Source organism: Solea senegalensis, linkage group LG20, assembly GCF_019176455.1.
Source record: "Solea senegalensis isolate Sse05_10M linkage group LG20, IFAPA_SoseM_1, whole genome shotgun sequence".
NCBI classification, from domain to species: Eukaryota; Metazoa; Chordata; class Actinopteri; order Pleuronectiformes; family Soleidae; genus Solea; species Solea senegalensis.
Window position 1 is genome coordinate 13414333 of NC_058039.1, and position 144179 is coordinate 13558511.

The 144179-nt window shown below is 40.5% G+C and overlaps 7 protein-coding genes across 20 annotated transcripts in view; 2 read left to right on the forward strand and 5 right to left on the reverse strand.

The window, feature by feature from the left end:
• Positions 1-425: 425 nt before the first annotated feature.
• On the forward strand, positions 426-4681 carry illr4 (immune-related, lectin-like receptor 4). 2 transcript variants are annotated; one of them, XM_044052383.1, is made up of 7 exons: positions 429-648; positions 793-879; positions 2461-2571; positions 3256-3333; positions 3770-3921; positions 4015-4139; positions 4239-4678. In XM_044052383.1, exons 1-7 carry the CDS (start codon positions 585-587, stop codon positions 4423-4425), a joined length of 804 nt encoding a protein of 267 aa, XP_043908318.1. In that variant the 5' UTR covers positions 429-584; the 3' UTR covers positions 4426-4678. The 2 variants fall into 2 exon arrangements, with proteins under 2 accessions (XP_043908317.1, XP_043908318.1); XM_044052382.1 differs by having other exon boundaries at positions 426-648; positions 4015-4681.
• Positions 4682-4938: 257 nt separating this feature from the next.
• On the reverse strand, positions 4939-38788 carry LOC122786194. 8 transcript variants are annotated; one of them, XM_044052315.1, is made up of 46 exons: positions 38691-38788; positions 34586-34699; positions 33458-33617; positions 33127-33319; positions 32533-32571; positions 29963-31733; positions 29781-29870; positions 29135-29220; positions 27184-29056; positions 26952-27041; positions 26387-26821; positions 25854-25921; positions 25444-25572; positions 24531-24665; positions 23931-24044; positions 23385-23545; positions 22570-22729; positions 22279-22464; positions 21908-22064; positions 21654-21721; positions 20044-20168; positions 18981-19158; positions 18612-18815; positions 17548-17710; positions 17256-17326; positions 15965-16054; positions 15592-15824; positions 15075-15255; positions 14510-14704; positions 14167-14317; positions 13901-14043; positions 13484-13627; positions 12867-13017; positions 12612-12784; positions 12328-12463; positions 11233-11444; positions 10961-11078; positions 10741-10853; positions 9560-9734; positions 8147-8331; positions 7896-8067; positions 7542-7693; positions 6881-6995; positions 6546-6797; positions 6306-6435; positions 4939-5460 (listed from the first exon to the last, which is right to left on the reverse strand). In XM_044052315.1, the coding sequence occupies exons 2-46, from the start codon at positions 34692-34694 to the stop codon at positions 5295-5297; spliced, it is 10152 nt and encodes a 3383-aa protein (XP_043908250.1). In that variant the 5' UTR covers positions 34695-34699; positions 38691-38788; the 3' UTR covers positions 4939-5294. The 8 variants fall into 8 exon arrangements, with proteins under 8 accessions (XP_043908250.1, XP_043908249.1, XP_043908248.1 ...); XM_044052314.1 differs by having other exon boundaries at positions 17265-17326; positions 20044-20267; XM_044052313.1 differs by having other exon boundaries at positions 15592-15821; positions 20044-20267.
• A 641-nt stretch (positions 38789-39429) lies between these two features.
• On the reverse strand, positions 39430-55863 carry zmym4.1 (zinc finger MYM-type containing 4, tandem duplicate 1). 3 transcript variants are annotated; one of them, XM_044052320.1, is made up of 27 exons: positions 55595-55863; positions 53685-54345; positions 53422-53565; positions 52684-52760; positions 52398-52547; positions 51697-51935; positions 51440-51617; positions 50720-50923; positions 49631-49781; positions 49417-49532; positions 48347-48529; positions 47371-47521; positions 46670-46842; positions 46439-46568; positions 46080-46196; positions 45936-45961; positions 45312-45453; positions 45074-45186; positions 44434-44659; positions 44125-44355; positions 43909-44018; positions 43637-43814; positions 42837-42988; positions 42578-42692; positions 42239-42487; positions 41876-42005; positions 39430-41063 (listed from the first exon to the last, which is right to left on the reverse strand). In XM_044052320.1, the coding sequence occupies exons 1-27, from the start codon at positions 55670-55672 to the stop codon at positions 40817-40819; spliced, it is 4671 nt and encodes a 1556-aa protein (XP_043908255.1). In that variant the 5' UTR covers positions 55673-55863; the 3' UTR covers positions 39430-40816. The 3 variants fall into 3 exon arrangements, with proteins under 3 accessions (XP_043908255.1, XP_043908256.1, XP_043908257.1); XM_044052321.1 differs by lacking the exon at positions 55595-55863 and adding an exon at positions 54828-55573; XM_044052322.1 differs by lacking the exon at positions 55595-55863 and adding an exon at positions 54431-54605.
• Positions 55864-56829: 966 nt separating this feature from the next.
• LOC122786235 lies at positions 56830-60924 on the reverse strand. Its single transcript, XM_044052384.1, has 3 exons — positions 60078-60924; positions 59736-60000; positions 56830-57731 (listed from the first exon to the last, which is right to left on the reverse strand). The coding sequence occupies exons 1-3, from the start codon at positions 60163-60165 to the stop codon at positions 57188-57190; spliced, it is 897 nt and encodes a 298-aa protein (XP_043908319.1). The 5' UTR covers positions 60166-60924; the 3' UTR covers positions 56830-57187.
• A 485-nt stretch (positions 60925-61409) lies between these two features.
• On the reverse strand, positions 61410-79360 carry sfpq (splicing factor proline/glutamine-rich). Of its 4 annotated transcripts, none has more exons than XR_006362413.1 (12): positions 78410-79360; positions 77648-77839; positions 77224-77525; positions 77049-77144; positions 76421-76617; positions 76234-76318; positions 75974-76085; positions 75815-75863; positions 75446-75543; positions 62248-72629; positions 61618-61696; positions 61410-61513 (listed from the first exon to the last, which is right to left on the reverse strand). XR_006362413.1 is itself a non-coding variant. In XM_044052345.1 (10 exons), exons 1-10 carry the CDS (start codon positions 79211-79213, stop codon positions 62270-62272), a joined length of 1962 nt encoding a protein of 653 aa, XP_043908280.1. In that variant the 5' UTR covers positions 79214-79360; the 3' UTR covers positions 62244-62269. The 4 variants fall into 4 exon arrangements, 2 of the variants coding, with proteins under 2 accessions (XP_043908280.1, XP_043908279.1); XR_006362414.1 differs by having other exon boundaries at positions 62248-62296; positions 78410-79359; XM_044052345.1 differs by lacking the exons at positions 61410-61513; positions 61618-61696 and having other exon boundaries at positions 62244-62296.
• Positions 79361-80169: 809 nt separating this feature from the next.
• Positions 80170-92391, reverse strand: lypla2 (lysophospholipase 2). The gene is made up of 10 exons (XM_044052395.1): positions 91198-92391; positions 90399-90492; positions 88368-88399; positions 87546-87611; positions 86619-86663; positions 86402-86472; positions 85863-85936; positions 85637-85738; positions 85013-85183; positions 80170-82524 (listed from the first exon to the last, which is right to left on the reverse strand). Exons 2-10 carry the CDS (start codon positions 90474-90476, stop codon positions 82474-82476), a joined length of 690 nt encoding a protein of 229 aa, XP_043908330.1. The 5' UTR covers positions 90477-90492; positions 91198-92391; the 3' UTR covers positions 80170-82473.
• Positions 92392-103774: 11383 nt separating this feature from the next.
• The window catches only part of foxo6b (forkhead box O6 b), a 47601-nt gene continuing 7196 nt past the window's right edge, over positions 103775-144179 (forward strand). The window contains exon 1 of the mRNA XM_044052340.1: positions 103775-105133. Coding sequence (XP_043908275.1) covers positions 104636-105133 — 498 coding nt within the window. The 5' untranslated portion in view covers positions 103775-104635. The remainder of the gene's footprint in view (positions 105134-144179) is intronic.

A 144179-nucleotide genomic window follows, 5' to 3' on the forward strand; every position in this document is an offset into this window, starting at 1 on the left:
TAAAAAATATTAAAATAGAAAAAGTATAATGATCAATATATACAGTTCAAAAACAGAATTTGTTAATTTTGCAGTAATATATATGTATATATACACATACTGTATATCACAATTACTGATGCATTCATGGACATACAGTATGAGTTATGAGCAGCTGGTTATGAAGAAGATATACTTAATTTATTTTTGTCTGGGGAGTTTAATTTGTATCTAACATCATAGTTTTTAATCCTTTATTTTGCCTTAATAGTGGAAGCAAACCTTTAAGTAAAACTGGGGTCGACAAGTACAAGTAGTTGGATGTTATTGATTTTTCTTTATAATAATTTCTCATGATTTGATTGTAACAGTGTTGGTTTAGGAAGTGAAAATGGCAGAGAAGGGAGAATAAGTGTTTGTGTGTGACATCACTGGTGTTCATTATGGGGAAGTGTCATCAGTATGTGATGAGAAAAACCTTTTCTTTTCTTTCTAAAAAAAAGAGAGAGACTGACAAGAGAGATATGAGGAGTATTTGAACAGGATGCTGCAAAACTTAAGTGGATTTCTCTTTTAAACTCACTGATGGTCACACAGAAGAAAACATGCCTGAAGCTGATGTCATTTACACTGATGTCAAGTTCACAACAGACAGAAGAAGCAGAAGTGGTGAGTCTTAAATTATTCAGTGAAAAACAAACAGTTTTTATTTGTCGATTTATTTGTCGATTTGAAGATCGTGGATTTTCACTGAACTTGAACTCCCGATGACGATGCAAAGTTGTCAAAAAAAATGTTTTTAATGTTGTGCAGCAGAGGCCACATCCTCATCTGCTCAGACCACGTACTGCGAAGTCAAGATCCCACAAAGTGATCCGACACCACGACCAGAACAGCCCGGTGGGTACATCTGATTTAAATCATCACATCTGTGACTAGAAAGGACAATTTAAAAACATTCAGTTTCTAAAAGATACAACCAGAAATAAAATTAACATAATAAATATTGTCTATAATAGTAGTTGGACTTGTATTAAGTATTGTATAAATTACCTCAAAGGGATACTTGAGTAAAAGTATCTTACCAGAAAATGACTTTGGTCGAAGTTGAAGTCAGTTTAAATTTTTTTTCTGTTTTCTGTTATAAAATGTACTTAAGTTTTAGAAGTAAAAGTATTAAAAAAGTGTTAGGGTTGAGTTAAGTTTAGATGACGAGAGAGAAAAGGAAAAAGGGAAGTCTGTTACATTATTGGGATGTGAATAAAAGAAAGAAAGAAAAAAAGGAAATGACCATGACAAAGGTCATGGTTGTATTTACAGTCGTCACTTACAAGAAAAGTGTGTCTTTCTTCTGGTATTTCTTATGTTGTGGGGACCTAATTCCATTTACACAGTCACATTACAGGGACTTGTTTTCCTTATGAGGACAAAAATCAAATCCAATCAAGAGATCAAGGTTCGAGCACTACTAAATATGGTTATGGTTAAAGTAACTCTACAGGAAATTAATGTAAGTTAATGCAATATCCTCTGAAGTCACAGTGTGTGTGTGTGTTCTTCCTGTTTCCATGTGTTGCTCCCTCACTTTCAGTTCTTCTTAAAGCCACTGTTCACACAATAGTCCATAAATTACAATTTTAAATGTATATAAATATCTGTATTAACCGGTAGAAAACAAACAAATATCCACATGTAGGAGATTATAGTACAGTAACAATAGTATGATCACTTACTTTGTAAAAAAAATTCTTTTAGAAAACTTAAAAAGTTTGTGGTCAGTAGTGATAAAGCTGTAGTGTGTAATCAGTGGTGTTTTATATGGTTTTGTAACTTTTGCACATTTCTGTAACTGTGTGTATTTGTTTATTGTTTTGTTGTTTAGTCTTTGGGGTCCTGTGTGACCTCTTGACCCCTCCTCACATGTTTTAATATTCTTTTTCCTTCTGGATTTTAATGCAATTTGTGTGTGTAAAAAACAAACAAAACAAAACCACAATAAGATTCATGCGTTCACACACTTCTGATACGATTCTCTCTCTTCTGTGTTTCTATGACCCTTCAAGTTCACACAGCAGCACTACGGCTGCAAATACCACAAAGAAGAGAACAGGAAATGTTTTAGTAGAGAAATAAAAGATAAGATAAGATCAGATCTTTATCACAGCCACTATTTTAGCAACTCACTATTGCATTTTCTCTCGAAGCAGACAGCAAAGCAGGTCATAAAAAGTGCACTGTTTTTGTAATTACTTAACAAAGTAAGTCCACAGAGGGCAATAGAGGCTCTATAGTGGCGCTTTAAGATGCCCACAATACATTGGTGTATTCTGATTATGTTCTCATGAAGCCTGCAACCACTCATTACTCAGTTTAATGTTTCATAACAGTTGAGTTAAAACATTTTTAAACACCCATTGTCACCCAGAATCTGCGGTGAGGCTGAACCTGTCTCGTCTCTGTGTGTCTCCTGCCGCTGAACAGACTCCCAACATCCTGCAAAAAGACGAGGGACGCTGCTGACAGTAGAGAGAGTGGCTCTGCTGGTTCTCAGCCTCCTGCTGGTGGCTGCTGTTGCTGCTCTTTTTGTGACGCGTGAGTTTATTTCTTCTATGGTGGCCCCTGAAGTGCAAATCCACAAAGGAGTATTAGGGCCAGCCAAAAAAAAAAAAAAATCTGGCACAAGGGGAAAAAGCAAGGGGAAAAAATAAATAAATAAGAATAATAATTAAAAGAAATTCAGCACAAGAAAAAAAAAGTTTGTATGGTTTATCCTCCTGAACAAACCAAGTTTCCGACACAGTCTCTTCAGCGTCCTAATACTTATTACCACACCGTGTTTATGAGCCAAAAGAGAGATAATTTCCTTATTTTTATAGCCAATAATTGACGCGTCTTTAGAGGCAGCCATGGCCATAGACTATAGTACTTTGATATTTTGTAAGTTAACTTATTTTTATGCCTGACTTTTTTTTTTTGTCTGCTTTTTTCCCTTTATATACAAAAATACAAAAATACAAAACACCAACACAAGTAGGAAAAGACAACATTAATACAGCATTAACTAAACTATTTTTGTTGGGCCACCATATTCTTCTCAGTGAATTTGTTTAGACTGAATAAGATACGTTTGTGGTTTACCCCCCAATTCTGTCAGTCACTGCCATTTACATAACAGAGAGCAATTCATAGAGTTAATTATCAAAATTAAATTAAATATTGGAGCATAATTTCATTTCTGACCACTCTCGTCTTTATTCTCTTTCATTTTGCAATCAGATCTAAAAAACACTCAAACCAAGTCAGAGCTTGAAAGGCTCCAAAGCAGTTTCCCTGCTGTGTTGAACAATTACACAGGTAAGTTCTTCCACTTTGCTTTGAAGTTCTGGTAATGTGGTAATTAACTAATCACAAATAACGTTAAGTGGGTGTTAGTAAACGCATAATTAGCAGTTATTATTGCTTTTAAGACACTTATAGTTCTTGCTAGATAATCGTTAACAGCTCATGTACCCTTTTATTAATAATTACATTAAATAAATAGTAATAAAAATCTTATCATTATTTCTTGTTCACAAACTTATAAGCACTTACTTGAAATGACTTATTGAGTTTTATTTACCCTACGAACCTGAGTAAGGCGTTAATTAATATAAATACAACTTAAGTGTTAAAATCCTTACACAGCAATACTGGTTTGGAAGATATTTATAAGCATTATTATGGAATTATGTTTATAGGCATCTGACAAGGTTTTATTCGTGGTTAATCTGTTGCTGTGCTCTCCTCAAAGGCAAAACATGTCCAACGTGTGATGAAGGCTGGGAGCATCATGGTGGAAAGTGCTACTTTTTCACCTCCACTCCTTTGACCTGGAGCAAGAGCAGATTAGAATGCTCGACACTGGGAGGAGACCTGGTTGTGATAAACAACAAAGAAGAGCAGGTCCATGTTCTCATGAATATCCCAGTCCGATAATCAAACTAAATCTGTCACTTCTTCACAGTGTTAACTTCTTCATCACCTCTTCCTCTTCAGAAATTCCTGGTGTCAAGACTGATGACAAAAATGATAGACCCTGAGGACAAGTTCTGGATTGGACTGACAGACTCAGAGACAGAGGGCAAGTGGACGTGGGTGGATGGATTACCACTGAACACCAGGTTCAACCTTTATGAAAAGAGCTTTTCCATTCATTTGCAGCATCAAAGTTACACTGTTTCTATTGATCCAGATCTGTTTCTTTTCCCTTGTTTTCCTAGTTGGACCTATTGGCTCGGCGCTAACCCGGACAACTGGAAACAAGAGGATCCTGAGGGAGAGGACTGTGTGAGGATGGGGGAGAAAGACGGAGCTCCGGACCTGAAGTGCTGGCTTGACAAATCCTGCAAAAATCCTCAAAAAAGTATTTGTGAGAAACAAATGGGATTTTACACTTCATCCAGCTAAATCTTTTTAGTGATGCTAATTTTCTTATTTAAAAAAAAAAAACATTTGAATTCCTTCTCCAGAAGAAGGACATGTTATCTATCTCTTTGCACATACTTTTCAAAAGTTCCCTCATCAAATTTCCATATAGGGTTGCAAAATTTTCATGGAAATAAACAGGAATCTATGAGAATAAACGGGACATTTTTTGGAAATTTAAATTTGGGAACTTAAATATAATTTGTAAATAATATATTGTTTTTCATGTTTTTGTTGTTCAATAAAATAAATAAGTATTGATAAATCTGCATCATGTTTTTTTTTTTATTTTATAATTTTGCATAGATGGATATTTGTATACAACACAGTTTCTTTAAACTCTCCCAAATCTCCTCTCAACTCCCATGGAATGTTTCTAGAATTTTCTGCCCCTTTGCAACTAATATTTCCACATAATGTCAAAATCATCCCATGTGAGAAGACAGCAGCTGAAAAATAAACCCCTAAAATAGGTAAAAAAAAAAAGGACCACAGTAATGAAAACATTTTATTCCAACGATACAAAAGAAGGGTCACAAAATGGGTATTATTTACAATGAAATGTATAACTTTGAACATTGAACTGAAAGTGACAAAAAAAAAAATGTAAGGTGCACCATGTTTTCATCAGAACGTGCTGAAAACAGGATTAAACCGGTCTACGTTTAAACGCTTTCAGGTGATCGTTGGAAAGATTAAATTTAACTATTTAGGTTTCGCTGGAATGCTCTACATTCTTTTCAGCTTAACATAGTTTTTTCCCCCAAAAAACAACGAAAAAAACCCACCACCATTCTCAAAACACCAGGTGTAAATGTTGAGCCTTAACTCGTTTGTCATCCGTACCTCGTCTAAGTTCCTTCCCGCAGCTGCTGCACAGCGAGACTTCGCATGAGCATGGCCTCGATGGGGCCGTCATCCAGACGAGTGGAGGAGAACCACAGGAGGCTGCTGGGGAAACAGCGGCGCTCCGGGAGAAGGTAAAACACATCGCTGCGATTCCTCATCGAGTCCGAGCTGAAAGTGGAAAAGAGAGAAGGATAACATTTTGTCAATCGGGGGCTGTTCAAACGTCCTTAATAAGATAGTTCAGCCTCACTGAAAGCGCAGCTGTAAGTGGGGACGCAAGAAGAAATAAAAGATTAACCTAAAGAAGAAATTTACACCTGCTCAATTCTACGATATCTTTAGGAATCCAAACAACGTCTGCACACACTGTTGCCCTTAGTGAGTCACCTGCTGTACAGTTGTGATTAACAGATGGATATTCCTTGCATTTATAGATAGATTAATTCACTATTTTTTAACAGTTGTGCAGCCTTTTCCCACTGAATACCAACATTTGTAAAACAGCTCATTCACTACAACAAAGTCCATAGAGAAAATCAGTGATTTTACATCACAACATACAGGAGATCCACTGTTGCCTCCATCAGTTAATTCAAATGTGTTATTTAAGTTCTGTAAGAAAATCTTTGTTTAGGTTGATTTCAGTGACACAAATTAACTGTACGAGGCAGCAGTAGACCAGCAGCTCCTGTCTCAATGCGAGCTAAAAATACAGATTTTCAGGATGGAATCTGGTGCGGGAGGGCAAACTGTAAACTGACTTCAATTTCTAGCCAGAAAAGTCTGTACAATAGTGAGATTAAGTTGCTACCATGTTCTTTAGATAACATAGATTTAAGCAGGTGTAGATTAGTAGCTAATAGCTAAAATCAGTTGAGCCATGTATTCAGTAAGGGTGAGCACCTGTGACCCGGGCTGGTGACTGGCAAACACAGCAGAACTCCGGGGAAGTCATGTGTTGTTTATGCACACAGCACAACTTCTAGTTTGAAAAGAAAACTTCAGACACTCACCATTTGGAGAGGTAGAACTGAAATAGTCTGACTGGGCAGCGCAGAGGGTCCTCCAAGTTCTCCATCATCTCCAAATAATTCTGTTTATTTTCCTCTTTCTTGCGTTTTTTAGCGGGAACTTCATCTGTATCTGTGTAAAACACACACACACACACACACACACACACACATACATCAACAATCATGTTTTTATTACAGATGCTGGCTATTTAGGTTATTTTGGTCTCAGTCAAACTATACCTGACTCTGCTTCCTTTGTGGATGAAGGTGGGGAGAAGCGCAGGTAGGTGGTCTTGGTTTTGTCAGGACCGGTTCTGCTGCAGCACCTCAAGCGGGCGAAGGACAGTTGGTGGTGCTGCTCTACCGTGGTGAAGCCAAAGAACTTGCAGAAGAAGAAGAGCAGCGTGTTGAGGAGGACAATGGGGGAATATGTCCCCAACTGTTTACATTCCCAAAGAAAGTCCTCCTCCACACATGAACCACTGAGACCTGCCGGAGAGGACAACAGAGACGGGATCTGTGAGCCGACTCGGTCTGAGACATAGATGGAGATAAAGACCTGCACGATGACTTACCACTGCCTGACACCGGAGGTTTGAAATCTCTGAGGATCTTGATAAACTCGGTGGAGAACTTCTTGTAGATCAGATCACTAAAGATGTTCTCCACACGATCGTTGTCAAAGAGATACTGCAGGCAGACAACAACAGTGTAAGTGAATGCAAGCATTTATGCACAAAAACAAGACATCAAGCAGGGGAGGAAAAGTTCCAAAGGGGGTGTGTGACACAAATCAGTCCCTCAGTCACTGAGAACAATACAGTGATTAGAATTTACTGCAGTTAAATGATTAAACACTGTCACTATGTATATAAAATAAGTTGTTAAATGTCACTGAACACAAAAACTGAAACAGTAACAGTGACAAATGACGTTTATAACGCATTTAGTATAATAGTAAATAGTAAAACTGATTCAAGAAATCAGACTGTTACTATCATGTTCGGTTGCGCTGAATAAAATCACATCTCTTGCACCAAAGTCCATCGAGAAAATCAGCATTTTTAGCTTATGATAGAAACTGCTGGTCTACTGCTGCCTTTTGTGGTAAGTTAGTGTCACTAAAGTGAATCTGAATGAAGGATTTCAAGCACCAAAATCACAAGAACAAAGAAATCTGAGCCTGATGCAGCAGGTTAGTGCGAGAGCACCCCGTGTTTGTGTTGTTCACAGTACCTGTTGAATGCTCAGGCAGAGGTAGAACAGAGTGTCGGGCGAGTACGGCTCACCGTCGGCTTGTTTCCCCTCCGTGATGAAGTGAGAGAGAGCGTTGCTCAGTTCAAATGCGGAGCAGTGAAGAATATTCTCCTTTAAAGTCACAGAGTGAGCTAAAGGATCAAAGTGGAAAACAAAAAAAACAAACTTTATTTGCAATATCAAATAGACAAAATGCCTGTTTGTTTTACATTTAAACATCTGTTCAAACCTGTCTTAACTTATAGACTTCAAATATGCTTCTATTGAGCAAAAACCTGAGCTTACTGAAAATCATATTTTATGAAAAGAGGAAATAATACTGAGAAAACATACATGAATCTATGTCCAGGTCAATTTGTGATTTCCTCCATTGAATCCATCTCCTCCAGGCATCAAGTCCAAACTGACAATCCAATTTTTGGTACTTTATGGATCCAACTTTAGAACAATCCTTCTGAGGCGTCTCCTCTTCAGCCGCCTTGGACAACGTCTCTATTTTACATCTCTGAGACAGAGGGAAGAGACAATTTTACATCACACAATCATGAGATCACAGCCTTTAAATCGCACAGGTGGCTTCTCACCGTGTTTTTGTTGTTGTTGTTGCCGTGGACGTCGATGAAAATCTGCAGGAAGTGTGGAGGAACAGGTGAAGAGCTCGTCGAGCTCTGAGGCTCCTCCCTCGTCTGGAGAACAGCAGCAGGAGTGTGTGATCCACTGGAAGAACCCAGGCTGACATCAGTGAAGGAATCCTTTTCAAATATTTGCTCTGAAAATAACAAAGTCACATTTGTTCTTGAGAAACTATCCTAAATGCAATCTTTCATCAAAATAAATACAGTATGTTTATGGTCAGCTGTAGGTGAAAATATACGTCCTAAAATACACAACATAACACATCAAACTGAGACATGTATATTTATATTATTTTTTATAATGATATTGGCTTTAAAATGTTATGTATGCTAAGTTCCTACTATATGACAAGTGCCTAAAACAGTAGAGTGAATAGACAGCTACCTCCTTGGCTTCTAAACTTATTAATGGCATCTCCAACTCTTATTTTATGTTTATTTATTTTGCACAATGAAGAAAATGGTGTATCTACATCTGCTGCGACACGAGAATACAAAATATGATGTTTATTTTGTTGCAAAAGGGATTAAATGACGTATGTCTTTATATATTTATAAATATATACTTTAAGCTGTTGTGCACTGCTTTCAAATATAAAGAAATATCACATTACATTCTGGAATGCAGCTGCTTGTTTCATCACCAAAATGCTATAAACCACATCACCCCTGTTCTATGACACATCCACTGGCTCCCAGTCCAATTCCACAGACAGAATACAATAAAATTCTCCTCTACACTTATGAGACTCTCCATAACCCCACAAACCCCTAACCCCCTCCAATCTCCTCCTCATCTGCTCCCACTTCCACTCTCGACACACTGTGAAAACTGATTTTCAACAAAGTAAAATAAGCATACATTTACATTCACATTACAGTCTGGAAGTGGCTGAACTAGCTAGTGTATTAGCAGCTTATTTTTCTAAAAACAAGAACATTTTAATCAAAGTATATAATATCATAATATTTCTGGTAGAGTTCCTTTTGCAGTGTGTTCTACCTCCTTATTACTCGATACACTTCCTGCTTGACCTTCCTACATGAGTTCCAGAGCCTTCAGCCAACGGAACTCACTAACCCAACTTATCAGCAATCTCTAACCACCTTCACATACTGCCTCAAAACTCACCTCTTCAGAATGTATTACTCTCTGTGAATGTGCCACTCAACTTATGATACTGTTAACATCTCCTCTACATTTGCTCTGGTATTTGTGGTAAAGACTGTCAGAGTGCACTCTGCTGGCCAAACTTTGCCATAACACAATTTCTTAATGACACTACATTATGTTGCGTAAAATAAAGGTTTCATATCAAGGAAACACATACGTTGATAACGATAGAAATGATGATTTCTTACCACTGTGAATCTGAGTCATCTCTCTGGCCGTCAGCCTGTCCTCAACTTTACTCCCGTTGTCCTGCTTCGTCTCAGCTTTGCACCTGAAGTCGAGATCTTCCTTGCTAGGCTCCTGCTGGATCTTCTCATCGGTGGGGTTCACTGATGGCTCAGGTAGGAACATGGGCACAGGCAGCTGTGAAAGACACAGTTTGGGAAGCACAGACTCAGGAATCTGCTGGTGACACAGGTGTAACGTATAATACAGAATAGATTTAATTTGTGTATGACTTTATATAAAACAGGTGCAAAGCATACAAACAACTATTTTGATAGTTGAATAATCAGTTTGGGTGTTTTTTTTAATAATTTTAATAAAAAAACACTAAAACTGAATAATTGTAGTTTGTGGACAAAATCCGACATTTTACAACATCATCATTTCGAGGTTTGGGAAACACTGATCACCTCTTTTTCAAGAATTGATGACAGTTTATGGACCAAATAACATTCATTAATCAAGAAAATATTCAACAGATTAATCAAATATGAACTATAGTTGTTATAGGTACATCTAGGTTGTCATATACATAAACTATTTTATGTACTAAATTGTACTCATAATTAGAGCAGAGCTCTGTTTTAATAACAATATTTATCAAATACAAATTTCTACTTCAACAGCAACTTTAATATTTATTTATATTTTAAACTTCGACGCAAGACAATTATCTGAATGCTCTACCTTAAGATTTATAAAATGGTTCTCTCTTTTATTAGAGTTTGTCATAATAAAGAACTTTAAAACCACAATTAACTGGTTTCTTATACTTTCACTCAGTAGCAGTTTAATTATCTGACATTTTACAAAGAAATCATCAAATGCTTTGAAAATGTTTTATATGTGATATATTTTGGGCCCTTTAGACCTGTCGTACTCATAATAAATCTGTAATAATCATGTTTGGTGAACTGCTTGTTGCAAGAAACAGGAAAACAGCACAATACTTAAAGTAAAGATAAGAGTCTGAAGGGTCAATTGACCAAATGTGAGGTTATTTTGACACTAGATTAAAGGTATACATATAGAATCAGCTGATTTGTTGTTTTGTGTCAGTCCTAAGTGCAGACCATTCATTTCTACAGCTGTTATCGTGTCTGATTGAGACATTTGCCACAACAAAAGAGTTGTTTCAACATACCGGTAATGGCAGAGCCACAGGCTGTGGTGTGTACTGGCTGTACATGTTCATAGGCAGTGGAACATACACTGGTACAGGGATAGGCAGCACAATGACCTTGGGAAAAAAGTTGTCTTCACAAACCAAGAGAAAGAAAACAGAAACAACATCAGTCAACAGTTTTTTTTTCTGTTTCAGGCTGCATCGTTGAATCTTAATACGTTGATTTGGTGAAGTTTACCCGTCTGTGCCTCCGTTTCAGCAGTAGCTGTTGTACAGGAGACTCCTTTGTTGTGAACTAGTGGTGTGCAGAGCAACGACTTGTTCTTCAGTTCCTTAGTCTCAGTCTGAACACTCGCCTGAAGAACAACATCTCAATTTAACATTTATGCTTGAGATGTAAAAGGTCGGGGTAATGTGTTAGAGAACTTTGCAAGGTTATTACTTTTATTCCCCAACAAAGAATCTGAAAAGATACATTCTTATTAATAAAATGTGGAAAAGTGAACTTACATGTCCAAAAACCTTAGTTTGAATAACAGTGGTGGAGGCAGAGTCCACTTTTGTTTCTGGAAGTGGCGTACATTGCTGTTTATCTTGTTGTTTGGTTTGGTTGGCCTTGGCCTTATTATACTGAGCCAGATAACCAGCCAGTGAGATGACGTTACTGATGACAGGCGACGACTCTGGTGGCTCCACAGATGCAGAGGACAAAGAAACTGGAGCTGTAACACAGAGAGGATGTTTATAAAAAATCAACATCGCACTGAACACATTTACCTGCTCCTAACTCCTCTGAGATTTAAGGTAATCACAACATATCACAGACATCTTTTCTTTACATGGACATAAAAACTGGTTTTAAAGTTTTAAGAATATTTGTTGTGCCGTTAATGTTGATTTTGCCTTAAAGTTATTTTGCAGTAGCAGGATGATGAGACAAAAACGTGATCTTAATAACGTGTTGGTCCAGGAAGAGACCTATGAGACCTGTGTCCTACCACAAATTAGACTTGAACAGGCTTTTAAATAATAACACAGGGCAACTTTATTAGTTAGCTGGAGGCAACTGGACTTGCTTGAGTTAAGATGGAAGACATTTTACCTCTCATCCAAGAGGCTTCTTCAGTTCTGACTAACTAGTGGAAAAATCCAAGTTTTTAGCATATACAGGCTGGATATCCATCTAGAGAGTCGAGATATGAAAAAGGGGCAGCCATCATGGAATACTAACACAGAGTTTCCAAGCTAGAAATCGGAGTTCACTCCAACTCCAGATGGAACGCAGTGCAAGTGTTAGAGTTCACCTTTGTTGTCCTGTTTCTGAGTGTTAATCCTACTTGGAAGAGACCTCAGGACATCATTGTTGGAAACTGATAGTTGGTTTTCCCATGTTAACCTTAATGCTTCTTTCACCCCTCCTTCAAAACAACAGTCTTTCCTGGTCAGATTACATAAATTCTTATCACAAAAAGAGTGTCCTGGATTTTGTTCACAAAGTCCACTTGCCTAGGGGCTAACTCCTAAAGATGACTATGAACTGGACGACTGAGAACCTTCACAGAAAGGAAAGGTCAACCAACATCACACCGCAACAGCAACATTTACCTGCGTTCTTCATTTGGACCATTTTTCTGCAGAAGTGTAAGAGACAATTTAGGTTACAGAAGTGCATCACGTGCCCCAGCAAGGAAAGACTCTTCTTCAGTTCTCCTTTACGACCACAGGTGTCGCACTTGGCAACCTGAGAGAAAGCAGAGAGCAACATTCTGGTCACTCCTGTGAATATCCTCACCATCAATTAAGGATTTTTGGAATTTCAAAACACTTCAGCTTCCCCATTTAAAACAACACAGTTGTCCTACAGAGGGGGAACATCCATGTGAACTTACACATGAGAAGACTTTGTTGTATTTGGAACTGCAGTCTTCAGAACAGAAATCCTCGTCCCTCTCTCCATATCTTGCTGTCACCAGTGTTATGGACAGGGAGCTGCAGTAAGCACATGAGGGACAGCATTTGCCCCACTCATTCTCCCGATTCTTACAGAATATCACCTTGCAGCCTGAGACGAAGAAAAAGAAGTTGGTTTGTTTATCACATTCTACCTTGTGATAACATTAACATATAAACTTTGTTGTTCTCACCCTCGCTGCAAAAGCAGCAATCTTTGTTGTTGACCCTCTGAACGTCATAGACAGGCCGTACACTCTGACAGTATTCACACTTTCCCGTGATGTTGTTGGACTGCTTGAAGACTTCACAACAAGTCAGGCTGCACAAGAAATTTACTTTGCCCTACACAACAACACACACACACACACACAGATACTGTGTATAACACTTAACTTATAATATATAAGCTGCTCAGAAGAGATTTTAACAGTAGCAAATATATTTGAAGGAGACACAAGTTACTTAATGTGTTTAACTGAAAGGCACAACAGCAGTAGTTTAAATATCTGTAAACAAATACTTAATAATAATAGAGTTTCACCTCTCCACACATTAGATATGTCAGAAAATAGAAGCTGAAGATGACAACTGTGGAATAAAGACAGAAAACTGAAAACGCACCAGAGCCATATTTAACAAATAAACAATTTCAGCTTTTTCCCTTTATCGTTCACTGAATTTTACATTAAATTGAAACCTAATTTTGTGTTTGGTAACACAAATTTTTGTCAGGAGATCTTTTTTTATTGCTTTACACACACCTTAAGGATTAAGCAAGAGTCTAAAACAGAATGTGTCTGCAACATACCACTTCCTGGACAAGTTTGGGTTTATTTTTTATGATGTGTTGACAGTTGGCACAAAGCAGCTCGTCTGGTAGTTTGGGGGGATCGTGTGTTTGGTCAGAGGTTTCCGTCAGCTTAGTGGCAGCACTGGGTTCTTTCTGAGCCTCCTGTGGAACAGAAAAGAGAAGAAACAACATACAAATGTTTTCAACTGTAACATTAAAAATAAACGGTAAATTAATGACTAATTTATTTTACATGTTATTTAAAACATATGCACATATAATGTATGTGTATATAAGATTTAATCTTAATGGAAGGTGGGGAAAACTCAAACAAATGTCTTTCTTTGCAAAATGAACTTCTTATTAAATTTACAGGAGTCAGACAGACGGACAAACAAGCCTAAAACTGAATAAGACTCATTTCAAAAACGTTACCTGTTGATTGCTTTTTGACAGTGTTTCTTTATAGTTCATGGCACAAGTCAGAGAGCAGAAGTTCCTAAAGGAGGCGTCTGCCATGGCAAGGTGACAGGCTGGTACTGTGTTCTTCTTACAGTTGTCGCATTCCAGTTCGGCTCCTAAGGAGAAGGAGACGTTGTTGTGATAGAAGCCGACCCAAAACTATGCACCTACATTTTGAGATGCGAGAGCTGGAACTTGACAGACAGAGCTGCTGTTTTGACAAAGTCCCGGTCCAGTACCTGTTGCACTGACAGTCTGGATCTTTGATGCCATCACGCAGCTGCTGGAGCAGAAAAGCTCCACCACGTCGTCACTGCTTTTGTTCTCCATCATGTCTGATATTGGTTTGGAAGTGTGGCACATGGCACACAGCTGTGGCATCAGGATTTTCTGATGAGGATTAAAAAGCAAAAAGATAAATAACATTTTAACTTTTAATATGTCCTAATTGATCACTCTGTCTCCATAAAACCAAACTAAAAGCTCCTCTGGACCTTTATAGTCTATAGTATATAAATTACAAACACATAAAAAACAAGAGTATACAAGAAACTAAAAAAACAACGTTAACATTTTTCTCACCTTTTTGATTTGAGCCAAACAGTCTGCACTGCACAGTTTCTTAAGGACTCCTCCTGTCAGTAGCATAATCGGTATGTCGTAGCAGGAGTGACAGTTTATGCAGAGGCTCAGGCTGTGAATGTTGCAGAAACGGAGGTAACAGTGGTCACTGCAGACCTTGTGGATGGCGTCCTGATGAATGACCTCATGTTTGCTCTGCAGGAGGACAACCATCATTTATTCTCGGCTGTGAATTCAAATGTTAAAAGTCCATTCCCTGTTTAAATTCACAGTGTTTTCTTTATTCCCAGAGAATAAAGTTGCCAAATGGATTTGCTGAATTTCTAGCCTTTAACTGAAGATTTATTAAATAACAAAATACAATTTACAATTACAATTTTGAGTAATTTACCAAACAATTGTCTGGCTTACTTATTCTAGAATAGAAAGCCAGCAGTGCACCCCCTAGAAGCCTTAGTAAGTCAGGCAAACCGTTGGACAGGTATGGGAATTAAAGACAGACAATCCTTTGTATTTAACAAAAGATAAAAGACAAACTAAAATCTGGAATCTGTGGGTCTCTTACAATGCAGTATCTGTTGCACATGCTGCACTGTGAGTGAGATCCTACAGGGACGATGGGTATTTTGATGGACACTCCTTTCTTGTAGATGAATGAGGACAAACAGGTCTGACCGCAGAACTCCTTCAGTGTCCCTTCAATATCCACAGGAGCCTGGAGGACTTCCTGAGACTGACGTATGGGCCTGTGAGGAGGAGGGAGGACAGAATTGGTTAAAACAGCAACACTGTGATTACATGTTGTGGGGTGTTGCTTACAATGTAAAAGTACGTTGTGGAAAATGTAACAGTTATTGGTGATGTTACATTAAATTCCATTCAATGTATTGTCATTATTCTGAGCAGACTTTGGAAAATGAAATTTGCACTTCACTGGTGATCATTTTGAAACGCATTTATCCAAAGTCTGTGTTTACTGAGTTAATCCTCAATTATAATGTTTAAGAACGGCATTATCCCAAGCTAAAGCAGAAAGCATCACAAAAAAGTAGATCAGCAGAAACAAGACATTTTTGACTCACTCGAGGCAGAACTGGCATGTCTTTGTGACTGGTTTCATTTTGTAGAATTTAAAAAGGCAGGACGTAGAGCAGAAGATGTCGCTGTTGTCTTTCTTCTGAAAAAACGCCTCTCGATCCATCAGAACCTTTTTACAGCTGGCGCAAGTCACTTGTACTGCCACCTGGGTGATAGGGGGAGCAGGAGGGACACTCTCTTGGACGGGAGGGACAATCTCTTCAAGCTTTAAATCCTCCTGTCAAAAACAAAATAGAAAGACAAATCTCTGTCTCATATTTTCCGTAGCAGGCATTCACTGCAACCAATACTATCCCATACATCTGCTAAATTATACATTCTTTCTGTTTCTTGTGAAAGGTGTAATGTTTGTCCAACCTTTGCCAGTCCTCGCTCATCCTTGATGTGCTCAGTGGACATGGAGGGAGGATTCTGGTTGTACCCCACATCCATGGGCTCTTCTTTTATCTTGAAGAGAATCGATTAAAGACGTCAATTAGTGACGCAACACTTACTTTGCTGTTGTCAGTTTCGCTTATCGTTCACTTTAAAATCCAATCCAATCCAACTTTATTTGTTAAGCACTTTAAACAAACCACAATGGACCAAAGTGCTGTACAGAATAAATAAAAGGCATAATAATAAAAGGTTCAAAATTAGATAAAACAGCTTAAAATAAATTAGAATCATAAAATACAATAAGAATTAGCAGCATACAATAAAAAACAATAAATTCTATTCAAATTAAAATATGTAAAATAAATAAAACCAAACGTCTCATGAAGTGTCAAAGGCCAAAGAGAAAAGGTGGGTTTTAAGAAGGGATTTAAAAACAGACAAGGACGAGGCCTGTCTTATGTGGAGGGGCAGAGCATTCCAAAGTTTTGGAGCTGCTACAGCGAAGGCACGATCCCCTCTGAGCTTCCGCTTGGTTTTAGGCACACTCAGGAGCAGCTGATCAGCTGACCTGAGAGAGCGAGCGGGTGAGTATGGATGTAGAAGCTCAGAGAGGTAGGGCGGGGCAAGACCATTCAGGGATTTAAAAACAAATAAAATTGTTTTAAAATCGATCCTGAAGTGTATTAAAAGTCAGGAGCATCTGTATCTGGCACATCTGTATCTGTTATTTGAACGGAGAATGCAGTAAACTGGAGGAGTGAATGATTCTCTGCTGAGAAGACGGATCTGCTCATGCACGAGGTGAAGGCACATGAGCAGATCATACACAGTTGCAGCAAGAAACCTTCACTGAAGGACAGTTACAGATCCTCCACCATCTACTGATCCTCTGATACTTAGATAGCATAGGATATGGAATGGCATTAACAGATGAAGAAGAAGAAGAAGAAGAAGAAGAAGAGAAGGAGGAGGGCTGAAGTGTGTAACAAGCAGAGTTGTGAACCCGCATATGAAAGTGTGTCTAAATAAGCTTGGAAATACAGTGGCATTGACGGTAAACCAGGCTTTTGTTTGGTCAGTTGTGGAGCACCTTTTCTGCTGCACTAATACAACAAAAACAAGTGCATTTGCTACCTACACAACATGGGCACTAGGTGTGAAAACTGTGTGTAACACTATATGTTAGATATAGTCCAATATGTTCATATCACAGACGAAAAATATGTGGATTCAAATAATGAAAGAAAACAGCATCAATCTTAATACTCACACAACACACCTTTGCTAACAACGGCTTCATATCTTTAATGTCGTCCTCTGTAGGTGAAGCACTGTTCCTTTCTATAAAGACAGGGTTACATGTGATTCAAACAAACTGATCTGGACAATTAGGACACATTTTCAAGGCAAACACAGACAAGAGTCAGTACTAACTGCATTGCATATAAACATGAAAAATCTAAAATGTGTTCTGTTTCAGGAGAGGAAGGTCCGACAGCAAAATGCTGGAAACTTATCAGTGAGAATCAAGGTGAGTTAAAAAGTTGCTTTTTATGCAATACCTGAGAAAGAATCTGATCCAACAGCAAGCTGTGCCTTGAACACCATAAGACATCTGTCACTGCAGAAAAAGTCCAAGATGTCGTCTTTGTTTTTATTCTCAACCATGTCTGACATCTGATGGGAGGTCTGGCAAATGGGGCACAACTGAAGTGTGTCGACTTTCTGCAAAGGTGTAAAAACACAACAAGACTGATGTATTATTTATATAGTTGAAATGGTTGATATTGTCAAAATCAAAGAAATCATATCCTGTATGTAGCAGAGCTGCAACTAACGGTTATTTTCATAATCAATGAATCTGTCAAGTATTTTTCTGGTCCATAAAATGTCAACAAATGATGATTTGTGTTCTCAAACCTCAAATGATGATGATGTTCTCAAATGTCTTGCTTTGTCGACAAACCAGTTAATCCGTTTTAATGATTTATTTTGTTATGTGGTGCAAAGTAACTGGAAAAAAGTCACATTTAAGAAGCTGAAAAGCTTCTTGCTGGGATGATAAATAAGTGAGTGATTGGGATAATTGCTAATTTCATGTGAGTGACTTGAAAATGCAGTCTAGCTCCACTAAATACAGTATAATATACTGTATATATATACTTATAATTTTTTTTTACGTGCCAAAAGGGAACATCATACAGGATTGCACAATTTGCAATAATCACGTTTAAAAAATTCTTGTTTTTCACTTTAAAATGTTTTCTATCCTAGTACAGTCTTTAGTTCACTCTAATCAATCAAGTGTTTAGGAATCAAAGTGGTTATTCTAAGTGTTTATAGCGTCTTTGAGAAATTACTATTAATTTTGGTTTGGAACAATAGTGGCAAAAGTGTTCATATTGTCCCATACTGCATGTATTGTCAAATAATTACACATCTCAATTTCTCACAATCAATTACAAGTCCTGCACCTGGACCATGTAAGAACCACCTCTGTGATGACAGAACTTTGCCCTGATTGGCTGAAAGACATGCCTGACTTCTTTTAAGTAAAACAATATAACTCCTGACTCTCAGTTTTGTCTTGGATGGCAGTTTTTGGTCTCCGGCACTGATTCTGCACCTCTTTGAACTTGATGAAACACTGGTCACTGCAGACATATTTGATGCCGTCCTCCATCTTCACCACCATTTTTTCCTTCATGACAGTGGAACAGCAGATTTCACAGATAGAAATGGGCAAGTTGTTGACTTTGTGGTAGTTGATGAAGCAGGCCGAGCTGCACAGATTAAGGCCCAAACGGCCCACACGGGCCTTGAACGGGCACTGTGAATGACAAAAGAAACACATGTAGAGTAAGTCTAGCAGTCATCTCACAGGATTAGTTGACAATTAAAATAATATACCTTAACAGTTCATAATTGCTACATACACATATCAGTGCACAAACCCAAGCATAAGAAGCACAGAGTCGAATTCCTGTTTCCTTACATGGCAAAATTTGGCACACATCTTGCACTCTGTACGAGATAATGCCGTCTGGGGTTTATGGACAGTTAGTTTTCTCTTGGTTTGGACAGAAGAGAGACAAGCATTACTGCACAACTCCTTCATAGTCCCGGTTCTGTCCACTGGAGCCAGGATGATGTCGCGAGGACGTGAGATCACCCTGAGGAAAAAATGACGATGGATGAGATCAAGAGAAGGGTTACAAGAAAAAGTGTCAGAGTAACAAAAGGTTGGTTGGTTTGCAGTGGTATCGTAAAAATATGTACGGGAGCTCCATAGAGAAAAAGGCAAAAAAGTGACCAGACATGCAAAGACCTCTTTAATGACAGCTCTCCTCTTATGGATCAGGGCTCAAGTTTTAATAACTACTAAAATAAGTTAAAAGGGTCTGTTATATATTTATGGGCCACAGAAAACAATAGGAATCATCTGGAGACATCTTATACACTCTATCTTACACACCCTATCTAAAATAAAGATAAATGCAGGATTACAGAAAAGTGTACAGGTCAATCATGAGAATAAAATTCAGGAGTATAAAAGTATTAATTACCAATTCATTTGTTTAAATTTAAATTAAATCCAACCTTAGTGGATTTAATTTAGGGTGGAGTGGCTCAGTGGTTAAGACCGGTACCCTGTGTGCAAAAGACTTCATGGTCACAAGTTCAACTCCACCCCTGGCAGGTTGTACTCAATTCCCTTGTAAGTTGCTTTGGATAAAAGCGTCTGCTAAATGACATGTAATGTAATGTAATGGATCTGATTTATCAACATCAACATAATGCCTGTAGTTACTAATGGTGGAGTGAGTCATATCTAATTTAGCCCTTTAAAGCTTACTGTATACTTCAATTATCAATGGATTAGGGTTTTGTTTCTGCAACAACCAGAGAACCAGATGATTATCTGTTGATAATCAGATTATCATACATCTGACCAGTATGTAAGTGAGTATATAATAAATAAGTGATAACTGTAAAAAGTTTTAGTTCATTCACATACAACACATTGAAAAACGTGATGTACAATATGCAGGACTTACTGACAGCAGTTGTAGCAGGTTTTGATGCTTTCAGAGAGGCAAATAGTGGAGCAGTAAATGGCTTGCGAGTTCTGCGGCTGGTAAAGTGTTTCTCCTCTCTGCATCCTCTTACCACATTTGGAACACTGAACACATGGGGTTGAAGCACAGAGTCTGGGTGCTACCGCTGCTTGACAGGGTTCATTTTTAATTACACTGGAGTCTGAAGCCACGGTTACCACCTCCTGTGGGACGACACACAGTTAGGATACAGTAACTAGAGTCCGTAACTGGACATGTAGCGGTCATCCCTGTCTTCACCTCCTCTCTCGATCAGATTTTACTTGCTCACTGATGTCGAAAACTTTAGGTTATTAACATAAACCCGGTTCTCTGAGTAATATAAGTGAGATGTCTTACTATGGGATGCACACCCCTGCTGCAGCCCTCAGAAGCAACAATCTCATTACGCCAATCCTGATTGGCCGGTGTGGACGGCACCACGTCATTCAAGATAAATACCTCTTCTCACTCGCCCAAGCAAGAAGGGTTCATCGCACACATACTACTCAGAGAACCGGAGATAAAGTTCTCTTTCATAATATTTCGTTCGATGTCTCACTATGGGATGTGGTAGCTCCCGTATCGCCAACAAGCTTATCAAGTGTCCACCAACCAACAGGGAAAAGTACTCTGAGGACAGAAAAACCACACGTGCCAGGCACGTAGCGGAAACGTCAGCAGAAACGAACAAAAGTGAGAGGCGAGGAGCAACTCATCACAGCACACATGTCCTGAACAGAACTCCCCTGAATAAGGCCCAGGATGCGGCCAAGCACCGAGTCGAGCGCGCCCGCAGGCGGCAGCAAACCCCGACTTGCACATGCCAAAGCAATCGCCTCCACCACCCTGTGGAACAGGCGCTGCTTAGTGACAGGTTTCCACACACGAGGATGTGTCAATCAGGCCCTGCAGGAATGACAAAATCACCCCCACTGGACACTGAAAAGGAACATGGCCACTTTAGTGACACCGACTCCCAAACACTCTCCACTTACAGCTCTACAGAGACTACGTGGAGGAGGCTCGAGCACCCTGTATAGTGGAAATCACACAAGGCGAGAGTCCCACAGCTGACAAGCTGAGCCACTCAGGGGCCAGGCCCACAGCGCCATGAGTGCTACTCTCACCTCCGCCCCGAGAGGTGACGGAGGCTGTGGGCTGCGAAGCTCGGGCCGGAGTGATGAATATGTCCTCCTTGTTGATTGAATGCGAATTAACACATTCCCACTGGTAAAAACACATTTAAACCTGAGATTAAACTTGTTTGTTGACCAGTGGGAATGGAGTATTAGACTATTTTACTTCTTTGCAGTGTTGATAGTTGTTGCAAATAATGAAATTACATACATCTGCTTAGTAGAACGGCTCTGTGATTTATCAAAGTCTCACGATATTCCCGATATAACGATATGAAAAAAGAAAGCTCTGGAGGAGGTGCAGAAGTCTACTTCTCTCTCAGATCACTGGATTTGCATTCTACTGAAAGGCTATTGCAGAATTACTGGTAAGTAAAACAAATAATGTTCTGCCTACCCCAGCTTTAACTATGTTGCATGAAGTATACTCACAGAAGGCACATTTCCTTGTGGTTGGTTTCCATTGTTTATAGTTTGCCACTGAGCAGACTTTTGGTTTTCTGAAGAAGGAAATGGGGGGAAAAATAAAAATGAATGGATTTCCTGCCAATACAGATACTGTAGAGTGGCGGATAAATAACTTAAACAAACTTATTAAGCATCTCACAGTAAATTTAAAACATCTGACCAGATTATCACCAGAGAGTGAGTTGCAGGTGGGATTTAGTGTAAACTCTAATCTCTACCTTGAAGGCAGACTTCAGGAGAAGGTTGCAGTTGATAAGACTGCACACAGGGTTGACTGCAGAAAAGCTCCACCGTTCCGTCACTGTTTTTGAGGTTGACCATATCGAATATGGGTCGAGCACTGTGGCACATGATGCAGATATATGTCTTAGTTTTCTGCAGAAACACAACAATAAAACAGCGTTAGATCAGTGACATCGCAGGTTTGACAGGCTGACTGATTAGTTTTATATGAAGCTTATGAATATACATATATTAGTCATCTTTATTCATCTTATTTGCAGATGCATTTGTATTTGCTAATGATGAAAATGTACGGTATTTGTACACTGTATCTTTCGCTCTGTGTAATTTGTGATTTCTTCAGCACCTCTTTAAATTCTTGCAGACATTTCTCTGTGCAGAGGTTTTTCGTGTCCTCCTCCAGCTTCAGTAGGAGCGGCAGGTTGTAACAGCGACAGCTGCAGTTGTCGCAGAGGTCGCGGCGGTAACTCTCTAAGCAGGGGTAGCTGCAAAACTTGTGAACGGCACCTTTCAGGATTAAATCGCATGTGTTCTTAAAGGAGAGGGAAAAGTAGCCGTGAGTACGACAAGGACATTCCAGCTAAGACATTGCTTGGTTTTCAAAATGGAGCAAAAATTAAGAGCTGCTATTACTTACAATACAGAACTTGTGGCACATGCGGCACAGTGTCTGTGGTTTTCGGTGGAAAGAAATGTTGGACTTGAAATAGCACAGGCAGGACACATTGCAAAAGTCCTTTGTTGTTCCTTTGGTGTCCACTATAGCAATGACAAGCTCCAGAAGTTGAGTTATCTCCCTGACAGAACAGATGATAAACACTTGGTTACATTACTGTTGTACATCTAGGGCCGCAACAACTGATCAGTTATTTATTAATGAACCAATTCTTAATCTTAATTGTCAATTCATTTTAACAATATTGCTGTTAGTCCATCTAGTGGAGTTCTTTCCAAGACTACTTCTATGTAGCTTATACCTCTTTTGTAAATCACTTTGGATAAAAGCGTCTGCTAAATGCTTAAATGTAAATGTAAATAAAGCAATGAATGGTTTAGGCCCAAAATAGATTTTCTGACCTGGTGGCCCACTATGCAGACCTCTAAGGTCATCTGGGTCAGGCTTGCTGTGGCTTTTCATATGTTTTATGCTGCTGCTGTGTAAAGCACTTTGAAATCCAGTGTTGAAATGTACAAATAAACCTGCCTTGCCTTGTTTATTTATTAATTGAGGGTTGTTTTTTTTTTTCAAGAATAGGACTCTATGCTACTATATGACAGTAAACTGATAAAAACATTTATTAATTACAGCCCTAAATACTTCCATCAAAGGATATAATGAAGTCTTATCATCATAAAAATAACTAATAGGCGATACTTTTTTCATTCTACAAAAAGCTACTTCATGCACTCATCCTGGCTTCTGAGAGGAGGTTTTGCTTTTCACCAACTAACTTGTTACAGTGATGGCAGATCTTGGAGCCTGGTTTGTTGATGGGGAACATTTCAAACAGGCAGCCTTTGGAACAGAAGACATCAGAGAATCCCTTCTTCTGGAACGCAGTTTGTCCCTTCATTATGCTCTTCTTGCAACGAGAGCACGTGGCATTCATGGTCTGACAGGGAATAAAATCATTAAATGTAAACAGACTGAATTTATAGCGAGTAACTTTTAAATAAAATAAAAATATATTTTTTTATTCAAACACTGATTATAAACAAAATGTTTCAGTTTTGTATCCTTTTTATCAGAAATAGTCAAATTATCTGAGCCACTACCAAATGAGTTCACACAATTGTGATGAAGCCTCTCAGCTCAGTACAGCAGTGTTTTGAGTCGGATGGAGATAAGAAAGAAGCACTACAAGATTACATTAATAAAGCAAGACGGCTGCTAATATAGCTGAAAATGCCAAGAAAAGTGTATTCTTCATTATTTTTTTAACTCCAAAAACATTCATGAATACATTAGTCACTGCTGAATTCAAGTTGTTTTTTTACCTTTTCAATGTTGGGCTTGTTGTTGACTGCAGATCTCGTAGATGTTTGAGGCAGTTTGTCATCGTTCTGGACAGGTTCACTGTTCACTGGTGACGTCTCACATGTTGACGATAACTGAGAAATGGGGGCAAAGGTCTTTATTTTCTACACCAAAAATATACATAGAAAAACAAAAAGATGTCATAAATCAATGTCCGTTACATTTCTAGGGATGGGTATTTTAAGCAAAAATGCCATTATTCACAAGAATTACTCATTAAATATCTGTTAGTGCTCAGATTAGCATTAGTGCTGCAGGCAAACCTACTACACAAGCTTTTAATTATATTCCTACATCAGATGTAATTTTGTCAGAGGGAAATTTTATATTCCAAGAAAACACACAACAACTAAATCCACACAACTGTGATGACACCTATCAGCATAACACAATTCTCTGTAATTCTCAGTACAGCAGTGTTTTGACTCTCATGTCACCTGGTGACATTCAGACAGTGTGCACAAGAAGTGATCCCTTTCACATCAAGATGGACGGAGGTAAGAAAGAGGTACAGCAACAGCAATGCATTTAAATGCAGAATTCAAGTTTTTTTCCCCTACCTTTTCAATGTTGGGCTTGTTGTTGACAACTGCAGATCTCGTAGATCTTCGATGCGAATTGTCCTCGTTCTGTACAGGCTTACTGTTCACTGGTGACGTCTCACAATGAGATAACTGAGATATAGGGGCCGAGGCCTAAAATATACATAGACAAAACATATAACAACCATGTCATAAATCAATGTTCATTACATTTCTAGGGGAAAAAAATTAATATTCAAAAGAATTATCCATTAATTATTTGTTAGTGTTGCAGCCAAATCTATAACACAGATTTTTTATTATATTCCTACATTAGTCAAAGCTTTGTCAGAGGGAAATCCACCACTCTCCACTCAAAGAAAACCTACAACAACTAAATTCCAGTGCATCAGATCTTGTGAAAGTAGTCCACATGGGTCCATATGGTGTTGAGCTTAGAGGTGTGGCTACAAGATGCATTCAAGAAACCTTGCAATGCAGCCCACTATCAATTTTTCCCAGGGCTGCCACCTTGTGGTAATACATGCACCATAAATTAGGTAGTTATTGGAGTAAAAATAAATGCTTTAATCAAACATTGATAGAACATAGTTCAGTTTTGTATCTTTTTAATCAGAAATAATCAAATTATCTGAGCCACTTCCAAATGAGTTCACACAATTTTGATGAGCACAATGCAATTCTCTGTACTTCTCAGTACATTAGTGTTTTGAATCTGACATTCTGACGCTGTGCACAAGAAGATTAGTTTCATGTCAAGATGGACAGAGGTAAGAAAGAAGCACAACCACAGCACTGCATTAATAACGCAAGGCGGCTGCTAATATAGCTGAAAATGCCAAGAAATGTTTCAGAAGTGTATTCATCATTATTTTCTTAATCCAAAACATGCATTAGTCACTGTTGAATGTAATGTAATGTTTTTTCCTACCATGACATCTGCAGATCTTGTAGATGTTTCACACTGTTTGTCGTCGTTCTGGACAGGCTCACTCGTCACTGAGGACGTCTCACACAGTGACAATAACTCAGAAATGGGGACTGAGGGCTTAAATTTGTCCTAACCACATAACATACATTGAAAGACAAAAACAATCAAAAAACATGAAATGTTGTGGTGTGATATTTAAGACTCAATAAGAAAATCTTATTGATATTAGATTTAGAAGTAAACCCAAAACCTAGTCAATGCAGAACATGTGTAAAGCTTAACAGTCCAGTGAAAGGCAGTTGTTTGAATTAAAATGTGACTTTTCAAATATTTTGTGATTCTATCTTAAATAATATTACAGATATTGTAATAAATAAACAAATCAATGAATCAACACATCAGATACTTACAATGTCTAATTTTGGGAGCACAATCTTGACTTCTTTCATCATTTTTGCTAGTAGTTTGTTCCTCTTTTCTGTACATCATAAAAAAAAAAACATTTTGTTATACGGTTTAAAATGCACTGTCACTGCATGTTATACAGACACTCACAACACCTTTTACTTTTCCCCGGGTGTCAATACTGGTACTGGAAAACAACTACTGTTGTGTGGGTTGTACCAGTAATGAAATGTACTTCAGATGTTCAAGGTCCCATGAGGATGAATTCAGGAGAATTTGCCGACATCCCCCAACATTTCCTCTGCTACAATAAATGACTTTAAACTTATTCATTATATTTTCACCCACTGTTGTTTGTTTCTTCCCTGGATTACAAAAAAACTATCACATATTTCATGAAACTTTGGGAGGGATGGGGTATGAGTGAAGGAAGTACTTTGGTGCAGATCAGATCAGATCAGGATATTCTTCATGATATACATTGATTTGTTGACTTATGACTTATGTTATGAGTCGTGACTGTTGGGCCTTGATTTACCTGCATCTATGGTAGCAAAGGACCTACTGCTGTCCACATCCATGGAGTCAGCCTGTTCCTCTTCTTCCTCTAGATATTCCTCTGAGTCGATGTCCCTGGTCTCTTCCTGGTCTGAGTCAGCGTAGTGGTTGTTAGTTGAATTCTCCTTCTTCTTCCTGCCCCTTTTCTGCTTGCCCCGCTTTGCCGTTTCGTTGGCTGATGACGTTTCAGACACTGCTGGAGATCTACTAGGGTCACCATGTTTTTCCCTTTCTTCATCGGTGTCCAAATCCACGTCAAAGTCTACATTCATGTCCTCATCCTCACAGGAGTACATGTTTCTTGAATCCCTGTTGCTGGGTGATAGCTGTTTCTCGTCACCTTTCACAGGCACGTCCTCTGACCTGTCCTCATCCTCTGAGTTCACATCACTGTTGTTCTTATTGGTCTGCTCAGCTAATGGAAAGACCAAGGGAAGACAGGGTTGTGTGAAAAGAAATCAAAACGTTTCTTTCTCGAATTCTTTTTATTTTGCTTCTGAAAATTGAAGATCAGTAGGATAGTGTGCTGTATGTTTTTTACATACCACTTTGCTCAAATGAACTTTCGGCATCTTCTTCCTCAGAGGCATCACTTTTTTCAGACTCATCCTGCTCCAAATCTGGCTGAAGTTCATCTTCAACAGAAAACAAGACACGTACGTGTCTCAAAAAAGTGATATTTCTCCAGCCAATATTAATATTAAGACATTAATATAATTATTCTATGAGTATCACTGAGTGCACAAGAAGCATTTCAGTACTGAACTCAGCACATACCTGCAAGCACAATGTCCTCAAACGATTTTCCCTCATACTCATCGAGACATCCGTTCTCCATCGCCAAGAGAAGCTCTGATATTTTTGCAATATCATTAGCTGCCTCTGGTGTTTGATAATACTCCTTGTCTGTTGGAATATCACGGCCCAGTTTTTTTGCAAGCAGCTCAAGGTCTTCATTAGAAAGGCACATAATCAGAAAAATTCTCTCAATCTGTTTGCGAAAACCCTTGGACTTAAGGCTCTTTGGGTTCTTTGCCTGGCACCAGTCCACAGCGTTGTTGAAGCTTGACTGCCCGTGGAAAACACTGATCATAATTGCACCAGTTTTTGCAAACAGGAAGGGAGTCCTCTGAGATACACCACAGTTTTCTCTCTTGCTTACAAGCAGAGTTATTGCGTTGAGCAATTCCGGGGTCATCTTCACAGTGACCTTTTTCTCACCATCTTTTGGGCCACATTTGCTAATAACATTGATCTTCACAAAGCGCTTACACAGAACTTGCTCCAACTGTGAGTGGCCTTCAGCAGCCTCCATCTGAGGTTCGTTTTCACTCCTTTCCACAAACGATTTGAGAGTAACTCGTGAAACTTTTCTCACATTTCTGTTTAAGATCAACAGTTGTGCAAAGGACACTTTGAGAAGGGAATTGTAGACTGGTGAGCTTTCATACATTTGCAAAGTCTGGAGTGCCGACCCCATCGTCTTCTCCATGTACTGGTACAAAAGCTGCACATCCTGTATGAATGGTCTGGTTGGTACGCTGTTCACAATTGATTTCTCTCGAATACGTTGGCACCATTCCTCAGTGACCATCTTAATAAATGCATCAGCATTTTGTACTTTCTCTGCCTCAGCCTCCTCCCACAAAGCCATTGCATATTTTATTTCACCAACTTTCTTGAGTAAAGATCTGAATTTTGGCAGAGATTTTGGTTTCCCCGTTTCCCAACCAATCATCTCTTTGACAGCTTCGTGAACTTTGCTGAAGTTGTCAGGTTTGATGGCGTCATCAAAGGAACTGATGGACTTTTTCCTAAACTCCAATAGTAGCCTTCCTGTGAGCCTCACCATTTGTCTGATGTGGCTAACTGATGGTTTTGTGCTGTTGCAGAAACACTGCGCCAGCTGAAGCACACAGGGATCACTCCAAACTGCAGCTGTAATCTCATCTTTCTTCATGGTTTTTAAAATGTTCCTCACATCCGCTGGCAATTTCTTTGGATCTGTTGTCATTGTTGGAACTGAAATTAAAATGCTGGTGCTGACAACATTTGTAGCTTTTAAGGCTTTCTTTGAAGCACACTTTTTATAATGTAGCCATATTGTTTTGCGACAATACATGACTTTACAATATAAACAGGTTGCAAATGTTTCGGCAGAGATGGCCTTTCCTTTGCTTTGTCTCACTTTAAGCTCCCCGCTCCGATTCTTCAAAACCTCTTGGTTATGTTTGAAATTCCCCTTGTTTCGCAACACTGCTATCTGCTTTTTTCGTTCCTTGGACTTGCGACGTAATGCAAACACTTCAGCGATTTCAGGCACATCTTTTCTGTGGGTCTTAAGATGACGGGAAATCTTGGACTGAGCTTTCCCGCAAATGTAACAAAAGTTTTTTCTGGAGTTGGAGAGCGTTTTGGGCTCTCCGTCAGACCAGTCATCAGAGTTGTAATTTGCCTCATTCTCCTGCTGGACAGATGAATCACAATGAATTGGTAACACAGAGTTACTCTCTGTAGGTGACTCTAACAGTGGGGTTTCCAAATCATTCTGGATACACTGGTTTTCACTGGTAAAACTTGCTTGCTCGTCAGAGAAATCATCATAGCATGATCCTGACCGACTAGAAACCTCCTCCACCGATGCCTCAACCTGGAATTATGAACAGTGAGATCACAAAAGCAACACCCATACCATTAACCTGGTCCTCAATCATCTTTTAAAACCCACCCATTCATCCTCCGAGGAAGATGTAGGAGCATTTAGGTCCATTTGTAATGTGTCCATCATCTCACTGTCTTGCTCTTCCATATCATCTGGAAAGTTATACAACAATACAAAATATTTAAGTTTCGAGGATGCCATCACACAAATTTCTGTTTTAAACTAGATAGTTGTTTACATCCACCAACACAAAACAGATAAAGTGGCCTTAGTTTTATTATTAAAATAGCTCGCACATGAAAGGCTGTGTTGTAAGATGATATTTTGTGACTGTGGTAAAATAGTGAAATCCCATCGGTAAAAAAGAATACACAATAACATCAAATTATTTTGCCTATTGTTATAGCTATGTATTTGTATAATTTATAATGGATGCTGTGGGGAACTGTAAGAGCAAAAACCAAATCACACAATGACAGTCACTTCTAAATTTCCCTCTTCTTCTTACAGCAATGTGTTGAATTTTGATGTAATTTCAGCTCAGGATTGATATTTGCCCTTACTCAGTCTGTATTAATATTTACTAAATATCTTTTTTGAGTGAAACAATGCGGTTGCAGTAATATGATGTGCGTCATAACCTTTTATGTCGTGGGCCAAGGCAAAAATATTATATTATTACTGATGAATTACAACACTATATTTTTTTTACCTTCTTGCTGTTGTGAAACATCCAATTCTTCAGTGTTCTCTTCAAGACTTTCGTTTGGCTCAGCCAGCTCCAAATCTGACTCCAATTCATCTAAAATAATAAGCAAAATAAGGAGTATTTAGATTTATTAGTTCCTACTGAGCAAGAACTGACAAAGGGGACATATGAGAGTGGACACGTACCCTGAATCTCTATTTCATCCAGTGAGTTTCCTTTGTATCTTTCAAGAGAGCCCTTCTCCATCGCCAGGAGTAGTTTTGCAATTTTTGCCAGCTCCACAGCTCCTTTAGGCAAACGGTAGTAGCCCCTGTCAGTCCGGATGTCGTGACCCAACAGCTTTGCCAGATGATCCAGCTCATCATTCTCAAGGTTAAGAATCTGAAATATTCTTGCAACATGCTTCTGGAGACTCGCCAACTTGAGATGCTGAGGCTTCTTTGCATTACACAGCTGTAAAAAAGTCCTGACGCACTCCCGATCAGAGTAGAGGCTTGACACAGAATTGTCAGGCTTTGCAAACAGGAAAGGATTATCCATGTGTACGCCACAGGTGCTCCTCTTGTCCACAAGCAGCGTTATTGCACTGACGAGTCCAGACGTCAACAAGACGGCAACGTTTTGGTTGGTCTTGCTGTGAATGTTAATTCTGATGAAGTTTTTGGACAACACTTGGTCAGTGTCCTCCCTCTCCTGGAATGATTTCAGTGTCATACTTGAAACCTCAGGTGCACGCTTGTTTAGGACGCTCACCTGTGCAAGAGTCACTCTGCAGAGTGAGTTGTAGACCTGTGGCATGTCGAGCACCTTCAGGCTGGCGATGGCAGAGGCCGAAGCACTTTCCAGGTGCCTGTATAAAGCCTGCACATCATGTGTGAACGGTATTGTAGAGGGACTGTCTCCTTTTTGTTCACTCGCTCTTTGGGGCAGTAGTTCCGTCCATTCCTTTTTACACAGCGCCATGAACTTTTTTGCGCTCGCCACCATCTTCTCGTTGTCATCATTTGCACTGAGAACAATGCCGCATATATTCATGAGTGAACGCACCAGATTCACAGCAAGACTTGGTTTGCTGTAGCTCTTCTTTTCGTTATCAAAACCAGCCAGGATTTCGACAGTCTTGACAACTTTGTAGAAGTTTTTGGGTTTGATAGCGTCTTCATATCTAAAAACTGACTTATCGTGCAGTGCCAACAATAGTCTCCCCATATCTCTTAGCTTCTGCTGAACGTAAACCTGTCTTTCTTTACAAGTTCCGTATTTTTGGATCAGATATTGAGCCAGATCTACAAGAAGATTGTCATTTTGAATTACCAAGGCGATGCCATCTTGAGTCATACCAACAAGCATCCTCCACAGAGTAGACTCACTCGAGGCTGTCAACTTGCTCGCTGTTCCAGTGTTTGAAGATTTCCTAAAAGCACATTTGACGACATGACACCACAGTTTTGCAGCATTAAACAGGCCTTTGCAATGAAGACAGGGTGCATATTTGTCCAGATTTACCTTACGATTTAGCCGTCTTCCAATTTTTAACCTCCCGCTGTTATTTCTCACCACTTTTTGATTATGTATGAAATTTCCTTGGTTTCTTAATTTGGCAAGTGCCAGTTTTTGCTCCTTGGAACCTTTAGGCAATGCAAGAACTTTGGCTATTTCTGGCTCTTCCTCGGCATGTCGTGCAAGATGACGAATAACTTTAATCACACCTTTGCCACAAACAAAACAAAAATTTTTTTGACCCACAGTTAGTTTTTCGGACTCGTCCTCATTTTCACTGGGTACAAAGTCTTCATCTGTGCTGCCATCATCAGCATCTGAAGAAAACTTATCTGTCTCTTCCTCGTTCAAGGATCCTGTTGTCTCCTGAGAATAATTAAAAGGTCTGTCTCGGAGTTTATGCCGCTGGCTTGGTCCAGGATCAGGAAGCTCATCATCCACGCAGGATCCCTCAGGCTGGAGACACAAACATGAAAATGTATAATCCACCAAAGGTTTAAGCATAAGTTACATAAATGACATGCTTCAAACTAATGCCAATAATCGATTAAAGCCAATTGAAGGCAACATTTACTCTGTCATCCTTTGACCGGTTCTCTATTGTTTTTCAAGGTAGTTGTTCCAAGGAGATATTAATGTTGGCAGGCCAGTTTTGGCCCACAGGCCACCAATTGCTGACCACTCAAGTAGAAGTACTTTTTTCATAATTTTCTATTATTTGATTGTGACCATGTGGATTTAGAAGGAAAAATGTCACAGGAAGGACAATAAGTAGTTTTCAGAGTTTCTGTCTAACAGAGTTCAGCAAAGATTGTTGAATTAATCTCCAGGGCTGAGTATTAATGTTCGCAGGCCAGGTTTGGTCCACAGGCCACCAGTTGCTGACCACTGTCCTGATTTTGAGACCAGGGTTCTGTGGGTACATATGTTGTATTTACCCTGCTGTATAATCTGGGACCAATGATGTTGCACAATGGAGAAAAATCGCAAGATCTTAACTGCCCAAAACCTTTGCACATTACATGTAACCTTCATTTCTTCAGTTAATCTTACTGAGTTCAAGACTTATGAGATAAATCAGGTTTTTCTGAAGTGCTTGTAGAGTAAGTTACCAGTTTGAGATTATTTGTGAACTTTGGATGTCCATCTGTATGTATCAGTAATACTGCAGAAATAGTAAAGAGGCCAGAAAAGAAACTTCTACTACATGCACAGTTAATGAGAGCCTAAAAATATACTGTATTTATTTACATACCCCTTCATTCCATGATGTACTTGATCGAAAGTGGGATGCCTGATGAATTAAAAGCCAATAAAATCATTATTAAATTATAGAATCAATACAGTTCAAATAGAACAGTAAAACAAACAGTACAATTTACAATTTTCCTGCTCCTCCATTGACACACACTTACCTCATCCTTAAAAGAATTAAATTCATTGGTTTAATTTAATTTCCCAAATGTGGTCTTTGGCTGAGAAGAGCCAGAACTAGAGGGGGTAGTACAGCAAATCATTGGCTAAGATAGATGAGTCACATCTGTTCTACAGAAATACAGCAGAGGATTCAATTTCATAAAATATTTTCAGCTCTTTTACGTGTATGTTCTTTATGTATGTGTATAAAACTGAAAAACTCAGATATTAAGCCCCTCTGAGTATATTTCATGGGTAAATCACTCACTTTTGAAAAGTATCCATTGCTCTCAGTGACACATGTATATGACTATATTTGTTTCTTAATTTAATTAATAAGCTTGGTTTGTTCTGAATTTTATATCATTTGACCTAGACTGGCACTCTACATTTTAAATTTTAAATTTTACCAAAATAAATAAATAATACCTACCTTTGAGCGCCACAGATAAGGGGAATCTCCGTAGTTATATGTTATTTCTTCCCCTATCGCTATTTGCCTCAGTGCGAACAGACACAAGTGTGGCTCCCCTTCAAAGACAACTTTCCTCATCTCACAGTTGGGACTTGTGTCATCATCATTCACAAGTCGTCCGAGGGAACCATCTTCTTTTGATGCATCGATGCTGCAAGAAAAATACTCTTCATGAAACTTCCAACTATTTCATTTTACATATAATGTATATAACCTAACAGAATTGGTCAGTTGGTGTAATAACATGTGAAAATTTTAAATAATGACAAAAAGAAAGCAGATAACTTACCACCACTTTTCCCCATTCCATAAATACTTGTACAAAAAACTGCTCAGTTTATCATCACGTTTTCTCTTGAGCCTTGTGTCTTTATGACTAAATATGTTCCCACGATATTCAACGACAAAAGAGGAGGGCTTGATGGTTCTGAGGGTGAAGACTCCTCTCCCTAAAAAAAAGCAAAATAAAAAAAAACTTTATTATTGTTATTAGCCTAGTAAATAATTAAAATGTATGTTGAACAGAAACAGAACTTTCCCTATACCATCCTTTCCTTTTTCTGTTCTTATAAAAACATTTTCCATAAACACAGCACAGTCTAAAGAAATGTTTTCATACACACCCAGCATGACTCTAAATGCCAGGCCTGTAACACTATAACATTGCTGCCACTGAGATACACCTAAAGTTAATGTTCAAACTGTCTCTTTATTTAGGTATTATTTGTTTTACATTACAATGTAAACTACCACAGAAACAGAAATAGAATGAACCAAGCCAGGGTGACTAGGAAATGAAACTTTACATACACAAGGTGAAAAGACCAAAGATATAAAGTGATGATATTAATTCAGCTATGCTATTGGAGAAATGAGTGCATCCATCCTGATGACATTCGGAGCAATAGCCTATAAAAAAACACAGTGAATCGCAAAGTCATTTGACCCAGGAGGGAAGGCCGATTTAAGATAAGATAAGATAGTCCTTTATTTGTCCCACAGTGGGGAAATTTACACTGTTACAGCAGCAAGACAGTAAAGATAAAGATAATAAATGATAAACATGCATTACCAAAAACGAAAATTACAATATACAAAGATATTAACACTTAGACTATTAAAAAATAGTTAAAGTAGAATGTAGAATGTACATTATAGACAGCAGAATATACACAGTATGGACTTGATATTTACAGCATAAATAGTATATTGCACTTGTGTACAGAATTGTGTACAGCAGTGTTTGTTGTACAGTCTAACAGCTGCAGGAAGGAACGACCTGCGATAACGCTCCTTCAGACATTTAGGATGTTTCAGTATTACGGGTTACGGGTATTACCACACTAGCCCATGGTCAAGTAATCCAGAAGTCCATTTTAAATTAATATTAGAAAATAATAATAGCAATAACACCAACCTTTAAATGAGTCTATGAACCTATCTTCCAGGAAGTATTTGTCTGTGCAGGCATGTATGTGCACCAAGGCATCTTCCTCTGGAGAGAGACTTTTTTTCTGATTTTCCATGGCAGCTGTGGATTTGAACATGAGATATGCAGTCACACATTATCTTTGTAAATACTGTATATGGTGCACAATGTGTTTAACCATAAATATTTAACCACATACTGACTATTAAAGCAAATTCCTGTACAGTAAAACACTACACTTACAATTATGTGCAATAAATAATACAGTAGTTGAGCCAATGCCAACTGTAAAAAAAAACGTGGCTCCATTCATCACCAACCTATTAATCGATTATTAATTAATTGATTTACCTCTAATAAAAACGTTTTAAATATGCCAAAATTGGCTTACAATAGACACTTATTTAAAAAGTATATTGTCATTAAAGAGTATATCGTCAGAGCACTAGTAGACATTTAAATTTTAATGTTTCCTTACTCAATGTATACAGAACTAAACAAATGAGTCCACACATGGGCATAAATAAGGGGAAATTAATGCTGAAACTAGTATCTCAATGCTAACAACAACACCCGGCTGTTGTCCCTGTTATTGATATGGTCTTAAATACTTCATATTTAATGACTTTTGTTGAAATTTTGTCATATCTGACTGATGTTTACTCTACATGCTTACGAGGATGCTAATAGTCTAGACGGATTTCAGAAAAAAGGCCTTTTATAAGAAGTAAGGAGCATTTATGGGTACAAGTCGGGAACCGGCCTACCTTACATATTTCAAGGGTGCTGAGTCCAAAAAAACCGGTACCCGGGTGAAATTTTGAGGTTTTGACCTTCTAATTTGCATATTAAAATGGCCGCCAAATTGCCCATCTTGCACAGTTATTGGACCATTTCCTCCTAGTTTTTTTTGTAAGTAGGCAATCAAGATGAGGAAATTAAGTTTCTAGATCGATAGTCAAGGGTCAAACAAGGATATAGTGGAGGCTCAGTGTCTTTTTTATGTATATATATATGCAAAATACCAACTTTTAAGGAGAAATTAAGCATTATTTGTGTCATTTTTTAAGGCCGACATAAATATTAAATAAAAGTTACTCTGAAATTTTCCCTGTTGATATGACATATGATGTACACCATATTATATGATAACAAAGAAAAAAATCCATTGCAAGTTGTCTGAGATTTCATGGTTTTTTTTGTTTTTTTTTTTGCAAATTAAGCATTTGTTCTCTAAATTCTAAGACGGGAAAAACCCAGGTGAATAGGGAAAAATATTCAAAAAGAGACCACCATGAAACGTACCAAGTTGAATATTTAGATCAGTACATAGCATGGTCCACAATGAAGCTACCAAATCCCGTGAAAAGAGAGACAACAGAGACGAAATGGCATTGGTTTTAGTCTTCAAAGGGTTCAAGGTGTTTGATTCAGTCTCCTCAGGCTCATTGCAAAATCTCGCCACGAAAGACGTTGCCACAGAGGCTATCCAAAGCTCATTACTTTCTGCCAAAGACCTAGGACAAGAAAAAGTGAATTCATTCATTGAGAAAAGGATGATTGTTCCTGAGGACAAAGATAAACCAGAGGTCCCAATCCATGCAACCCTACATAAGAGCAAAGCTAAAACATTTGCATCTCTGTATGAAGTGGCCAAAAATCCTAAAATCAAAGACAACAGAACTGTCATAAAGGCTGACCGAAACATTCTCAAACGCCTTGTTACGGCCTATGAGGCAGGTCGTCCAGTTGACTTACCAGCTGTCCTAAAACACGAGCTTCTGCCAGTTCCCATATCCCTTGCTGAAATGAATGGGACACTTCGCACTGGAAACAAGTCTGTATTAGTAAATAAGTTAACTGAAGACATAGTCTGTCCTGAGGCTATTGAACTTCCCGACATGTCATCTTGTCTCATCATAGATGGACAGGCACTTGTGGTTGCCCTTGGAAAGCCAGACAAAGCAGTAACATTTGGGGATCTGGCCGACACATTTGTCAGAGCAGTGTTGAAAGCAGGATGTTACTATTAAAGGATAGACGTTGTGTTTGACAGATACAGAGAAGAGACCATCAAGGGGGCTACCAGGACACGACGCACAAAAGCAGCTCAACCAATCAGACGACTTGTTGAGGGTCGTGATGTGCCTCTTCCAAAAAACTGGACCAATTTCCTGTCCCTCCCTGACAACAAAGCTGATCTTGCCAATCTACTCTCTGAAGAACTATGTGCTCAGGCACCGGATGATAAAGAGATAGTAGTTGCTGGTGGGTTCAGAGACGAAGAGACGGAGGTTAGGTCATCAAAAGCAACAACCAACCTGACTCATCTGAGAGCCACACACGAAGAGGCAGATACCCGATTGGTATTACATGCAGTGCACTGCCAGTCAGACACAGTAGTCGTGTCATCTAGAGACACTGATGTACTTGTGATTCTCGTTTCCCATTTCCCACACGTAGCATGTAAAAAACTCTGGCTGTTGTCTGGTACCACAAGGAAGCCACAATATATACCAATTGATGCTGTTTTTAACAAACTGCCAAATGATTCAGCACCAAGCCTTGTAGCATTTCATGCACTAACTGGTTGTGATACCACATCATACATTGCAAGTCACACCAAAAGTACATCATGGAAAGTCTGGAAAATGCACCATCAATTGCTCAGCAACCTCGGAATTGGTGATCTCACGGAGGAGACTCAAAGATCTTCAGAGGCTTTTGTCTGCAGAATATATGATGTGCATAAAACAGACTCTGTTGATGCAGCAAGGCATATACTTTTCTCCAGGACAGGTAAACCAGAAGCAATGCCGCCTACAAGCGATGCGCTCCACTTCCATCTGCTGAGAGTACACTACCAGGCAATGGCTTGGAGAAATGCTCACTATGCCACACCTGAGCTTCCTTCACCCTTGGACATGGGATGGAAAGATGGTGATTCAGGACTACAGCCCATTCTTATGTCACAGAACCCAATACCTGAAAGTTGCCTGGAAATGATCAGGTGTGCCTGTAAAAAACAATGCACAACACGCCAGTGCAAATGCCGAAAATCGGGGCTGTTATGCACTGCAATGTGTACATGTCAGAGTGATGACCAATGTCCTTGTTTAAATGTGGAGTTGTAGTCCTCAAGCATACCAAGGCAATGGGTAACCAAAGAACTTGGAAAAGGACTGCAGAAAGAAATACTAATCAAAATGAAATTCCAAAGACAAATGGCACACAAGCAAACTAGAAAGGTATAAAAACAATTTACCAAAACAAGTGACCTATGGAACTTACTGAAGAAGACAGATGAAAGCAAAGCAATTCAGCTAGAAACATGAAAGAAAATATACAGAAACAAGATGTGATCTGTAGAACTGTTCAAGGGAAGTTTCATGGTTTTTTTTTCCCTATTCACTTGGGTTTTTCGATGTTTGAATTAAGAGCATTATGCTTTGTTTGCATAAAAAAATAAATTCTCAGACAACTTGCAATGGTGTTTTTCTTAGTTATTATGTAATATGGAATACATCACATATCATATATACACTGGGAACATTTAAGAGTGATATTGACTGAATATTTATGTCGGCCTTAAAAAATGACACAAATAATGCTTAATTTCACCTTAAAAGTTGGTATTTTGCATATATATATACATAAAAAAGGCACTGAGCCTCCACTATATCCTTGCTCTGACCCCAGACTATAGATCTAGACACTTAATTCATCATCTTTGATTGCCTACTTACAAAAAAACTTGGGGAAAATGGTCCAACGACTGAGCAAGATAGGCAGTTTGGCGGCCATTTTGATATGCAAATTAGAAGGTCAAAAACTCAAAATTTCGCTCGGGTACCGGTTTTTTTGGAATCAGCACCCTTGAAATATGTAAAGTAGGCCGGTTCCCAACTTGTACCCATAAATGCTCCTTACATTCACTTTTTGGGTACATCCCGTCTAGTCTATAAGTACATGCTCCACTAATTACCCAGAAACGCGTCCGTTCACAGCACCAAACGAACACTGTCATCTGTTGCTTCCGGCGAATTTAAACGCAACACAGGATTGCGCAGTTTTCGCGCAGAGAAACTTTTACCTTGGTTTTAGTTTGGTGGAGCAGAAGCAGGAACAGTTACAGAGGAGGCTAAGCAGCTAACTCCCAGGTGGCCATCTTCCCATGTTGTCAATGCGTGCGCGTGACGTCCCATCATCCGCTGCGCGCGGCAGCCACCGACGCCAACCACTGAGTGTAACGTCACTGCCTGACCGCGAAGGGGCAGTAGTGGACACTCAAACGTAAACCAATTACAATAGTTGTGTCCCAATAAAGCAGTGGTCAGCAACTGGTGGCCCCTGGGCCAAAACTGGCACGGTACCAGCTCGGTAAGTGAATTCAAAATATTTTTTTCTTCACAAAAACAAAGTCATGCACAATTCAGAAAATTAACTGATTGAAAGAGCAGTTGTATCACACTCGTAACATTCTGTGGTAAATTCAAAATACTTTAAAACAACACATCTCTTAAATTTACCATTTTGGATTAGTAGAGTAATAAATGGGTAGTCGAAAAAAAAACATGTTTTTCTTAATAAATGTGATGTTTTGGACCCATATTGAATTGCTAAGAAAAAAAATGTACTTGCCAATCCCTAAAGACTCACCAATGTTTATAATTGTCTTGTCAAAACATATACTTGGCTAATGTATGAAATATTTAAATTCAATAATAGTCAAATCCTCTTAGTCAAGTTCTGTGTATATTCTGTCAAAACTAAGAAAGAAAGCAAATATTCAACACTTAAATGCAAAAATCTCTGCACCTGTTAAGACAACATTGTTTTGAATAACTTTTTTTTATTTAAAAACAACATACAATAGAAAATATACAGAGAAGTGGGGGTTAATATAACCAACATGTACATGAGGGAAGAGAGTGTTGTTTTTCCATTCTTCTTATTATTTCTATGAACTTGTAGGGTCATAATTTTGCAGAAATGTCCATGTCTCAGGATGTTGCTCTAGATGAAACAGCATTCTCAAATGTATAACTCAAAAGCTATCATCACATTCAACAGCTATCATCACATTCAATTGTAAAGGATACAATTTTTCCTCAAATTGAATGGCATTCAAATCTCGGCAAAGATTTTACTCAATGTGTTTAAATCAATCCAAACATTTTCTCATGAACGGTGATCAAAATTCAGCCACTTTCAAGGGTTGCGGTGAACAGTAAGAACATGAAAGATGATAAATTACAGACTCACTCGTTTTAAAGGCTAGTGACTTAAAGGTCCAGTGTGTAAAATTTAAGTGAAGTCATGTTTGATTTGGCAGAAATTAAAGATACAATAATTACACTTTTTTGTAAGTGTATAAATGTCTGATTGTTGCTGCATTATCTCAGCCTCTTAAATTTATATACATAAATTTATCCCTCCATTTTAAATGAGCATGTTTTTACATTAGCCCACAATGGACAAAACTAAAGCTCTTTTGAGATTCGATTAATCTGAAGGCTACAACAATTCTCCACTTGGAATGGAAAGGTGAAAGATATTCAGCAACAACATGCAACTTCACCTATCAACGTCTCAAATTTTTACACAATGTACCTTTAATCTTTTCAAAGTAAAGTTGTCTGAAAAAGAAATCAAACAACAAGATATTAGACTATAAAATGCTTTCCAACAATACTAATATAAAAATTGGCCACCAATGTTTGTTTGTTTTTCGATCAAGGGACTGAAATCATGACATGAGAGGGTTTTCACGGGTGATTTTACACAAACTAGAGAGAAATGTTTTCAGCTCGTCTCCTGGCATGGACATTCACTACAAAACGCAAAAAAAAAAAGAATAATCTCATTTGTTTTTAATTGTAGCTTTTAAGCTCCTCAATGTTGACTTGTTTACCTATCACAAAAAAAACACACACACACAGTTGCACAGTCTCATAACACATGGAAGTAAACAAAAGGAGCGTTATCGATGAAAAGCAACCATATGGTGTGAAATTAAACACTTGTGTGTCCTGGTGAGCCGGAGCCGAGTTTGCATGATTCAGCACATCATGTACAGTATGTGAGACTTCTAAGTGCTCATTCATGATTCTTGGGTCTTTTCAGTTAATCTACAACCGTTTCCACCACACACTGCTACACCGATACAAGGTCACTTCTGTTTTTTGTTTTTTTTCTTTTGTGATTGCTCTTCCATCATCACTCTGACTCATCCTCTTCCTCCTCGTTAGGTATAAATGCTGGGTCCTCTGTGCTGTTGGGTTTAGTCTCTCTGTCTTTCCTCGTGGTGAGATGCAGCTCCCTGACGGTGAGGATGCGGGTGAGCATGGCGTCCATGGTGCTGTCGTCCAGCGCAGTGGACGAGAACCACAGCGGACTGTTGGGGACGCAGCAGCGCTCAGGGAGAAGGTAGAACACATTGGTACGCTGCTTGACTGACTCCGAACTGTGGGAGACAGTTGAGAAGGACATTTATGTTTAATTTGAGTCCTAGTTTTGTGACCGTAATTGAATGGATATGAGGAACAAGCTATATACAGGGTTCCCACACCTTGGTTGACATCAAATTCAAGGTCTTTTCAAGGACTTCCTAGGATCGAATGTACGGACACAGCTTAAGATGGGAGGACAACTTGTGAGAGCTGCTCTGTACCTGGACAAGTGATTGTCCTTGGGATCATGGACAAGTCAGCCTTTGTAATCATCTTTGGTGAGCCAGAGATCTTGGAATTTGCATTTCCCAGGCATCACCACTGATAATTGTGACTCAACGTTTGCTCTGTGTAGGTCTAGTCTAGTGTATCTACACCAAGCAATCAATGGCATGAAACAGTAGGTGGCGTCATAACAAACAAGGTAGACATTTACCTAAATATCAACTTGTAACTTATTTCTTGCACAAACGTCAAGCACTTTCAATGACCCGCGTCTAATTAGAGCAATTTTCAATAACTTTCAAGTGCCTTGAAAAACATTTTGCACATTCACATTTCATGGATTTCAAGGAGCCGTGGGAACCCTGCAAATGACTACTTTTAGAAAGACAGTGCTTTAATTCCTCCATTTCATCGACTCGTCTTTCCCTGAGTGTATCATACTCACTAGTTGGGTCCATTGGCCCCCTTTAATACAGATTATCTTTTACCAGATTTTTGAAAATGTGGTTTAAATTCTATGGAAACCTAGTTATTGATTTAAGTCCAGATCTCCTGGACCGCATGTGCTGAAAAGGCCAGAGAAGCGCTTCATGATACTCACCACTTGGAAAGGTAAAACTCATAGAGTCTAACAGGACAGCGGAGGGGATTCTCCGTGTTCTCCACCATCTCCAGAATATCCTCTTTACTACCCTCATCCTCTTTACGCCTCTTGGCTGGAACCTCTGGATCTGAGGACAAACCAGCAGATTAAGCGATGATTAAAATTATCTTTAGTGGCAGACAACCCTAACAAAGAACAGATTTGGACTCAGATTCATGACATGCATTGAAAAACTCCACAAGTTCAGCTTTATAGCAAATGCACAACACTTTTTATCTCTTTGGGAGACACACGATTGCTAAAATAATGATGATTTTGCAACTTTTTAACACATTTTGGCGCTGTGTTACATATTTGTACCTGAGTCTGTCTCATTTGTGGATAGCGGCGGGTAGAAGCGCAGGAATGTGGTCTTGGTGCTGTCCAGGTTGGTTTTGGTGCAGCGCATAACGTGGGCAAAGGACAGCTGGCGGTGCTGCTCCACCGTGGTGAAGCCAAAGAGCTTGCAGCAGAAGTAGAGCAGTGTGTTGAGGAGGACGGTGGGGGAGTAGGCGCCCAACTGCTTACAATTCCAGAGAAACTCCTCTTCCACGCGGGAATGAACGTATCCTGTAGAGAGAGGCGGGATACGTACGAGTGGGTACGTCTTAGCTAAAGACAGAATAAACTGACAGAATGAGGACGTCAGTGACAACTCACCACTGGCTGTGATCGAAGGTTTGAAGCCTTTCAGCAAACTGGTGAACTCAGTGGAGAACTTTTGGTAGAAGCGATCTGTGAATACGTTCTCCACCCGACCGTTCTCAAACAGGTACTGCAGAGAGGAAAAAAGGGCTCCAGGTTTAGAAAAGGTGATGAAAATTAAGACTATGGTTCCTTGTCAAAACTGCTCGTCAACACAAATGTCCCGTCAGTCACTAGCACTGCAACAACATAATGAGAAGAGGGCTTTTCTTGCCTGTTGGATGCCGAGGCAGAGGTAGAACAGGCTGTCAGGCGAGTACGGTTCTCCGTTTGGTCGTTTCACCTCCGAGATGAAGCAGCACAGGCCGTAACTCAGCTCGGCTGTGGTGCATTTGAGAAGGTCCTCCTTTAACTCCATGGGACGTGCTGGGATTGAGATATGAACGGTTTCAAAGTCATCTCTGAAGATATTCACGTTTGATTTTGAAGCAATATTTTAAAAAAATGATGTTAAAGGTAACAGATAAAATACACTGATAAACCTTAATCCAATGCCCCATTCACATTACAGTGAGGTGGGGGATAAAATGGTGCTAAATATCTCTCGATTTTTAATCGCGCTTTTATCTGTCATTGTTCTTTTAACTGTGTTTCACCATGTTTCCTATTTTACGGTTTGTCTTGAGTGCTGAATGTGTTAATCCAGATTGAGCAGATCTTTAGGGTCACTTGTAAAAGACATTTTAATCTCAGAAATCTTCTACCCCAGAGTTGTGGCTGCTCTAAATCAGGCCAAAAAACATGCAGCCTAACACCATCACTGCCACTCACCAACTTCGTATATATAAATATTCATATAATGCACAATCACATGTTGTTATGTAAACAGTATTTATTTTAAGGCCATTTAACTGAACAGTATACTCAAAAACACTGCAGTCATTTTCCATTTGCACAACATTGTTGCAAAGAATATTTATTTAGCTTTGTCCAAACTGTTCTGAGCATCTAAAACCCTGCAAAACCTCATCTCATTGGTAAAATGAAAAGGTAAAAGAAGAAACAGAAACTTACAACCAACGCGTGGCTTTGCCAGGTTTGGCTGAGTTTGTCTCCACTGGATCCATCGCTTCCAAGCGTCCACTCCATACTGACTCTGCAGTTTTGGTGTTTCTAAGGCCACAGACTTTTTGGAAGAGCCTTTCGGAGACGACTCTTCAGTTGCTTTAGATGATCGCTGCCACTTACGACCCTTGGTGGAGGCAGAGAGATGACAGAGAGATGGTTTAAGGACAAGTAGGTTAACTATAAACCCATACATGGAACCAAATCTAGATTAAATTTACCCTCTTTTCTCTGGCTTTCCTGGGAGCTTGTCTTCGTCGTGAGGCTGTTGGCGGAGGACTCGGAGTTTGCTGGGAACGCTCTCTCAGCAGGGCCATCCTCTCCAGAGTGTCTGATCATTTCAGTGCGGGAAACATCAAAAACAAGCTGGTGTTACAAAAAAAAGCTTTCAAATTAACTCTGAAAACATGGGTGAAGGAGCGTGGAGATCTCCTCACCGACTGTGAAGTCAGCTTCAATGTCCATGGGAGGTGGAGCAGGAGGTGTGGGCTCAGAGTAAGGCTCGTTGTGGAGACCCACAGGAACGTCTACCATCGGGTTGAGCTTCTCTTGTGTATACAGTCGACTCGGCGACCTGATTCCTGCATCAGAGGAGTTGTCCTCCCAGTTGTTGAGAAAACTGGCCAATTCGTCTGTATCCAAGTCGTCGCTGTAGTTACTGGTATGGTCTGTAAGAAAAAAAACAGGCGAATGATAAAGAGCAACATGGTCATGAATTGTTCATCCAGTCCTGAAACTTCTCCCACCATCTGGCGCAGGTGCTTCATGTCTCTCTGTCTTCTTCTCCACCACTTTGGCCTTTGGTTTCTCATCTTTGTTGCTCGCCTCAGTTTGCTCTGCCACCATCTCTGCCATGAGGATGAGCTCGGCCTCGAAAGGGTCTGACGGGATCTTCTCCTTGATCTCCTTGATGGTGTCTATGATGCGCTCAGCGTTGTTTGTTGTCACAGGAAGGAGGATGGGCACAGGCACCTGTGGGGGGCAGGTGAGTGGAGTATGAATGTATGAATTCATTTTAGAGACATAAATATAAGACGAGTATGATTTGAGTCTGTAATGCTGATTTCTGAGGCACACGTTGAATTTAAAACTGTCTTTGTCTTTTTTTATTTAAAACCTCATTTGGCATTTTCGGTTCAAACTTTTCGGCATATGTGTGATATGTAACATGGCGCCCTCTGTGGCTGATGTGTTTGCGTCATCTCCCTGGCAATTACTTTGTTTTGTATATATTGTTATTTTCTGATACTGCGTTTACTTTATATAAATAGATTTTTTTTGTGATTAGGGGGACGTGCAAATTAAGAATTTCATTATGCAGTGTGACAGTCTGTCTTAACTGAACATATGACAATAAATATCTTGAATTTAAGAGTTTTGACGTACTGGTAGTGGAAGGCCCACAGGTCTGGGTGTGTACTGGCTGTACATGCTCATGGGCACAGGGACAAACACCGGCACTGGGACAGGCACAATCATCATTCTTGGGAAAGATTGATCTATAAAAAAGAAAAATAAACAATGTCTAGATTAACCCGAGTAAAAACAAGATGGACAACAACATGGTTTTAGGAACATAAAGAGAAATTATTCTGTATCAGGAAACAGGTGTGTGGCTGCTTACCTGTCTGTGATTCAACATCAGCCGTCTGAATCTTACACGAGACTCCTTTGTTCTGCACCAGCGGTCGACAGAGAAGAGCCTTGTTCTTCAGTATTTTTTGATGAGGAGGAGGAGGAGGAGCCCTTTCAGTCTGAATACTGGTCTATACAAGAAACAAATAAATGTCCAGAATGAATCATCTTCAATACTCACAAGTTTATTTTTTAGTCGTTATTTGATAGATTTTCATACTTATTTTACATATTAAATATGTTTCTGCTATATCTATGCTGAAAATCGATTAATCAGTTTGAGTGTTTTTTCAACAATTAAGAACCCATTTTCTGATATTTCAGCTCGTTAAATGTGAATATTTTCAGGTTTCTTTGCTCCATATAAGAGAGAAATCTTTAAAAATTTATGATTTTGGTTTGTGGATCAATAACATTCTTTCGTATCTGTATTCAACACCAGCTAACACTAGTATTTACAAACGATTCTAAAACCATAGCGTCTGTGAAGTCTTTGTAGATGTCCAGGTCATTGGATCTTGTTTACAAATTACTCTCCCGAGGATTTATCAGCTCTAAAGACAGAAGCGTGTCTTTCATCATTCGTTTTTAAACACACAAATCATCAACTTACATGTGTAGAGTTCTTTGACTTTGAGCCTGTGGAGACAAAAGAAAATTCTGAATTATTTACAATCAACACTCGCAATTGATTGCAAGTAAATATAACCTAGTTTTTTATTATTATTGTACACGATGACACGCGGCACATAAATACCTGTTCTCGACCGTGTTTGCCTTGTGTTTTGCTGGTCAGAAGAATTGCTGTTTTCCACTGGACGGCCTGCAAGTGAGACAACATTGGCGATGATGGGTGTGTCGTCCTCAACTGTACCTGTCGATCCAATTAAAACAAACAAACACACACACAGGTGTTAGTTATCCTGCTCTGAAGACTAGAAGAACAGTTATGGTTGAGTTAACAGGCAATCAAGTCAGGCATTGGTATGTTTGGTGCGACTGAAGTTTTTCAACGTCTTCTGACATTTTATGTACCAAACGACAAGGAATATATATTAAAAAAAAAAAAAAAGTCAGACATTACAAATAAATAATTCACACGTTTGAAGACCTCACCTTGTGTGGCCACTTTATCGCAGCAGAACTGCAGCAGACAAGTCAGATCACAGAAGTATTTGACCTCCCCCAGCAGAGGGAGACTCTGCTTCAGTTTCCCTTTGGAGCCGCACGTGTCACACTTGGCGACCTGTGAGAAAAATGGCAGGTGGATGGCAACCAAGATCAGCATCGTCTCTATATGTAACTAGTGACTTTAATTAAAAAAAATAAATAAATGAAAAGACTTACATGGCAGAAGAGCATGGTGTATTTGGACCTGCACTCCTCCGAGCAGAACTCCTCTGTGGAGCCTCCGTACTGAGCCGTCACCAGCTTCTTGGAGACACAGTGGCAGTAGACGCACGAGCTACAGTGTTTGCCCCAGTTTTTAGCCAAGTCGTGTTTGAAGAGGAGCTTACAGCCTGGAGGGAGGAAGAGGAGAGGAACCCAAATAAGACTTTTATGTTTAAAGCTTCATCCACATGACTCAGGTTTCTTTTAAAAATGTAAAATTTTTATGGTTTAGCATAGGTTTGGGTGTTTTTTTTTCTTCCATTCATTATCTATTTGAATTTTCTTAAATTATCTTCGACTTAGCCCATCAAGTCTAGCTATATGTATACGCTATATATATATATATATATATATATATATATATATGAAGCTTTGACTTCTTTCTTTTATTCAATAATCAATGTACCACTTGTTTTATAATTCATCTACTCTCCTGCAACTGCTCAATACTTTTCCTGTGTTATACCTTGACAAAACAAATTTCTGAATCCACATGACCCCAGGATTTAAAGCATCTGGTTTCCTGTTTTTTGAAATCCTAATGATAGATCATCTTTAATCTTGAAATGAGTGGTATGTACAGTATGTAGCCTCATTGTTATCAGTGGCGATAACAATCGTTATTCCTTCCATAACAGGTTCATCAGCGTCCTCACCGTCGCTGCAGAAGTAGCAGTCTTTTTTGTGGATTCGTTTGACGTCTCTGGTGATCTTCTCCACCTTGCAGTAGTCACACAGGCTCATCACAAAGTTGGCCGTCTTATACTCTTGACAACATTCCACGCTGCACATGAACAACATCTTGTCCTGCGCACACACAGGAGACAAACAATACCACATGTCACTGTTGTGTTTCCATTCACAAGCATGCCCAAAACACAGGGCAAAGGTTCAAATACAAACCAGTTCTCAGCATAATCTGGATACATTGACTGACTGATACTTCCATCGAACTTTTATGATGATTTTCATATTCAATTGGAACTTGGATTGATTTGGTTTGTTTATGTTACACGTGACACTTTATTATTATGTTTTTATATATTATTGTAATATTATTACGTTCTTGTATAGCTGTGTATGTTTTTGCTAACATTTAATACTTTATTTCACTCACATAGTTTACTTTTATCTCATATTTTCCTTTTTCTTATATTTAAGAGTTGTACGTTTTTTAAGTACATCTAGTACAAAAACAGTGCAGGATTTACAGGAATTATATTATATATAAGCTCCGTTTCTTCTTCTTCAGGTCCCCAACATTCACGTTATTCTTAATCTTGTGATAAGCACCACTCTCACTGGTTCGTATCCTGTTGGTACTGAAGGCCTTTTTGTGTGGTTTGTGTACACGTGGGTTCTCTCTGTGTATTCCATCTTCCTCCCACAGTCAAAAAAATGCAGATTATGTTAATTGGACACTCTAGATTATTGTTTGTCTCTGTATGTTTGCCCTGTGATGGACTAGCCACCTGTACAGGGTGTAAGGCACCTTTTGCCTATGGGAGCTGCTGGTAATATTTGTCACAGATGAATCAGACTCATCAGGATGACGTTATATTGTGGCGTTACTTCCTTGTTATATCAAATATAAGCATTTCCTACTTCACACACACATACAGAGCACTTTACCTTGATCTGGATGATCTCAGGTTTGAAGTTGATGTTGCGGTGACACTGTCCACAGTCCAGTATGGGCGGCTCTTTGGAGACGTCTCTCTCGGGCTGTGTGGAAGTGACTGACTGGATTTGTGAGGATCCAACAGGCAGCTTGGTGAAAACATTCACCTGTTTGGGGGACTTTTTGAACTTTTCCTGCAACACAAGAGTCACGTTTGTGAGCCACTGCAAATTTAAACACGATAATGTTCCTAATAGTTCCCTCAAACTTGTGTTAGGGATAAAAAAGCTTATATAGTGAAATGTAGCATTTACAGCTAAGAAAGAAACCCTGCAGAATTTGTTTAATATAGTCATGTTAATATGGAGTTTCCAACTTGTTCTAAAATCCATGTCACAAATGTGTATAATTTGATTGTTCTTATTATTTAAGTTTATACAGTTGCAACTTAGCAACTTTAGCAGTTTTACTGCAGTACACTTATATATATTTCAAATACATGAAAATGATATATAAGCTAAATATTAAATACATGAAACAAGATTTGGGATGAACTCATAAAAGTTAGTTTAATGACATAGAACCATTTATGAAGTTTCTGAAACACAAAAGTGTACATTTACATTAATAAGTTGAATAAATAATAAATAATTATTGGCTAAGGCAAATTCAGCCACATTAGCCAACCAATACATTGAGAAGTCTACTTGTAATTGACAACATATTTGAACAATTTAATAAGAAAAGGATCATTAATTTAAAATAAAATAATGCAGTCATCCCCATAGCCGCATTTGTTCTGCTAGTGAAATTAACAGAGTAACATGAAAGATCTCTAAATTTGTGTTTTGCTGCAGATCAACGTGCAGCTCTATTTGTGGAATGAATCTCCCGCACTCTACACTGCGTGCCTGTCGCTCAGGCTTTGTTGTACGTGAAAACAGTGAAATAGTGAAACCACATACGTGTAAAACCACCTCTTTACCACCATTGACTGAATGAATGCTTTGTGAAACGCAGACATGGATGAAGTAAGCTGGCTTTTAAAAGCTTATTGTGAAGTTTATTTTGACACAATTACCTGAAAAGCCATGACACATGGTAGCGAGCAGAAGTTCCTGATGGTGGTGTCTGACATCGCCAGGTGGTACGCTGGCATACTGTTTTTGGCACAATTATCACAGCTCACTCTGGCACCTGTAAAAAAAAAAAAAACATGAAATGTTTAACCAAAGGCTAATGATGCTTTAAATGTAAACAAAAAAAAGTCATAAAAACTTTTAATGATGTGGTACCTGATGCACTGACTGTTTGAACCATGAACGCCATCACACAGCTGCTGCTGCAGAAGAGGTTCACAGAGTCATCATTGTTTTTGTTGTCGACAGTCTCGGACAGCAAACGGGTAGTTCGACACATGGTGCAAGGCTGGGTTACCATAGTTTTCTGTAAGAAATATTTATTAAAAAAAAGAAAAAAAGAAGTGAAGATTCACTTTGTTTTAACTTCTTCTTCTGTGCAACTATTATGTTGACGTAAAAGGCATTTTCCCTTGCTTTTTATTGGAACCACTGTCATGCATTCAGTATCAGATTACTCAGTGAGGGCTGCATGGCTCGCTTTTATCACAGGAGGGTGAGTATAACACAAGTAACCGTGAGGAGAAACACATGGTGCGTCGCGTGACAGCTCTGTTCAGCTGTTGCTGTATGTGCTCGATCCATCGCTGTGCCTCATCAGCGTGCGGCACGGCCGGACAACTGGACCCATAAGAAATCGGTAATGTGGTAATTCAAAAACTACATCTGTACTGTAAAAAAAACAAGATGTGGTCACCGACCAACTGGACAACGAGAAGAAAACACTGGATTTGCAGGAGTAGTTTGTGTCAACACGGGAGCTTCTGAAAAAAAATGTTGTTAATGTTGTATCTGTTGCCCCGTGTGTGCGTGGGTTTTCTCCGGCTTCTTCCCACAGTCCAAAAACATGCAATATGGGGATAAGGTCAATTGGTCACTCTAAATTGACTGTAGGTGTGAGAGTGTGAGTGAATGGTTGTTTGTCTCTATATGTGGCCTTGCGATGGACTGACGAACTGTCCAGGGTGTGACCCCGCCTATCGCCCTATTACAGCTGAGATTGGCACAGCACACCCCACAACCCTCCTGTGGAGGATAAAGCAGTAAAAAATTGATGGATGTTGTAGCTGTGTTTCGTCATCCGGCAAAAATAGAACACACGTGTATTCTCTTTGTGGGGTGGGGGATTATTTCATTAATATTCAACTAATTAGACACGTTTAATTAGACACACTAATTAGACACATTTCCGAGTAGTGTAATCCATCCCAGGTTTTTGGTTTAAGACCCACATGTTTTCCATACCTCCTTGTATTTGGCCAGACAGGTTGCATTGCACAGGGTTTTGTTGCCGCCCTCCATCTTCAGCAGCAGGGGTTTGCTGTGGCAGTAGGAGCCGCAGTTGGCACAGCCGGCCATGGCCAGGTTGCGTAGCGAGCGGAAGCGGCTGAAGCAGGCGTCGCTGCAGAGCTTGTGGACGTTATCGCTCAGGATCACCTCGTGTTTGCTCTGTTAACGTGGCAGTGACAGAAGAACAGAACAGTAATTATGGAAATTTGACTGTAGCAGTGCTATCTGTGATCTGTGTCTGATGAACTGCTGTTGTGTTCTCATTCCGTTCCAGCCATAATTTCTGATTGGCTGGTGTGGTTTTAATTTCCAGCATTCTAGAAATTAAATTGGGTTCTGCATGCATCATGAGTATTCCATTATTCACTGGATTATTCAATGAATAATATCAATGAATATTTAATTAGAAACACCTGAATACCTTACAAAACTCATCAGTACTCAGAAAATCTAGCTGAAAATCCTGTGAGCGAGTGCAAACTTAGCTTTAGGGGAAAAGGAAAAGATTCAATTATGTGAGGTTTTAGAATATTATTCAAACATAACAGGAGATCTGAAGACATTGCCTCGAATTATGGGGAACTATAATGGTTATATTATCATTATAAAGGCACAAATAAACAGTTTAGGAAACTGTTGATAAGGGAAGTCGCAGGTCTTTTCAGTTTGACTTACGGAGCAGAATCTGTTGCACATGCTGCAGAGAGACTGTGGTCCTTTTGGTTGTGCTGATTTACTGGCGGAGGCCTTTCTCTTGTAGTTGAATGAGGTCAAACAACTTTGGCTGCAGCATTCCTTCGTAGTTCCTTTAGCATCTGGTGCCAGGATGATGTCCTGAGGACGAAGTATCACCCTAAGAGAGCGCACACAGATTTTTAGTTCAGTTGTTCTACCAGATCTTAAAAGGGGATGAAACCCAGACCCCTTCTTACTTTTGGCAGTTGATACAGATCTTGTTGGTTGTTTTAACGCTGGGCAGAGACGTGGTGAGGCAGAGGGTGGAACAGAAGAGCTCCGTGCAGCCCCTCCTCTGAAAAGCTGTCTGTCCCTTCACCAGGGTCTTCTTGCAGTTGGAACAGGATATGTGCGATGATGACGACGGGTGGATGACGGGCAGTTGGTGGGACTCAGTAGCAGGAGTCACAGAGTAGACGGATCCGATCTTCAGGTCCTGTTGTGGACATGAGACACGAAACAACAGCAACACAGAGGTCATTCTGGATCGTGATTCTGGATCCACAGTGAGAACAATGAGTAAAATCAAACCAAATCCTGAATGAGGGTCGAGAACGAGACATATTTTAGGACATAGCTGATGGTAATAATATAGTCGTGAAAGTTCATTTCCGCTTCTTAAATGTGAATATGTACTGGGTTTATTGTTTGTTTGTCTGTTTACTGTTTTACAGTAAACCCAAAATCTTTGATTTCAAGACAAAAATTGGAAGATATCAGCATGATTAGGATTGGGAAACACAGATAAAAAAAACAATATTTTTTTATCAATTAATCAAAATAAAGATAAAGTGTTTAGGATGGAGTGGTTAATGTGTTTTGCCATGTTGAGGATTCTTGACGCAAGACGACAAGCCCACTTCTCCATAAATCCCTGTGAATAAAGTGTTCGACTCACCTTGGTCGTGTTTGGCTCCTCCTTCACACTGGCTGTGGATGTGGAGGAATTCAGAGCCTGCTCATACTCTTCGTCTTCAGGCTCGTCCTTCACCTTGACCAAAGGCGGTGACGGAGAACACTTGACTGTCTGATCTGCCCCTAATCCCGTCTACATGAAGGAGAGAAAGACAAGAACTTAAACTTTAAACTTCAAGTCAACTTCTATGGCAAAATGAAAAACCAACAGTCTCCACAAGCTGAAATTAGACATTTCTGTTGAGCACAGAAATACCTGTCATACTTACAGTGTCTAATCTTGGCAACGACAGTTTTACTACTTTCATCCCATTCACAGTGGTCACTGGCGATGAGCTGCCTGTTCCTACAGGAACATAAGCAACACACAGACTGCTTAATTGTGACAAGTACAAGTGTAAAAAATTAAAACATGGATGTGATTATTACCACTAGTCCAAAGGCTCACCAAATAATATCCGCTCCTGCTTAGGTCTATGATATTTTAACAATATGTTTGCATTATTTAATCTTTTCTGAGCAGATAATTAAGTTTGAAAACTGCTCTCTCTGCACCAAAGTCCACAGAGAAAATCAATGATTTTATGTCACAGGAATCGTTTATCTGCTGCTGCCTCCATTTCAAGTTCAATTATGTTATTCTGAGATTTTGTGTTTGGAATCCTTTGTTCAGATCTACCTAAGTGACAGACCTATCTAAGTTACCAAACGAGGCAGCAGTGGACTAGCAACTGCTGTAGCCTGGAGAGCTAAAAACACTGATTTTCTCTATGGAATTGGGTGCAGGGAGAGTAAGCGGCTTAGAGACTTCAGTTTCGAGTCAGCAAAGGCTGTGTGAAGGTGAGATTGAGCACAGAATATAACCCCTATGGTATCACAGAGTTATGCAGGTGTATATTATGTATGGTGAGCCTTTTGATAAGTGGCTAAAACCAGTTTTTCCTTCTGTCAACCACTTTTTCAATTCCTATAAAACAGTATCAGGAAGATGATCTGCAGCGGCTCACCTGTACTGGTCGCAGCTACAGACAATGGAGACGAGCTGGACTGCATCATGTCTATATCGACCTTCACGTCCTCCTCTTGATCCTCTGATTGTGCTAGTGGTAATATGGTGGGTTTGATGTCGTCTTCCTCCTCTGCACCAGAGACTGAGAGGAAAAATTAAAACATTGACATTAATACATTGTTAAGATCAGGTGACCTGCAAAAGGTCAACCTCCTTTCCAACAGGAGCATGTGAAACACACAAACACTCATGTCATTTTACCTGTGTTTGAAATTCCAGGTGAGCGGCTGCTGGAATCCCTCTCTTCCTCGTCCTGTTTCATCTGAGCTTCTTGTTCAATCTGATCCACTGTACCAATGTCCATCATCTCGTCCAGGTCAGCAGCTGTAGAGACCCTCAGATTACAGCTACGAGGCTCGCTGTCCTCCTGTGTATCCTTAGATTCAATGTCTGGGTCCACGTTACCGTCTGTGTCAGTTATCTCCTCCTTGAGATCAGACGTTGTGTCTGTCATCTCCTCCTTGAGATCAGACGTTGTATCTGTTGTATCCTCCTTGTGATCAGAAGTTGTGTCCATCTCTGTGTCCTCACCTTTAACACTGTTGTCCTTTTCTACGTCTTCTTCCTCTTTCATGGAACCTTCCACAGTTGTCCCCTCTGGCTCATCACCATGAAATAAAACTGTCATGAATGTCTGGTCGGTGGAGGACGATGTCGACTGTGAAGGCGATGGACTTTGAGGAGCTACAGATGCAGGAGAAGGGACCATATCTGCTTTAGTTTCCATTTCTTTATCAGCAGCAACAGATGCATCCTCCTCTAATTGTTCAGATGGACAAGGAGGAGAACCCTGAACAACATCCACTTTTTCTTCTGCCTCTGAAACAGCGTCCATGGACTCCGCATCCATCTCCTCTTTTACCTGAGAATGATAATCAACATAATAAATGTCTAATGCTTGATTGTTTCTTTTTTTTTTGTACTGTTAACCTCAACATTTTACTTACAGTAAAGTGATATCACTGGCTTTAAAAGACAATGATGGAATTTGATAACTCTTCATATTCCACAGCACTTAACAACAATCACCACAGAACAAAGAAAATAACTTAATCAGTTGGCTTAAGTTTAGGGTTGCAAAAATAGAACTTTGAAATAATCATGAACTATTTTGATTCATAAATTTGAGTTTTTCTTTAAATAATTCAAACAAGCTTTCTGGGGTTTCAGCTCCTTAAATGGGAATATTTTCTGGTTTGGTATGCTTTGCTCCATATAATAAAGAAATCATTAAAACTGAATAACTTCTGGTTTTGTGGACAAAACAAGACAGTTGTGTGAGAATGCAGATCCGTTAAATAAAGGAAAAAGCAGAAGTAGTGGTGTGTGTGTGTTTGTACATACATGTCTTCTCTTAGGTGGGTCGTGAGGACAAGGGATAGTTCAGATTTCTGAACATTAAGTTGTATGATTGTTTTCAAAAATGCCTGGGTGTTTATTTGGTATCGTGGACCATGTATTGCCTATCGTACCGTGAATCACCCTGTGATTCTCACACCTAATATTTGAGGTGTTCGGTTTGCTAAAACAACAGTTTTAAAGTAAACATTCTTGCACACATGCATGAAATCATGCAGGAAACTATTCAGAGAAGCGGTTTCAAACTATTACAGTGCACAATAATGCGTGTGTGTAAGTGTACTGGCCAAAACTAGTTTAGAGAAATAAAATCTTGACAACAGCTGTTGTCCGTGTTTAAAATTAAGTTAGCCCGACTGTGGACACTGGTTCTGCTGCAGTGTAAACACAGCCAGGCTAACTGCTTTGCTGCTGCTATAACACCCGCAAACACGCATTAGCGTGACAATGTTGACCTTACTCGTCCCAATACGAGTCGCTTCATTAAACCCATGCATGTTATGACAACATGATATTTACAAACTCAATAACCCGAACACAGGACAACTAGCTCACTCGTTACTAGGCTAACCGCTAGCTGTGCGTGTGCTCGTTAGCCCGCTAAAGTTAGCTCGTGTTTACCGTGTAAATATGTTCCTAAAGAACACCGACTGACCGCTGCGCCAGTTTAAGAGCAGCTCTGGTTGCAGTCTACCTTAATAATGCATTATTAAGAAAGTAAAATGCCGTGACAACGTGCAGGAAATTTTTACCGCGCCAGACTCTTGGACAGACGGGACTTGATTGGTGGCCAGATGCTGGTGTCCATCGGCACTTCCCGTAGCCGCCATGTTGGCTCCAAAATCCCTATGCGAGACTTTTGCAGATAAAGAAAAATAGGAATGCGACTCCGCGTTTTTACCAACAGGCTCCAAAACCAAAACACAGACTATTATATAACCACTACATTATTTACAGTATCCAGTGTAGCTTGTTGCAGAGCGTGGGTATGTCTTCTTCTCATCTTCTCATCCAGCAGGTTGTACACTGAGAGGTGTAACGCTGCCCTCTACAGGTAGGAAGCGTTTCTGCCACTTGATATTCTTTACAAACAGAGCAGTATGAAGAAATAAATGCTTAAACCGCCTTAATTGCAATGTTCTCAAGGTTCAAAAATTGATTTTTAAGGGAAAAAATTAAAGCTCCAGGTTAGACATGTCTTCTTCTTTACTTTGATTTACTTTGACATTTTATATTAGCTCACTACCGCCCCTTTGCTGTGAGGGCCGAGCTGGCCAGAAAATATGTGGTCGAAATTGTGAATATAAACCTCTTAAATCAGTATTTCTTTTCAGTGCTTACAGTAATAAGGAAGCAATATGGATTTGAAACTTAAATGGGTGTTTATTTTTTATTTGTTTTGAGTTTGTTTAAAAAAGAATGTACATTTTACATTTGTACTATGTTGTTGATGGTGTCGGTAACTGGAAATGACAGACCATTTAAGATTCCTTGTGTTTAGATAAGAGGCAGGCAAATAATAACAATTGTATTCTTCTAACAAACAAACCTGTGTTTTATATCTGCATTGAAAATTCTAACATGAAAAACACCCGCAAAAAACACCAAACTATCACAGAGATACTCCAAATAGCTACAAAGAGGCACAACACATGTATAATCATATTCCCCCAAAAAAATAAGGAAACATCATGCTTTTTCAGCAGGCTGTTATAGACATTTCATACTTAAAATATCCAGGACACGGGCACTGTAATCCTAAATTTCCTTTAAATTTAATGTGGCATTTAAATTTTTTATTTGTTATAAAATCAAGCTTGACTATGTCTCAGTTACTATTATAACACTTAACTCTTATTAAGCTCTATTTACTTGTGGTTCTAGAAGTGAACGACCATGTGTGACTAGATCTTTAGGTCTCTGCTTTTAAATATTTAGATCAGGGGTTCACAGACTTTGAACACAAACATTATACATACATACATACATACATACATACATATATATATACGTCGTCAGTAGCTCATTTCAAAAACATGTGACTGCAACAACCTCTGCTACTCTCTGATGTTTGTGTCAGCAGATTTTGGGAAACCTGACTGCAGGGATTTGTTCCTTCATTGAAGAACAATGGTGAGGTCCAACACTGATGAGACCCAGATCAGATTCATGTCAGGGTTCTTTCACACAACCAGTGTCCACAGAGCCAGAAACATGCTTTAACATCACAGTTTGCTGCAGCAGTGTGGTTTCTCTTCTTTTGAACATATGCTACATCTGTCCACATACAACAACAACAGCAGGTGGTAAACCTATCAGTGGTGTGTGAGAGTCTTTGGTGCCCCCTACTGGAGCTTCAGAGAGGTTATCTTACTGTCCAGCTCATCCATGAAACCTTCATCCACAGACTCACTGTCCACCTCCTCTCCTTCCACCTCTGTGGGCAGAAACACATGGAGCTGAGTGCGACCTGGACCAGCAGCTGGACCTGGTGCTGGACCTGGAGCTGGACCTGGAGCTGAACGTTGACTGCAGCTAGGAAGACATGGCTTCCCTATGACAGACAGAAGCTCCCTCTGAGATGAGAAGTCACGCAGCTGCGTTGCTGTGTCCACACTCAGGGTCCGGTTGTGGGAGTGACGTCGTGACCTGGTGCTGGGCTGAATGGCCTGGGAGAAGTGGATGTAAGTGGATGTAGGTCTGCTGCTGCAGTTCTGGCTGCTGGATAGTGGTGGATGCCAGGTCTTAGAGGAGAGCAGTCCTGGTGACTTGGAGAACGTTGGAGGAGGTGGAGGATGTCGCTTTTGTAAAACACCGGGCCACTGGATGTTGGAGAATCCATCAAAGTGGATGTTCTCATTGAGCGTGAGCAGAGATGGTTCACTGAGGCTGTGGCGGAGCAGAGCAGAAAGAAAACATTTATGATAACAACATACACAAAATAAAGTTTAAGAATTTAGTGGCATCTAGTGGTGAAGCTGAATCTTGCACCTGACTGGATACTGCACCTTTACCTTCTTTACCTACATATATGGATTTACAGATGGCAAACTATTGTAACCCAAAGCACAATTACAATAGAAATTGTGATAAGATCATACTTGTGCCAATAAAGCCTCTGAAATGTAACACAGTGGACCTTAAAGTGTATAACATTTACTGTACTTAAGTATCATAAGTCATTTCTGATATAAAATGTACTTAAGTTTTAGAAGTGTTAAAAAACGTGAGGAGTTAGGACTGAGCCATGGTGGATCAGTGGCAGGATGAGTTGTCTTTCAACTGTAAGGTTGTGGAATGTTTAATTCCTGGCCCTGCTAGTCTATACGTGCCCTGGAGCAAAGACACTTAACCCCACGTTGAAGCGAATCTCTTTATAAATACAGACCATGAGCAACTCTTCTTCTTCTGATTTAATTTGCAAGTAACAAACAGAGTTAAAGGAAATGTAGTGGAGTAAAAGTAGAAGTTGCTAGAAATACAAATAACAAAGTAAAGTACAGATATGTGAATTTTGTACTTAAGTACAGTAACAAAGTATTTGTACTTTATTACATTACATTACAAAACTGGTTGTCACTCAAGGAAAATTCCCATTATTCTTCAGTATCTTTACAAAATCTCCTCATTTATTTGATGGTTATTCAAAACCTGCTGTGCTTGGGTGAGTGGAGGCCATCAAATACTCTGTGTGTGTGTTAGTGTGTGTGCTTCACTCAGGTTTCTCCCTCCTCTGAGTGAAGCCAGCGTGGCACCACTGGGTGCTGCATCAGACGACGGATCAGCTTCCACACCTGAGATTTATGACACACTGGTCCACACTGGCGGCCTCCACCCCCCGTGTGCTCAATGAAAGCCTTAACATAATGCTATTAAAATTGGAACGCACCCCAGAGGAAACAATTACAGTGTAATTCCAGTCAGGCGTTGAAGCTGCACTTTGGCAGGAAGCTTTGCTGCGGCGAGCAGCAGAGACGGTGGAAATGACAAACACCTGATTAATCACATTTAGAGCTACAGTGATAACAGCTGCATGATGGGAAATGTAAGCCATGTTGACATATATGGCGGCCGTTATTGAACACACTACATTAAAGTGTTCATTCAGGTTTTTAAAAGACATACTTACATATAATCAGCAGTGATTTTGTTGTATGCTCCCTCGACAAATAGACTCACCTAATTAAAGCTACACTTAGTAGCATGTATGCCACCTTGTCTCACTGTTTGACAGCAGTTTCTGGCTGTCAACGTTATTTATCCATAGAGAAAATCTGTGTTTTTAACCCACAGAAGGGTCTGGCCTTATGCTGCTGGTTAACCCAAATAAAGGATTTCAAATGCCAAAGTCACAAAAGTCTCTTTGTGTGCTGTGCTGAAAAGTTACACACTTTCTCCATGGACTTTGGTGTAGGGGAGTAGTGGAGCACTTTCCAAGTGACAAAAACATCAGTTTCCACTCAGAACGGTCCGTCTAACAAGTGAGATAAAGTAGAAAACAAAGAAAACAAAAATGTCATAGACTTAAGCAGGTGTAGATTTGATGGGATGAGCCTTTTCTCTAGTGACTAAAAATTTCATAAAAATTTCCACTTAAGGACGAGCCGACATGTCTCAGTTTTACTGAGAAAACCCATTCATGGTTTTCTATACTATTAAACAAAACATTTCTGACCAGATGTAATGGAAAATATTAAAAAATACATCTGCAAATTGAGAAAAATACAGAAGAATATATTATAAAGCAAACAAAACTGACCTGGTTGGTTCTAAAGCAAAAGCAGACCTGAATTTTCAACACTAGTTTGTTTTTGTTATGTTTAATTGTGGTGTAGATGAATAAACCTCTCAGTTTTATATTCCAGAGGAGAAAACCAGCAGCAATCATCATACCTGAGACGAGCCATGCTGCCTCTCCTGCCTCGCCCCCTGGCTGATGCTTTCAGAGACGGCAGCCTCAGAGGAGCTCTGCTGCCCCGGTTTCCTCCTCCCGCTGGTGGCGGTGGGTGCACAGAGCTGGTGAGCAGACAAGTCCGAACCAGAGTCCCACTCTTCTGGACATGACAGGGTCCACCAATGTCCAAACCAAGGCCGATCACGGCGGTGGGAGGTGCATCTCCAGCTGTGCCACTCATGGGTGTCCGAGTGTGAGTCGCACCTGGAGGGGAAATGATGTTAAAGCGGATTTATCCTCCACTGAGGCTGTTTCCCAGTGAAGTGGACTGATGCAAAGACCTGGACCGATCATCTGACCGCCTGCAGGCCTCGGGGGTTGAATGAAGAGGGGACTGTATGGCTCTAAGCTGCGGGCAGCGGACACCATCAATGATGCATGTCCATGAATGATGCATGGCCAGTGCTGGTCAGGTACACACCAACTACTTTAGCTGCTCTCCATCGCTCCCTTTCCCTCTTCCCCAGGTCAGTTTACAGTCGGAGTGAACAGGTGGTAAACGGACAGAGATACATGAGGTTATGATTCAAGTTCAGGAAATGTTCACAACATGAGAGCGAGCCACAAACACATTTAAAACCTTCCCCTCTTCTTTCAGACAGTTTGGTTTTATATTATTGTAAAGACACTTTATCCCACAGACATGTCGATTCCTTATATATACAGTATGTATGTTACTGATAGTTTCCTGTAAATTAACTTGAACAGGAAGAAAAGTCATAAGCACACGACTGTTCTCAGCAAAATACAACGTAACATGTTTGTTTGTGAGCCCCTCAGAACCCGCCGTCACATTTTATAATCAATCAAATTGTGATTTAGAACAGAATATTGTTATCTGAACATTTTGATTATCAGTATTTTACTAAAAACGTTAATTTAACTGGTCCTGTGTGCAAAGTCTGAGCAAGATAAAATAATTGTATTGGATTTACTTTTACCTTGTGGTGTCAATTGTTTATTAAGCTGCAAAATGCAGCTCCATCAGTAAGTGTTGCTAAATTTAACACATACTTTTAACATTACAAATGATCAGCTGTTATATCTAAAATGTTAATACTAAAGCTGAAAAACACATTTTAGTTTTTTATAAGCTTGATCAAGTTACACAATTGAACAAGCTTGTTGATGTGTGGAATAATTATTTTTTTTTTTTTAAGGTAAGACTTGACTATTTGGTTGCCAACAGCTCTTCCCAGAACCAGTGTGTTGTGACACAGGTCACAGTTCAGGTCAGACAACACACACCTGACCCACATTCGACCTCCCTCCCTGGAACTGTGCCTTTAAGACTCCAGTGGATCATCTTGCCTCCTCGAGGCTGGATGTCCTCCAGGGTTGACAGCCAAACCACAAGATACAGGTGTGATGGAGCAGCGGAAACACGGCAGCTCGGGCTGTAACCGTAGCTTCTGAGCCGAGACACAGAGGCCTGCAAGGCGCTGTGGTGGTAGTAGTTAATCATCTGCTCAGAGGAGAAACAAACTCTTAACTCCACTACTTTCCTTAAATACAAATTGTCTCATCATTACATCAGCGGAATTACAATTTCAATGAGTACTGTAATGTGAAAACACTGTAAAATCTTATGAAAACAATAATACAAACGAAAATTTGTTTTAATTCATTTATTAAAAAATTCCAAAACAGGAGCAAACATTGCTCCCCTCCTCTGACCAGCAGGACCTCTGCTGGATGCCTCCCTGACACTGCAGCTCTGCAACACACAAGCAGCAAAATAAACAAGCTGAACATTAGTTTTACTGCAACAAGCCATTTTCATTGGCACAATCCTGAAAGATGAAGTGAAGTGTAACTAACCAACATGGAGGTCGTCCTGTCATCGCAGAATCCCCTACAGCTTTGACGTTTCATCAGACATCGTCTTTTTCTTTGTTACCTACAAAACACAAAAAAGGAGAAAGTTATTTATCGGTTAGTCACAGCACTACTTGCTCTTAGTGCTAATGAGAAGGTAGTGGATTGACTACTAAAATTTAAGAACACAGGGGTATTTTATTTTTATTGCCAATTTTCTACAGTAAAAATTTTTGTACAGGAAGTTTTAAAAGCCAAAGTCAGCAGCTCTTATTTTGAAGTAAGGGGTCAAAGGAATTGGTAATGAGAAGTTCATTTATGTATGTAGAGTGCAACATTTATTTATCTTTACTATATTTTAAATTTAATATTTTTAAAGGAGGGATTGATGTAAAATTGGTTAAATTTAAAGTGTAGAGTTTCTCGATTACACTCTAAAAAACTTGCATTTTATTTTCTAAGAATAACTATTTAAGTCAAGCAACATTAAAGTGAATATTGTTGTCTAAAATCCCCAAAACTGACAAAAAACCTTTTTGAAAGGAATAAACCACACAACTGTGCTGACATTTGTCAAGTTTAAAGGCTGTATTTTAAACACATTTACATTCACCCCATGACTGTGGAACTTACCATGGTTAGTGGATGTGGATCATCAGCCTCCTTCCACTGGTCCAGGCTCCTGTGACGAGAAACACACAGTGAGAGTCTGACAGTGAACTAACTGCTCAGCAGGATTTTTTTTTTTTTAATTTTTTTTAAACAAGACTTTAAATTAATTAAAAAAAAATACCAAAGCAGTGTCATGGTGTCACCTTTGAAAAACAATGTTTGAGTAACAGTGTTTAGTGTGCATGTGTCTTTAACCAAACACATTTGGGGGTTTTTTGACTGTAAAACAAAAGGTTATACAGTATATGATATTAAAATGTGAACATGCATTACATGTAGATTAGACTGGGGTCTCACTAAACGCACAAGCAGCATCATAGAACAGAACATTTCTTTTTCTCCCTTTTAAGCGAACTTGTCTTGTCTTTGTTTCACAAGTTGTCTGTAAATACAGGATTGTTTTAAGAAATATCTTTAAATACACAATCCCCTCCCAAAGCGCTGTAGTACAACAGCCAGGCCCATTTGTGGCGCTGTAACGCTTCCACCGAAATACACCAAAAAACGGAGAAGACGAAGTGGAACGTGAGTAAAATCTTGTCTGCGTAAAAACTCTTAAGAAAATTGTAGCAAAACTTTTGCTTATTTTCCTAAATTCATTACATTACTGGCTGCATTTCATTTCAAAATTATCCTTTAACGCAGTATTAATGTCTTTCTCAATTACATATGTCCAAAAACGGCACGTCTTGTATATTTTTCAAAATAAAAGTGCTGTGATGTGTGTTGCCCAAATCCATTCAAGTACTTGCAGGATTGACAACTGAGCTGCTTCATGCTTAAGTAGTTTGTGCAACTAATCGAGCACCGCAACCTATTTACAGGATTTGAAACACTTATAATATAAGCGCACTGTACATGCATCCCGTGTGGGCCCGGCCTTAAATAGTATGTCAGTGTGAGGAGAGGCACAGACATGAAGTGCGATGACAGTTCATACAAAAAGGTAAGTTACAGAAAACCACCTCAGCAAACTTCCATTTGTTCTGAAACTGCAGAGAAGACAAAACTAACTCAGGACAACATTCAAATCTGTTGCACTGCGGTGAATTCAGTTCCAGAGCCACGAGAAGCTGGACTTCATACGGACACGTCAGGGGAGTCACTGCAAAAACCTCCTAACAGAGTAACCATCTAGAGAAGGTGGTCTTTTTTTACTTGTGCCGACCGTTGTGGCAGCGCCCTTTTAGACAAGGCCATCAGGAGGCCAAGCGGGACATTCTGGCATCACACTCAGAGACAGGACGTGGAAAAAGGTTTTCACTGATCAGAACTTGATTAGAAAATGGATCACAGTGCAGAGAGAGATACACCTCGAGAGCCTCCAGGGCAAGTACCTCCAGGTCTGAGCTAGTCAGAGCATAAACTCCAGGAAACCCCAACGGTTCTTCACAGCTACGTTACAACTCCGATGAACAAGCAACACAGGGAAACGGCCACGGTCGTCACACACTGTACGATTTCAACGTGGCTGGCTGGTCAGAGGTCACTGGAATGATGAGGCGTTCAAGTGTAAAAGACAATACACGAGTAGTTCTTTTGAGAGGACAGAAGAGAGGAAGGCAAGAGACTAGTACAGCTGAAAACATAAAGTCTCTTGAGTGAAAAATTATCTGCTACAAAACATGATTGCTATCAAGTATAAAACTGTATTTGTGCTTCACATTCTGCCAAACAGAAATAACTGATATTTGGGGGGTTTGGAAATACAGTCTGGTTTGCTTTGGGCGATGTAAACAATAAATATGAAGTGTCATGATATATATTTAGTTAGTTTTCTTGATTATAGGCATGTTAAGTTTTCTATATGTTGACCCACTTCTTAAAAGACAGCAAATGTATAATTTCTTTAGCAGCATAATGTAGCAACTAATTTATAGCCAATTGGCTAAACATTTGGAAATTTGCCATTTCCAAAAGATGTTTGGTATCTTAAATTTAACTTAAAACATTGACATACATTTAAAAGGGTGGGACATTTTTGCAAAATGGACAAACAAAACAAAGACACCCACATTTATCTGCAGGCCCCAAAATCCAATATTTGGGAGTACGTGGTGTAAATGACCATTTAACACTGAAACACATGAAACACTGATATATAGAGTAGTGAAACACTGCCCAAGCAGACTGCCATCATCTCTCTTTAAGTGCAAATTATGTTTTTCTTTTGTGGAGTTTTGAGGCTGCAGAGGATGTGATAAGCAGACTACATTGACACAGTGGCATTATAACGGCAAGCCACATAAACCTGTGGATCAACACAGCATTTTTTTGACAGTAAAACTAAAGTGTTTGTGATCAACCTCTCAAAAAACAAACATGGGAATGTACACTAATTACTGTGTCATGTTGTTGTGGTGAGCTAATTAATTAATGCACCAAATACTCTGAAACACTGAAGCAGCAATGAAACACTGAAACACTGAAGCAGCAATTTCAAAATACAGCCAATGTGAATTTTTCAATCAATCCTCAATTTGTAATCCATTACTTTGGTAAATGCAAAGAAAAAACACTTAAAATATGTTGATCCTTCAATAGAGATTGTGGTGTCATAATCAATGTACAGCACACTGCATTAACATACGATGTCTGACAGATTAACACATTCAGCCATCCCACCCAGAGTGACCCAGTCAGCATATGTCCCATCCCACGTACCACACACATTCCACAATGAGGCATTTTCCGCACCCATCGACGACACATTTTTGATTTTTCCATGAGAAACTTAAAACAAACTGCGTTTCTGAGAAGGCAGTGAGAGGCACCAAACCAGAAATCACATTCTGTTCAGTGTCTTGATGCAAAATTAGAGACAGAACAAAGGTTTTCTGAGAACTACGATAGAAAAAAAGTCATTGTGTTTGCCTCTTTGTTCGCTTATTTTCACTGCTGATCACCAACAAACTGACAATACAGTTGGTATCTAAAGTTTCCAATGCCGAAAAAAATGTATGTTTGCAACACATTTAACTGTAGTTAAAGCACATTTACACACACCTGCGGTATTTAAAATGTGTTGAACCAGTGACTCAGCCGTCCAGTCTGTAGTTTCCACGCATACACAGAGAGGTTTGAGTACTACAGCCACACACATACAATAACAGCTCAGGCTGTGACGTTTTGCCACAACAACACACAAAAAAGGTTTGAAGAACAGAGATCTGCACTGTGATGCCATTCTTTGCAAGTGTGATGCCAGAAGCCCTGTAACGTCACTCTGAGCAGTGACACGGGGAAGAAGAGTTAAAGTCATGATAGAGCTATGCAACTGGTATTATAGACATGGATGGGGCACTTACCTTTCGTGTTCAGCTGATCTGTGTAAGCATACCTCTGGCTGCAGTGCAAACATGTCCGGGCTTTACTGTCCACTGACTTGTGCAGCACTACTCATCGTCATTGTAACCCAACTGCAGAGAGGAGCCTCTACTGTGGACTGGGGCAGCCTGTCTCTGACAAGCTGGCTGACAGCAGCTAACGCACCTCACATTTACCCAAACACATGACACAAACACATACACACACACACTCAAAAACAACATCCTCTCTTCAACCAGAAGGTGCATGAGGCTTCCTACCTCGGGTAGTCTGGTGAGCAAAGGCGGTTGGTCAACCAACAGGTTTGAAAAAAGGACTAACTGATAGTGTAGGGGTTAAACATCATGAGGCCTTTCTCTCACGTGTCTCTAGGAGATTGTTAATGAGAGTCAAAGCTTTGGCTTTGATTTGGACTTCTGGATTTTATCGATGCAAAATAATAACATGTTCCTCTGGAGGACAGCATTGCACCTCTCGCTGTACAGCCTGCCCGAAATTAACAGAAGACTTAAAGAACATCTATGAATTCTGTATAATTACTTGATAGTTAATGATAAATGTGCCTTTCCTATAAACTAAATATTTACTACAAAGTATAAGGCCTTATCCACACAGAAAGAGAATTTTCCCAACAAGATATTAGTGGTTAAATGTTTTCCATAAATGGCATTGTTTCAAGAAAAGTCTTCATTAGGAAAGCCAAACACAAGAACAAGACAACCAAGATGGAGACAGAATGCAAGAGATAAGTTGGGTTATGACATCATTTTTCCAAAGTTGCACATTGGTTGTACAAACACAAAATGCAAGAGTGGCATCATAGGATTTTTTTCCACTCATTATCCAAAAAATTAGCATTTTAGGACTCTCAGAAACTGGTTCTGTGTGGATAAAAGCTGATACGATACAAGAAATATATACAGATCCTCCTAGCATGTACAGGCCATACGAATTATTGTTTAGCTGAAAAATGTCAGCATCAGAACACAACATTTGTATTTGCATTCCGCAATGTTATGAACATTTGTCGGCATAAGAGGAAGTCCTCGTCATGAAGGTCGTCAGTACATAGTGACTAAAGCCACAACAAAATTTAAACCTGAATATTTTGGTGATCACTTCATTGGTTGGAAGTTGATTTTGTCACTATTTTCTGATTTTCTTCAACAATTATGAGACAGATTCATCACTTAAGACAATATTAGCTGCAGCACCAGTACTTACTCTGTACTTCTTTAGCTTGGTGGGACTTTAAATGTCCAATGTCAGAACGTGTCTTGAAAATATGGGAAATCTCAGTGTTAGACACATCCATGCTTAATGCTGCCCTTCAATATATTTAAGACGTTTTAAAAGGCGAGTAAGAAAGAATGCTACTCCCAGCAATTATCCTTAGCTCTTTAAATTCATAAACACACATTACCGAGCGAAAAGAATAATGACATGGAGTCTTAGACATCGCCATATGATTCATATATTACACATGTTCTGCTCATGTATATACACTTGAGGCCCCATCAACCATTCATCTTGTATAGGCAGACTATACATTTTCCAAATTTCCTGTTACTTATGAAGTTTGGCGTACATATCATTAGCATTTACCCACATGGTATGAATATTTGCTCATCATCCTTCTGAGAAAACCCACAGGGGGCCATTTCTGTCAAAATCTCACAGCTCATTAGCTTTTGCAATTGTAGCATGCACATGTTTCAGTCATAGATAGATGTTTAAACTGATGCAAGTGAAGATAATGACTAAAATTTGGCATCTTTGCATCCATCACGTGGTTCTCTTGACTATCGGTTTCCCAGATTGCATTCAAACAATTGGCATGGCAATAAACGTCTGATAAATGTTGTCAATGTCAAAGATTTGCTTCCAATGGCCTCTTATCAACTTTCACACATAGGAAAATATGTTCCTTCATTTACAACACTGCTACATAAGAGCCATAATATGTTCAACATCTAAGCTGTGTATATTTATAGCCTCCCTTATGGTTTAGTCAAGCTACCTTGTTACTGTTGGCCAATTCCAGCAACCAGCAACAATGTGCTTTTTTTGTTGCTTTTTTTTTTATATCTTCACTTACAAGACTTTGTGCTTATCCACAATCTGACCGCATTCATTCAGTGTGTTCTATGTTGAAAGGAGTAAAGAAATGTTAACTGCCCTGGTAGGACTAGTGTTGGGTACATTGTACTCACCAGGGATTCTTAAGAGTGTACGGCTGTGAGGAGCTTATTTTCAATCTATAAATGCGAAGTTAAAATGTGTTGGCAATAAAGGGACAACCTATCTTTCAGTTCTTTACTGGTGCAACAATGGTCAAATCGTACCACTACCTACCACAATCAAAAGGTAAGTGTGATTTCTGTTTAAAAGCAGGTGAAACACTGCTCTACATAGCTTCAGCTAGATCTGAGGTAACCAGTGACTGAATTACTTGGTTTGGAAAGCTGCTTCTCATAGTCCAACACCTTTAAAGATGGCCAAACCTGTTAAAGAAAACAAATGGTACACAACACCAACAGACATACAGAACATTGCATGTTTTAAAATTTACAATTCGTTCCAATTAATCTACCAGAACCTTTAGAGTAGATTTGTAGTCTCCCACTGATGAGGATCATATGCTGTGTGGAGAAGGAAATTTGGTTTACACTAGCAAACCCTAATATATGAACCTTAAGTATACTTATCTACATTAATGTCTTAAGTTTTTATTTTATGGTAGTGAAATGCTTTATCTTACCAACATAAATGTATTAAATATAATTTAACTTTTCGATAACTTTCACATTCTTAAATTACGAAAAAATACTTAACAAACTTAACTAAAACAGAACTTTTGCTCACTTTAAGATAACTAAATGGCACCTCAAGCCATTTCAAGAAAAATGTGCTTAAGGCATTAAGAATCAAACAGAAAAATGGTGGAAAGTTCATATTCAATTATTTGACTAATATATATATATATATATATATATATATATATATATATATATATATACACACACATAACCAAGGTTTCCTTCCATTCTCTATTTTATCTGCACACTGACAGATTGGGGTAAGTCAAAACCTTATAGGTCATGCTTGTGCCAAGTAAGTCAAAGCGAAAGCTATGGTAATCATAAGATCTGGAATAACAGATCATTAATGTCTCCAGTTACATCAGACGTGTGCTATGACCAGTCTCTTAGGATGATCACACCAGGGAGAACAGTGATGTACCAAACTATTAGGTACAATTACAGGAAGGTATGGGACATGCGTCCCCAATGCAACACTCGGGTTACTCTGCCGACAAACACAGGTGTTTGTAAGAATTAATGAAGACTACCGTTGTCTTACGTTCAATTGTCCGTCAACTTACATTAAACAATGTGGCATTGCATTTATGAACAAATTTGGTCATCCAGGAAGAGTCTGGAATATTTGCCAGTTACAAAAATAAATAAATCCCAAGTACTGTGGCCTCTACTGGCATATGAAACCAGATGCTGGTAGCAATTTCTTGAAAGAAACAGCAAATTTGTGTATTTAATACAATTTTTGATAATGACTCAATACAATAACTAAAAAAATAAATATTTGCTTTTCCTTGAAACCGTCGTGGTTTTCTAGAAACACGGTTTCATCATTTGAAGAGGAATAAAAATGCTTCAGTGCTAATTCATTCCATAATAGAGACAATACTTGTTCCAGGGTCAAAATGTACTGATGTTACTGCAAATCTGCATGGTGCAGTTCAATGATTCAGTATAATACCAGGCTGAATCTTTTCAACACTGGACTTAAATCATTTCTCCCATGTGGTCCTGAGGTAACACTTAAACAGCCTCAAATTCCTCCATGGTCCACAATCACTGAAAGTTGGTCAAACCTGTTAAAGAAAGAATGTACAAAACACAAGACACGCGTAACATTTCAGGTGCACAGCGCAATAGCATTACCAAACTCGTCAGAGTATGTGTGGTCCTGAAGTTTCAGGGGTTCCAAGATGCCGCTCAAAGAAGCAAGATTTCCTAGGCATCGTTACAAGTAAACATTGCAGATTCAAACTGCAAGTTCAGAAACTCCAGACCTCTTGACAGTTTTAAATATTAGTCCAACTACCACAGGATACACTGGAGTCCTGTTACAAGTCCAAATGTTGTCCGCCACTGTGCAGTCAAACACTGCGATGGTTGATGTCATCAACGGGCCCAGGTTTATGTGGTTCTGATTTTAATTATCTTAAGCAATGGCAACTGTAGCTTCTTTTACACTTGGTGCTGCACATCACTGTCCAAAGGTTTAAATCACAAACACACAGGCAACGGTTTACCTTATCAGGAGTAATAACGTTAATGGCGGGCAGGTAAACTGATACTGGGCATTCAATTAAGCCACTATCTGTCCTTAGAATAGGAAAAATATAACCGACATTTATCTTTAAGGTTCTGAAAATTAGGGCAAGGTGCTAACAAGAACATACCTTACTATAATTTAAGGCAATCACCTAAAAATAAAATAAAAACGGTGGAGTCAAGTTTTCTTGAATACAACTAGCTCTGCTTAATTTGTTGACATGTTTTCATCACAGAAAGTCAAGTTAAATGTCATACATAGGGGCTTGAAATTAAAAGGCAAATGAAATGACTTGTTTATGTAACTCAATGACTACGACTCTTCAGCGATTCATGAAATGGGGCGAGGTGTTCAGGTGTAACCAACGTTACATGGTAATACCTCCAACTGGTGCCGACATGGTGACTTGAGTGGGACCAGAATGGGCAAATAATTTGTAAATTCCCACGCAGTTAAATTGAACTATGGTTGAAGCAATGACCACTTTCATCTCGTCAGTATAATGAGGTTTCCAGTTTAGCTTGGAGTTAGTTGTTAGCATTTCAACAGACTATAAAATATCACATTCTACAAGCAGACAAACATAAAATTGGTCTCCTTGTCAGTATCGGCTGATGGGTATGCTAGTCTGAATTTTGCAATGTTTTTGTCAGTGTTGTCCTATTCCTCTGTGTGGTGGATTCTTCTATTATTTCCAGGAGTACACCATGATTGGTAACTGTGGCATGCACGCATTCACACAAAGCTACCAAGACAGCTCGAGTCCAACTCTGGTCCAACTGAAGGTATATAAGCTGTAGTAGTGAGTGGTTAAACTCCCCATCACATTCTGACTTCGAGAAATCAATATTAGTACAATTTCAATTGTATGTTTGGTTCACAACAGAGGATCACTTTTTCCATCATGTAACTGGGTGATGCAACAAACCATTTAAAATGATTGACATAGTCAGAAAATTAAAGTCAGAATGTTAAAAGAGGACTTAATATTGCCAAAGTCTTTACGTGATTAAGACCCTGGATTTTTCTCTTCATAAACATCCTATAGTCACTAAAAATGATTAAGTTCACTTGCAGGTTACAGGACAATGAACATTTACTGATATTTACCCAACAGTCATACATGTTGGTACTAGTCACTACGAAGATCATGTTTTGTTTTTTTTACTTAACCACAGCTACCATACCTTTTTTAAATAAATGGCCAGAACCTGCACAGTGCAAAGGGGCCAACTGTTACTATTGTGACAGTGAAGAGTAACCTTTGTCCAGTTACATAACTATGAGGAATGCAAACTCCAACTAGGTCGTTGAATAAATGATGGCGACCACGATCACTTTCTGAAAACATGTCAGGCTTGGATCCCTGCAACCCTCACGTTGAGGATAAAGCGGTATAGAAAGAATGAATCCAGTTACTATGAAGGTGGGGACCTAAAATTAAGGTAGTTTGTCCACAATGGATTTCTATAGGTCTTCAATGTATTGAAGTGCAGATTCAACCATCCCAGGCCCAGAGCATGAAACACACTCAGGTGGACTGTGCGTCAGTGATACAAGCACAAGGTGGAGACTTATTTGTCCACTTGGTAAACCTACAACCACACACACACACTAAACCACAAGTGTTCTTAAAGGTTCTATGTGCATTATTTCTGCTTTCCTGAAGTGTGAGCAGACATGCTGAATAAAGTGCAGTTAACATACTGCACCCATTGAAATGAGACTTTAAATGGTTGTGTCTCAGTTCCTGCCGGGTGCAGTGTTTGTAAAATTGAACAGCAGAGTTGGGCATTAAAAATGTCTGGTCTTTATACATCTCAACAGATAGTGCACGTCTTACCAGTGCCATTCTGACTTACACGAGATATTCATCTCCAGCTAATTACTATTTTATTTTGACTAAATCCCCATGATATGAGATTTCATATAAAGTGCAAAACTGATCTAATGAAAATTAGATCATGGTGTAACTTGTGCTGGCTTTGTTCTTTTTGTGTTAGTAATGTGTCACTTTGTTGTAGAGATCAGGATTATGTCAGAGATAATACATAGATCCTTTAAGTCCTAATGTGGTATATATAGCCATATTTACGTGCGCAAACAATGAAAATTGTTTGCTTTAGTAACGTACTGTATATAAATCTTTTTATAAATAAATGTTTAAGATTTGACCGGATAGAACCAATGTGTCTTTATTATAATACATGCTTTGATTCCAAATGTATGGCACAAAACACAGCCATAGAAAGTTGAGAAAATGTTACAATTATCACGTCACCACGACTCACAGAGCATAATACACCTAGAAAAGAAAATTGTACATGTTTCAGAAAGAACTAACGCATCACATGAGGTTGAGCTACCTTACTACTGACAATACAAAATAAAAAAAAGAAAAAATTGACTATGTCATAAAATGAGAAAATTGTCAAGCTAAAATATAGCAACAACTTCAACTTAAATACAAGAAATGCGACTCAATGTGTTGGTTTTGAAAAATCTGTACAAATGCTGCTGCTGGATGCATCAAAGTGCAGCGTTTAAAAACGGGGTTTCTTAGTGGGACCGTCAAATTCCTCGCGGACCCTGCCGTACCCGGGGTTACCAGGACCCATTCCCCTAGGACCACCCTGGGCAAATCGCTCATTGCGCTGTGGTGATCAATTTGCAAGGGAGGCAAATAGGAAGGTGGAGAAATATGGTACGGGATAGAGTCAGAGCGCAAGAGCACAGTTCATGTCCATGTGAGGTGAACAAAAGGGTGGTTTGTTTTACATTGTGAGCAGATTTACAACACAACCAGCAGGAGACACATCCGAAGAAACCGTTCGTTCCAATATGAAGGTCCACAGGTGCCACAGGTTACATACGGAAAAGGAAGAGAGGGTAATGCTTTCGTTAGTCAGTGCCTACCTATCATGAGCTCTCCAGTGCATGCCAAGAATAGCCTTTTGTCCTCACCAGCCATCAGGTGAAGCATCTTTTAACTAGGGCTGTCACTTTTTTCCAGAAATCATGTTCGAACATCACGTTGAACATTATGCGACATGCTATTCATGGCTATTTTCCCCACATGTACATAAACGTGAGGACATTTATTATCATTGCTATTAGCCATGTGAGGTTGATCACTTGTTGCAGCTTAGCAACAGCTAAGCTTACAAGCCAGTCCACAGACTTGTTTGTTACTTTGACTTCTGTGGTGTAGAAACAGAAACTATGTTTATACGCTGCCGATGCTTAGCTTGTGTTTGTCCCAGCAAATCAACATATCACCATCTTACGCTGATGAGCCAGAGGGCATTCAAAGCGGATCAAAGGCCAAGCTGCATTCACAGCAACCTCTGCTGGGTCGTGCGGCGTTTACTCCACACAGTATGATACACCAAGCTGTACATATGAAAGTTGAGTTCAAACTATTTAACAAAATTCAGATAAAAGGTGACAGCCCTATCTTGAACTTAAAGTATTCATGATTCCTGATAAATATGGCAACAGATACATGTCCAAACCTCTTGAAAGAGGTATATAGAAAGTTGCACAAAATGCATAAATCTAGAAAGATCTTGTATAAAAAAAGACTCGGCCAACTGGTTTAACTCGGAATTTGGGAAAGGGTTAAGAAATTTGATGCTGAACATAGAAAAGGAAGTTCATGTGCTAATTAAATTTTGAACCAGCTCAGAGCCTCTTACAGCACCAGTTTAACTAGATATTTTATCATATTCCAAATGCTGAAAGTCCATGTAAATACAGTCCAGGGATGTATTTACATGCACTTGGGCACAGTAATATGTCAACATTGCACAAGACATTCAGCTCAAAACTAGATTGATCATCAATGTGCACTTCATTTGTCAGTTCAGACCACTTCTGTGAAACTAGAGTGAGAGGAGGAGGGCTCAATTTACAACATGAGGCTGTGGTAGATAAATTAAAACAGCATACGAAGCAATGTAGTAAAACTGTATTAATATGAGTGCAAAAATGTGGCGTCATTAATCTGTTTAGCCTATATCATTATTAGACATGCTAACTGTCATGATGCACACTAGTGACTACATGGTTTGTGAAACTTGCTTTGCAAACGTCAACACTGCCACCAACTAAATTCACTTAATACTAAAAGAGTAGACCAAAAGGAAAAAGTCAACACAACCTATTTTTCAAATACACCACCCTATTGAGGTAGCAGCATAAACAAGCTCTTACAAAAGAACAAAGCTCCATAAGAGGGTTTACAATGCTGGAAATGCTTTTCGCTCTGACAACTATAACCAGAAAACTGGGGGTGCACCAATTTGTCAGTGTTGGCCTTTCAGCAAATAAGATGTCATTCAGCATTATGCATGCTGATGTTTATCTGGGATAAATAAATAAATAGAGAAAAAAAACATATTCTAACTCAATCACTGTTTGAAAAATACAAACAGGTTGTAAAACACTTGTTTGTGATGCAGTGATTCCACATGACTGTTGGACTAAACCTAGAAAATTATTATTTATGGCAATTTCTTTGTCATTGCCATGAACAAAAACTTAAATTATTAAAAAGCATACATTTCAACCACATTGTTACTTTAATGTAACATGTGTTTTTAAGTATTGTATGGACCCAGATTTTCATTGGTGCATCATTAGAAGATAAAAAAAGAAAAAACTTGAAACTGGTACCATTCTGCCAGACACAGACTATTCAACAACATCATTGAAAACACAAGTTCACGAGGCCATGCCTGCCCCCATCAATTTGTCCTGCTGTAAATCAGTTTAAGTAATCTTTTCAAAATCTTACATCATATACCATCAGCCTGCACTAAAGGCTTTACAACTGCTCAGTTTAAAAAAAAGAAAATTGTTGATGAGAAGGTTAATGGTCCAGAAGGTGGAAATACAACCCCCCCCTGCAGGTCTCAAGTTAATTGCCACCCAAAAAACACAACAGATGGCATGGAAACTGTTAACACAGTATGAAAAACATGTTTTATAGCTGAATAAGCACAATGTCATCTGTTAAAGGAAAATAACACTGGTGGATGCCAGCCTGCCCTTTGGTCAAGAAAAGTGCCTGTCCAGCTCATGTGGGACAGGGCTTGCAAAAGTCCACTACACAAACAGCATGATGATAGTCAGAGAAGCCACTGAAGTCTGTCTACTGTTGTCACACAGCAGTGTCTAATTATTTAGTGCAGGATGATGGTTTCTTATCTTAAGACAGTAAAACTCAGGAGATGAAAATTGAGGGGGCTTGGCTTGTTTGTGCAGGAAAACTGACAGGCAGCATATCCATCAGTCAACAACCAGCAAAAGCCACTTGGAGGGCTGTGACAAAATTATCCGCAATTGCCAATCCTGCTCGGCAAACTGACTTCTATATTTCAAATAAGCCAGGTGTCTTCTCAACAAAAAGAAAAGCCCAGCACAAACTACATTAACTACTGATCTTCCCAAAAGTGGGATACATTACCATTTCGTTGCCCATCAGGCCTCCAGAGGCTGGTCCCATTCCCTGCTGTCCGTCAAAGCCCATTGGGAACTTCTGGTTGGAACCATTGAAGGGCATGTCTAAGAGAAACAAGACAAGTTAACATAACTGTAAATGGCATCAGCTCGCAAGCATCAATGGCAAAACTGGTAAGGTCTAACCAAACTTAAACACCACTGTGCTATTTCAAAGGCAGTCAAACAACTTATAAGTAAACGTAGTTTTAAATTGAAATCTTACCATTGATTTTGATTTACTTAGTTTCTGTCTTCAAATTTGATCACATCCGTTACCAAAGTTTGTGATACAAAGCAATATATTGTTTAATAATAGAAATATAGGAACACTTACCACCCATGCCTAAAGCTCCACCAGGATTCATTCTCATTTCTCTGTCCCTCTGTAACAAAAAGAGAAAAGACAAACATTAGTCCATTAAAATATTGATGACACATCTCAGTCATTTGATCAGGAGCAAATGTTTAATACTTCTTTCAAAAGTCAACTCACATCCATGAAGTTGCCCATCCTGTAGTTCTCCTCCCGCTGACGACGCACCTGTTCTTCCATCTCCCTCTTACGCAACATCTCCTCCTCTCGTCGCCGTCTTTCTTCCTCTTGTCTGTTTCACCACAGAAAACATTCAATCACATGATTTGGGTTGAGCGCAAGATGCTAAATATCTAAATTTGTACCGTGTTAATGATGTCCAGGGGAAATAAAACCATCAATATCAATCACCAGAGTGAATTTCTAAAAAAGACGAATACCTGAGCTGCATTTCTTTCCTCTTCTGCATTTCCTGACTGTGCATCTCCTCCATGCGCCGTAGTTCCTCTTGTCTCCTCAGCAAGTCTGCAAGGACACAAAGCCAAACCAATTAATTGGTGTACATTAAGACCCCCCCCCTTCAAAAGAAAGGCTTCACCTTGCCTGAGAAGATCACACCACACTTGCCTTGTCGGAGCAGATTGGCCTGGTGCTCGTGGTAAGCATCCTCCATCTCACTCTCAAGTTTCTCACGGGCCTCACGCATGTTCTTCTCCACCTGCTGCCTCTGCTGCTTCTCCATTTCATCAAGCGACTTCCACCTCTTTGAGTACTCAAACTCAAAAGTGCCAGGACGTGCAAAGCGAGGTGGTTCTTCACGTTCTCTGTAGACACAAGACAAAGTTTTACTGCCTTTTGTGCCAAAATGAGAGTTTGTATTTTCTCTGGCCTTTACCCACACAGAATATGCGGATAAAATAAATTGTAAAGCTCTGTAAAAGCACTGCTTCCAAAAATCTATGCACTGTGCAATATTTGGCTATCAGAAATTCTTTTTAAAGTAGTTAAGACAATCCCATCCCCCTCTTTCCCTTTATTCCCCATCATTAACTGCCACGTCACACAGAATATTGCTTAGTAACAGCTGTAACCCCTGAATGCCCCCCCCCAACATTAACAGGACACCATCTGCTGTTCACAAAACAATGTGAGGCAGTTAAGAAATTGTCAATTCAACTGGAAACAAAAATAAGCAGATTTGTTACTACGTGGAATAAGACAAAATAGAAACATGACAAAATAGCAACATGCTTACGCTTGATATCTGGGGTTCTTCTGTGCTAGTTTCTCTGGAAGACCATCTTCATCATCAAACTGCTCAAGTGGCTCAACAATAACGGGCCGGGGTGATCTAAGGTGGGTAAAACAAACCAACATTAAAATACAAAATATAACAATTTAATGTTACATAATTATGTAACGTCACTTACGAAGTGAGTAAGAAGATGCCTTCATTGCACCGGTCCAGAGCCTTCCTGGCGGCAGGTTTGGAGGCAAACTCAACAATGCCCTTGCCTGAGGAGCGCCCACGGTCATCTACTATCACAATGGCCCTCTCAACCATTCCAAACTGCGAGAATGCTTCCTCTAGAAGTTCGTTGGAGACATATGGGGACAGGTTCTTGATTGACAGAGCTGCAGAATGTGTGGCAAATCGGACACGCAGTGGTCTGCCTCTCATTGGTGTGTCATCCAACTCTGCCTTTGCTATCTCTGCAAGTGCCCGGGATTCCTGTAATAAAACCACATATTTGAAATTTACCCAAACCAGCAACTTGAAATAATGGCTACGTAGCTTTGACACAAATCTTACTAAAAATCATCACATCGATATTTAAGAGCAGGGAGTCTTACCAGTCGGATGAAACCAAAGCCTTTGGCTTTGTTGACAAAGACCTCACTCGGCTCTCCATACTTCGCAAACATTTTCTTCAACAGTTCCTCAGTGATGTCATTTGGCAGATTACCGATGAACAGGCGACAACGCTGTGTATAGGTCTTCTCACCAGGTTTCAGCAGCATGGACAGCGTTGCCTTAAATCCTCCCTAAAAAGACATGCGTTGACTTGAAAAGTAATTATCTCTAATGTCCTGGCAAAACAAAAGCTATGTTCGCGTATTATAAACGTTTTAAAAATCAAAATACTGATTACAGTACTACAGTACAGAATTCAAATGGACGAATTGCCCATCCCCCATACATTGTTTATACGCAAGCATTACGACGTGACCTACTTTGTTTGAATCATTTTTCAGAAAACTACCAAACACAAGAAAGCAAATGTTATATCAACAAACGTGTGCAACACAAAACAAAAGTACCGTTTAACATCCCATTTCGTCATTTTAATGAACAAATGCTTCGGAAACAAAATGGCGGATTGTTAAAGCTACAAAACTAGGGGTGCGCGTGATTTCTATCACCGCCCGTACCGCCGCACTATATCAGACGGACCGAGTGACGATTACAGGGATTCAATGGCTACCCCGCCCGTTTGAGCCCAGTAGCACTACGAATCGAGCGCACTCTTAGTCGTACAATAAAGAGCTAGCATTAGCCAACTCCAATGGCCGCCGACGCCAATAAGAAAAGTTACACAAGGAAAAAACACCGACCTGTGAATCGCCCCCATCGGTCTCCATTGTACCCGTATTTTCTTGCGGCACATTTCGCTCGTCTTTCTTTGGCGCCTGTTGCCCGGCCCTCTGTCCATGATGTGGGCCCATCCTCTGGCCCTGCTGGTTCCCCGTCCTCTGGCCTTGTTGGGGCCCCGTTTTCTGACTCTGCTGAAGACCCGGCCTGTGGGCCTGTTGGGGCCCCGACTTCTGGGCTTGCTGAGGGACCGGCTTCTGGGCTTGCTGAGGGACCGGCTTCTGGGCTTGCTGAGGGACCGGCTTCTGGGGTTGCTGAGGCGCGGCCTTTGGGCTCGGTTGTGGGGTCTGCTTCTGCTGCTGTCCGTTAGTATTTCCTGCCGGCGACTTCAGCTGTTGGTTCTGATTCTGGTTCTGGTTGGCCTGTGGGGGGGTGATCGCGGGTTTCGGTGGTGGGGACTGAATCGTCGGCGTTTGAGTCGGGGTTGTTGGCTTCTCCGGTTGTTGCTGTTGTGGCTGTACTGGTTTCGGCTGCTGCTGCATGGGGCCTTTCATGGTGAGAGCCGGGCCGGGACTCGGCGGAGGGATGATGGGCTGTGACTGGTTCTGTTGTGGCTTCGGGGGAGTCATCTGTGGCCCTTGGTTGTTCGGTTTGTTGAAGTTATTATTCGCCCCCCTCCGATTCTGGTTGTTATTTTGAAAAGGATGGCTCCTGAAATGTGGATTTCCCATTAGCCCACCGCGCATCGGGCCGCCGGGCCCACCGCCTCTGCGTGCCTGGAAATGGTTCATCCCGAATCCACCGCGATTGTTGTTGAAGCGATTCATCGATAATTATTATAATTATCTTCCAGACGTGTTATTTAAAAAGCAAGAATGTTGAAGTCTTGCTGCGTTGCAACCGTTCACGGCTGGATGTTAGCAGGTCGAGCTTCTCAAAATGGCGACTGCACTTTAAAGAAGAAGAGTCTTTCTTTCTCGGGCACAGTGAGAACCGCCCAGCCGCGTTCATTGGTCCAGTGCTCGGCAGGAGGAGTCACCAGAGCCAGTCTGCTGATGCGACCTTTTTTGAATTTGGTTGGTGGGTGGGCGATTACATAAAATCAACCAAATTACTGGAGATATTTTAAATGTTCCTGCTTTTTGGTCCACATGCTCTCAAGTCTTGTAACCCATTGAAAGTTTCAACCACGTTTCTATTTCATCATGTATTTTTCATGGCAAATGGAACTATGCTCTGCCTTTGATGTTTGCTCCTTATTTATTTATGGGGAAATCTGCCTTTAATCCTTTCTCTTGAATCATTGCTAAGGGTGTTTTTTTCTTCATTTTATTAATTAATAAGAGAAGTTAGAGTTTATAATTCCTGTGAAATGGTTTGTCATAATATATAATTTATATGGGTAAAATGGTAGCACAAGGTTTGCAGTGATCCATTTGAAACAGGAAAAAACCTTCCTACAAATGACATTTTTCAAATAGATAAATGAAAAGTGAAGATTCCACAAAGATGTGTATCTTCGACTTTTTGTTTAATTTCACTTAAATCGCATTTGGTGTAGACACAAGTAGAGAAATCATTTACTATAGTGCCCATCTGCCCCCCCCCAAAAAAAAAATGTGTCTACAATTGTGAAAACAGTGGAAATAGACCTGATTTTAGTAGCAATTAACAATCTTTAAATTAAAGCCTACCTGTGTTTGCTGTGTCCTGTATATTCTAAACTTAAGTTTGAACTCTCTCCTTCACCAAATCTGTAAACATGAGTATAGAAAAAAAATGCTCAACTCAAGTCAATTTTTATTTTTCGGTCATTTAATTCGCATACAGGTGTTTAGGAAAGAAATTATTGTTAAGACCATCAGTCTCACCTCAGCAAGTTTTCTTAATGGTCATTATAATAAACAGGCACAAAAAGTAGGAGACGAGAACGGTGACGAAACACAACAAATAGCAAAATCAACAACAAAACAAAACAAAAAAGATTAAATCTACAACATACAACCCTGGATGAAAACACAAGACCGTGCAGCATCGTCACACTTAAGAACATTTTTCAAATAATTAAAAAGACGTAAAAGGTGTCAAAGGGTAAACTAAATACAGAGAAGCAAACAAAAACACCGGGCTGCATCTGAGATTTCGAGTGATGCTAGAAAATAAAAACCCACTCAAGGAGTTACAGACATTCATTAAATTGTTAACAACAATCAAAACTGATGTCTTTCCCCACTGTTTGTTTGTTTTAAAAATCTGGTTTAATAACAGCAGTACAGAACAGGAAATCACGAGGAGAGCAAAATTTACATTCACAAAGAAAAACGCGGAACACCTGATATATTTACGCTTATGCACACAGCACTCCTCAGTTACACTATGTCCAAGAAATACAAGCTTTTCATCATTTAATTTCTTCTTTGTTTGTAAAATCACCCCCAACACTTACATTGGATCTGCTTCTTGCCATAGCCCTCTCGGTGTGCAGCCTTTATTTATTTTATTTTATTTTTTAAATAAGCAATAGTTTTGGGTTTAACTTTAAATGTTTTCTATATGTTACATTAGTTGTTTACAGTAAATTGCCAAAGAGTAAGCTGATAAGGGAATATTTTCTTGTTTTCTTGTGGATAAATGTGTGTTAGTTTAAACTCAGGACTGCTTTGTTGGTGCGGAAGATCATATGGAGGAGGGAGGATTACATTACTGCAGTTTTAAAGAACGGAAACTATTGTTAAACAAATAGGTTTAATGAAGAGGAGGCTGTTCGTGGGGAGGGAATGTTTGATAAATGAAGCGTCAGTGGGAGAAATGACGTGCTGCCTATGTGAGGGTCTGCGACCACTTGGACTGATGCAACTCATTTCAAATATAAATTAACTGACAAGATCAGAGCTGAATAAAATAACTTAGGGTGACAAATGCAGCTGTTGATTATCTTTCTTTAATTTAACTTGGATTTTCTCCATATAATGACTCAACATGATTAATCACATTCATTAAAAAGTCATAAAAATGTTGGAAATATATTAAAAGAGGCGTTTGAAGAGAAAATATTAACATTTAAGGCCTGGACAGGCTGCAGTGCACTATTTTGGGGCAGTAGGTGGTGGAATGGAGTGAGTGATGTTGCTCCTGGACCAAATTTAACCACGTGACATTGACTCAGTTGTCACAAATAAGGGGTCAGGATCAGGAATTAGCATGTGCAGGGCTGTAAACATAAACTGCAGAAGCTAGCGTCATTAGTGGTTTGACAACAGCGATTGACAGAGTTTTCTTGAAAATGTTCTCAATTAAAGCTGCGGTCAGTGAAATCCTTGAGTTAATGTCTACATTTAAATAGCTCTATATTCTGACAGCTATCACATGTCTGATCTATATCATTGTAATGTGTTTCTGTTTTGTTATTGTTGTATTTCTAAAAACTAACCAAAACATATCACTGACTGCAGCTTTAACCTCACTAAATCTGTCTCTGCTATGCAGTTAAAAAGCACAAATATTTCCAGAACAATGCATCTTTTTACCGTTTCTAAGCCTTCTGTATCAAAGTTGCACTTAATGTTAACTCTTTAACTATTTTTCTGCATAGAAATTAACTGGAGGTGAAATCAATCTGCGGCTTGGTGTGTTCGCACACAGTAAATCACACACCACTGTTTAACCACTAAATGTCTTAAAAATGATCGGAGCGACGCCAAAGGTAAAATCACAGCAGTGGAAGTTCAAAAAGAAAATGAAGCTATGATGAAGCCAAAATTTGAGGCAAATTGGAGAATGACTCGGGTTACGGTAGAGGCGACAGACAGAGACTTTTATAAAACCAATGGAAATTTATCAGCGCTTTCTTCCTCCAAAAGGCTAAGACTTGTTAGTGCAAGCACTTGGCTATGAGTCTGCTGAAACTGATATAGACGACAAGCGCATGGTTGGATTAGCAGGGTGAAATCAACTTATTGTTATTACGTGTGTGTGTTTATGTGGAAGGGGTGGGGTGCTCATGGCTGTTTCCTTGGGGAGAATGGGAGATTAGGGGTGAAAGGTCAGTGTCTCAGGGAGGTTACAGTGGAGTTTAGATGAGGTGAGGTCAGATCCGGGGCAAATACTTCTCGACAAATTCCTTTACAGTCGCCATCTCCTGCAAGACAGAAGAAACGGTGTTGGTACAGCAACGAATTACAGACATTTTAGTGTATGTTTTGAAAAGACTTTATTTTACAGTCAGTTACTGCGTGCCTGACACTTGGGTAATAAAGTCAAAGGTACAAAACAACATGAGTCATCTAAGTCTAATCATCAAAATCTTATTAGTGAGGACTAAATTCTGTTGTATGAACTTGCATAAAATCCAGCTTCCTTTACATTAAAATAATGTTTTTGTTCCTAAAAAGCAGCAATGACCTGCAGCTTTGATTCAAAGTTTAGACCCACGTCTACTTCAAATGTATAATTGAATGGAATAGAAAAATAATCAGAATCTTCTTCCTTAGTTAATTGTGTGCAAATGGACCTGTGACTGCAGTGGTTATTTGTTTCCCTACAGTTCATGACAATTCCCATTAAAATGACATTAGCAACTCTAACAACAAAGGAGGGTATGGTGAAGGAACAGAAACACATCAGGGAAGAACCTTAAATATGTGGCTCCCCACACTGGGCCTTCATCAAACCCTCCAGAACAAGTCAGAATATCAGACAAGGTAGAAAACAGTAATAAATAGGGCAATATTTTTTTGGGAGTCTCTGAGAAAATTACACTTCAAATTCAAAACACTTAATCACCGAAACCTGATCATCCCAGAGACAAAACTCAGCAGTATAAACACAGCAGTGTGATTAATGCAGTCAAATGTAATGAGAATTGTCCTGAACTTCACACTGAGGAGACCAAACAATCACTGCATAAATACATGGCACAGCACAGAGGAGCCAGCTCATCTCAGCTGTAATGAGTATGTGCGTATGTATTCTGGCCAGGGACGACAATGAAAAAGGAATGAAAAGAAGCCATCACACAACTCTCAGCCATCTCCCTTAAAGGATCAACACTCACACAGAGAACAAAGGTGAACTCCAATACTCAAACAATAGTAGACTCTGTTTCTTAACGTGACCCCAATGACCCTGTTTAACACCTCGACTTAGGTGAAACTAATGGCGCTTTTCCACTACATAGTATCACCTCGGCAGGTCACGGCTCGACTCTAAACGTTTGGTTTTCCATTACTATAGTACCTCCTAGTACGTGGGCAGAGTCATCGCTGCACTGCTGCATGAAACTGCTGTGACTTTGTTTTATACACTCCTGATCAAAATTTTAAGACCAGTTGAAAAATTGTAAGAATTTACATTTTGCACTGTTGGATTTTAAGAAGGTTCTAAATTGTGCTTCAAAATGCAAAAAGAAGAAATCGGAGTGAGACAAAAGAAAAATTTGAGTAAGCAATTTATTGCAAACAACTGAAATAGGCTGTTCATCAGCTGATCAAAAGTTTAAGACCACAGCCTTTAAAAGCCTAAATCTTCGCAAAAAATGTGGATTCAGTGCCATTTTCTGTCAGGTATCCACACTGTCATGACCTCCTGATGACAAAGGCAAAAAAACTGTCTCTCTTTGAACGCAGTCGTGTTGTTGAGCTGCATCAACAAGGCCTCTACCAGCGTGCCATTGCTGCTGAAGTTGGACGCAGTAAGACAGTCATTTTAAACTTCTTAAAAAAATGTTTTCAGGGAACTGAATCATTAGAATCAGTTACTTATTAAGATTTGTTCACAAAATCGTTCAGTACTTCCTGCATGAACTGAAACACAGCGGAAAGGGTTGTGATACAGCAGACTCCTCCATTTAATATTGAGATTTTAGACATTGCTGTTGCTAAGTGTTGGAGATTAACGCATGTCCAGGATTTGCAAATCTTTTGAACTGATGTACAGTTTGGCATTGTTCAGTTTGATTCTCGTGTCGCCCCCATTGCGCTCATGCCTCTTCCAGTGCCAACACTGGGGTCTTCAACCTTTATCAACAGGAATGCTCCCCCAAGTTGGGTTTCCAAATCTGAAAGCCTGAGCAACCTCAGCAATCTTGACATGGGATTCCACCTCTGTTTTTACTGTTAGTTGCACCTCTGTCATATTAGTTTCACAGTAAAACATTGTTATATACATAGAACTATTCAATATTTATCCGAGGAAATTAAACTTCAGTGTGCGTGTGCAAAATACAGTGTAGAGCATTTTTATTGACTGATATTGCTAATAACAGTTGACTTGTTTCTAACGTCCGATGTTATTAAACTCAGAACATTTTTCCACTAGTTAGTCAGAATTGAATAAGCCTAAAACATATACTAACAATATCATATCATATGGTGTGGAGTGGCTCAGTGGTTAAGACCGGTACCCTGTGTGCGAAAGACATCATGGTCGCAATGGTCGCAAGTTCGACTCCACCCCTGGCTGATTGTACTCAATTCCATTGTAAGTCGCTTTGGATAAAAGCGTCTGCTAAATGACATGTAATGTAATCATAGTGGATCTGCACGGATGTTCTATTTGCTGAGGAAAAATACCAAAAGGAAAACACACATAACAAACATATCAATGCAGAGCAGACTGTGTTTTTGTACCTGAGGACAGGAGCAGTGAGAGAGCCCCGGGTAGGTATTAAAGGTGATCAAATGAGGATTAACTATAGATTTGAGTTTCGCTGCCGTCATGGCTCCAAATTGCATGGGGATCATGTCGTCCATCTCACCGTGGCACTGCAGGATCGGCAGGTTCTTGCTGCCGCTCGATCCCTGTGGGACACAGATGGCAGACTTCCCATTTGAAAAGTGAAGCAGTGGATAGCTACGAGGGGACGACTCCACTTGTTACAAAAACAACTCTATGGGAAAATTAGCTCTTAGTTCTCACATCTTTCATGTCAGTTTGCACTTTTTGAGGGGATTAATTGTCTCAATCACTAGTTTCAGGCCTTCTTTAATAGAACATGAATCTACATCATAAATTATGCTCCAATATTGAGGTAAATAGATGATAAATTACCGCACATATGAGTGCAAACAAGTGTGACTGACAGTTGAGATTGGCTGCAGGTGATACTGTGAACTTCTGGTTTCAAAAACTGACATGGCAGCGGTCAAAATCTCGAGGCTTCAACCGGAAGACTACATCCACTTTTATAGACTATGTCCATTGTCAGCAGAAGATGAAATTAGCACAAGTTTGAACTGAATCTGTTACATTACCAATGGGAAACTGCTGTGAAGTGGAAGCCAGCAACTGAGTGCGACAACACCAGCCAACTGATGCTGGCAGGTCAAAGCGGTGTACAAGGACAGCGCGCCACCCTGAGGAGGAATGGAGGAAGCAAACAGAGAGATCGGGGGAGAAAGTGAGAAGAGTAAAACACATTTCCAAACATTGTGTCAGTGAATATGATTTTCAGCAAACACAAAGCAACACAAAGCATACCTGAGAGAAGCCGCCGAGAATTATGCGGTGTGGTGGAATCCCATTTTTAGCCTCATGTTCGATGATGGCCTTGACTGGAAGAAGACGAAAAAGAGAAAGACCGAGTCAGTCTAGCGTTTCACTCATGTGCACATGATCTCATATTCCATTCCAGGAACAATATCTCCACAGAAGTACAATTCAGGCTTAATGGATCAGTGTGATGAATAGAATAGATCGAACATTAAATAGCCGTCTCACTGGTTTTCCTGTCACTTTTAAAATCTACTCTGATCACTTGGTGAAGTTTCAGGTGCTAAATAAATCTCTATATTGAAAGCATGATATGAGTGGACAGGGATGGAAGATTGAGGGCATTCAATCTTCATATGCAAAACTAGGCTGCTTTGTGTGGCTTTTGTGTCTTCTTATCTCAGTCTTTATTTTCTTTTAATTCTTGGGGTGTACTACAGCATATACTGACTGTGTCTGGCTCAGACAAAGAATACAGCACGCTGAATGAGAGTCACATCAGTGGCATTTAAAAACACTAAACTCACTGTTTTCTGCTGCCTTCTTGATTCCAGATTCATCCTCTGGGGATTCGGGGGTGAGACCCATGAGGTCAAACCTGCACACATACAGAGGCAAGCGTTTCAAAGAAATCAATAGATACAATCACAGTATTGTTGACGGCAATATGCGAGCCCATTGTGGTTTCCAAGGAAACAATGGCATCTAGTGTTGCGCTTCAAGGCAGTTTTCACGCCAACTCACCAAGCAGGCATCATGTTCCTGCAGAGAGTGACTGGGATTCTGGGCCTGGGAAGAAGAAAATGGAGGAAGTGAAATAAAAAAGATAATCAGCACATGACATCACCAGAAGCCATGAATCAAATGTAGCACGTCATTTAGAGATTTTTCACATTCCATACAATTTTTGCTTGGTTAAAAACAAGATTTTCACAGAATTATTGCTGCAAATTGTATAAAATTATAAGAAAATATTCAGGTGCTTCATTAAAAACATATTACCGATTTCAAAGTAGTTACATTAAGGCACTTTTTATTCAACATGACCACACAGTGCAACTGTCGTAGGAGATCCAGTCTGGATACGCGGCAGACATTTTAAAGTAATGCACACGTTGTCCAGTAGGGGGTGTTTGCTCAACAGAGGTAGATAACAGTGATGTTGTGGTGACAATGGTGGACAGTAACAAACTAAACCATCCCAGATCGAAACAGTCACAATACACCAAAGCATCTCAAAAATATCATGTGGACATATAAGTGACACATGTGACAAATAACAAACAAAACTACAGACCCACTGTTAACTTAGTTGTTGGTTTTATCAAAGCAAAGAGCTTGTGGCCACCTGAGACTATCATCGTCAAGTCATGTGATTGTGAGTATTGCGAGATTTATGCAGACACTACAGGAAATGGCATGTACTAAACGATCAATCTCAGGATTTTATGAATAGTATTAGGATCTTCCAAAATAAAAATCTATATGAATCGGAAAATGTATCTTTTTAACACGGTATTTTACCAGAAAGATTTTAAGATAATCTGTTTACAGGTCAGGTTTATTCCACTCCAAACACGCATGCGCACACACACAGATGTGATTAATTATCCTCCCTGTTGACAAGTGATGGTTTTACAGGCATGAATTACAAGTAAAAGAAAGACTCACGCGTGGGGGCAGATAAACTTCACATGAGGCAGCTGGATCCCTCTCAGACACTCTGCCCACCCATGCCTGACAGAAAACAAAGAGAAAACAGCTCAGTTTGTTTTAATCCAGTTTCAAATACAGTGTATGAAAATCAATGTTGCTTGTAAGGTTCTTGAGGTGTAATTATGCACTTAAAACATAAAACACGAGGTTGAGTGGAGAAGTTGGCTTTGAGTGCCGATTGGAGAGCCTTCGTCAAACCAGTGGTTGTTGGCACTGTCAGTTTACGGTTTATTATGGAATTACACAACATGTGTACCACATTTAAACCCCATGCACCTCAAAAGGACGGAGGGGGGAGTGAATATTTAATAAAACAAAAAACTGTAAAAGTAACCAGGGTTGAATTTAGGAATTTAAATTATGTGAGGGTCACTTGTAGGGCTCAAACAATTACCCAAATAATAGATTATTAATTGTTTACCAATTTAAACGTCAACTATTTAGATAATGGATTAATTAGGTTGAAAGTTTTCTGATTTTTCAGCTCAAATGTGAATATTTTCTGGTTTCTATGTTTTATATAACAAAGGATCCATTCAAATGGATTCATTTGGTTTGTGAACAAAACAAGATTTGAGAATATCATCATTCCATTGATTAAGCAAATAATCTTGCCTAAATCCAATATATTGTTTTCAAAATACATAGAATTTATAGATTTTCAAATTCAAAACCCTCACAGAATCGGAGACAGACTAATTACTTGTGTGAATTCTCCCCCTTACTTTATGGCCTGGTTCCTGATATACAGTACAATCGTATGATTTATTTACTCACCCGGAGTCTCCCAACCCATGAAGGAAGATCACCTGTAACATAAACACAGTGATCAGGACTTTCTGTTCCCAGAATTTAAATAATACTACATTCCATATTTGAATCAGGGTTCCCACACCTAGGTTGACATCAAATTCAAGGACTTTTCAGGACAAATTCCCTCAAATTCAAGGACTCATTGTGCCGACACAGCTTAAGATGGAAGGGCAACTTGTAAGAGCCGCTTCGACCATGGCGTCCACTCTTATTGATTTGCAGTACACTCTGCATCTGGACAAGTGATTGTCCTTGGGATCTTGGTCAAAGTCAGTCTTTGTCATTTTCTTTGGTGAGACAGATCTTTGAATTTGCATTCCCCAGATATCCCGTCATCATTTGCTCTCTCTCGCTTAACTTTATCCGCTCATTGTTCTGCGTGGAATCTCACATCAACGGCGGAGAGAGACAGTGGGCAGTGTCCACAACACCGCAAGTAATTATGACTCAATGTTTTGTCTATGTACATTAAGCTATGCAGTGCGCATGAAACAGTAGGTGGCGTCGTAAAAAACAAGGGCACATCAGTAGCGGGAGACATTAGCCTAAATATCAACTTAACTTCTTTCTTTCATTGACACATGTCTATTTAACCCTCTTCCATGAGCCTTAAATTGTTTTTCAAATTCACAAACTTCTAAGGACTTCAACGACCCGTGGGAACCCTGTCATATTTATTAAGACACTTCATGCTTAAATTATTTCCAACTGTGTTAAGTCACACTGGAAGTGAGACATCTGTGATCTCCACCAAGTATAAATACACCATGTTAAATCCTATTTTCCTCTTTGCTGAAAAATAAAACAAAGCATTGTTCAGATTTTAAGGCTGTTTACCAAACACCGCATCTTCCTTTGTGTACAGAATGTGTTGCAAGTGTGCCTTCTAGTTTCAAAACAAAGAAACACAGGTGCCAATCTCTCTTTCTTGCCAAGATAATTCCTCACTGCCTGTTCCCGCATACGCAGTTCCCCACAGAGACACCATGAAAGGCAATAACAACCGTTCAAAAAAAAGCTGCCATTTTGCTGTGAGTTGGCCCGAAACCAAAGCTTCGACTGAGTCGGCAGAGATCAAAACATGTTTCTGCCGTGTAGAGTTTAAGATGAGGCTCAGAGCTGAAGTAGTGACAGTCTGCTTTGATCCTGCTCTACAGCAGATCTCTGCACACAACCTGAACACAGCTTGATAAAAAAGATGTGTTTAATTTTTTACACTCAGACTCAGCTGAGCTTCTACACAGTGTGTCTGCAGGGCTGTACATCACTTGTTACATCTACTGCTCCAGTGTGGCTACAGGCACAGATCTGAATCTGTAGCCACACCTATAGGCCGGAGGAGGAGTTACAGGTGTGACACCACAGCTATACAAATATACCATGCCACAGACAATTATATAAACAAGTTCAGTATCAACGATTATTTGATTTTATTAAAATAAACATATCTATGTTATGGAAATTCTACACACAATTCAAATGCATTAATGCATATTAATCTGTATGACTACGGTCTACTGAGTTGCAGCTACAGGTGTAGCTAGAGCCGAGGCACAGCTAGATGTGAAGCTAAACTAAAACCCAAAAAGTTGAAAAATATATTGTTTATGAAAGTTGAAATGTGCCTTTGGCTTCAAAAAGTAGTTTAAAAAAACAAGACATTCACAAAATAACACATCATACACCCACAGGCATCAATAAGCATGGCTCCATGTTCATGATACACTGGTTTCCAGCTGAAAAAAAGGTGGTTTAAGGGTTTAGTTACACTTTAACAAGTTCCTCACTGTGGTGGAAATACTGTGTGTCTTGACTGTCTAATTGTTCTCCCCTGCTTGTCCGAGGCCACCCGGCATATTTATACAAATGACAGGTTGAGTTCATGATTTGCATTTCATTACCATGCCATGGTTTGACAGAGAGAGAGATTTGACTGCTGCACTAGAATCTTCAAGCATGATCATCAACAACATCAAAGTTACTTGTGCCACTCACCGCCGCGGTCTCCTTCTCCGTCGCGGACACCGTCTCGGCCTCGGTGAGCAGCGGCACAGACATGTTGTTGCCACACATACACTGTTAAGAGGTGCTGGAGACAGAGCGAGGACGGGACAGAGCAGGCCAGAGGTCAGCTGAGTGCACATGTACTACTGTATAATACAGACAGATGGCTACTGGTTATGAAAACATGACCTCTTTAGAAGAGGGTGGTAAAAGGTTCAAAAAAGGTTAGGGCTGAACAATTAATCAAAATTTTAATGAAATACAGCTTACTGCAATTTTCAAATCACAGGAGGCGCATTATATGTCAAAGCCTAAATGTGTGTCAAAATATAATTTTAGATACATTTTTGTCTTGATCAACACACGTTATTCTACAGACTGAACATTTTTGTTTCTCACAGATCTGCACAAATATCACACAATAATAATTTTACATGTTTTTCCGAATAAAAATGAGAATAATGATGTAAAAATTCCCATTCAATATTACTGTCAAAATAATCGCAATGAGTTATTTATTCAAAATCATTCAGCCCTAGTCTCAATCAATCTTATTTATCTCAATTAATCGATAACTCAAAAGGGGAGGAAATGGTAAAATTACTCTTTTATAAATCCACAAACCAAAAATAATCACTGTCAGCGGAATAGTAAAACTAGTAAATATTCTCATTATTTTTTTGAAATAACTTACTCAAACTGATTCATTATTTAAATTATTGATTAATTGATTAATCACTGCTATTTCCAATTAATGAATATTGATAATTAATTGCGATAAACTCCTTACTGGAGATCTGGCTGTTTATCTTCATGTTTTAAAACTGTCTTTGATGTGGGACACACAGATTGAGTGTGCTGCAAATTTAGAAAAAACAGCAACATCTGAAACACAAAGGATTATGTGAAAACCCTGACAGGGATTAAAACTCCACAGGTAGAAGCTTTTGTTGCTTTTTTGGCACAGGACAATTTTCCAACTGGAGAACAGGGAAGGGGACGAGACATGGTCCAAAGGCTGGAGGGGAAAACATTAATGAGTAATAGCTAAATTATAACAGAGCCTGTTAAAGAAACAGGAAATAGACCTGTATAATGATTTTGAAATTACAAACTGTGTCACAAGGTCTACAGCTGAAAAAGCTATTGTTGTATTGCTGTTTCACACTTTTAAAATCTCACGTCCTACATCATTGCAAGACGTGCACTTGCTGACATCAAATTTTAATGTGATGTACAATTGAACTAAATCCTGGAATTGTGCATGGAACAGGGCCACACAGGTACTGTGACTGAAGGCAGACACCATGGGAGAAGTGAAATGACAAAAATAAATGAAAATTGAAGAGGAGTGCAAGAACAATCTGTTCCAACAAGTAGAACACGCTCTCTAAAAGCTAGGCCGTATTTTGTTCCCACCTAATTCACAATGACCCAAGACTCAGAGTACCGACATAAAACACTGTGTGGGTTTTTTTTCCCTCACTCTCTACATTTCTAAAGGCTGGTAGTTAAAAATAATGCCAGGCTGCATTCAAGTATTTAGTCCAATTCAGTGTGAAAAAAGAGAGAAAAGAAACAGGGCAAGTTAATTTAGCACTTCATACAGTTCACATTTTCTAGGTTATAAATGGATCTTACCCATAGCAACTAATACACTGACTGTTCGCAATAAACTTTTATAATCAATTCAATTAACCATGGTGAAAACAATTGACAAAAACTGCAAAAAATTATTTTTCCAATAAGATCTAGCTGCACTCCACAGTTCGAAGTTCCCTATCACATTTCATGTCCAAAATCACAGTTCCACAAAACAATTACCCATAGTAATGAATGGGGGGAGCAGAGATCAAAGGCAGATGAAATTCAACAGATGCCACAGTAAACCTCAGACTTGGTAGATCATGAAGTTCAAAGGAGATGATGATAATGCAGCTTTGATTTGGTTAATTTCATCAATTACTACAGTGGCTTTGTGGATTCCAACTGTCAAAATCACTCAAAAGTCATACTATAGTATGTCGTCCAAAATCACTCAAAAAGTCATACTATATTATGTGTCAAAATGACAAGTCATATACTATAATATGTCGTCCAAAATCATTAAAAAAAGTCATACTATAATATGCTGTCCAAAATGCCACCAAATAGTCATATTATATTATGTCGTCAAAATCACTCAGAAAAGTCATACTATAGTATGTCGTCCAATATCACTCAAAATAGTCATACTATAGTATGTTGTCCAAAATCACTCAGAAAAGTCATACTATAGTGTGTTGTCCAAAATCTCACAAAAAAGTCATATGTTGTCCAATGATAGTTTATCATTTCGTCAAAAATCACACCAAATCGTCATAGTTTAGTACGTCGTCCTAAAAAGTCATAGATTGGTATGTCGTCAAAAATCGTGTTGAGAAGTTGACAAAACACAGCTCCAGGAGGCTTTTTCATGGATAAATAAAGAATTTCCTTGTCCATCGCTCAAAAAGTCACCATAAAGTCATAGTTAAATATGTCGTCTAAAAAGTCACCAAAATGTCTTAGTATAGTAAGGTGTCCAGAATTACATAGGTACAGTTAAATATTATATAACTTAATATTTAAACTATAAGTAAGTAAAATTGAATTGAATTGAATTGAATGCCATTATTGTCATTATACAGCAGTACAATGAAATTGGAGCATCATCAACATCAGCGCAAAAGAAAGTCAGTGTAAAGAAGAAAAAAAAGAAGAAATATAGAGCCCAGTAATAGAAGTGAAATAAAAGTAAAGGTAAAGTGCACTAGTCTGGGAGTTAAATATATAAATAATAATAAATAGTATCACATATTGCACATGGTGGTCTGGATAAACAGATTTATGATGTTAGTGCATATGGCTGTTCAGGATGGTTATTGCTTTGGGGAAGAAACTATTTCTGAATTTGTTTGTACGAGACTTAATACATTTGTAGCGCCTTCCTGAAGGCAGCAGGTCAAACAGCTCAGAGCCAGGGTGGGAGCTGTCCCTACTGATTACTTGGCTCTATTATTGTTAAATCACAGTAATATATGGCATAGCTGTGACATTATTGTAAAAAATAGTATTTGTACAGGAAATTGCGACAACATTACATTAATGTCAGCTTTTAATTTGCGTTTATTTACTGTAAAATGACACAATAACTGGACATTTGTCATTTCCTGTGAACATAGAGTGAAATATTTTAGCGTGCCTGTGATTTTAAAGGGAGAAATCCCTGTTTTTGAGACACAATAAACTGCTGCTTCTCCTGAAACATTAGCCACAGCTTGTTTCATATTCCTTCAGTGAAATATAAGTGTGGCTGTGAAGAAGGCATTAAATTTCACGTCCTCCACCTTTAGGGGGCCCTCGAGCTCCGCACAGGCCCCTCTGTGAGCAGCAGCACAGATAAATGGCAACCTCGTTAATCAAATCTGCATGAGTGCGCTCAGGTTGCCATGGCAATAATTATCAGAGCTGCCTAATTAACTTTCTCAATTGCTTAATGATATACGACCCTGTGAACTCCTTCTTTTTTTTTTTTCTTCCTCTCCCTCTAATCCAAGTTGTTGTGTTTTCATTCCTCCATTTTAACTCCCCGGTGTTAACCCGTGACCGCCGACATAATGGGAATTATGGAGGAATTAAATTCAGCACCACATCATTTCCCGTCAGCCCCCGTGTGCCCGGGCCGCACACGAACAGGTGGTGTCAGACGTCGCCCTCCGCCGCTGAACGCCGGAGCATGTAGCCGACGTGTGTCTGGCCCCGGTTCGCTGTGTGACTCACATATTTTAGTCTTCTGCTGTAAGCTGCTGTGACAGCTGACTGAAGGTAGGGAGCAGCGGTCCCGTCGTCCCTGATCAGCCAGCCGAATCTCCCGAGATACACGGAGACAGGGGGAATGGTACCTGGTGACACCCACCCTGCCACCCCCTGTCACAGGCAGGAGGCCTGCTGCCTTCACTTCCTGCCTCCTGTCTGCCAGCGGCGCCCTCACTGGCCACCATCCGCCCCTGCCTCCAAAGTTATTTTCAGTGACTTTCTGACATCTTTTCTACATCACAAATGTACGAGCTCTGCATAGAAAACAAGTGTTTTGGGGCCAGTGCTGGGCTTTCGTTTACAAGTCGAGTGCCCTCTTGTCACTGACACAACTCTTAATTTATTTATTTTGCCAAGAATGAATAAAAAACAAAGACGTGTGTTGTTTCACGATATGAAAACCGCTCCAGAACATGAGCATTAGCGTCATTTATGAACATGAGACGGCCAGAAGACTAACTGTCTTCATGTGTTCATTTAAAAACAAAGTTTGAAAACAATCAAGAGACTGTGTTTTTTGACCAGTGACTCGATGTGGAAACTCAAAAAAAAAGAGGAGGCACAACTTGGTCATTACTGTCAGATACTAAGTCATAATTATTAAGTTAATACATCAAAAATGTATAAGATTCTATCTCATAGTCTCATTCCCACTGACTTAGTATCTTATATACTTTGTATATCATAACTTTGACTTAGTATCTCATAAGTATGACTTAGCATCACACAATTATGACTGAGTATATCATACTCTTGACTTAGTATCCCATAATTATGACTTAGTAGTGCCTTCTTGTTTCCAAACGGCAGACACATTCTTCCACACAATCACACAAATGTCACATGGAAAAAATGAAATGAGTAATCATTAGTTACATGGATCAAATACTTTCACTATGAAAGTTTTTTTTTTTACATATTTCAATGGTTTTTATTGATTTTTACAATGTGTCATCACATTTGTGACAAAACACAGGGTCCTGCCAACCCGATGAAAATCAGTGTAGACTGTAACAGGGCAGAACATCAAGACCTGATCTAAGACATAAATCATGAATTAGTAACAGTAATTAAACTTAAGTAAATAAACATGTGTGTTTTGAAAAATGTAATAGAAGGGAATGAGAAAAAAAATCTCACATTTTTGGAGATTTAACCCACAGTTTGTGTGCGTGTGAGAGACCAAAATTCAAAAATATCACATCACGATTTTATGAAAACTGAGAAAACTTCATCTGCTGATGAGAATGAACGTGATTTACCTGAAAGCTCCAGAACAGCTGCTACAGAGTGAATACATTTTTCCTCTACTTCCATTTCCAGGGTCAGGTGTGAGGTCTGAAGCGCGGCCTAATTTGTCTTCAAGGCTGGAGGCCGTGTTCATGCTGCTGCTCCCTGTGAACTCTTAGTCCTGACGGTCAAGCAGAAGAAAAAAGAGGCTGTTCAGACCCATGCCTGATTTCTGGGATCAGTGCTGGGTCAGCTGACCACAAGGCCTGCAAGAGTTCACATGATTAACTTTCTGCAACTACCATTAAAGGAGCGGGTCAAATCACGCCATGTGCTGACACACTGAGATACTGTTGCAATTTTTATTTCACTCCAAGCTGAATTTCACTTCAACCTTCACCCCGTTGACTTTTTCCTCCTTAGGAAAACGACCCTTGCTTAAAGCAGAGGTCTCAAACTCGCGGCCCGTGGGCCACATGCGCCAGATTAGACATTCAGTGGTCCTCAGGTCATTTGAGTTTGAGACCCCTGGCTTAGAGGGATATTTGGAGTCTGAGGCCTTCACATAATCTACATTTGCCCTTACTTAAGTATAGAATATTTTAAAAATTCTATGCAGCTTTGTTAAACGATGCTCACTCTCTGCACCAAAGTCCATAGAGAAAACCAACGATTTTACATCACAGCTTACAGGACTTGTTGATCGACTGCTGCCTCCATTTGTAAGTTAAAATGTGGTATTTTGTGACTTCTGTCATTGAAAGTGTTTGTTTGAATTTACTTAGGTGACACAAAGTTACCTCAGGAGGCAGCAGTAGATAAGGAGCCCCTGTGTGCCTGCAATCTTAAAACGTTGATTTTCTCTATGGAATTTGGTTAGGTAAGAGTAAATGATTTACAAACGGTAACAAGTCTTCTTTCAAAAAAGCATTGTCTAATGTGAGTACATATAAGCAAGCATATATATATATATATACAGTATGTAGATATTTTTTTTAATAAATGACCACTAAAACAAACAATAAACACAATAATAGCACCAAAAATGATTTTGTTAAGTGGTTAAAATCTTTATTCCTTGTGTAGCTGCGGCCATATTTGCAGTGTCTCAGGATGGTTGCTGTCGACAGGGTTGCATTATGGGATTGGGCATTATGCGTCAGTATCTCATACAACCATACAACACACATAAAAAAAAAAAATAAACAACCAAACCCTGAACTAACACTTTAATTGTACCTGCCTGCTTTTGTAGCCTGAAAGCCAGTGTGGGGAAAGTGGTGGGGGGAAGATTATCTTTGTAACACCTCTGCACTGTATCACTGACTATTTCTTTCCTCTTGTGAGAGGATTTCATGCTTGAGAGTGCAATTTGAAATAGGATTAACAGGAGGTGTTGGGTAGTGTTAGCTAAACCACTTTATGTCAGGTACAGCGGAGCGAAGTGTGTCATGTGGATGAATCCTGCCAGCGCTCCACACGCCGCCTGACACAGGACTCATTATATTTCTGACTAAAACTCTATTTGTATTTGTATCAGAGAGCTGTGAGTCAGCCAAGAGCAACACACACTGCTGCGGTTTCTACCTATAAATGACTTAGTATCCCATAAATATGACTTAATTATGACTTAGTATCTCATACTTATAACTTAGTATATCATACATTTGGCTTAGTATCTCATACTTATGACTTAGTATCTTATACCTTGGACTTATTATGACTTAGTATCTCATAATTATGACTTAATTATGACTAATATCTCATACCTTTGACTTAGTATCTCATACGTTTGACTTAGTATCTTAAACTTTTGACTTAATTATGAGTTAGTATAGCATACCTTTTTGACTTAGTATCTCATAAATATGACTATAATATGTTGTACTTTTGACTTTGTATCTTACAATTATGACTTTGTATCTCATAATTACGCGCACTGTTGTGGTTTCTACCTATAAAAAGCAGAAGAAAAGAATCCGCGCGCGCAGCACTGTATTAGACGACCTCTGCATGTACGGCCAATGTGGCAGCAAAATTCATCCTTTGGGGTTTTTTGGGGGGGGAAACAAGAAACCTCAAAAAGTACTTCATCTCAGTTCTGTCCCAGCGCCTCGGTGACATTGGGAGGCCACATGGTTGGCTGTGGCCCAGACCCACAGAGAGGATGCATTCCTGGGATGGCCATGGGCAGTGTACAGCCTGAGACGCCCGCCCCTCTGTTTCCACACACAGCAGTGAGTCCTGCTGGAAAACACTTCCAGCGCTCTTATGTAAGTGGGGTTGGTTGTAAAGGAGAGGGAGGGCCGGAGGAGGGATTATAGAGTGATGAAGTTAAAAAAAAAAGAAAGAAAGAAAGACGGGAGGTTCTTTCAGGCTGAAGACTGAAGTTTAGTAGAGTAATTGACTTTCCTAGAGCTAGTTTAAATCTCATCTCTTTGTTCTTTGGTTGCACATGTTGCCAGTTAATGACTTGAGCTGCTGTAGCCTGTAGAAATAAGAGAAGAAACATGTTATAGCTGCATCTACTGTACTTGCCTTCACGGGGGTTCATTAGCAGTGGAAGCTGGTTTTAAGATTTAAAGCTGTAGTGAAGTAACTTTAAATAAAGTAAATAAATAAACCCCTACACTGCCTTTTTTCCCCAGCTGTAAATGATCATATATGTGTATCTAGTTATTGTTATTTACTGACCCAGGAGCAAATCTTCACAGTTTAGTGTAAAAAAAAATTCTGTCAAGCATCTTTTGCGCTTGAAAATAACCTCATTTTAAGAAAAAAAAACATCTAACTTTATCTTAATAAAGTATTACAGCTCACGTTACCAGTAACAAGCTGAAATTACAACAATGGCTGTCATGAAATCCCAACACGACTTATTTGAACAATTGAACTTGTTCTTCTCTCTTGTGTTAAATGCAAAAGTGAAATTCACTGTCACAGATGGGTGTATAGTAGTAAATATCAAAACAATCTCAGGTATAAATTCTTAAATTTGGCCTAATCAAGAAAAAGTAGAGTCATTTGAAATAAACACTTCCTGGATTTTGACAAGTTTTGTCTTTTTTTTTGTTGTTTTAGAGGCATTCAGAAAGCGGCTAAACTTGTAGTTTTATTGTATTCTAGCCAAGCAAAATGTGCTTAAAACAAGACAATAATATTTGGTTATTTCTAGTAGGGCTGTTTTTGCAGTGTGCAAACAGAATGAAGCGTCAACAAAAGGACTGACAGGATAAATGCTTCTTGTCTCCGCCTGCCCCTGCTCTGCTGCTGTATACTCACAGATGCTCTCTCCGTCAAGTCTGATAGTTTTGTCTGACAGAGCCTGGTCTCAGATGATCGTTTCTGTTCACGAAAAAACAAACAGAGGCTGAATAATAACATAAAAAAAACAACAACACAAAAGTTACATACTGCAGCTTTAAAGTTGTACACATTAGTATTAAAAGTGTGTCGTTTTGAAGGGCAACATGTTTCCTCTTACAATCTAGGTAGCATATTTGACTTCATGTCATTCTCACAAAAAATTTTTGGACAAGCAAATCTTTATTAGGTGCTTTGTATGTTTAAAAAAGTGCTAATAATTCATTAAAGGCATTTTTACAATTACATTTAAGCAACTGGCAGCTTAATTTCCTTTGTCCCTGACTGAAGTTTTCCTGCAGACCGTGGCTCTAATCCAAAATGAAGTGGAGCAGGTGAATCTAAAAATCAGTTTCGCCTCATTATCAGCCCAGAGGAGCGTGTCCCAACTTTGCTGATTGGAGCCACTAGTGGCAGCAGACAGTGTTACTCAACAGTCCAAAGCCTCAGGCTTTCCCAAGGCAGGGAGTGGCATCCCCCTCTCCGCCCGTAAACACATCAATAATCCTGCAGGTTGACTGACTGGCTCGTTGGATAAGGCATGAAAATGAGGAAGGAAGACCTGTGGAGGAGACGCAATTAGTGTTTGCTCTCAGGAATACAGAGTGATGGAAATATAAGTGATGGAGTAAAGCTAAACTAAACCAGTCAAGCTTTTTAGAAAACTCACACCAAACTCCATGGAGAAAATCAGCGTTTTTAGCTCTTGGGGAAACCGGAGCTGCTGGTCTATTGCTGCCTCATTTGGTGAGTTTGTGTCACTTACACAAATCCAAGTAAAGCATTTCAAACACCGAAGTCAAGCAATCACACATATAAATATTCTAATGGAGGCAGCAGTTGAGGAACAACTCCTGTGAGCTGTGAAGTAAAAATGGATGCTTTTCTCAATGGACTCTGGTGTGGGGAGAGGGAACGTATACAAAGCAACATAAACTTACATATCCTGCTGGGAAAAGAGGTCAAATAAACATATTTTTCAGATATTAAACTCAAGCAAGCATGGATTTTATTAGGTGAACCCTTTTTTTTTTCTTTTTTTTTTTAACATGGCTAGAATGTGTTTGTCCTTTTGTCCCCACTGGCAGAAATGTTTCCAGTAAGAAGAAGCCTGTGTCTCAGGGTGGTGGCTGAGTATGTGTCGATACCTCATAAAATCACACTGAACTATTCCTTTAATCCCTCTATGTCCAATGTGTGTGTGTGTGTGATGCAGCACAACAAAGTGGAAGCAGGAGGAAGCAGCAACAGTATAAAAATATGCCAAACAGCAGCCCCAAAGCTTCCCTTCTCATGCCATGTACAGACAGTAATATAAAAACAAGACACTGCGGTTTGTGCATTTCACAAGTTTCCATATTTAAATGACAAAGTAGGTCACGTCAGTGGCCTACAAAACAACCCGTGTAAGCTGTTTTTTGTTTTTGTTTTGTTGTTTTCTTGATCGGCCACCTTCGCATTCAAAGCTGCATTAGCGGAGAAATTGACCATAAACGCAACAGTGACATATTATCACTGTATGACGCTGTGATGGTTGAACACATTTAGCAGAAACCTGCCCTTTGGAGCGACATGAACACTCGCCGGCGTCGTGTGTCTCATCAGTGATCATTTGTTTGTCTGTATAATGTCAGTAGAGGCAGATTTCTTTGGAGCTTCTCTGTTTATTTGTTGTTGGAAATGAGGCTTGTGGGAGTGATAAGACTGGACCAAAACACATTCAGAGCACAGCTGATGATGTAAAGTTGGGTAATGCAGTCATTCTCTGTGCTGCAGAGGGAGGATACCTGACCTGGGCCAGTCAGGACCTGATGGGACCTGACGGGACATGATGGGTTTTAAGATGGAGGCTCTGGGTCCTGAGTTCCTCCCACCAGCTGATTACTAACAGATGCAGATGAAGCGAGGCAATCTCTCCATCTCTTAAAGGTTTCATTGGTTTTATTTGTCTCTTAAATTTTTTTTTAGAGGTTGTTTTGCAGCGTCAGCAAACGTTAGCAATGCTGGAAGAACTCTGAGCTGCGATGGAGAACTTTGGAAAGAGTTTGGCAGCTTTGGATGGCGATTGAACTGAGATGAAGAACTTTGAACTGGGATTGGAAACTTCAAACTGTAGAGGGCAGTTTTGCACCTCTCTGTGTACCGCCTGTAAGAAATGAATATTATAAGAAGGGAAAGGATCTTTATTGTCATTACAGAACCAAAACTGCACATTGAAATTCGAGGTCAGATGGAGGGTTGATCAGATGCCCTGTGACCAACCATATGTTTTGATTAGAAGAAGAAGAAGAAGTAGAAGAAGAAGGAAGTCCAGGGACTGGGGAAAAGAATAAGGATGAGAATGAAGGGCAAATCCATCTGTGATTTCTGAAGAAGCAGAAGAAGAATTTCTTTCGCTAAATGTTGGAGATAAACACATGTTTTTAGGATTTTTACGTCTTTTTAACTGATCTACAGTTCGGCATTGTTTGCTTTGATTCTTGTGTCGGACGTCGCACTCATGACTCTTCCAGTGACGACACTCTCTGACCAATCAGTGGCCCGCCAGTCTGACGACGTTACATTTCAGTATCGGCTCATCATGCTTGGAACCTCGTCAGAGCAGGTGCTAAAAAATGAACCAGGTACCAGGAACCATCACTGATGGAAAGGCAGAAAAAAAAGCGGGATTATTATTGTCTCATCTCGTCGGCATCAGAGAACCTGCAGCTCAACAGGAAGCAGCGATAGTCAATATGCAGATCGTTAATATTTGATGTTGCCAAAATAAACACACAAACATGAATCTAAACTCTAATCCAGTTGAATCAGTTAATCCGACAGTGAATGATGACTGGAGGTCTGAATGTAAACATGAGTCTCAAAGTCACGTAAAAAAAAAAAAGAAAAAAGAAAGAAAGACAGAAACTGCCCACAGCATCTTTTACAAACACTCCCCTGCGTGTGTGTGTGTGAGTGTGAAGTCAGGTAATTGTCTGTCTGCCTGGTGCGTGTCGTGTCCAGTCGTGTGACTCATGTTTTTTCCGTGTTTGTGCGGCGGCGGCACATCACCTTTGTGGTGATGAGGAGGACTTTTCTGTGTGTGTGTGTGTGTGTGTGTGTGTGAACACCCTCTCCATCCACCCTGCTGCTGGCACGGCTGCACTGTTTTCATTCCATATGAGAGGAGTCACACCACATTCCTGTTACAACTTCTCTGCGGCACATAAAAATCTCCCCTTCAAACCGCAGAGCCATGTGTTTTGAATTTTCCCTCTGTTTGTTCCCATTTACAGCATCTCTCTCTCTCTCTCACCATCTTTCCCTCCCTCCCTTCACTCTGTCACCCACTGAATGCTCGCTGCCTTCACTTTGATAGGCCCATTTAGCCCTCATGAAAGCATTCCATTAAGGTGCATTTGAGGTTATGGTTGTCAGTGACAACCGGCTGTCAGAGAGCAGCAGCCTCTCTATCAGCGTTGAGGTGGGGGGGGGATGGGGTTTCCAGCGGAGCTCGCGGAGCACAGAGCGGCTATTGATAGAGCTCGGCCTTTATGGACTCAGAGCCACCAAAGGAAATGGAGTGTGACAAAGACAGCGAGGGGAACCTGTGCCGGGAGACTTTGACCTCCATGAGTTTAAATCACGCGGCTGTGATGATGAGTGTGTGTGTGAGAGCAGAGAGAATCAGCTCATCAGTCTCATCTGATTTTAAAAAAACACAGATTATTTTAACATCTTTGTAAACAGAAACACTGCAACACTGAAAAAGTCACTGGAAGATGAGAATGACGCGATTTTCTTCCTAATTAGTTAATTAAAACAAATTGAAAATTGAGATGGTTGCCAAAGATTGTAAAGGGATGATTCATTTGTTGCATAACTACAATCTTTCACTTTCAAGGGCAGTCATAGTCAACATTACGAGAAAAAGTCACGATATTACAAGAAAAAGTCACAATATTATGAGAAAAAGTCACAATATTACAAAAATGTCACAATATTATGAGATAAAGTCACAATATTATGAGAAAAAGTCACAATATTACAAAAATGTCACAATATTACGAGATAAAGTCACAATATTATGAGAAAAAAGTCACAATATTACAAAAATGTCACAATATTATGAGATAAAGTCACAATATTACAAAAAAAAGTCACAATATCACAAGAAAAATCACAATATTTCTAAAATACATAATTACATTGATTAAGATTTTGGATCAAGGAGTGGAACACAGCGTCTCTGACGTCGTCAGAAAGCCAACGATTATATTTATAGCTTTATTCCACCATTACACAGCTTTTTCTGACAGTAAACTGAAGTTTGTAAAACGCTCACTCTCCTACAACCAAACTCCATAGAGAAAAGCAGCATTTTAAGCTCACAGGGACTCAGGAGCTGCTGCTCGACTGCTGCACTGTTCGATAGATTTGTGTCACTAAAGTTAACGTGAGCGAAGGATTTCAAACACCGAAGCCACACAATAACACGTCCGAACGTAGTGAAGGAGGCGGCAGTGGATCGACAACTCCTGTGTGCTGTGATGTTAGAATCGCTGATCTTCTCTATGGACTTTGGTGCGGGAGATTGAGCGGTTTACAAAGTGAAACAAAAGACGCTAATGCTCAATGTCTTCTTCTCCGGTTTTGGCGCAGCAGCAGCAGTAGCGCCGCATACAGGCCTGGCATATGTACTATGACATTTAGAGTGATTTTCAACTGAAATCTGTTTTTGTTTTGCTTGTTAATTAACTGTTTTAAACACACAAACAAGAAAGTTTACAGAGATCTTTAATGAACCAGAACTCATGAAGACTGTCACCTGAAGAGACAGATGCTCTGTGAAAGCATGTGACGGACACACACACACACACACACACAGACACACACTCTCCTCCTTCTCTGGAAACCTGTTCTGGAGGGAGTGACTTGATTCAGGCGGCGTCCAATTATATGGAGGCAGCACTTTATTCCACTTTATTCCAGGCTACAGTTAAGTGGCATGAAGCCGTGAGAGAGGGAGGGAGAGGGAGAGAGAGAGAGAGAGAGAGAGAGAGACATGTGAGCAGACAAAGGTAGAAATATCTGCTCTACTATCAGAAGAAACGCGTCTGCGCTTTGAGGAGGAGGATGCTCCAGATCCAACCCACGAGGGTCTCCTCTCTCCTCTCCTGTATTTTCCTTGTCTCCTGGTCTCGTGTCTGGAAATCCACGGCTTCGCATTAATGATTCATCAGAGTCTCCTGCTTCTACGTTTCTATGGGAGTAACTGCGCTGGTGACCAGTGAAATCTGCACAGAGAGCAGAGCTGCTGCTGCTGCTGCTGCTGGAGGAGAAAATTGTCAAGTCAATTCCTCTTTTTTCCTGAGTGGGGAGGCTGTGAGTTTGTGTTCACCTGCCGTGGACCTGATCTGTCAGAGTGGATCAACTGTTGCTGCAGCAGGAGCAGACGTTTCTCTCCACCTGCTGTGTGTTTTCTCCATGATGGATGTTTGAGTCTCTGTGATTGTTTCACGCATTAACATGGAAGAGACACTGATAGTGTTGTTGGTGCCTCGGATACACCTTCATCTGTCCTGATGATGATGATGATGATGATGCCACATTGTTGCACTGAGGAGAATGAGAACAGCCCACACCTCCTTCACACTGGCTCCTCACCTCTCTGTGTGACAACACACCTTTGATTGTTTCTTTTTTTTTAATTTTTGTTTTATTTGGTGTAAAAGGACCATTTTGGACATTGGAACTGACTGGCGCGTTCTTTTATTATCTGAGTGACCTTGCCTTGTTTCTGGACATCACTCTTCACCATGCTGATGATGATGGAGAACAGCAGCATGGACGCGCATCAGGTTGATATCGATTCGGAATTTGAGCCTCACAGTCGGTCGCGCTCGTGCACTTGGCCGCTGCCGTGTCCCGAGGATTTCCCGGGTGGAGACGACGCGAACCGGGGACTGGCTCTGGCGTCGGTCAAAGTGGAGCAGTACAACGTGCCCGCGTGCCGCGCCGAGAGAAAAGGCGGCGCGCCGGCGGAGATCAAGCATCCAGCCGGCGCACCGGCCCCGGTGGTCGCCGCTCCCGCCTGCATGTCCGGGGCTGCGCTCGACGTGGCCGGTCAGCTGCGCAAAGCCAAGTCCTCGCGGCGGAACGCGTGGGGGAACCTGTCGTACGCAGACCTCATCACCCGTGCCATCGAGAGCACGCCCGAGAAGAGGCTCACCCTGTCCCAGATCTATGACTGGATGGTTCGCTTTGTTCCATATTTCAAGGATAAAGGCGACAGCAACAGTTCAGCCGGATGGAAGGTAAGAAGGATAAAGGCCACATGAAAGAAGAATCCACCACAACAGCACATGGTGAAGCTTTTAGTGGAGAAGCTTCTCTATATTTAGAGTCTGCAGCAAAACTCCTTCTCTGCATATTTGAAAAAGCCACATAATTGAGCCTTGGTTGCAACAATTTATGTCAGTGGCGTGTCCCCGTGTTACTCCACAGAGCTGTGTCTCTCTCTCTCTGTGTGTGTGTGTGTGTGTGGAAAGGGGCGGTGAGCCTGGCTGGATGAGGGTTCACTGGGTTCATAGTATTTTTGGGGGGGATTGCAGCCTGTGCGTGTAGGAGAGAAAAAGCCACACGGACTCAAACGCCTTCCTCCTCTGGATGAAGGCGCCTATTACGCGCCGTGACGCATTCGTTAAGTGTCTGGTTTCTCTGCGTTACCGGGTCACACCGGGGACAAGACTGTGCCTCAGGTCCGATCTGCCAGCGTCCACTACAGGAGCGTGCACGTGAACCCCCCCTCTCCCCACCCTCCTCTCTCCTCATTTCTCCATCTATTGTACGCACGTTGAAATACGCGCACCCGGTGCGAAAGCATGGCACAAGTCAAATCGGGGGGGGGGTTAAAGGCACAATAACAAAACCTGACGACACGAGGGTGTCACAGCGAACAGATGTAACTACAGATTATCCCCTTAAATTCAAATGACTATGAGGTTAATCTAGCGGTTTGGTTGTTGTAATCTGCTTAAATTTCTGTTGTGTGAGGATTAATGATCTTTTGTTTTCAAGCTTTTTCTGCTGCAAGTTTTTCCTCCCACGTGTCACCTTTCACACACACCTCAGCACTGCACTTCGGCTTAATCTGATTCAATTCTTTCAACAAAACCTTTAAACATTTAAACACAACTGGTATAAGAGAGATAAATGTTTCCCTCAAAAATGGGAAATTCTTTTGTGATAGCAGCACAATAAAATAAAAAAGAATATGAATGAAGATGTTTGCACATCTATAAAAGATTATAAGAGAAAAAAATACAAGAAACATTCAAAAGATTATGGAAAAAAAACAATTATGGCCAATAATGTAAGTGAGTCTGTGTAATTTAGGTAATTTATTTTTACAAAGTAATCTATAATCCCCGTTGTTTTGTTGCAATTGGCAGGAAAACTGTTCTGCCTCATTCCCGATGACAGTGAATCTGTAAGAAAAACAGAGAAAAACAAATCTGGTTTTCTGTGTTTTCCACTTGTCTTTTATGTTCTTCTGTTTGTAGCTGGAGTTTAACCAAAGAGTGAAGAGCGGCACTTAATGTCTAATCTCCACACATTGTTGAGCCCAGCAGAGCAGGAGCAGCCTTGGTAACTCCCTGCTTGTTAAATGTGACAGCAGGCTTCGCTCCGACTGGGAGCTTTAAGACGAGACACATCATTTAACATCACGAGGATAAACTAAAGGACAGACAGGAAACATGTTTAAAGGCTCGTTCAAGCAGTTTAGGATTTTCCCTGACAGTAAAGTGAGAGTACAGATTATTTAAACAAGGCCGAGAATGAGACGTTCGAGGAAAAACAGACACTTCAGCCACTTAACAAAAGACTCACATAATAAAATCTACACCTGGCTAGAGTCTTTGATAATTTCACATGTTTTATGTCACTGTTAGACGGACAGAAATGGAGTTTGTAAACCGTTCACTGTCCCACACCAAAGCCCATAGAGAAAATCATCATTTTTTTAGCTCACAGGGACACAATAGCTGCTGGTTTACTGCTGCCTCGCTTGGTAAGTTTGTGTCATTTAGGTTAATCCAGAAGAAGGATTCCAAACACAGAAGTGATGAAATAACACATTTGAATTTACTGATGGAGGCAGCAGTGGATCAACCACTTCCTTTGTGCTGTGATATTAAACCGCTAATCTTCTCTATGGACTTTGGTGTGGGAAAGTTTTACCACAAAAACAAAGCTATCGAGCGGCGAGACAATCTAAAACCTGTTTTTCCTTGCGTCTCCACTGGCATCCATGTTTTTTGTGAGTCCCCCTAACTATCCCTTTAAAGAAAATATGCTCACAGTCAAAGCAGCAGATCGCTTTAGTCTTTAAACAAATAAATCTTCAGCTCAGGCAACCATGAGTGATGACATCACTGTGACATCATGGTTGTTTTCAACCTCAAATCTCCCTGGCGACATTATGCGACCTGTAAGTTGTAAATTGACAGACTGTCCCTTTAAGCTTCTTCCTTACCACTTTACTTTATACAGTATGTGACAACAATAATATATATATGTTAATATGAGAGGAGGAAACAGAAGTCACTGTGGGATTAATGGACGTTTCACAGCAGCTGTGTGTGTTAAATGGAGTTAAATGGAGTTGATCATCTATCTCCTTCTCCTTATGTTCTAATGTGCTCACAGAATAATATTTAACATTTACCCCCCACACACACACAGGGTTTTATTCGATGCCCTGACATCTCATTTGGCTCCATACCAGCCTCCAGTTGAGCCGTATTAAAAAACAGATTAATCTCACTAAAATCACCATTTGATTTAACTCCTGTCCAATCTTTATGGTATGTTGGGGCTTTTAAAAATTGGATTTAAAAGCAGGGTTTAATTCCCCGGCTCTTGTTTGTTTGTGTCCCATCCGTCCTGCTTGATGTTTTGCTCCCGTCCCAGCTCCGTGCGGAGCCTCTGATTGGCCGGAGTGTCCACGGAGCTGATTGGTGGAAGGAGGGAGAGTCTCCGAGTCGAGGCACAAAAACAACACTCCTCCTCGACAATAACAAAAAACATGTTGAAGGGCAACAGTTGGCTGTGTCTCACACACACACACACGCTTGAGCACAATATATATACTGTATATACACAACCTTGGTGGTTGTTGTTCATTTTTGTAAAGCGGTGTAAAAATGTACATTTGCTGCATCGGATAAATGAGAGAGAAATCAGATTCCAGCGGTTATCATCACCCGTCTTTAAGAGCTTGTTTTTATGTCTTTGTGAGGAAACATCATTGATATAATACTCCCCAGCCCCTTACCGTAACCTTAACCATCACAACTAAGTGCCTAACCCCAGCCCTAAAGCACTTTTAAGGGATGACAGAATGTGAATAAATGTCCTCACTTTCCCAAAATGTCCCCACTCCATTAAGTTTTTTGGTCCTCACAAAAATACCCATACAAGAACACTCACACATTCTTCGTAGGACACTGCATTGCCGTAAACAAAGTGATATCCATAACCATACCCTGTTAATAACCTAGCCCTTAACCAAGTCTGAACAGTCTTGAAAAGCCCCTTTAAGCGCTGACGGAACGGTGTCATTCACTTCACTAAGTTTTTTCGGTCCTCACAATGATACCCATACAAGACCACACACACATTGTTCCCACACACAGTCGAGGTGTCTCTCACTTGTCTTAAGTGTCAAGTGCAAAAGGGTAAAGCAGTGGAATGGATTTCTTCTCCATGTTTACACTTTTCTCTTTTACAACAGCGGTGTATGGATTTTCTTTGATTGTGGTCACACACACACACTGACTGGAGACATACTTTAACCTTTACTGACCTTACTTTCAAACATGCCCTCACCTTAACATTGATTGATTTACAATCAATAGACTTGGGTTTTTTTTTTGTCCCCTTAAGGGACACAAGTCCCCATTACATTGGTGTGAACAGGTTCAGGTCCCCACAATAGGAGCGATACCAAGTATCAGTAGTACGCACTTTTGCATTAAAAATACTTTTAGGTAGTTTTGTAGAACTGATGTCGTGTTCACGTCTCACAGGAAGTGGAAATGATTGTAATTCTATAGACTTTGTTGTATATAAGGAGATTTTCTTTGCTCTAAATTCAGGGACTTTCTTTGGCTGAACTCTTCCATCCAGAATTAGTATTGGTCCAATATTGGTGAAAATCACTGGATCAGAAAAGAAACTTAAAATACAATACAATTCCCCCCAAAAAAACTATACAATTCTCATAAATGCTACAAAAAGTGATGATCACCATTAATATCATGTCATCAGAAAGTTAGTGATGCACGTCTACCGTAATATTGTGATTATATGAGATATGTGGACTTATTTTAAGATGAAAAAATTGCCTGTATTGCAGTTTGTCAAACGTTTTGAAAGGGGACTACACTTTTTAAAGACGACAAACCTATAAATAAATCATGAGCAAGAGCCAATTTTTGCATAAATTAGAGCCATGTCTGTAACAGCTAATATCAGTTTGGTTTTGTAAACTAATCGTTTCCAAGAGCTGTTTGATAAATTCCTTCAAATGTAACTAAATCTCAACTAAAAGGTCTGGAGGGGGGGCCCCAAAAAATTTCCAGTGACCCATCTGTGGGTCCCGACCCAGTGTTTGGGAACCACCACTGTACTGGACTGGGAATGGAAGATACTAACGGCTGTGATAAAGGTATGAGAGATTAAAAAAAGTGGTATTGAGCCACCGTTAACGACGTCACGTATGAACCACAGGCCGACTTTACACCACCTGACCTCAGCTGCTGCTGATGGTGCAAACGCAAACAGAGGAAAAAGCCACAGAGGGTGGGTAGTTCTCGGGTTAGCTCCCCTGTGGCTGGTTCCTATAATTGTTTGGTCCGAAAACGCCCAGTGTTGCTCAAGCATGTTGCAATGGGGAGTCGGGGTGACGGGCCACTGTGACGGCTACTGTGCCGGATTCCTCTGACTGAGGTTCACTAATTGCAGTCGAGTGTTTTGGCCGTGTTTGTTCATGCAGCTGAGGCGGGAGACTGGGTTTGGTCACATGGAGTCATGAAGTAAGTCCAGTCTGTAGGTGGTTGGTGGTGATTGGGAGGTATGCACACACACACTCACTCACACGCAAAGCGAACATAAACACACACACTAGAATGTTGATGTGATGAGTGGCTGTGCGTGGGCTCGTCTGCAGGCAGGCAGGTACTGCAGGAGCTCGCTGACTCCACCTGCAGGATGTCCAAGGCACAATAATGTGGGAGTGAATGCTGCTGTGATATAACGGGCAGAACATGGCAAACAAGCAGCACTACAACCCGACAAACGTCCTGTTCTTCTACTTCGTACTGCCCTCATCCTCATTCTGTCGTCGTTCCTTAATCCTCTCTTCCACGCGTGCTGTGTTTCTGTTTGAGCTAAAAGTAAAATGAAGGCGAGACATTCGGTGACTGTCACGCGAGAGGTTGTTAGCCTTTATTCATGCTGACGGCAGACGACTAAAGTTATCATTACGTCCAGGAAGAAGCGACTGCTCGCAAAAAAGTCGCACGAGGAGATGGGTCGATACCACTTTTTTGTCTGATACTGATATCACAAACTCAATGTATGTCACATACAGTCATTTTAGAACATTTCTGAACGTATAAAGCTGTTTTGTGCTGAGTCATTTCAAAGACTTTTACATTAACCATTTATTTGACCATCCGTTCTTCTTCTTCTTCTTCTTCTTCATTAACTCTCGTTGAACTGTAACCACTGATAACTATTGACATAATCCAACCATGGATGATATACAGTGGTTATACAGTGTTTAACACATGTATTAGACCACAGCTGTCCTAAATTAACAGCACTAGTAATTATCAAAGTCATTTTTTATGTTTCTGGAATGTTTAATACACCAGTGTATACAAGCTCTTTAACAGAAATTACATTTTTAATGCTAAAGTGTAATTATAATCATTGTCGAAAAAAACAAAAACAAACAAAGGCACATTTATGTTTCTGGATTAAGATGTTAAATTATAGTTATTTACTTTCCTGCATTCCTGAACAGAAAACCTAGTTTTAGTTGAATGTTCTGCTTGCTTAATTTCTGACTCCTCAGAGAAGAAGCCGGTTCAAAATTGGTTATAAAAAAGGTGAATTCAGTTTGTTATTTGCCAAATAAATAACAATAATATTTTAATTTTTTTTTAAAAAAGTGAAACTTATCAACAACAAAACTTAGAGGTGGTTTCTTGTATGTGTACTTTTCAAATGTAACATACAGAGAGCCCTAAAATGGATGTTAAAAACGACTTAAATGCCAGATTTACCGCGCAGATTAATCACGGACTAAAACAAGTTTGATCTAAATGACCGTATCTAACGATTTGTGCGTTTTCCACGTTGCGATGCTTAAAGGACAACGTCACGTAGCCCTGTAATTCTTTTCAAATGTGTTGCTTTTAAGAAAAGAAAAATCCCTCTTTGTTCCTTTGATTTTTTTCTAAGCTGACGCACTGAAGTCCCAACAGGACGAATGAAAGAGGTTGTTACTGTGTTGGAAAAGCACTTCTGTTAATAAGAGCTGCACAAAAAAAAGAAAAAAGAACCCTACACTAAGTCAACATCTCAGTCGCCTGTAAATCCTCCTCGCTGAAAGCGACAGAGCTGCACAACTGTAATTTTTGCGTCTATAAAATGCAACTGGTGGCACTGTGGGATTGTTTGTGGGAATCGCTGTACATGCCACAGAGGCTTTTTTTAGAGGTTATTGAATCGGGCATAAAGTTTACACTCTGGCGCTCATAAGAAACGGCAGGAAGTAAACATAGTGCTCTTGTTGTAAAAGTAAAAAGGAGTGATATTAGAGTGCTGCCGAGGTCTTTCATTAGTGTGGTAAGCTAATGGTCAGCAGTGGATGAAATAAAGGGAATTTATGGCTTTGGGTCGGAGTCAGGTGAAGGTCTCGGTCTCAGGTCTGTGCAGAACTGTATTATACTGTTTAAGACATAAGTTTATGAGGCTGCAGATTTATTACACAGCTGTGTCTTTTCCAATAAAGCAATTTTATTTAAGTGAGCGGAAATATAGAGAATACATGTACGCAAACACGTCGCCCTCCCCCCGTGTTATATGAACTCCAGAATTGATTTGAACATTTTTACTCTTTGCTTTGCATGAAAACAACAGGGTGTTATATTTAAATGGTAAACAGCGAATGGACGTCCCCGGGTCAGAATACAAACAGCGGGGGTGACCTTTACTGTTGCTGCTCAATGACTGTTTCAGTCATTGTTTCAGGCATGTTTTTAAGTCAACTTAAAAGATTTTCATTTGGAAAGGCTTTTAATATTTAGCAGCTCGGTGAAACTTATTACACTACAATGGTGCAGTTTATTGCAGTTTTTACTTAGTTTTATGTGACACACTTTGTTTACCTTGCAGGTATTGTAAAGTGCTATATAAATGAACATTAATTGATTGATTTATGTATACACACTGTAGGGCAGTGATTCCTAAAAGACTGGGTCGGGACCCAAAGATGGGTCTCAGTAGAGTTTTTTTACCCACCCCCAAAAAATTAAGATCTAGTTAAAATGTATGTTTATACATTTGAATAACGTGCGTAAAATGAAGTTGTAATTCATTTACCAAACATCTCACGGAAATGATTATGGGTGAACGCTTCCGTTCTGATTGATTATTGCGATTTTTAGTAAGTGGGTCCTGTCATAAAGTTTGGGAGAGAATTGTCAACTAGCGGACATTGGGAAATTTGTGCAGAAAGGATCAGGCGAAACATTTGGCAACAATTAACCAAATATTTAGTATTACCCAGAATGTAACCTGTGTTTGCTTTGAAGAAGACATTTTTGGTGGCAAATGTGACAAAGTATCATATACAGTCTATGAAAGCTGATATTTGACAGCTGTGAAGATGTGTCAGACTGTCTCCTTCAGGTTAGTTTGCGTCTAATCTGCTTGTAATGCATCACAACACACTTTCCCGCCCACACTGATGGTCATCACCTTTTTTTCCGCTGAGATTCCACTCGCAGGCGGTAGAGAGAGAGAGAGAGAGAGAAACGAGGGGCACGGCACTGAGACACACAGAGAGAGAGAAAACTGAAGCAAGGAGACATTTTGAAGAACAAAGGTATTATTTGTCCTGCCAATGAAACCTTTGCTTTGCTGAGCTGGATTCAGAATTGAGTGGGAGAGAGGGAGAGAGGGACAGAGGCGGAAAGAGAAAAGATATAGAGCGAGTGTGAGAGTGGTGGCGGAGGCTCCTGCTGCTGAGCACATTGATAGCAGCCTTAATGCCTTTGACGCTCTAGCGCCAGCCCAGACAGAGGGGAATTGGTTGGAGATGGTGGAACAAGCTTAGAGGGTTTGGTGTGCCAGCCGGCCTGGCACCCGCTCAACAGAAAGCCCTCTGCACCGCTACACAGTTATTGTTATTATCACAAAGGCGCAGCAGAAGGAGAGGCAGCTCTTGAGTTGGCGGGCTTGGCGCTGCGTTAACTGGGGGTGGGGAACGGGAAGAGGAATTTGGATGGAGATGGGGGTTGGTTGTTGAATGAGAGGCTATGGCAAACCTCATCCGAGCCGTCCTGTGAATGGAGAGGAAACAGTTGGGAAGAGTCGTTGAGGTCTTGAATGGAGAGGAGGCTGCGTGGAGATGGACAGATTTTGAAGCCTCGTCCGTTGACGCCAAGTTAGAGAAAAGCACTCGAATAGAACGCGGGCTCATATCACTTCAATGTGGAGAGAGGCTGCGATGTAAACAAGGGATGCGCCGACAGTGGAGGCGGGTGTTCTCTGCTTTAATGAGTCATAGTGGTTAGAATAGAACATAATATTCTCGCCCTCAGCCCTCACACTTCAATCAGTTGGAATAAATCAGCTGGAATAAAATGTTGAGAAACGCTCTACAGGCGGAAATTCCAGAGAGAAAACCGAGTCCAGACACACAACAGCGAGCGAGGCAGGCAGATCTTGGGAACGGTGCCTGGTGGTGTGTCGTAAAATGTCGGCCCAGCACACATTCTCTCCATGTTGTCTCCCAGACCTAAGGGCTTCAGGATGTTCTGCGAGTCTGGCTCAGATGTTGAGCAGAGCGCGCTTGTCAAAAACACTCTGTCAGACTGTGACTCAGGAACAGGTCAGTTAACTTGCGACGCTGCTAACAAGGCCCTTGAAGGAATGTACCTGCAGGTCTTTCCGTCATCTGTGCTTCTTCATTAGCTTCTACATGATATGAAAATCTGTGCGTCTGTTACACTCACTCCTGGAGTCGCAGTATGTTAAACTCACTCGACATGAAGGTCCCAAGGGGGGCTGGAGACTATTTCAGGTGACATAGGGTGAACGTTGGGGTAAAACCTGAGCAGTTAATCAGTCCATCACATAGAGAAGAACAACCATTCACTCTCACAGTCACTATGGTCAATTTCAACTCAGAAAGGACCTTGGTCGAACTGGGATCCAAACCCTTGACCTTCTTGCCAGTACATTCAAGTATGAAGATAATTTTATCATTCACGTTCAGAATCTTTACCTGTGACATTACTACTACACACCTGGGTTCCCGATCTGGTCTGCATAGAGTTTGTATGTTCAAACGTGCAGATTTTGGGATTAGGCAAATTGGACACTCTGAACTGACCATAGGTGTGAGTGTGAGAATGGATGGTTGTTTGTTTCTATGTGGGCCTGTGATGGACTGGTGATCTGTCCACGTTGTACCCCGCCTTTGGTCAGCTGGGATTGGCACCAGCGCCCCCTGCGACCCTCATGTGGAGGATAAAGCGATAGAAGACGACATTACTTCTACATAATCCAACAAAGATACATTATATTTGTGACATAACGAAGCACACACGTTTCAGATTTATGATTTGTGACTAGATTAGCGCAGATAAGAACGTGAACACACTTGGTATTAGTTCTAGAGGCTCAGGCTCTGACAGTAGCCCACAATAAATCAACCAATCAGAAGCTAGAACTCAGTGATAATTGCCCCGTCCCCTCACCAAACACATTCATGAGGTAATGTCCGGGGGGTTTGGAAAGGAATGCTAATGACGGCAACGGACAGGAAGTTAGCCAAAAGTTATCTGACAGCAGTTTTAATGTCAAACAGGTGAGATTGATTTCCAAATCAAAACAATGGCTGCTTTCGGTGGTCGTTGCTCCTCAGTACACAACAGCATAGTTTGAAAATATGTCCACTTACACTGCAAAGCACATGTGTTTGATTGATTTTTCTGCCATATGGCAACAATAGAAAGAAAATGGCTGCCAGAAAATCTGTATAGTGTTCGCAAATTACATTAAAGACACAGTGCAGTGTTTAAAGGGTGATTTGTGTGAGGTGCTGATGAAACCAAAGCCCATAGAGAAAATCAGTGATTTTGACATCACAGCACGCAGGAGTTGTTGATCTACTGCTGCCTCCTTCAGTAAGTTCAAACGTGTTCCTCTCTGAGTTCGGTGTTCAAAATCCTTTGTTTGGATTTACCTTAGTGACACAGACTTACTAAATAAGGCAGCAATAGACCAGTGTCTATCGTGTCTCCTGTGAGCTAAAAATGCTGTTTTTCTCTATGGGATTTGGTGTGAGGGAGTGAGTAGTTTATTCCACTTAAAATAGACAGGATAGAGCAGAGAACATATTCTTAATTCATCATACAATTAAATAAGTCTGTACTTCATACAACCACACTTCAAGTCTACTGTGCATGTTTTGATGTTAGGGAGACAAAAGCACATTAATGATAATCAGCAAGTTCTTCATATTTCTGTTATAACAAAGAGCTACAAGCATAAAATGTGCCGGGAATCATTGATTTCACAACCTTTTAAGTCAAACATCACAAGCAGTTATGTGTGAAGTTCAGTCATCCAGGCAACCCCAATCCATCAATCCACACCAGCAACAACCTGCTCCTAATCCCACTGGTATCGGTAAGTTATAATGTAATCATGCATTTGAAATTGCTCTAAATTTTAATGGGATTAATGACACAGTTGCCTCATTCAGTATTCAACCCCCTAACTTTCTGCATATTGTTCTCATTAGACTATGTACCAATTTTAATAAATCATCATGCACTCACAGTGTGTTTATAATGGGCTTTTGATGCAATGCCTTATGAGCAACACTTCAAGTAATGTGCTGCCCTTATTTTATTTATTTATTATTATTTATTATTTTTTTAATTTTTGCACAGCAAATGGGATTAGTTTTGAGTTCCTGCACACGCCGAAAACGGGTTTTGATGGAGGTTTGTATGGATTTGAAGCGTCCGCGTGCATGTGTGTGTGTGTGTGTGTGTGTCTGTTGTTGTGTAGCTAGGCCTGATGGGAGTCCAGGTCCTGGGGGTACAGCTCTAGTTAATAATTCAGATGAGGCTCATTATCAAGGCAGCACAGATCTCTCTCTCTGATTCCACCTTAATTGCAGGCAGGATGTGCCTCTCAGACACACTCTCAAAGTCACTCCCCCTCCTGTCTGCAGCTGCAAATGACTACCCCACACACACACACACACACACACAGAGAAACACACAGGTCTCCACTGGTTCTGTTCTAGCAGGTCCCCTCTTTGTGATCAGGACCGGAGCAGGTGAAGGGACATTTGGAGATGAGCAGATAAATCCCAGTCGCAGTATCGACTGTGAGGGCCAGGCACGTTGCGCCTATTATGAGTCACTTACATTTTTAATCAGATCTTCACGAGAGGCTCTCTCCTGTAGTGGGGTTGGGGGTTGGGGGGGTGGCTCAGCAAACTAAGATTGATGACAGGTAATCAGTTGGAGGACAGGCGCTCGGTGATTAATGCTGCCGGAGAGTGAAGCTCTCAGCGCGGCGCTGGACGAACGCCCCCTGGATCACGACTTCTCAACCTCACATTTCCTGTAAAGTTGAAAGCGTGTGCAATAAAAAAAGAAAAGAAAAGAAGAAAAAGAAATACAAAAGAACTGCCGCTGCTTAACAAGTCCTATCATACTTAATGTTGCATTTAAATAATGACCCCACAGTGAATTGACTGGGCTGAGATTTCCCACAGGTGATTGTAGCAGATGCTGGGATTAAATGTAGTCCTAGAGATCACGTCTGTAATCCCCATGTGAGACGTAATGGCACGGTGTCCTCAGCAGACGGGGTGTAATCGAAGCCACCGTAACCTGTCAGTGTGGAAATATCACATTTAAACGTGTGCTGATCACGCCGCTGATGCGAGGTTTTCTTTGTGAATGGGAAACATAATCTCCAGTCAGCAGCTGCGGCGTTTCTCACCGTATGTACTTTCAGAAGCAGTAATTAGCCGTAGCCTGCTATTGTCAAGTCAAAGACGGAGATTTGTAACATCTGGCACGGACGGACATTTGGAAACTGTTTCTCCCTGCTCTTCAAATCAGTCCAGACATAAAAAGAGGACATGTCGTCTTTCAACAGGGAACTGAGCGTGTGCTCGGAGCATCACTTTCAACTTCCACTCAAACGTAAGGCAGCGCCTTTACCTCTGGTCACTTTTCCTTAAGAAACTTGAACTTTTTAAGGTAATGTTGGTGATTACATTTTTGGTGACAACCTTTTTATCACATTTAGAGGGATTCAACATGGCGATAAAAGAATTTAAGTGTCACGAGGGGACAAAAGTGGAGGTCGACTTAATATCAAGTCAGGAGTTATTTCGGGAATTATTGTTTTTGTCGTTGTAGGTCAATTTTGCTAATGAACAGTTGCTTTCCTCCAAAAATGTTGACTTTTTTTTTCACTTGACTGCCCCCTACTGACCGGAGTAGAAGCTCAGTGGCCCCAGGGTCAGTTTGAGGAGTTTGAACAATCACTTTCATGGTGGAAGAAAGTTGTGATTTTCTCTATTTTATCATATTAAAAATGTTATTTCACAGATTGTGCCGTACACTTAAAGTGTAACATATTCAATTTCTGCCAATAATCTCTAAAAAACCTTTGAGTAACAGAATCAGACAGAAAGACACACCTGTAGAATTTTCCCCGTGTCATGGCCACAGTTTCTAGTTTGTCGTGCAGTGTGATTTCTGCTAGTCATCGTCCTCGGGGAGACGTTTCATTTCAACTGTTGGAACAAAACCTTTTCTCCTTGTCGCTCTCTTGATTGTTTCAGCAGACAACACTGACCACCTCAGTTTCTCATGCTCACAGACAAAAGTCCAGTCGACATCTCATCAAAGTCGTGAAATCCGGGATTAAAACCAAAGGAAAAAATAGCAGAAATAATGGAAACGAATCAACAAACAGACAATATGGATCAGGATGAAAAAGTATAACCTGGCAAACTGAGAGGAGACGGCAGGTGTGTGGATACGCACAGACGACCGAACAGTGAAAACGTAAAATAAATCAGGTTGACGTTGTACCACTCTGGAACTGGTTAACCACTGGTCACAATATTCCATTTTGTCGCAATAACATTATTATGTGATGACCTTTTGATAGATTTTCCAAAATAAAAGTGTAGCTATATGTATATACACTGGCTGGCCAAAAAAAAGTTGCCACCTAAAAAAAAAGGGTCACATCGTTGAACCACCTTTAGCTTTGATTTGCTGTGGCATTGTTTCCATAAGCTACTGCACTGTCGCAAGATTTATTTCCGTCGAGTGTTGCATTCATTTATCACCAAGATCTTGTATTGATGATGGGAGAGTCGGGCCACTGAGCAAAGCCGTCTCCAGCACATCCCAAAGATTCTCAATGGGGTTAAGGTCTGGACTCCGTGGTGGCCAATCTATGTGTGAACATGATGCCTCATGCTCCCTGAACCACTCTTTCACAATTTGAGCCTGATGAATCCTGGCATTGTCATCTTGGAATATGCCCATGTCATCAGGGAAGAAAAAAATGCATTGATGGAATAATCTGGTCATTCATTATATTCAGGTAGTCAGCTGACCTCATTCTTTGGGCACATAATGTTGCTGACCTGACCAACTGCAGCAACCCCTTACCTATTTGCTTAGTTAAATCCAGGTGGCAGTGTATATATCTGTTATATATATCTTTACAGTTGTACAAATATTTTAAATGTGTCAAATGACACCACATTTTTCAGTTTCAGAGCCCCATAATGCCTTTCTTCCTAAATCACTTCATACCCTTGGAAACCAAGTTCCTACAGTGTCCTAACAAAGATAACTCCACAAATGTGAGTGAGAATGTGTGTGTGTCCTGGTCTAGTGAGGGAGGTCCAGGAGCCAGACAGAGGTCAGCGGCGTAAGACGGCCCCTCGGTGGATTTCTGTGTCAGTTTTGACGAAAATAGGTCAGGATCCGGAGCTCGGCGTTTAGCATTCTGCTCGCGTGGCGGCTGACGCGGTGTCTGACGACAGCTCGCCCCGAATGAACTCCAGACTTTCTCTGTCTCGTTGTCCCCGCTGAGTGGATGGAGCGTTCCTGTCCAACCTCTGTCTCTCTGCTTAAAGACATTTCTAATCTGTGGCTAGAGATTAACTCTGCTCCGGCACAGAAATGGCACTTAAATCCACAATAGTCTGCGTCTAGTGGAGTTTATTTGATTTAGATGTACTTTTGAGTATTGCAGTGCAGCTCTGGAGAGCGAGAAAATGGATGTGCTGCAAAGTTTTATGGGGATAATAACTCAACTGAGGCCAGCAGTGACCTAGCTTAGCATAAAGTCCACAGTATGTCTGGTCACCACTTGACACAGTTGGTTCTTGATTTATTGCTCTCCCTCAGAGCCGGCTCTCATCTCTCATGACTGGCACGCTTTAAAAGAAACGAGTGTGTTTAAGGTGAATTCACTTACACATGAGCCATTTTAATGTTTTGCTGCCTCTCAGGCTTTTTTCCAATCACAGTAATCACCTCTGACATGGGGAGAATTGACTGAACACACGGTGGATGATGGGTAAACGCGACGCTAACAGCGAGAAGAGATAAGTGTTAAACGACAGGTCGGCTCTGTTAAGTGAATTTTCCAATAAGGTTGATTTGTTTCCAATTAGATTACATCGACGGAAAAAAAAAGGTGCTTTTCACAGCCTTCAAAACACACCGTCCTGTTGAGAAGCTTTAGTTCTCTCAACTGGTTATTAGCCAACAGCTGATTCATCCAAGTGCCTGACTTAATTGAGAATGTGTTAGTTAACGTGAGTTCTTGCGCTGGAGAAGCCAGATTACTATGCAATTTTGGTTGAGTTGTAAATAGGGCTTCAAATCACAAATTTATTAATCTGTAGATTATATGTTAGAAAATGTTGATCAGTGTTCAGTCCCAAACTTTTGTTTTTATGATGTCTTTGTAAAATGGGGCAAAGTATCTCGCAAATATTCACATTTAAGAAGCTGAAAAATCGGAAAACTTGTGTGATAAATAATCAGATAATCGTTGCAGCACTAGTTGTAAATAATCTGGAGTATTTTGTTGACCTTGTGACCTTTGTTAACATAAAACATCACAATTTAATTCACACTTTATCAGTGCAAAGGGCAAAAAATCAAACCAAAACAATGTCGATCCTGAGGTGCCGTACGTGCACTCATCAATGACAGGAAAAAGGGCCTTAAAACAGACATGTAACATTATCTTTGTGGTAAAACTAGTGCGTAACCTTTAAATGTAAACAAATGTTGGGGATTTGATCTTGTGTCGCCGGGTGACATTCCCGAGCTGCAACAGAAACAACAGAGGCAACAGAAACATTGAGCTAACGAAGTGAGATTAATGCAAAAGGGGTGTTAGACTGAAAACACAAAATAGTGTCCGTGAAAAGATTTAAAAGTGAAGTTTACTCCTCGAAAAGCGGTATAGATGCTTCTCGTACCTGCCCGTCCCTGCTCTGCTGCTGTATACACACAAACGCTCCCTCAGTCAGGTCTGATAGTTTTGCCTGACAGAGCCTGTTCTCTTGATGAGTCGATTGTAGTAAAAAAACATCAAGACATAAATTAATGTTGTATTTTATAGACACAGTAGTGAGTGGAGCTCGGAATTGAAAGACTTGCTCAACCACTGATCCACCATCGTCCCGTTAAAAATGAAATCTGCGTTTCTGAGGGTCAATGCAGACATGAACGTGATCATGAAATGATAACGTCTCTTTAAGCCTCAAATAAGGACTTAAGTTACCAGCTTGTTATCGCAGCATAAGAAGCTGAATGTCTGCGTCCCTGTCATGTTTACTGTCTGTAAAAAGCCTCATATGCCTCGTGTATCTGCTCCCGGTCTTTGTTTGCCTCGTACCTCGCGAAGTGTGAGATCGTCCCTCGCTAACTGATTTACTGGCCCCCGGAAAAGTCTGACTTCATCAAATCCTTGATCCAGCCACTCATATATACCGTCTATGATGAGTGCCACCAAAGTCGATGTGTGGATTTAATGGCCGCATTAATCTGGCTGTTTAATGGTGTTGTTGAGAGGAAGGTGGCCACGGCAAGACGCGGCACTAAAAGATGAGTTATGGGCGCAGCCGGGAGAACGATGAAAGGGCAAAATGCAAAACGGCGAAGGAGCGGAGGAGAGAGGTGCAACTGGACAAGGTCCTTCTTGGGCAGTTTGCCGGACAGAGGACAGACGGAGTGTGAAATTGAGACGCTTCACGTGGTGCTGTCAAAGATTGTAGCTGGTTGTCGTGAGGCGTTTTTTTAGTCATTTGTTAGCACACATGGGCGGGTCATCAGCTCGATCATCCAGTTTCCTCCCACAGTCAAAAACATGTGTGACATGTCCAGAGTGAACCCCACCTTACTCGCCCTACGTCACCTTGGGATAAAGCCGTAAAACAATGAGTGAGTGAGAGTGTGAATATTCTTTAATCCATCTCTAAATACGAGGAACGTCTGTTTATGACATTGACAGACTTCAAACACACACACACACACTAATGGATATTCATCCATTCATCTGTCTGTTAATCACACATCTGTCAAAAGGTTCACTTGACAGGCTTCAAACACTGAATCATTCAAATTGATTGGTCTGTATTTATGTAGCACTTTTCTCGTCTTTATTAATTAACACTCAGAGCTGCTTTACAATTGCCATTCACCCACTCACTCAGTATCAGTATCGGCTGGTATTGTGTTATTTGTTATAAAATAAATATTATGTTTATTTCACTGCAGAATAGACGAAATGACCTCTGCAGTTGGGCACCAAGGAAAAACGTATCGGTATCAGCTATCGGTCCAAACACTCTCTCAAAAAAAGTCAGATATCATGCAACCTTATTAATCTCTCTTAAAAATAAGTAGATTAAACATACACTTTTTTTCAGGTGATTCTCAGGCTGATTTTCTATTTATTTATCTGTATGTTTATATTTTTTGTCTGAGGAGTTAATGAGGCCCAGTGAGGACTTTGTGCCCGGTTTAATTGGCCGATGTGCTTATGAATAAGGTTGTGAATAATGAGGAATAACAAACAAGGTTGGGATTATGATAAAAGGCTTTTATCACGTACTGAGTGACACCGGGTGCTGTTCACCTCTGATAGGATCAACACCAGCGGCAAAACGTGACCTCAGTCGGTGCATATGTACTCATATTTTTCTTTAGTGCATGGAATATACTGACGTAGCCTCATAATCTTTCTCTGCTGCATTTGAAATGAAAACATGTCAATAAGGATAAATTAAAGGTCAAGCAAAACATGTGATAACATTGTTGTTATAAATTAAATATCACCAACCGCATACACAGTGGGCAAAAATTAGCTCCATGACAACAAACTACAACAAACTTCTCCCTTAAAGCGTAACTTCAGTGGCTGTATTTTATCACGCCTGATAAAATATGCACCTGCTTAAGTCTATGATATTTTAAGAATGATTTATTTTGCCACGGGACAGCCTTTTATAACTGGAAACTAAAGTTTGTGTAGCTTTGTAAACCACTCACTGTCCCCTTGCCTAATTCCATAGAGAAAAACAAGGATTTTAGCATCACTGCGCACAGGAGTTGTCGATCCACTGCTGCCTCCATCCTCCACGTTCAAATGTGTTATTTTATGATTTCTGTGTTTGAGATCCTTTGCTGGGATTTACATCGGTGACACAAACTGACCAAATGAGGCAGCAGCAGACCAGCAGAGCTGTATGTGTCCCTGTATCCCTGTGAGCTAAAAACAATGATTTTCTCCATGGACTTGGTGCAAAAGCGCAGGTGGTTTTTACGAACTTGAGTTTCCAGTCACAATAGATTGTCTGACGACGAAGCTATGAACATGATTGCGACCAAATTCTATCATAGCATTAATGCAACCAGCAGCTACTATACATTATCTCTTACATCTGTTTCAGCGGATTTCAGCTTTAATGCATGACGACAGTGGAGACGCTGCAGCTTAGGCCTTTCTCTCCGTCTCTCTCTCTCACTGTAATAGGAAACAATTTTGAAAGGCCTGACAACTGTTGGAGATGAAAATTGAGCAATATTGAATATCATCAGAAACAATTTGCAGCTCCGCTCCAGAGACACTGAGAGATATGATGTGATGTGAGCAGGAGCCTGCAGTCACGGAGCTGATGGGAGGACAGTGGCGAGGACAGGATGGTCATATCGCGCTGTGCTCGTGTGACCGTGCTGTGTACGAACTGGGGGGTGCTGGGGACTGTCTGTGTGATTCTGGCACGACAGATATTACAGACGCAGCACTGTGGCCTCACCTCTCTCCCTCTCTCCCTCTCTGCACTCGCTTCCTCTTTCTCTCTCGCGTTCTCCTGCGTCTCTGCTAATGATCTGCTCCGCCTGTCGCTGACTGGCTGACTGATGCCCACTGACAGCCCCACTCATGTGGAAAGGCTGAACCCCTCTGCCTCTTCACACACACACACACGTGTGCGCAGCTATTCTTCTAAGGACACTGCAGTGACTTCCATTCATTTCGACGGCCTAAACAAAGCCTTATCCCTAATTTTAACCATAAACAGTTAATGTCTAATCTTAACCTTAACCAATCAAATATATCAAATATTAATCCCAAACGTAACCAGCATTAGGACCAGGTCAGTGTTTATGCCTGGTCCATATACAAGAACACACACAGCACACATTCCTGTACAGCATTCTTATGAGGACACTGACAACCTTAACCTTTAAACTAAATATAATTCCAACCCTAAAACCAGGTCTAAACCCTCAAACATAAGACATGACAAAATGTCCCTCACACACAAAAACATGTTTATTCACAGCCTAACCAAAGTGCTATACCTAACCTTAACCAGTTAATGACTAACCTTACCCTTAACTTAGCCACAGTTAAAAAACCTCACCAGTTCTTTATAAGCCAGGTTTTGGCCTCCATGAGGACTACTGGTCCTGACAAGGTCAGTATTTATACCTGGTCCTAAAGAAGAAACAAATACAAGAACACACACAGCGCCAGATAAGGACACTGATTGCCCCTTACCCTAACCTTAACCCTTAACCTAATTCAAACCCTAAAACCAGGTCTAAACCCCCAAAAAACACGTTTAATGTGAGCAAAATGTCCTCTCACATGCAAACAAGTACTAACCAAAGTGTTATCCGTGTCCTTAACCACAATCAGTTAATGTCTAACTAACCTTAACCTAACCACAATTCTAATCTTAACTCTAGAAATGAGGTTCTGTCACATAAGGACCAGGTTTTGATCTCCAAAGGTCAGCGTCAGGTCCTAACGAGGTAACAAATACAAGTACACACACACACAGATGTATATTGAATAATGAAGTCCCCGCACATGGCGGCACATTTACTCTGCATATGTGACACACATGCACGCCAGCCCGCGTGACACAGATCCACATTAACAAATCACATGTCAACACGCGTATATGTGAAGAGCAGTTGACAAACACACAATTAGACCACATCGCGTGTATATATGCACGCGTCCACAGCGGCTGACGTGAAGCGTCCAGGCATTTTTATGCAAACGGATCACAAATATAATGAATAAAGTCCCACAGTGGAACGAAAGCGCTATTTATTTTGCTCACCTGAGGCAGACGTATGCATGTGTAGAAATGTACACGCAAAAATAAATACATAAGTATTAAAAAAAAAATAGAGATGGTAATGAATAGAGATGCAGTTTTTCCCACTCCAGCCTTTGCCAGGTGCTTCACTGGGTACAACAGCACACGAACGCGTGTAAAGTGTCATTTAGACACAACTTTTTTTTCCACACAAACTTATACACGTTCGGTTCACATTAATTAATGTTTGTGTTGCAGCAGCAGCACAGTTTCAGCCACTGTTCCAACTCTTTGCATATGAAATTAATACAGATACGAGAGATTAAATCCAAAATATGCATGTAAACAGGAATAAAATACATAATGAAATACACCGATATTGTTTATTAAACCTGTTATACATCAGCTGCAGCGCCTCCCGAGTGCAGCCTCTACTTTTCGCAATGAAATAACACCGAGAGAATGTTCCACCAGTTTCCTCCTCATCCTCATCACTAATTGGCCGGTACTAATAATAAACCGTCATGCATATGGATATCAAATTAAAATACCTTCTATCTGAATCAATTCAGCGTAAATTATTCCCGTCGTTATTCCACAGACACCCGGCGCGGTATCGATCAGCGCCATAATAAATATGTAATCAATCCATTATCTGTAAATCACTGGAGGGCAGTGGCTGGGCCATGTTTGATTTCTGATGAAGATCATACAGTATTTATATCAGGTTGTGTCATGTGACCTGTCGGGGGAGTTTCAGTGACGACACGAATGAACGTGAACGTGTCTTGGATTTTGAGCGAGACGCTTGGAAGACAGTCGCGCGTCGTCGTGACACAGAGCAGACACAACGCGAGGAGCGGGTGGATTCATACAGTGTGGAGATTATAAGAGGGTAAACACTGTAAACATTACACTCAATTACATTATGCTAAACACCAGCTTGTTAGCATTGTCACTGTGCCACAGCTCAGACGGGCAGAGCCGACAGTGAGACTGGAGAATGGTCTCTAATCCCCGCTCTGTTTATCTTCTCCAGTCCTTCTGATGAACTGTTTGTCTGTCACACTGATGTCGTACCGTCCGTGTGGAGTGTGCGACGGCACATGACCTCTCGAGGGCTGATATTTTTCACGCCGGATGCACTTCCTGATGCAACCCTCCCATGTATGCGGGACACTGGATGTGTCCCCGCTGTGGCTGGGGTCAATTTTAGCGTGTCCAATTAACAATGAGCTAGGGCTGAACAATTAATCGCAATACTGCAAAAAGCCAAAAGTGTGTCAAATGACCATTTTATATTCATCTATACACATCATATTCGACAGACTGAAGAAAGCCTCTTTGTTTTGTCGCAGATATCACACAGTAATCATTTTAAATACGCTGTTCAAATGAAAGTCAGAATAATCATCAGTCGCGAATGAGATATTCATTCAAAGTCGTTCAGCCCTACAGTGAGCAGTGGGGATTGGGCACCGTGCTCAGGGGTATCCCGGCCCTTACGTGTCTAAATTGATTATGCTCTGTGATTAATTGACTTTAATAAAGTGTCGGCTGATTATTGGGTCGCTCACATGATCCACGGAGTCACAAATGATTTTGTACCTTTGTAGCAGAGTTAGCTGTGCTAACACACAGGAAGATAAAAGTAGCTTTAAAAATTTTAACTTTAACTTTAAGGTGTACTCTGATAAGATACTGTAGAACATGTTGCACCTGGTGCCTTTCACCCAAAGTCAGCTTGGATTGGCACCAGCAACCCTGTGACCCTGATAAAGTGGTAGACAATGAATGAATGAATGAAAATGAATGTTGCATGTTCTTTAAGCTTTACAGAGTCAAAGTGTACTTAAAAAAGATGGAGGTAACCATCTCCTAAATTCACATTGTTCTGCTTCAGTCCATATTTCTTGGCATTTTGGTCTCTGACTGTTCGCTAACCTGGAGTGATGAGGTCGGCATGAGCGTGAACCTCACTGGCCAGTTACGCAACTCTGTGCCTGAAGCTTAGAAGCTGAAATATTTAAAAACCACGAGAAATCATCGACGTGCAGAAGAGGAGCACCTTGCCATAGGGAATAAACGTGTTTCTGGTGAGATGTCTGGTCCGCTCTTATGGATGCAGAGGACCCAGAGTAGCGACGCGCGTGACCATAATTCATGCGCGAACACAAATCCTCGCCTATGAGGTTTCTACAAGCTCTTTGCTACATTCCTGGTGTGTCCTTGAAAAGCAAAAGCACATTTTGTCTCCGACACACATTATATATGTTAGAACAAAGTGGCTGCAGAACATGGAGTAACAACTGAAAACCGTTTCTCTTTTTAGTCGCGTCTAAAAATGCGACTCAGTGACGCACTGGAGCCATAGTTAACTTAACTCCCCTGAGCTTTATCAGCAGTTTACCGTTCACTGGTGTGTAACTGCACCTGCTCTTACTCTACTCGCTCTGGTTTGCCGAAATTCATCCTGGAAATGAAGTGAAGAAGACGAACAAAAAGAAGAGCAGACTCCTGCTGTGAGGCTGCAGTACCACTGACGGAGAAAGAGGGAGACATAGAGCAGGACTGAAGCTAAACCGGCTCTGTGTTTGTGTACAGTGTGATGGTGAAAATGTTGCTTCTCTACATGCTCGTTGATACCAGAGCGTTTAGATACAAACACTGATGGACAGCGTAGTTCGTGGATGTCGGTCCCCACTAAAGAGAACGGGCCAGAATGTGTGTGTCAGTTCATCAGAAGGAGAGTCAAACAGGTGAACGTCAATTCTCAGGAAGTTTAATAAAAGTGCGTCTACGTTAATATTCTGTACAGTCACAGACGAACCGTGACATTCACAGACTTTGGTCCACACTGAAGTGAGAGGAGCATTTTTTTTAACCATTAAAATATGGCAAAGTGGTTCGTAACACACTTATACAGGGACTATAATGTTTGCACAGTTTGAAGCATCCTTGTGTTTTTAAGGGGCAGAAGCAGGAAAGTGCAATGTCGACTGTGACGAAAGGAAAAAATGCAAAAGCAGTAGCATGAAATGTTGGATTTGTCTTGAGGACAAGCGTATTTCTAAAAGGCAATCACAGGCTGCTGAGTTTATTCTGCAGTGACTCAAACAATCCAAGTTGAAGAAGGTTTTGCAAAGCGCTGACAAGTCAGGAAGAGCCGAGACCTGGAATCAAACATTCAAACGACCTGACGAAATAACGCGGTGAAGGGAGCAAGATGAAGAAAAAGAAGAAGAAGAAAACACGCAAACGTAACTCCCGTTTAACAGAACCCCCGTTTCCTGTTTCGGTGAAATGAACAGGACAGTTTTCAAACTTTATTCGCCGCCGTCAGAACGGTCGACAGACGCCACGCTAACGTCTCACTTCAAGGAGACGCGACGGCGCTCAGATGTGCGGCCGACACAACTTCAAGCCTCTAATGAAGTTTCTCGTCTGCTCTTTGAAAGACTGAACGCTGCGTGCGCTGCTCCCCCCCCCTCCAGCTACCACGCAGTTTGACCCCCTCCCTCTCTCTTCACTCACACATACTCGTGTGCAGACGCACACACACAAAAACACACATTCCAGCATCTTCATTAGCAATTCATGAGCGGCGTCTCATTAGACTTTAAGTTTTACCATAGGCCTCTGAAGTGTATGGCTGGAGCACTTATTAATATTTCATAGTCTCCTATTGAGGAGCTAAAAACGAAGTCGACCCGCTTCCTCTACAAAGTGACTTGCTCTTCTTTTTTACCCCCATTTCCCTCTTCGTTAGACTCTCTCTCTCTTTTCCCGTCTCCTCACTGTTCACTCCTCTGCTGTCGCTTTTCCTCTCTTTAGCTTCCTCGCTTCCAATCCTTCTCTGCCACACAGACCTTAACTCAAACTGACTTAATTGGGCTGTCTTTGTTCTGGGAAATGTGGGCATACCTTCGCCTTCCTTCTCGCCAGCACAGAGAGAGAGAGAGAGAGAGAGAGAGAGAGTGAAATAAGTGAGGAGGAGGAGGAGGAGGGAGACAACAGAGGAGAAACCTGAGTGAACCCTGGTTGCTCCATGAGTGCCATGCTCGGGTTGAAGGGAGGTGGTGGGGAGGCTCAGGGGGTGAGGTGAGGGGGAGGATGGGATGATGTGAGTGTGTGTGATTGTGTCAGTGTGGAGGGAAGCGTGAGAGCGAGAGGGAAAGAGAGACTGAGATGGGGAGGGGAGTTCGGAGCGTTCTGACTGTCTGTCAGACTGTCAGACAGGAGCTCTGCCCCTGAAACAAACCCATGCATGAATAAGTCAATAAAGACATGTCTGTGTTGTGCTGTGTGTGTGTGTGTGTGTGTGAGAGAGAGAGGGAGACAGAGAGAGAGAGTAGAAAGAGGGAAGAGCATCGGATGAGGCTAAGGGCGAATCATGGTGTCGAAGTTTCTTGTTTCCCAGCGTCTGTGACAGTGAGACAGACTCCACATTCCCTCAAAGTTAGAAACAGATTTGAGGAGAGAGAGAGGGGGAGAGAGAGAGAGAGAGAGAGAAATCAAAACCAGAGAATGGGAAAGAGAAGTGCTTGGAATTGTTTGGGACGGTTACAAAATGCTCGCACGAAATTGGTTGGAATATTTTCTGCCCTCTGTGTCGATGCTGTGTTTTTCTGATTTATTGTCATGGCGATTGGATTCATTTTTAAAAAATTTAGTGAAATTGAGGATAAAAAATCTCCTTCTTCGCCACATCGGATCATGTGCCTCCATCTCGTCCCCTCCCTTGTGTCCTCTTCTGTTACACCAAAGTGTCCTCATGTCCTCCTTCACGACATCCACCAACCTTCTCTGTCGTCTTCATCTCCTTCTCCTGACCAAACCATCCCAAAACCCGACTCTCTTACTTTATCTGAGCTGGTCCTGGATTATTCTCACTTCTAATCCTGTCCATCCAGGTCACTCCCAACCAAAATCTCAGCGTCTTGACACTTTCACCTTCCTCAGCCCTGACACTCGTCTCCACCCGCTCCACCCCGGGCCTGCGCTCTCTTCTTCACCTCTCCTGTCCACTGTCCATCGCTTCGGATGGTTGACCCTCCTTGCATCTTCACCGTACCACCTGTCTCGCTGTCAGTCACACACTACGGTCTCCTTCCTACTGACCTTCATTCCTCTTCTCTCCAGTAGCAGACCTCCACCTCGCCAGACTCTCGTCCACATGTCCCCCGCTCTCACGACACATTACAATATCATCTGCAAACAACATGATCCACAGAGACTCCTCTCTGACCTACTTCATTTCCTATAAGTGTGCAATCGTCTAATTGTCCGGAGCCGGGTCAGCCGCCATTTTGGACCACCATGTTTTGACAGTAGCCCACAATGGACAAACGAAACATGTTTTGAGTTTTGATGCTAACCAAAGCTAACGCAGGTTCTCCAGCGACACACTTAGGGAAGAGTGAGGTGAGCGATATTCAGCGGCAACATGAAACCTCACCAAAATGTCACATTTATACATTTAAAAATAAGAATTAAAAGAAGACGCAAACACAGAAAGTTTACACTGCCGCCTAAGTTGCAATTAGCAATTTTGATTTGAAAAATCCTGGCACACAGAAAGTGAAAAAGTCAAATAAAAGAAATAAATAAGTAAAAAAGAAAATCCTGTCCACGGTGGAGGCTGGTTGTTGTTGAAACTGAGTTTAGTACAGAGTTCATTTCCTTAAACTTAATGATGGAGATAAACTGTAGTGAGTTTTGACTTTGCATTCACACAGACTTGACAGCTGCCTCGCCGATTTGGTGTGTTTTTCTATTTCCGTGGTCGCCGTAGTAACCGCACACTGTCCTCCACCCGGCTCTTTCACTAGTACTGATCCGTGTGCTAACTTTAAAAAAAAAAAAAATTGATAGTGAATAGATTTAAAGAAACTGCTCAGTAAAGTGAAGAGGGAGAGATTTTGAACTTCCTCCGAGAGGACAACGGGAGGACAAGATGTATGGTTCAGTTACATTGATTCTAGAGCGAGGCATGATAGATGGAGACACATGTTGGACACGTGCACAGATGTGAGGGACACTGTTTAGATATGCATCTAAACCCACATCTTAGGTTAAAATGACTGCAGGATTAAATCCTCATTTGCAACAGTATTGATTCCAAGTCATGTATAACATGCATAACATAACGTAAACTTAGCTTTGAGATTGAAATCTCTTTCCCTAGGGTAAAAATGAGCAATTTAGGAGACAGGTTATAAAGAATATTTTGATAAAAAGAATAATTAAACAGCGTATAAAGTTAGTTTGACAGTTAAAGTGTCGGAGTTGAGGTCACAGCAGTAAATTCCCGGGCAGACGCTGAGAAAAGTCGACCAGCAACAAGACAAACAGTGACCTTAGCGACCTTAGCTATGAAAATATGGTAGCAACAAGTCGCCACAAGCACAGGAAATATGAAAATGATGTTGATACTCTGAGGTATTCAGTGTTCAGGCTGTCACCTTTCTCCAAAAATCAAGTTTGAACAAATTTAGAGTGAAGTGGAATTTGTTTGAATGAATCGTGCGCCGCTCTCCTGACACACCACAAATCACACAGTCACAGTTTTCATGACTTCATTCACTATTTTAATAATTGCTGCTTTATTAACAGAGCTGCATGACAGTAGAGTAGATGGAATAAACAGCTCCTGAACGGGAAACCACTGACAACAGGAGGAAACTCTGACAGCTTTTTGTTGGTTCATGAACAGAGTGAACGTCACCTCTGTCAAAGTGTGAGCATCTCTGCGTCACCTGCATCGACACCATGGAACAAAAAGAACTACAACATTCTACTTTACGCCACGCGTCACAGTTCTTATGCCGTTTTAAAGTTCATTTCCGAAATTTGGCCCTCGCAGATGTCCCTGGAACACACTTCTATTTATATTTAGCATTACATCATTGCCGTTGCAGCGTTGCCACCACATGATATAGTAACTGTACGACTTAAATAGTAGCTTATCATAGATTTTGAGCCTATAAAATATCAAATTTGGAATAAAATATAGAAGTAACAGCCCTATTGAGTACTCAGAATTTGAGAAATTGCAGTATGAAGCCGTGAAGGAAGTGCCCTGCGTGTGATAAAGGTGCTGATAATCCACCGTCGGCAGCTCCCAGGTTTTGGTTGCTTAGTAACGGCGGACGCAACACAACCTCCTCCGTTAAAACCACCTGTGGCTTCTACCAGCTAGATTTTTTTTTTAATGCAGACTCATAAACGGTTGAGGCCGCAAAATGGACGCCCCGCTGCTGCTTGACCTCAGCGCGACCCCAACAGCCCGATTGGCTCCAGCCGAAGGAGGGCGCTGACCTCCGGCGTGGAGTGTAGGTGGCGGCGAGACCCGGGAGTTTAAGTGTTCATATATTGTAGCGACGCAATGACGGCTCCCCTGGCGCACATGTGCTCTTCAGTGTGACAAACCGGTCTCATACAAACGAATGATTTAAACGGAGGCAGCGGAGTCCGGGAGAGAGGAGGAGATGTGAGACGTGGACGACAGAGGGGAGAGACAGTGACACGCAGTGAGTGAAAGAGAGAGAGAGAGAAAAGGAGGATGGAAACAATTCAGTGTCCTTGGAAACCAATAAGGCTAATTTGAATTTGAGACTGAGGACTTTTTCTCTCTTCTTTTGCCTCGTATGACCTCCTCCTCGCCTTTCTTCTACTCTACCCAATCAATTTAATTCTCTCTCTCCCTCTCCCTCTGTGTGTGTGTGTGTGTCTTCATTCCTCCCAGATGCTCTCTCCTCCCTTCTCTCTCTCTATCTCTCCCTCCCTCCCATCCATCGTTCATTACAGCTCGCTCTCACCAAAGCAGATTTCTTTCCATGACGGATGGTCTGTGTCTGTAAATGCTCATCCCAAAGCTCTGTCTCATCTTCTGCTCATGTAGTGAAGTGAAAAGCCGAGAGGCGGGCGGTTCACCCGGGGACATGCGTGGCATTAAAGGGCAGGAACTGGAAAGGGGTGGCGGTGGAGGGGAAGGTGGGGGGTTGTTTTCTTGGGGGTACTTAGCGTCACTTTGTCACTGCCTGGATCCAGTTGTGGTGAGCTAATGCTAATGCAGCCACCACATCAGCCCTGGGAAGAAAAAAAAAAAAGAATCTAGCGTTGTGAACATTTTCTATCTAACACCTCCCCTTCTTTTCTCTCACCCCATCAGCCCACCCCCCCCACCCTCACATTATCTCAACACTCTCTGTGCTTCTCCAACGAGCTTGATGCCTCGCAGGCAAGTCCTTCTCTCTCAACATCTTAACCATAAACCCCCTCCAGCCTTTCTCTCCTCACTCCATCCTGCCCTAACTTTTCCTCCCCTTCTCCCTCTCTCTCTCTCTCTCTCTCTCTCTCTGTCTACGATGGTCAGGTCTCATGGGGGAAAACAGTTGGCAGGATGCAGGCTTGCTGCCATGGCAACAGGAACCCTCCCTCTCCCTCAGGTCTCCTTAGCAACTAGTAGCTTGGCTTTGTAGTAATGAGCCGGCCCAGCATGGCATGCTGGAGAAGCACGAGATCTGTGTGTGTGTGTGTGTGTGTGTGTGTGTGTGTGTGTATTTGTTGTCTCTTTAGGACCTTTTTCTGTCATAAACACTGACCTTCTCAGGACCAGTAGTCCTCATGGACTCCAAAACCTGGTCGTAATGAGGCAGAACCTCATTTGTGAGGAACTGGTTAAGGTTAGTCTGTCAGAATGAATGGAAAAACATGGCTACACGAGCCTGCGTGTGTGTGTGTGTGTGTGTGTGTGTGTGTGTGTTGTGCACACTGTCAGTGAATTCTTTTGACTTGCGTTCAAATGTCAATTAATATCAGAGGATTGAATTTATGGCCTGTGATCATTTCAGTTGCTCAGACTGAATCTGCTGAATGGAAACAAATATCTCATCCGAGAGTCATGACAGTCGACTCATCGCTAACACGGCGCAGGGTCAGATTTTTAAAAACTCTTGACTGACTTTAAAAACAGCACATCTGCTGGGTTTTTTTTTGTTCTGGGCTGGATGTTCACTCCCTGACAGACACACAGGAGTTGTTGATCCACTGCTGCCTCTGTGTGTAAGTTGTGTACATTCAAACGTGGTATTTTGTGACGTTGAGGTTTGAAATCCTTTGTTGACCAGCGGCTCCTTTGTCCCCGTGAGCTAAAAACACTGATTTTCTCTATGGACTTTGGTGCAGGAGAGTGAGCGGTTTACAAACTTCACTTTTTAATTTGGAGAAACTGGGGAGATAAATATATTCTGATGAGATTAGCCTTTTGTTAAGTGTTTATAATCTGTTTTTCCTGTGTGTTTTTTACATAGAACCACAATTCAAAAAACCTAAACTCTTTAAGTGTATCGTTGTCACCTCCACCAACGAGGTCATGGGTTTGTCCTTCTTTTAGCAACTTCCTGTCTCCAGTTTTTAACAGCTCCACCTGATGATTAGTTTTTTATGACGGGTAGGTGATCAGTATGTTCAGATCAGGATTAATTTAGTCATAAATCTGATTTAAGATGGTAACAACTATAAGCAGGTAAAGTTCTATACAGATCCAGAAAGTTCTTCTGGATCCAGTGGGTGAAAATGTGAACAACGCAAGTGTTTAAGCTCTGACTGAGTGATCTTGTTATTAGAGTATCAGGTACAGTCGAACGTTTAAGCCGGCGTTTCTCTTTCAGCTCGTGACTGTGGATCAATGCATGTACTGTGGCTGTATCTGGCGTGCGCGGCGTGCGTCAGTGTGTTGGATGGATGTGACAGCTGAGTGTTGAGGCGGGCGGTTTCGCCCCTGAGACCCGATGACAGGTGCGATCAGGCCTGTTTGTCAGTTTCTCCTTTGGCTCCCACAGGTGTCACAAAGCTCCACCTGGCGTGTGAAAGCTCCCCGGGGGGCCAGAGACATGGAGGTGACTCCCTTTGTGAGTGCGAGTCAAAGGTGGAGCTGACAAACGACATTTACTCTTGTTCGTTGGAGGCAAATAATGCAACAAAAACGGTCTGGTTCAAGCAGCAATGCAGAAAATATCATCACAAGTAATGATTTCAGAGCGTAGATTGATTAATTTCACCTTTGATTTCATCATGATGGCGTGAATTACCACAATACTGTCATGTTAATGCAACAAGATTAACTTTTTAAACTATAAATATCATGCGGACTTCACACACAAGAATAACACAGTTACAGTGTGTAAATAGATTAAAAATAACATACATGAAAACCTGATTTTGTTTTCTTTTGTTGCTATTCTGATAATATTTCTCAACACTTTGTGATCTTGTGTCAGTAAGTTCAATAGAAACCGACACTAAACAAAGTATCATCTCATTTAAAGATTCATTTATAGGAAATGATGTTAAAAAGCTACTAAAACTAAATTAGCTTGCTGTCTGTCTCGTCTCGCCTTGTCCTTGTAAAGTCGTTTTGGAGATGACCCGTTTTAGTTTTGTGACATGCAGATGGTTTTCCATCTGGAAAAGTCTTCGTGGGAAACTGCGAGGGAACCGAATTCACTCTCAGGTCAAAGGACTCTGTAATGCATGTGGTTCCAATGCTCTCTGCGCTCCATTGTGTTGCTGTTGTTGTTGTTTTCTTTGTCATCTGGCTCGTTTTGTTTCCCGTGCAGTTGTGACGTCACAATTCACACACACGCATGATCAAAAATCCCTAACTTTAGTCGAGCCTTCAATTGTATTTGGCCTGCCACTAAATATCAAGAGATAATGAGTTATTTTAAATTAGTCGATTCATTTTGCATCATAAACCCGTCATTATTGTGAACTACTTATCGTTCCATATCAAAACAAAGACTTTTATTTTGAAAATCTGAGAAATACCGTCACAAATATTGTTATTGTGATATCATAATGACTTTTGTCCGACTGACCAGACTAGATGCTCACTGACCCCCGGGTCATTTGAGTTTAAGGTGGAAAGTAGTAATATTAAAGTATAAGTGATATTATGTAAAGTAATATTCAACTCAAGTAAAAGTACTCTTACTTTGATGAGACTGTACTTAACAGCAGGTGAAATTAATGGTGTAAAGAACAGAAGAAAAAGGAGCACGCTTGCTCACTCTTGCATCACATGCAAAACTTTGTTATTTTACTTATTGGATGACGTTTCGTCATTTCCTTAAAAATACATTTTCAAGAACATTCCTGGTGATAAATATGAATGTGTACTAAACACTGCTGCTTCACAAAGTGACATTTTTACTCTATAATGGCTGCAGAAGTTCTTTGAACCCTTAACCCAATAAATTACAGGAGGTAATATAAGCTTCATTGTTTAATCCTCCGGTTCCGCAGCAGCCGGTCTGTAATTTTTACCAAAGAAAGAAGTGCCGAAAATACAAAACGTAGATGCGATTCAGCCGCAGAAAAATCTAAAAAAAAAAATAATAATGCAGGAAGTACTAGAAGAAAGCAGCTGTTTTATTGATTTTAGTCATAAAAACCTCCTCTGAAAATCATTATAAAAATGAATAGCTCATAGTACCGTTCAGATATCTGAGTGTGTTGTTTTTTATCAGGTCAATCAAACAAAAGAGCAGCTTCCTTTCATTGTATTTGTACACGCAGCAGATTGAAAATGTTAGAAGTGTATTAAAACCTGGAGTTTAAAACAGTGGTGGTCCTCAGGAGTGGACAGGAGCTAAGAGTTGCTGGACTCTGGCCCCTGAGGACCGGGCATCTCTGGCACGCAGGGAGGATTTTCCGATCCCCTGCCCTGCTTTCAGATGCTCGTTAATCTGCCGGCTCTATTTTTATCTGCCCTCTCCTCGCGGCCCCGGGGCTCTCCGCCTTCTCTCACTCCTTATGTCCGTCCGCAGAGGGACAGGCTGCCTCGCCAGCTCCAATTAGAGGCTTCTCCACTGGGGACTGGGCTTGCTGTCCGCCCCTGGTGCCTCGGGCTCTCTTCTCGTCTATACCTTTCCCAGGTTAGCCTCAGATGACGCCTCGCTCCCTGCCTGCCTCTCCTCTCCTCCCCTCTCCTCTGCCTCCCCCGCCTCTGTCTGCCACGTCTCCCCCGTCCTCGAGCTCGCGGAGCTCCACGGGGAGCGAGCAGGAGTGAAAGGCCTTCTGTCGCCTGAGGGCTGGCTCCAGTCCCTCGGCTCTACTTTAAGGAGAGGCTAACTGGTGCATCTTTCAGGAGGCAGCCTTGGTGCAACTGCTGCAGACACTAACTGTGATCATGCTGTCACTGCTCCTGCCACCGTGCACCTGAACCTGACGCCAACACCTGAAACACCGTCACACTCAGAGGCTTTGATGAGGTTCACACCTCTCATGTTTCAAACGACTAACACACCTGTAAAACTTTAATCATGTGACCATTCAGGTTTGTCATGGCCTGATGATCTGCACATCGTATTGTAGAATAAAATACTGTTATATCCTGTTTTTAGTAGTTATGCTTCTATGAAATAACTAAATGGCTACATATAGCTAAAAACAAAGAGACTGTCTGACGTATGTAAACATCATATTTTCATCATATCTGTCATTCTCTTGGTTAAATCTATAAATTAAAAGATCTAAATCTATAAATTTATATAATTTTAGCTTTAACAGTAGTCCTTTCCTCTACTGCTGTGGGCGCAGGTGTAAACAGGAAGCTGCGGTCGTTTGCTTAGAAAATTCTACTAACGAGGAACAATGACGGCAGAAAGTCGGAGCAGGGGTTTCTGTAATGAGACGAGGTGAAACTGGGAGGAAGTGTTAATGTGGCTCTTCACTGACAGGTGATAGTCGAGCTGTGGCTTCAGTTACTGTATTTAACTAAAACTAAAACTGAAATCTGTTTTTGTCCAAACTAAATATGCTGCCAAACAAAAGTATCTATCTATCTGCTGGTCTTTGAAACAGGGGAAGCTCATTTCAGGCCCAGTTATTTATACAGAAATTCTTACACAAATTCTGCAAACAAGGAAACGCTATAATTATGTAAAAATGAAATTCTATAATCATGTTTTTATTTATCGCCGAGCAAATAACACACAACGAGCAGTTGTTCATCTACAGTCCGTGTTTGGTTTGGTAATCAAAAACTGGCTCCGCCTTTCAGACAGTTCCTCCAATCATCATGCAGAAGCCCAGTGTCCGCGCCGTGCCCACTGCGCCATTGACTCCCAGAGAAGCTGAGCTTCCATGGAAGTGACATTTTTGCCGCATTTGTCCAATTATAAGTGAAAAAAACCCCTATTCTGTGTCGTTGAAGCTGAGCTTTAAGTAGCATTAATGCGGAGGCTGCTACGGGAATACGAAAATCACGTAAGACGATCCATCATCCGTGATAAACGGCTGATTCTGAACAATCTACAGCACGTTTAGTATAAAATGTAAATGCAACACAGAACATATTTAGTGACATTTTAGAAGAAGCTGAGCTTCACTCGCTGTCTTAGAGAAATCACCACTGCTGATTGTTCATCTTTATTGTAAGTAACTGGCAGATGTCGGCCTCCATGATCGTGTCTCCTTCCTCTGTCTGCTTCTGACCCACTATTGTCCTGCTCCAGTCTCGGCTCCCACTTAAGGCCCGCATGCTCACACCTTCTCCAACCCCATTAATCCCTCCGCCTCCCACTCCTTTATTTCCCTTCAAAGAGACAAGCGCTGCCTGTGACATCAGTCACAGGAAGTGAATCTTTAACGTCGACTAATTTCCATCGATTGCCTCCAGACAGGCTTAGCAGACGAGACCCATTCCCACACAGAGCCTGGCTGCTCTCATTTAAGTCTCCCCGCCTGCAGAAAATGCCTCACAATGAGCGCAGTCAGTGCTTTTATCTTCTCCCCCACTCCTGCTTATTATCAAATAAATGTGCGGCATGAAGAGATACCCATTGACAGGAGCGTGCATAATGACTCCTGGCTGTGTGAAATGGATTAATAAATAATGGTTGAGTGAGGGGAAGAAGCGGCTTTGCCTCGTCCCACGACTTTGCAACAAGGCCGGCGTAGAACAAATCCCCGCCATGCTCGGCGGGACTGTGTCGGACCACATCTATCGGAGTGCGGCACGGAATTTAAAACATTAGCCTCCACTTGAATGTGCAGTCGAATGTGTCGTAAATTAGAGGTGCGGGCTTCTTAAAATGTGAAGCAGGGAGGACTATAAAATCCACTACATGATGTTCTACTGAGTCCTCTGCAGAAAGTGTCTCCAGGAGACACGACTCCTGTGAGGATAGAGAAGTAAAAGCAGCTCATAAAATTGTTCTGGAGCAGAGCTGCTCTGCAACCTGTTCCCCGTCTGGCCGCTGACAGAGACGCAGCAGAAGGTAAATCAGTTTCCTCTTTGCTTCTGCTTTCACGCTCTCATGAGTTTTGCAATAGTTTGAGAGCGGACACACACACACACACACACACACACACACACACACACACACGTACAGTATCCTGCAGCAGCTCAGTCAAACAGGCGCAGGATCATAATGTTGCGATTTCTGCAAAGCTCCGACACTTTTGACCACTCGTATTTTAAGTGAACATTTGGATGAAAATGATTTTGTTAATTAGAGAAAAAAATCAGCATTCAGTGAAAGATTTTCTCATTAATAAGAAAAAATATATATCTTTCATTGAGGAAAAAAAATGCAAAAAGCATTATTTTGAAAAATATTTACAAGACTACAAAAGTAGAGTTTTATTTTGAAAAAATTGTCTTGTTATATGAAAGACAGGGCCATTTTTTGAAAAACAATTAATGAGAAAAACTACAGTTTTTTTGGAAAGATTATCTCTCATTAATTGAGAAATATAGAGCAATGTTTTGAAAAAAAAGATATTGAGAAAAACTGCCATTTTGAAGGAAAAAAATATTAATATAGTATTAATTGAGAAAAAAATATTTTTTGGAAAACAGTACTTATTTTGGAAAGATACCTTGTTAATATAGAAACAAAGCTGAACACAATAGTATTTTTTATAAAAGTAACACTTACAAAGAGTGAAATATTGCAAATTAAAAATCGCATGTTCAGGACCTTCACCTTCATCCATTCACTGTCAGTGACATATTACTTCATTAACACTCTGGGCTTTGTGTATAGTGACAACTTTTTTTTGTTGTTGTCGCCTGTTCTGAACCAGAGGAGCTTAAACAGAGTTTAAACCCATGGACGGAGGCTGTGAGAGTGAAGTGTGCGCTGACTGTGCCAAAGTAATAAGTCTGAGACAGAAGGTGAAAAGGTCTCAATCTCCTTAAAGCTAGATTAAGGAGCAGCTTGATCAAGGCGTCTTAAGTGCTTCATTTTAGAATCAGGATCAATATCCGCTAAGAAGAATTGAGCTCTGAGCTTGCGTAGGTGACGCTGATTGAATGGAGGCTAATGACTTTTCTGAAGCCCCTAAACACCAGAGCAATGCCTCATACTGTCCGTCCTCTGTGCGTTTTGTTATTTTCTTACTATTTGTTTTTCTTTAAATTTAAGTGGAGAAAAGGATTAATCTCGTTCTCAGGACAGGACCTTGTATCAGTGTGGACGCTCCCAGAGGCAAAAACATGTGGTGTGGACAACAGTGACGTGACGTAGACTGGGTCAAATCCAGATTTGTTTTCGAACGCCTGTGCTTGTTTTCGATAATAACTGCCCGAGCAGTTACTGCATGTGTGGCAACACGGCGGCGCCCACCCTCAGTCGCCATGATCCGACCAATCCTCACCCCGCCGCTGTGGTTTCAGGGTGAAACCCAGCTGAGGGGGCCCAGAATTAACCAGGATTAGCCTTGGATTGTCGGGGATTACTCGGGCTGGAGAGAGATTAAGCGTGATTGCCAGTTTGGGGCGGGCGGAGGGCGAAGTGTGCGAGTCTCTGTGTGTCAAGTTAATAAATACTGTATATGTATATATATATATATATATATACACACATATTTATATATGTTACATGTGTGACGTGTGTTTACTGTAGAGTCTGGACTAAAACACATCCACATTATTTCGCTGTACATTGTTCTGCAGAGAGAATATGGAGTCATATATGTGTCATTATTGGGATTATCATGGAACTGAAGTTTGCCAGCATGTAGTCTCAGTCATTTATTTTCAGTTTATTTATATACACTCTCTGTCGCTGGTGGTCTGTCTCTCGGAAACCAAACTTTAAATGTAAGTGCTAAAAGAGAATGTTTACATCTACAGAATAGCTGACATTTTGAAATGCAAAAACGGAGTAATTTGAAAAGAAATCAGTGATGTTTGGTTTCGTAACCGTTTTACTGCTCACCCGCAGTATGAAGTGTATTTTTCTGGTTCTCAAACTACGTACAATCTGAGAAAATATCGATCTCTCTCTCTCTCTCTCTCTCTCTCTCTCAGTAACACCATGATCACCAACGTTAAAATACGGATTTATTCTCTCATCATCCTCCTCTTCCTCACATACACTTCTCACACTGCTATAGTGACATTAGATTCAAATTTCTCAGCTCCACTCCGATCACATAGCCTGGTATTTACAGCAGAACAGTATTTCTGATTTCCATAGTTGGAGAACCATGGATTTAGACATTCTAATATTCCCTGACATTGTGAAAAAGTGTGAGGGTCTGCTGTGTGGATACACGGGCCATTAGTTAACCACTGGTCTGACTTCCCCTCGACTCCACAAAACCAGCCGAGTGTCAAGATCAAACTCAGTCGTTGTATAATGTGGAGCGCTGGTGAAGTGAAGGTGGAGGTGGATTCAGTGCAGCAGGCTCCCTGTAGAGGAACAGGGTGGATTTGGAGGCCACACTCGTCTGCAGCAGTCCATCTCCTGCTGCATTAGCACAGAGCAGTCAGCGGGCACGGGCCGCTCCACTTCAGAATCAGTCTTCCTGACAACTTAATACGTACAGTGAAGCACGGACGGGCAGCCGTGCGCCGTGAAGGGCTGAGAGGCTGCAGGAATGATTTCAGTGATCCGCTCCTCCGCCGAGGCTGACAGTCAACTAAACTGTGACATCTCCTGCTACAGGACCTTCTGTTAAGAGGAACTGAAAACTCTACTCCCACTGCATGTGACGGCCCAGTGCTGTGACACAGTCAAACTGAAGCTGGAGTGAGTAAATTTTAATGTGAACAAATGGCACATGCAAACCGTTGGACAGGATTTATCTGCACCCAGAGAGAAAATGGGTTGACCCATCCCGGGACTTGAACCTGCAAGCCCATATTCTTTTCCCATGGCTTCATTTAATAAGACTGGCTAATAAAAAAAACCCAACAAGAACCCGGACGTTCAGTAGGACGTAACAATCGTTGCCAACATAACCCAAAGCAAAGCAAATCAAATCAAGCTCTCACTGACAACATGCCTGCACGTGTCAGCAACAGCTGCTGCTGTTTCCGTCACCACGCAGCTCCAAGTCATTCAACGTTCTCTCGTGCTTTCTGTATATATGGTTTTTGGTCCTCACAAAGCCACAATGTTCCTCACATCTTTAAAGGGCTTTTTTGGGGTTAAGACCGGGTTTTAGGATAAGGGTAAAGGTAAAGGTAAGGGACGGGTATGCATAATGTCTATGTGGGTCCTCACTATGAATGAAGCACAAACATGTGTGCGTGGGTGTGTGAGGGAGAGAAAAGTAGGTCATAAAGACCACACTCCTCTGGTAATTACTCAAAAGTCCGCAGGGGGGCATTAGAATTTCCACACTGATGCTTTAATCATCATTATTACAAGCACAACCAAAAAGTTAGGTTTCTTTTCTTTTTCTCTCCGTTCATTTTTTTTCCTCTTTTTTCCAGCAGTGGATCTGTTTCCACACATAGTTTTAAATTAAATGGCCCAATAACCACTGTAGGTTATACATTTTAATTATTTTTTTTCTTTTTTTTTTGCCTTAATTTGCAGCTTTTGTTGCTCACTTGTGCAAGTTATGAGTGATAATCATTAGTGACACATTGATATTAATGAACGTGTGAGTGTTGATGCTCAATTACCTACAGTGCAGCATCGGTGGCTCAATGAACGCCGGGAGGAAACACTGTTCTCTCTGTGTCTGAGCAGCAAAACCCAAAAAGTAAGGGGCGGACTTGGATAAGACTGGTTGACGGATCGAGATTCAGCAGTTTATCGATGCTGTATTGATTTATTGATTTATTTAATCCCTCAAACAAACCAAATACAAATGAAAATTCCCAAAACGTGAATGAAAAGGAGCAGAAAAAAAAAGACTAATCTTCATTATCTGACCCTATGACACAAACACAATACAATTAAAATAAAATCAGGTGTAAAATCAAGTGCATTTCACAAAATAATGTTCTTCTACACTAAATAATTTACCTGTCACAGCACAAACGAGAGCAGAACCTTAACTAATGTCATTACACTCTCTCTCTCTCAACATTTAATTGTCTTTTTATGTTTTTAATGTAATATTAGACTTTATTAATAGAGTTTATTTGGCTTTTCTGTCAAAATATATTCCATAAACTGATTCCTGATGCTTCGTTCCTGCATTTTTTCAAATAATCTTCTTATTAATGGAAGGCATTCATTATTTTTATTATTATTATTATTATTGTTGTTATTGTTAGTAGTAGTAGTAGTAGTAGTGTTATTGTGTGTCACAACAGTTGACATTTCCCTAACCTTGAAGGAGCCAGAAACTTAACCCAATAACAAAAGAATAAACTTGATAAAACACTAAAAAAAGCACAAATCTTCACTAAAGCTGCTCACTTTCACGACAATCATTTCTTCATTAGGTCCTAAGTTTTATCCCCAGAAAAGAATCCATTCTTTATGTTTTGTGTTGCATTTGCTGCTCACAAATGATCTTTTCTTAAAGGATTTATATCTTGGATTCATTCTCATGCACATTTGACCTCAGATATGCTTCTCGTAAATCATCACTCGTTGTGTTTTCCTTCACTTTTCATCACGTTTCAGTCCTTTAAAACGCACACACAGTTATGTCAGTAACTGCATGAAGGTGACGTAGAGTTTTCTTTCTTTTAAACACAACCGTTTTTGATGAATGGCGCCCAGTGTTTCCTACAAATCACCTCGTGGACAATAAGCGCTGCCATTTCATGTAAACAGCAAAACGACTGACGCTTTTGGAATCCGACTGTCAAGCGGCAGCTGTGTTTTACAGTCTCGCCGGACTGAGTGATGCTCTTCTGTTTTAAATTGGCAGGATCGGTCAACATGTCCCGCCATCAATCGAACAAACTTTACAAAGAACGAGGCTTGGCAGGAAAAAGGCCGTAATTCAAGCTGCGTTACATAAATCCTGGTCAGGCTCAGTGACGACATCGAGCGCTGGGTCCTGAATGTACACACTAGTATGTATATATAGATATATACTGAGAGGCAGGAGTAACTGAGGTCCTCAGACAGGTCATCACAAGCTGA

Bases quoted from the DNA above. Each gene is read 5' to 3' on its own strand.
- sfpq (XM_044052344.1), bottom strand. From the start codon at position 79,213: ATGAATCGCTTCAACAACAATCGCGGTGGATTCGGGATGAACCATTTC. The intron at 77,145-77,223 runs GTAAGTGACGTT...TACCCACCTTAG, and splicing joins GGCATCTTCTTACTCACTTC to ATCACCCCGGCCCGTTATTG. The intron at 75,864-75,973 runs GTGAGTTGACTT...TTTTTGTTACAG, and splicing joins GGATGGGCAACTTCATGGAT to AGGGACAGAGAAATGAGAAT.
- LOC122786194 (XM_044052311.1), bottom strand. From the start codon at position 34,694: ATGGAAAATCAGAAAAAAAGTCTCTCTCCAGAGGAAGATGCCTTGGTG. The intron at 17,711-18,611 runs GTGCAGAATCAG...ACACCTTTGCAG, and splicing joins GTTTCATCAAGTTCAAAGAG to AAAGTCGACACACTTCAGTT. The intron at 12,785-12,866 runs GTGAGAACAACA...TCTTCGTCTCAG, and splicing joins TTGCTGCTTTTGCAGCGAGG to GCTGCAAGGTGATATTCTGT.
- LOC122786235 (XM_044052384.1), bottom strand. From the start codon at position 60,165: ATGGTGTCCGCTGCCCGCAGCTTAGAGCCATACAGTCCCCTCTTCATT. The intron at 60,001-60,077 runs GTCTTTGCATCA...TTTCCCCTCCAG, and splicing joins CGGTCAGATGATCGGTCCAG to GTGCGACTCACACTCGGACA. The intron at 57,732-59,735 runs GTATGATGATTG...GCTCCGCCACAG, and splicing joins GGCAGCATGGCTCGTCTCAG to CCTCAGTGAACCATCTCTGC.
- lypla2 (XM_044052395.1), bottom strand. From the start codon at position 90,476: ATGTGTGGCAACAACATGTCTGTGCCGCTGCTCACCGAGGCCGAGACG. The intron at 85,184-85,636 runs GTAATGTAACAG...TGTGTCCCACAG, and splicing joins TTCACAGCAGTTTCCCATTG to GGATCGAGCGGCAGCAAGAA. The intron at 82,525-85,012 runs GTACAAAAACAC...TCTGTCTTGCAG, and splicing joins CTCACTGCTCCTGTCCTCAG to GAGATGGCGACTGTAAAGGA.
- illr4 (XM_044052382.1), top strand. From the start codon at position 585: ATGCCTGAAGCTGATGTCATTTACACTGATGTCAAGTTCACAACAGAC. The intron at 880-2,460 runs GTGGGTACATCT...GCCGCTGAACAG, and splicing joins ACCACGACCAGAACAGCCCG to ACTCCCAACATCCTGCAAAA. The intron at 3,334-3,769 runs GTAAGTTCTTCC...CTCTCCTCAAAG, and splicing joins TGTGTTGAACAATTACACAG to GCAAAACATGTCCAACGTGT.
- zmym4.1 (XM_044052320.1), bottom strand. From the start codon at position 55,672: ATGGCGGCTACGGGAAGTGCCGATGGACACCAGCATCTGGCCACCAAT. The intron at 47,522-48,346 runs GTAAAGTGCTCT...GTGTGTGCGCAG, and splicing joins CTGAGATCATCCAGATCAAG to GACAAGATGTTGTTCATGTG. The intron at 42,488-42,577 runs GTGAGTTGTCAC...CTCTCTCTACAG, and splicing joins ACCTTCGATCACAGCCAGTG to GATACGTTCATTCCCGCGTG.